Source organism: Pinus tabuliformis, chromosome 8 (assembly GCF_031772625.1).
Source record: "Pinus tabuliformis cultivar Carrire ecotype Pingquan chromosome 8, CPIR1, whole genome shotgun sequence".
Classification (NCBI taxonomy): Eukaryota; Viridiplantae; Streptophyta; class Pinopsida; order Pinales; family Pinaceae; genus Pinus; species Pinus tabuliformis.
Window position 1 is genome coordinate 1,318,801,507 of NC_142294.1, and position 144,179 is coordinate 1,318,945,685.

The window sequence follows — 144,179 nt, forward strand, 5'->3', positions numbered from 1 at the left end:
TTGCTGTGGATTCCTGTAATCTTTATTCTTTGTTGATATCAAAGCATCATATCTCTGCTTTGAAACAGACAACATTAGCACTTGGGACAGGGAAGCATTGTTACTAGCAACCAGTTTTGTTCTTGGATTCGGAAACGGATCTGTCAATACCACCGAGGTTTTTGAACTCTTGAAGAATTTCTTAAGCTCGGCTTTATGTGGACAATCGCTCGTCCAATGATCCTCATCACATATAAAGCATGGATGACTCGGTTTCCTATTTCCGGAGGGGTTTGCAGAAGATTTTACAGGAGACGACTCTTCTCAATCTTAATAATGTACCAATATGTTTTACCGAGTGAGGAAATGTCCAGGAACTCCATCTCGTCCTGGATGTACTTTTGTAGACAGCCACAATACTTGAGCACAAATTTTCACTTAGTTTCCTTGATACCCAGCTTTGTGCAAAGGGTATGGAAAATATTTGTGAACTCTAGCATATCTTGGTCCCTTCCTTGTCGTAGTGTGGTCCACTTTATGTATTTTTCTTCATAGCTCCCGACATGGTAATATTGTTCCTTAATGGCGTCTTGGAAAGAATTCCAAGTTCGTGCTATTGAAAAAAACGAGGATTCACTCTCATCCTTTTGTTCACAGTAGGTTTCCCACCAATCCTTGATGTGTGGGGAAGCTTTAGGAAGTGAAAACATAATATTTTCCTGATTGGAAAAGTCATGAATTGAAAAAATATCCTTCCAATAGGTTTAACCATTTAACTATGGTGTTTGCATCTATCAGGCCTTCAAAGATGGGAATATCGAAGTTAACTTGTACCTTAAAATGGGTGGCACCTCTAGAGTGGTTTTTGGATGAAGATGCATCGCCTATGGGTAGTCGTTGAAGGATCTGGGCAAAGTTATCCATCATCGCATCCATTTATCACTCGAGGGCTTCCTCGAGCAACATTTTAAAAATATCTCCTACCCACTCATCTTCATTTTCTTCCACCATGGGAGGTTGTTGGCGTTTGTGAGATTGATCTTGAAATGGTTCAACCAAATGGAGCCCCTAACTCCATATATATTGACCTCATTGGGGACATGCAAAGAAAAATAGAGAAAGAGAAGACTGCTCTGGTACCACTAATCTGAACTTAAATGGGAATGCAACAACTTACATATATAATCATAAACATGAAGATGCAATAGGAAAACACTTCATTTCATTAATAGAAAAATATTGAACCATGCTTATAAACAAAATGGAAATAAGATAGCTCGAGTGATGGTAGCTTATCTCTGTGAAGAGATGTGGTGGTTACATGCCTCTGAACTATGTTACAATGAGGCTGAAGGGAATATTTATTATTGGAAAACATGAGATAACCCTAAACAACCAAAAACCTAACCCCAGGAGATGTAACACCAAGAGTTTGTGGGCCCCATTGGGGTTAGTTGGGTAGCCAACTTCCTAGGGTCGTAACTTGGTCATATTATCTTTGTTTGGCATGTATGATACCTTGTTGGAAAGGTCTCTATGAGTACTATAGGTTTCATCATAGGCCTCTATCTATGGCCATGGGCATGTTGAAACCCCCAAAAAACGTTTTTTAGGGGGTCAGAACTGCTCCGGAAGTTCAGGACCCAAAAAACTGCTAAAAATAGTAAATTTTGAATTGAACAAGGAAAAAAATGAAACTGACTGGGGGATCTAGGTAGAACAGGCTTGTGGTCACCAATATCCACCTGGATTATATTATTCCTCGTATTTTTGTGGCACTGGATAACAAGAATACATATCACCAGGAATCTATTATCGAGATGGACGATAAGCTTTGTGATCAAGTTTTTTCTATTTTGATTAACCCTGGATATAATTATAGTTTTGTTATTCCTGACCTAGTGGATAAGTATGGTTTTAATAAAGAAGTGCATGCAGAATCTTGGTTAGTGTAGTTGTCTATAGGTACAAAGAAGAGAGTTCATCATTGGGTAAGAGCTTGTGCATTTGAATTGAATGGTATGCTTACCTCTGCACATTTGAATGTACTTTTGCTGGGATCATATAGTATGTTGTTGGGTATGGATTAGTTGTATCTACGTATTACCAAAGTGTATTGTTATGAAAAGGCCATTAAGTGCTTGGATGACTATGGGGAACAAAGAATCTTGTAGGGTAAGAAGAAGGAAAAATCAGTTAAAATGGTGATAACTATCCAGGTGAAGTGCAATCGTAGGAAAGGGTGTGTGTTATTCACAGTGCATATTTCTAGTGATAAAGGTAAGGAAGTTGAGGATGCATATGTCTTGAGGAGGTATCCATTTTTATAGCAGTTTTAGTATGTGTTCCCGATAGATATTTTAGAGTTGTCACCTCACAGGGAAGTGAATTTTTCTATTGAGTTGGTACAATAGGTAGCACCAAGATCAAAGGCATCATAAAATATGAACACACAATCTTGAGTTAGTGGAATTAAAGTTGCAGTTCAAGGAAATGCTTGACAAAGGATACAATAGGCCAAGTGTATCGCCTTGGGGTGCACTAGTGTTGTTTGTGATGAAGAAGGATGGTACTCTCAGGTTGTGCTTTGATTATAAGCAGTTGAACAAAGTGACCATCAAGAATATGTATCTATTGTCAAGGATTAATGACTTGTTTGATCACTTGAAGGGAATAGTAGCGTTCTCGAAAATAGATTTGAGATCAAGATACCATCAGGTACACATCAAAGAAAAGGACATTTACAAGACTCCTTTTCGGACCAAGTGTTGGCTTTATGGGCCCTGACCTAGGTTCAGTGTTAATTAGCCAAGAAAATCCCCACACTATTGGCCCTTTCGACATCAATCCACGGAGCACTAATTTAAGTCTCACCTGAAGTAGTATGGGGGGACACAGGAACCAAATTTTCACACCCTGAGATAGTTGTGATGTCATTTTATATTTGAACCTTTCCTTTGCATAGACCAATGAGCCCCTTAGGGCTTATCGATATACTTCTCTTATTCGGCTTTGAGACCTTCGCGAAGGTCTGTGATCATCCTTCACGTAGCCTAAATAGGCATTTTAGATGCTTACGTGCCTCTGTGATTAACCTTACTTCTGTGTCTACCCAGATTAGCTTAAGTATTGGTTAAATTCAACATGCATTATGATTATCTTTGCGTAAATAGATATTCTTACTTGCATTCATATGAAAAAGTAAAACACATAGATTCATGCATCAATATAACATTAAATCATCAACCTCGTATTCAACATAACATAACCGCATACATTCATAACAGAAGTAAAATAGCTCATACATAGATATCTCCAAAATAATTCTCTTTATTGATGGTTCATATCTCCAGTACAGACTCTAACTTCCCTGCACACACAGCTGCAGGGGTCTGCGCACTCAGCTATGGACTTATACCCTAGGGCTCTATGCACTTAGCTGTAGAACCTCTTCCTATGCTAAGACTCTTCTCTCTTAGCTCTCATAGACCAATTACATCAATCAATTGCCCAAAAAATTTCTAGGAAATGAGCTCAACTACCTTAGACTCTTCTAAGACTCCCTTTTTATACATTCCCATGGTCTACGGACCAAGGGTGGATATCATCAGCTGACACAAGCTACCTAACTAAGGGTGGAAACCCTTTTTGACTATTTACATCTTCATGCTCTACGACCAAAAAATGTGGAGACTTTACATTCTTTATACAAAACTTGGGCTTTTAGCCCCAAAACTTGGGCCTTTAGCCCCAAAACTTGGGCTTTTAACCCCAAAATTGACCCCAATGGACCCATTCCCAGTAAGCCACCAATACAAATCTAGTGACTCTCCTCGAGTCACTCAGATGATGTAGAGATCTTGTGAAGACATCCCAGATCCACCTGTACTACTACAACCTCAGTGGTAGAATGCATCACCTCCTTCTTGGCTTGCTCAACCAACTGCTCTGTCACTAGTCCTATGCTATCTATCGGTATTTTCTATTGTGTCGCCTACAAACTGGCCAATTTTCCTTCAATGGAGGCCATAAGCATATAAGTTTCCTCTAGCCAAGGCCCCAATCTAGCCTTCAATACTACCTCCTTGTGCTAAGCTGCATCCACATGTTCCTTTAGTGCCTTTGCTTCCTGCAGCTTTTCCATCGTCATACCTCTGCTACAGCTCTTGTACCTTAGTTTCTAGCCCTTGCAGGTTGGGATCTTCCTAAAGACTCATAACTACTTCAAGGGTCTATTTGAAGAGTGGTGTGTAGTCCTTCACTACAGTATCGACAGCTGTAATGGAATCTTTGACAGTGGTCTCGCACTACTCTTTAACTTTTGGTGGAGTCGAAGGCTAGGCCCTCAACTCAAGTTCTGCGATCTTAAGGTTCAGTTCAAATTGAACCTTAGCCAGCTCTATTTGTGCATCGCACACACCTGTAGTGAGCTTCTAGATTCTTGCATCAACTAGCACATCTTCTGGGATGTTCAGCTCGGGAACAGTTTGGCATGCCTCAACCACCACAACTATTGTGCATTAATTCTTTTATGTGACCTCCTTAAGAAGATCAATCACAGACGTCTTTTCTATGAACATCTGGGCATTTTTCACCTTCTCACTGATAACATTCGAGGCGTGTTGTTCTCAAGCCCATAGTTCCATGATCACACCATCCTACAGGGTGTGAAGGGCTTCACTTGGAAGCACGGCCAATTTTAACCCTACTTTCTTGAGGGCGTTGACATTGGCCCTGTCAGCCTTTGTTTCTACAATCAATTCTCCATTCGGCAACGCGATGGCCCGGGGATCCATTAAACGAACCATCCCTACTGCATCTAAGGTTCCATGCACCAAACAGCTCGACACCGTGCTTCCTTTCCCTACACTAGTCTACACCTAAGTCGCCTGGGTATGTAGCTCGCACAAACCCGTTTGAATGGTGACCAAGGCCTGTTTTTTTTGTAGCTCAAACTGTTGCAATGGTTTTGTGGTCGCGTCCTTCACTGTATCACCGATATCATTCAAATCACCCTCTGTCAAGGTGATTGGGTCAAGGGATGATTTTCTAGCCTTAGACTTTTCCTACAGCCCTACTTTCTCCTGCTCCCTTGTGTACTTAACTCGGAATGGAGTAGTCTCTGGGTCTGCTCCTCCGTGTTCTGAGTGCTGCTCCTCCTCCTCTTTCTATAGAGAATGAAACTTTTGACTCCTATTAGAGTCATGCTCTTCCTCTTCCTCCTTCCCTTTTTCCTATTTTTTGGTACCGTGCTCTACTTTGGCTTTGTCCTTAGCTTACTTCCTTCGTCTTTCGGCCAAGTGCTCCATCTTTAACCTCACATCTTCCATCTTTGGCTTGGTGACAGAATTACTAGACCCAGCTGTTATAGAAATTTTTGGGCACTTCAACCCCAATCATAAATGTCCATAAACCAAGGGCTCTTAAGTCCCTAAAAGTTTTGTTCCAACCCCTAAAAGAATAAGGTCAACTGATTACATCTTCTCCCATAAGTTCTCCATGAAAAACTACTCAGAATTCGTCAAAACTGGATCATTTCACCTGCTCCATGGTCAAAGTGCGCTGCATCCCACCTAAGTAAACTCAGTAGGTGCGTTGCATGTTGAAAATCCCTTCTATGGGGTGCAATGGGCAAGAGTGGACAAATGGCAGGGTCAATCTGCAAGGTTTAGAAGCGAAGAATCTTCTAGAAACTTCTCCTGTGACACTTGCCTCTCTGCATTCGCCTAGGGATGAGTAAGAGATCATCAATCTCCAGTGGATTCAAGAACTATCAGAGAGAGGACACTAATCAAATCTCAAAAGCTGACTCACCCCCTTGCAAACATCTATATATGGATCCCTCATCCCAGAGATCCAAAGGCTGGAATTTTGTATCTTGTAAGGAAGTGTTGCTGGTTTCTTGGTGCTAAATCATAGTGTTGGGTGATCTAAGCTTTTCATGAGGTGAAGAATGGCTTCTTGCTAAGAGGATGATGTTGGGTCAGAACAATTGGTTGTAATACTCTTTGCTCTTTCTTGATTATTAATAAAACTATTCAAGTTTTCCTCCACATTCTTGTGTGATTGATGTTGTATGCATTTGTGTGGTTAATATACATCTGGTCCTATATTGTTTATGATAATAGATCTATGTTCTCGTATAGTGTTATGCTGCTGTGATTCTACAGGTGCTCTTTGAAGCTGGGTATATAAGGAAGCAAGTAGCAAAAGATTATTAGAAGGGAGAGGAATCAAACAAGGAACCAAGTGCAAGACTAAGGTTGTTCTCCTCTATTCTTCTCTCATCTATTTCTCATAAAGGAAAACGAAAGTGGTTTTAGTGTGTTTGTTTCTAAGGTAGCTGTCACCCTTAGTGGGACTAGCAGTTCTGCATAGACACTAGTTTTCCCGATAACAAAATGGCGACTCCACTGGGGAGTGAATAGATTGTTTGTTTATCTACATTTGTTTACTTCATAAACTTACAGACGGAGCCTGAAGTTGAGCCAGGTAGCCTTCGAACTGCATTTGTTATGCGAATGCAAAGTAGATGAATGCCACTTCAGTCTATCTCCGGGTTTTGTTTATGAATTGAACAATTGATTTACAAGCTCTCTAATTGCCCTTGTGGTGGCTCTAGTAGCCTCTTTAGATCTACCCCTGTGAGTGATTTACTGATTACCATTTGCTCAGTATAAATCCCTGAACTGAACTGCAAACTATGACCCGGAACCCAGTCAAAGTCTCGTCCCTGGTCCAGCACAATGTCTGTTCTGTGAACTTCAAATGCATCGCACTTCCCCAGTGTAGTAGGTGTGCTGCATTTCAGTTTCACTGTGTTACAGGTGCATTGATCAGACAAGGCCTTGTTCCTAAATTTTGGTTTCTATGTTCACTCTTTTCAGATCTATTCACGAGTTTAGCTGCCTGTGATAAGTACACCTCTGTTGAAACCCCTGTCCTTGTTGTTATTCCACCTCCATTTTGCAAATAACTGTAAATTTTTTTGTGTATTTTGAGTCGTTTTCAGTTCTCCTTTACAAAGAAGTAGCGTAATTGTACTGTCGTTTCTTGATTTGAAAGTGTCGCAAGTGTCGTTTTCAGTCATAGAAGAGAATCCGATTGTTCTTGATGGTCGATTACATTGTTACTCTTGTATCTGATTTGAATTAGTAGTTTTTCAAGTGTTGAAAGCAAGTTTTCAATTTCGAATAGCAAAGTGTCGTCGCTATCCTCATTTTGTCTTGAAAAGAAACTTGTTAGTAATTGTCGCTTTGAAAAATAATTCAGATTTGCGCTTAGCTTTCTTTTTATCATTTACAGATTAAGAAGGCTGAAAACAAACACATGCATGTGCATTTGCATTTAGACTGTCTGTTGGTTTGATTTAGGACTGTACATATAGTGTGTGCTCTTTGCTCTTTGTTGAAAGAACGCCATCTCTCTTTCCTTAGTAGCTAGGATTTTCATTGCTGAAAAGAAGATTAAATGACTATTTATCATCTTAGATTGCATTTAGGAATTGTACATCTACATCACGTGGTGAACCTGGAAGTCAAATTTCTTAAGCAAGATCAACTATAAAATAAATTTAATGAATCTAAAAACGATTTGGAACCTAACGCACAACGTTTAGAAGTCTAGGCTAGAGACGTGTTCAGCGTCGTAAAATGTGGTAACTGTTGCTTTCATTGTTGGTTGGGTGATTCCTCCACTTTGAGACGACAAGTGCCAATACGAACTTGTGCTCCCACGTACCGTCGAGTATATATTGGGAGACCACAATAGGCTTTATCCTTTATCCATAGGAAGCTGTGTCTGCCGCCCTATCGATCGCAATGCACTGAACACAACATTCGGGAAGATTGACTGTTGTACCGTAAAAAGTATTCTGTAGTTTTGTGATTGGTTTGGTAATCCCTCTGTCTAGATTTCCAGAGCAGTCCCTTTCATTCCTTTTCAGACTCCTTAATATAAAAGGTCCATTTGAGCACTTGTCACTTCAGGTTCATTAAAAATCGAAGGCGACTAGAGTCATCTTTTGTTTTTCTCGACTCTTAAAAATTGAAAAAACAAGTTGTGTCAAAGCGTCTAAAATTTATTTTAAACAGAATAATGATCACCTTTCCTATGTTGGTCTTAGGTTGAAGAGAATGGAGTCCACCAACCAAGGAATTCCCCTTGGAGGAAGTCCTAGTCCTTTCTCCTCTTGGGGAGATGTTGGTGCACCTCATATGGCCACATTGTCGCTTCCAAGATTGACAATCGGCTTGCTCGTATGGCTCTTCTCAATCTCTGCCATTCAGAACACCGTGATTCCTGAACAATCAAGTCAGCAACTAAACGATACCATAATTACCCCCCAACCCTCTACTTCATCCATTTCTTCCTCTCCTCCTTCCTCTTTGCTTGATGAAGCTGGTAAAGCCAAAAATCAAGTAACTGAGAAGAAGAAAGAGAAGAAGAAGAAAGAGAAAAAGAAGAAGGAGCCAAAAATGAAAAGGGGCAACCAAGCATCGTCTAGTGAAAATCCACACACTGCACCGACCAGGCCAAAATCACCATGTTTCATTTGCAAAGGGGACCACTATCATGGATATTGTCCTTGCATCCCTCAGATCTTAATGGATTGGTCTCCTTGTTTGCACAATCCGGTGTCGTTAACCTCTGATGATCAAGTTGAAAGTACACCATCAACTAGTGAAAGTGAAGCCCCTGAAAAAAAAGGAAAATGTAAATTTCCTTGTAAACTGTGTGAAGGCGATCACGCCGTCCACCGTTGTCCCTTCTTAGACGATGCTAAAAGAGTTTTTGATCCAGGTGGATATTGGTGGCCACCTGCCAAGTCCACCTGGACCCCCACCATTGTCTTTCTCAGCATTTTCAGTTTCCTTAATTGTAGCACAACTTACTATTTTTAGCAGTTTTTCGGGTCCTGAACTTCCGGAGCCGTTTTGAGGCCCTAAACGACGTTTTTTTGGGAATCTGGGGGCAACATGGGTCAATGGACCTATGTTGCCCTTCCCAAAGTGGTAGTTCTCGGATAGATCTTTCTAACGAGCTATCGTACGCGTCAAACGGAGATCGTATGCCAAAGTTACGACCCCGGGAAATTGATGTACCAATTTACCCAAACGGGGCCCACAATTTGGCGATTCATCTTCTAGGGTTAGGTTTCGGGATGTGAAGGGTTTTCCATTGTTTCTCAACAATAAATAGGCCTTCGAGCCTCATTGTAATACATTTTTTAGAACAGTTCAGAGGCATGTAGCCATCACATCTCTTCTCAGAGATAAGCTACCATCGCCCTAGCTAGTTTATTTCCATCTCTGTTTGTAAGCATATTTCAGTATTTTCCATTAATGAAATGAAGTATTATTTCCACTGCATCTTTGTGTATATGGTTATCTCTGTAATTTGTTGCGTTCCTGTTTAAATCTGGATCAGTGGTATCAGAGCGGTCTGCTTTTTCTCTGTTTTTCTTTGCATGTCCCCAACAAGGTCGGGATATAAGGAGTTAGGGCTTGAACTGGTTGAACCTTTGCAAGACCAGCCTCGCAAATCCCGACGGCCTCCCATGACGGACGAGAAGAAAGGCGAGGGGGCAGGAGATCCCATCAAAATCTTGCTCGAAGAAGCGCTCGAGCGACAACGGAACGCGATGATGGACAGCTTTGCGCAGATCCTTCAGCGGCTACCCAGAAGCGGTGCATCGGCTTCCAGCAGCTCCTCTGGAAATGCCACACCCTTTAAGGTACAAGTTAATTTTGAAATCCCCATATTCGAGGGTCAGATAGACGCCGATGCCGTAGACAAATGGTTAAATCTGCTAGAGGGTTATTTTTTTGTTCATGAATTTTCGAGTCGGGAAAAGATTGTTTTTGCTCTTCTCAAAGCAGCCCCCCACGTCAAGGATTGGTGGGAAACTTACTGCGAGCAGAAGGATGAAAGTACTGGCTCACTATTTTCAGCCACACCCACCTGGGATTCATTCCGAGATGCCATCAAGGAGCAGTACTACCCTGTCGGAAGCTATGAGGATGAATACATAAAGTGGACCACGCTGCGGCAGGGAAGGGACCAAGACGTGCCGGAGTTCACCAATCTTTTCCATACCCTTCGCACAAAGTTGGGTATCAAGGATTCGGAGCAACATTTGATACTCAAATACCGTGGCTGCCTACACAAGTACATCCAGGAAGAAATACAGTTCCTAAACATCCCCTCGCTCGGCGCAGCATACCGGTATGCCGTCAAGGTCGAGCAGAAGTTTAAACAAAAGAAGCGAGACTTTGGATCTGCGAATTTAAAGCAGGGGAAAGGTGCCCCTAAACCACAGAACAAAGGACAAAGCCAAGGCAGGACAGCCCAAGACAACCAGCCGAAGCTGCAAGCAAAGAGAAACGCCGCGAAGCCGAGAAAGGACACTGGAAAATGGTGCGAGTTCCATAAGAGCTCCACTCACAACACAAGTGAGTGTCGGGCCAAACAGTCACTGGTGGCTGAGCTAAAGGTTTCAAAATCAGATGCAGGTTCCGACTCTGAGTCAGAACCCGATAAGGGGTATGAAAAAGGGAAGCAGATCATTGATGCGGATCCCAGCGCCACTGTTGCTACCGCAAAGATCCAGAAAAATGAACCCGAAGATCCAGAGGAGGAGGAGCGTCTCTTCCACTCCCAGATGTGGGTAAAGGGCTCCCCGATACAGTTCATTGTTGATAGCGGGAGTCAAAAGAACCTCATTTCGGCAGAGGTCGTGAAGCGGTTGGGCTTACCGACCACAGCACATCCACAACCATACACCATTGGGTGGCTTCACCAAGGGCGAGATCTTCGCGTGAGCCAGCAGTGTCGCCTTCCATACAACATCAAGCCCTTCACGGATGAGGTATTGTGTGACATTGCTCCCCTTGAAGTTTGTGATGTATTACTAGGACAACCATACTTGTGGAAGCGACATGCTGTGTATGAATCAAGGCCCTGTGCTGTTATTATTACATTGGGAAATAAGTTGTTCACGATACCAGAGGTAGCACCACCTGCTGCCATCTCTTTGATTACTGCAAAACAATGCAGTAAGATCATTTCCAAAACCAGGAAATTTGTTTTCCTGATGATACGCCCTCAAGGGAAGAAGAAGACAGTGGCCGCGGCCTCCAAACGGGGTCCCTCTGCACGGCAGCTACAGATGGACAAGATTGTGGAGGAGTACGAAGACATCTTCACCTCCCCGGCAGGGGTTCCTCTGCACTGTCAAGTCAAGCACTCCATCGATCTGACCCCAGGTGCGCCACTACCCAATGGACCAATTTATCGGTGCTCCGTTCTGGAGAACAATGAAATCAAGAGGCAGATTCAGGAGCTCCTGCAGAAAGGTCACATCCGTCCGAGTTCTTCGCCCTGTGGGATCCCGACAGTGTTGGTACAAAAGAAGGATGGGACGTGGAGACTCTGTATCAACTATCGCGCGCTAAACAAGATCACTGTCCGTAATAGGTACCCGATCCCGCGGATTAATGACCTCCTAGACCAACTAAAGGGGGAGAAATATTTTAGCAAGATCGATCTGAAGTCAGGATATCACCAGGTACCAATTGAACCCTCAGATGTGTGGAAGACTGCCTTCAAATCCAAGGAGGGCCTCTTCGAATGGTTGGTCATGCCTTTCGGATTGACGAATGCTCCTGCAACCTTTATGAGGCTAATGGATGACATCTTGCGGCCATTCACCAACTCCTTTGTAGTAGTATACTTGGATGACATTCTGATCTTCAGCCAGAGTTGGGAAGAGCACCTCCATCACATCCGACAGGTTCTCCAAACACTGCGGCAACACAAGCTATGTGCCAATTTGGAGAAATGCACTTTTGGCATGACCAAGGTTCAGTATCTGGGATACATCATTGATGAACAGGGGGTGCATGTCGATCTAGCCAAGGTCCAAGTCATTCAGGATTGGCCCTCTCCAACCACTCTAACAGAGCTCCGCAGCTTTCTAGGTCTTGCCAACTTCTACCGCAGGTTTGTGTTGGGATTTTCTCATATTTCTTGGCCCTTGAGTCAAGTCACCAAGGGCGGGGCGAAAGAAAAATTCTTTTGGTCTGAATCTCAACAGAAGGCATTCAGGGAGTTGAAGGATCGCCTCTGCACGGCACCAGTGCTCGCGTTACCAGATTTACAACAACCATTTGAGGTCGAGACAGATGCCTCTGACTATGCTATTGGGGCAGTCCTTACTCAACATGGACATCCAGTGGCATATCACAGTGAAACACTTTCAGACACAGTCCGGAAGTACCCCACTTATGATAAAGAGATGTATTCCATTGTACAAGCCTGCCGACAATGGAAGCATTACATTTTGGGGAAGGAAACGGTCATCCACACAGACCACCGACCTCTGCAGTTCATACAGACCCAAGGGAAATTGCAGAATGATCGCCATCAGAAGTGGTCTACATACCTGCAACAGTTTCACTTGAATATCAAGTATAAAAAGGGCAGCACCAATAATGTTGCAGATTGCCTCAGTCGACCACCGATCATGGCGCTAACCACCGTGCTCAACTCTTGCGGGCACGAGACTTCTGATTGGCCACTTCTCTACAAAAGCAACCCAGAATTCGGCCACACATACCAGACACTCTTGGAGGGTCGGCAGGTTGCAGATTTTCACCTCCAGGATGCCCTATTATGCCACCTCGGTCACCTCTGTGTTCCTTCAAGCGAGCGTGCCAAGATGATTTGGGAAGCACACTACAGTCGGGCTGCTGGGCATTTCGGGGTCGAGAAAACAGTGGCAGTACTGCAAAACTATTTCTATTGGCCGAATCTTCGACAGGATGTTGGGAAGTACATCCGATCATGTACTGCCTGTGCCATTGCCAAACCGACCATTAAGAATCAAGGCCTCTATACCCCGTTGCCTACCCCTAGTCGACCTTGGGAATCCATCTCCATGGATTACATGTCAGGCCTTCCTTCCACTAAGCATGGAAATGACTGTGTTTTTGTGGTTGTCGACAGGTTCTCAAAGATGGCCATTATGATGGCCTGCAAGAAGAATATCACAGCAGAAGCCACTGCTAAACTCTTCTTTGAACGAGTGTGGGTGCACTTTGGGATCCCACAGTCTATCATCTCAGATCGGGACAGTCGGTTTCTCAGCACCTTTTGGTCCAGTCTCTGGTCAATGCTGGACACCAAACTCACGAAGTCCACAGCCTTCCATCCTCAAACTGATGGCCAGACAGAGGTTGTCAATAGGATGATTGTGCACATTCTGCGCATGTATAACTCAAAGCATCCACGCACATGGGACGAGAGCCCCCCCTACGTTCAACACAGCTACAACCGAGCTCTTCACAGCTCCACTGGCCATAGCCCTTTTCAGGTGGGTTTGGGATTCCAGCCACTATGCCCCATTGATGTGGCCATGCCACTTGCAGCTACTCACATGAATTCAGCTCATGTCCAGTCCGAAACAGATAAGGCCACCAGCTTCATTGAGCGCATCCAACATATTCGCCAGCAGGTTCAGGACATTCTTGAGAAATCAAATGCCAAGTACAAGCAGCGACATGATCAACATCGGGTGCCACACAAGTTTCAGGTGGGCGACAAAGTTTGGTTGCATTTGCAAAAGGAACACCTTACTGGAGCCTATCGGAAATTGAGACCACTCCGATATGGTCCTTACACCATTACTAAGGCTATGGGAGACAATGCATTTGAGCTCAGCATTCCCCCATTCCTTGGCCTGCACCCAGTATTTAATGTGGACTGCCTTTGGCCATACTTTCCACCATTGCTAGACACATCCGACATTGCAGAATAGCTCAAACCCACAGAATTAAATCCAGATTGCATGGAACAAGCTGCAACTGATCGGATCATGGACACACAGATCAAGAACACTCGCCAACAGAATATCCAACTGTATCGAGTTGTCAAAGCGGACCAACTCCTTCAGCAGGGCAAGTGGCTCACCAGGGAACAAGTTCAGCAGAAGTTTCCTCATCTCATGGAGGAGCTCAACGCAATGGGGACCATTGCTTCCTAAGGGGGGAGGAATGATCCAGGTGGATATTGGTGGCCACCTGCCAAGTCCACCTGGACCCCCACCATTGTCTTTCTCAGCATTTTCAGTTTCCTTAATTGTAGCACAACTTACTATTTTTAGCAGTTTTTCGGGTCCTGAACTTCCGGAGCCGTTTTGAGGCCCTAAACGACGTTTTTTTGGGAATCTGAGGCCCTTCCCAAAGTGGTAGTTCTCGGATATATCTTTCTAACGAGCTATCGTACGCGTCAAACGGAGATCGTATGCCAAAGTTACGACCCCGGGAAATTGATGTACCAATTTACCCAAACGGGGCCCACAATTTGGCGATTCATCTTCTAGGGTTAGGTTTCGGGATGTGAAGGGTTTTCCATTGTTTCTCAACAATAAATAGGCCTTCGAGCCTCATTGTAATACATTTTTTAGAACAGTTCAGAGGCATGTAGCCATCACATCTCTTCTCAGAGATAAGCTACCATCGCCCTAGCTAGCTTATTGCCATCTCTGTTTGTAAGCATATTTCAGTATTTTCCATTAATGAAATGAAGTATTATTTCCGCTGCATCTTTGTGTATATGGTTATCTCTGTAATTTGTTGCGTTCCTGTTTAAATCCGGATCAATTTTGGAAAACCGTCTGGTTTCACCGTTACATCTTCCTCCTAGATATAAGAAGCTCTTGCCGAGTCCGTCACTAGTTGAAAATCCAGCTGACGCGCCCTTGTGGTCGGCCGAAGCATCTATCATTGAAGATAAACCATATGAATCCATACCATACGAAAGTCAAAAGGTCGAGGTGGCAGTTAACTCAGTCTTGCCTTCAAAGGATCTATCTTTAGATGATACAGTCACCGAAGAGAACAAGGATGACACCATCCAAATTCCTTTCGTAAACACAGACCCTGATGAACATGGGGACAATCTACCCGTTCCTTTACCGCAGGAAGGAAGTTCTTTTGAGCCATATTCGACCGTCTATTCAGTCCCACCTCCAAGAAACCTGGTTTTTTCCTTTGACTGGAATCTACTAGGCAGACCCCGTTTACCGGCTATTGTACCATTTCGAATCATTTCTCAAATATATAGAATGGTTATGGCTGGTACCATAATAGATGAAGGGGCTTTTGTGAGTATCATTTCGTCGATTTCTTGGAAAGCGCTTGGTTCGTCATCGCTTTTGCCTGAGATGAGAAATCTAACAGGCTTTGATAAGGGAACCAGTCGACTGTTAGGGATCCTTCCCAATGTGACCATAACATTGAGGGGGAAAACCGTTCACATGAACGTAATGGTAGTCCAAGGACCCCTGGATTATAATCTACTCCTTGGACGAGACTATATTTATTGCATGGGAGGCATTTTCTCATCACTCTTTAGAGTAATGTGTTGTTGGCATTAGGGCTAAAGTGTTGTCCTTGATGGCAACCCATTCAGGTGATAGATCACAGTACTTCCAGTCAGCAGCAGAGATTGATGATCAGCTATCAAATATTGAAGAAAATAAGGGGTATGCAAGTACACCTTACATAAGGTGCGTACACGCAGGTCAGTGTTACATAAAGTGCGTACATACCCGCAGTTATCCCGTTCAGGAGGTGCGTACCCCCAGTGCACACATTTCAAGGCAAATAAATTCACATGTGGGGTTTTCTTATGTTTTAATCTTGGTATTTAGCCAATGGTATTGTGTTATTATGGTGTCGGCTCGTGGTATTGATCCATGATTTAAGGAAGAGCTTTCCTATATAAAGCAAAGGAGATTATTTGGCTTGTGCATGTTTTGGGTTGAATATCTTATGAGGGCTAGATCTGACATATTATGATCTCTCTTGGGAGTATGTCTAGATCTAAATAAGGCGAATCTGACTGTCTGGGTTATTTCTGAAGTCTTGAAATCATCTATGCCCGAAGGTATGCAGGTACAGTGAGAGAAAAGTGCATACATACGCAGGCACAGAAGGGTTTGAGGTGCGTCGGTACGCAGGCACAGAAGGGTTTCAGGTGCGCCGGTACGCAGGCACAGAAGGGTTGCAGGTGCGCGGTACGCAGGCACATAAGGGTTGCAGGTGCGGAGGTACGCAGGCAGTTCAATGGACTCAGAGCGAGGTACGCAGGCGATCAGTTGAGCAGGGTGCGTACGTAAGCAGGCGAGTAGTTGAGCAGGGTGCGTACTATAAGCAGGCAAGCAGTTGAGCAGGGTGAGTACTGTAAGCAGGCAAGCAGTTGAGCAGGGTGCTTACGTAAGCAAGCGAGCAGTTGAGCAGGGTGCTTACTTCTCTTAAAATCTTTGTTTATCATTGTTGTGTTCTGGGTTTGGTCCTATTATTGTTGATCTGGTTACTACAGTTGACTAGGTGATTCTCTTATACTTGATGATCATTTGATGCTTATGGATCTAGTTTGAAAATTTATGAAAAGTGGTCCTTGTAAGAAAAGAAATAGGGGATTGTAGCTCCCTTCCAGGAGAGACTGGAAAACGAGAGAGAGAGGTGTATCTCTCTGCAGGTTGCAGCCTGCGTACTGGTAAAGGAATGCACCAGTACAAAACCATTGTAAAATGAGTTTCTAATTTGAAAGAAGATAGAGACATATTGCAGTAGGTGGTTTTCACCCGCATCGGGTTTCCACCTTACATCTTGTGTTCTTTGGTGTGACTATCTGTTTTCTTTTTGTTCATGCTCATTATTTTATGGTACTGACATGCAAAAATAATTCAAAGAACAAATAAAGAAGATTTATTAAAAGAATTAGATAATACTGATTCACCCCCCCTCTCAGTATTATTTCCAACAATTGGTATCAGAGCGGGTCCTTCAGAGAAGCTTGATCGCTTGAAGGTAGATTGTTCATCATGAGCAACTACGATAGGGAAGCATCAATCAGGCCACCGGTTTTTGATGGGACAAACTTCAATTATTGGAAGGTAAGAGTTACTGCCTATCTTCAATCTCTTGGTACAGAAGTTTGGGACATCATAGAGACAGGGTACGCTTTTCCTTCAGCTACTCCTACAGATGCAGCCGAGAAAAAGAAGTATGAAACAAATGCGAAAGCAGTCAGTACTCTATTAGGATGTATATCTCAATCAGAATTCATGAAGGTAATGCACTATAAATCCGCAAAAGAGATATGGGACAAAATTGTCACGAGCTATGAAGGAGATGAACAGGTAAAGCGTGCTAAACTTCAAACTCTCAGAATTCAGTATGAGACTCTCAAAATGTATAATGATGAAAGTGTGGCTAACTATTTTCTTCGGGTAGATGAGGTTGTTAACTGTATGAAAAATTTGGGTGAAGAAATAAAAGAGGCTATTGTGGTTGAAAAGGTTCTAAGATCATTGTCCCCCAAGTTTGAATCTAAAGTATCTGCAATAGAAGAAAAGGAAAATCTACGAATTCTTACTATGTCTCAGCTACATGGAATTCTAGCTGCTTATGAAATGAGAAAGGGAGGTCCATCAGACAAAAGAGAAGCTGCTTTCAAGGCATCAGGCAAAGGAGATTATTATGAAGCAAGCCACGTCCCAGAAGAAGAGGAAGAAGAATCAAATTTTGTCAGAAATCTTTAAAGGGGTTCTGGAAGGTTCAGAGGTAAGTTACCTTTTAAATGCTTTTCTTGTGGAAGAGTAGGTCATTATGCTGCAAAATGTCCTTATAAGGATAAAGGAAAGGAACCTGCTAGATGGAACAAGAAACAGAATGCAAATAAGAAAAGCTACTACACTCATGAAGATAGTGATGGTCTATCAAACAGTGATGAAGATGAACAAGGTAATGAATATAAGTTGTTAATGGCATTTGAAGATGATGATTATAAGGATGCTATAGATGTGGATAACCTTTATGATGAAATTACTAGACTCAAGAGATGTATAGAAGAAAAGAACATGATCATTGATACTCTACAATTTCAAATTGATGAAAAGGAAAAACATCTTGAAAAATTAGAAGGTGAAATTGTTGGTCTTACAAAAGATATTGAGAAAACAAAAGCTATTAATCTCAAGTTTGTCAAAGGATCTGAAACTTTGGATGAGATTATCAATGTGCAACGGTCTCCACTAAACAAGACAGGTCTGGGCTATAATGGAGAAACTTCTCAAGCATCCACCTCAAAAAGTTATCTTGATGCAGCAAGAAGAAATGAGCAAAAGCACAATGAAGATCATCAGGTAAAGCAGGGACGAATTACAAACAGAAACTATCAGGGGCAATCCATCTTAAGGGTGAACAAAAGCTACAACTAGCCACAGGTAAAATCTTCTCAACTTGGTTCAAGAATAGATGACAATAGAAATTACAATCAATTGGCTGGTAGATTCGATAACCGCAGAAGTTTCTTTAATGGACAATGCTTTTCTTGCCATAACTTTGGTCACAAAGCAGCTCAATGTTTTGCATATAAAACGATCATGACTAGGGAAGCTCAAAAACAAAGAAGTATGATGGGGATTACAAAAAGGACCTATAACAACTTTTCTGTTCTTGAAAATGAAGTTGAATGTTCTATTTGCAATAACTTTGGTCATGAAGACTCTGAATGCAGGAGCAGGTTTCAGCAGAAAAAGGAACAAGCCTCAAGCACCAAAACATGGAGAATAAAGGAACCTCAAACAGAAAGATGTGGGATAGCATTTTATGCAGAGGGACAGGAAAATCTATGGTACATTGACAGTGGATGTTCGAAGCATATGACAGGTGATAAAGAAAAACTTGAGTCTTATTCTACTCTAGAAAAGGGAAAGAAAGTCTCTTTTGGAAATGATACTCCTGCAACTATAAAAGGAAAAGGCATTGCTCAGTTAAAAGAAAAGTTCAAGGCGGGAAATGTCTTGTATGTTGATGGATTGAAGCATAATCTTCTAAGTGTCAGCCAGATGTGTGATCAAAGAACCGAGGTTATATTCAGATCAAATGGATGTCTTGTTCGTGATCTTGATACAGGTAAAACAATGATCAAAGGCAAAAGAACTCCAAATAATCTGTACATATTTGAAGAAGGACAACAACAATGCTATCTGAGCAAGGATGATGAGCACTGGTTATGGCATCGGAGGTTGGGACATCTAAGCTTTTCACAAATAATGAAAGCATGCAAATATCAGGCAGTTCACGATCTTCCAGATATCAAAATTCCTGACAACACCATATGCAAATCATGTCAGTTTGGAAAACAAACCAGAACTAACTTTCCAGAGAAAGAAGGATCGGCTAGCATGCCTCTTGAGCTAGTACATACAGATACATGCGATCCTTTCAGGAAAAGAACACCTCGAGGAGAAGAATACTTGATATTATTCATTGACGATTTCTCCAGGTTTGTTTGGTTAGGACTTATGAAGCACAAAGATGAAGCATTTGAAAAATTCAAATCCTTCAAAGCCTTGGTTGAAAATGAATCAGGTCACAAAATTAAGTGCCTCAAATCCGACAAAGGTGGGGAATTTACTTCAAATGAGTTTTTTGATTTCTGTGAAGAACATGGGATAAGAAGAGAATTCTCTACATAAAGAACTCCTCAACAAAATGGAGTTGTGGAAAGAATGAACAGAACAATCCAACAAATGGCTCGTGCTATGCTTGATGAGTCAAGAACTCCCGCAACTTTCTAGGGTGAAGCTGCGCATGCTGCAGTTGTTATTCTCAACAAAACAAATGTCCGGGTGAACAGCACTCAAACTCCTCATGAGCTCTGGAGTGGTAGGACTCCTTTAGTAAAGCACTTCAAAATCTTTGGGAGCAAATGCTATATCAAGAATACTGATGAGCAGCCTGGCAAACTTGAACCTAGAGCAGATGAAGGCATTCTTCTTGGTTACTCTCCACATAGCAAAGCATACAAATGCTACAATAAAAGACTTGGAAGAATTGTTGACAGCATTGATGTAGTGGTTGATGAGAAGGGATACATTCCTAGGCAAGTACATCATGAAGACATCGAAGAAGATGAAGGCTACCCCCAACGACAGAATGATGAAGAAGAAGAACCTCAAGAAGAACCAGAGGAGCAAACAAGAATAGAAGAAAAGACTCCATCCAGATATGTTCAGAAGAACCATCCAGAATCTCAGATTATGGGGCAGAAAGAAGCAGGTGTACAAACAAGAAGAACAGTTGCAGAAGCTTCAAGCTATTTGGCATTACTCTCCTCTACTGAACCACAAAATGTGAAAGAGGCATGCAAATATGAATGTTGGGTGAAAGCAATGGATGAAGAACTTGAGCAGATCGAAAAGAACAACACTTGGGAGCTGGTTCCTAGACCAAAAGATAAGAATGTTATCGGGACAAAATGGGTCTTCAAAAACAAATTGAATGAAAATGGAGAAGTAATTAGAAACAAAGCTAGACTTGTTTGTAAAGGGTATGCGCAGCAAGAAGGAATAGACTTTGAAGAAACCTTTTCTCTTGTTGCAAGACTTGAGGCCATCCGAATGTTCCTTGCTCTCTCAAGTTTTCAAAACTTCAAAGTATTTCAAATGGACGTGAAATCAACCTTTCTGAATGGAGACTTGGAAGAAGTGTATATTGAACAGCCAGATGGGTTCATTCTTGGAAATGATCCAAATCTTGTATGCAGATTGAAAAAGGCTCTCTATGGTCTCAAACAAGCTCCAAGGGCTTGGTACTACCATTTGGACAAATATCTTCATCAACAAGGATTTTCAAAAGGATCGGCAGATAACAATCTTTATATAAAAGTTGAAAATGAAAAATTGCTAATACTTGTTGTGTATGTAGATGACATTACTTTTGGGAGCAATGAAGAAGCTATGAGTCAAAACTTTGCCTTGGTCATGCAGAAAGAATTTGAAATGTCCTTGTTAGGAGAACTGACATATTTCCTTGGTTTGCAAATCCAGCAAAAAGAAGGAGGAATCTTTTTATCTCAAACCAAGTACCTCAAACAGATTTTGAAGAAATATGGTATGGAAGATGCAAAACCAGTATGTACACCCATGGTCACAGGATGTAGCCTCAGTACAAATGATGAATCTGCAGCAGTACATCCACCAACCTACAGATCTATGATTGGAAGTTTACTTTATTTGACAGGTACCCGACCAAACATCATGCATGCAGTTGGAATAGTTGGAAGATTTCAGGCAAATCCGAAGGAGACTCATCTTCAGGCAGTGAAGAGAATTTTCAAATATCTTCAAGGGACTCAAAATTATGGCTTATGGTATCCTAGAGATACAGATCTTACACTTCATGCTTATATAGATGCAGATTGGGCTGGAAGCGTGGATGACAGGAAAATCACAAGTGGTGGTGCGTTCTTTATGGGTTCCAGACTGGTATCTTGATTCAGCAAGAAACAGAGTTCGATTGCCTTGTCTACAGCTGAAGCGGAATATGTTGCTGCTGCATCTTGTTGCACCCAACTCCTTTGGATGATGCAGACTTTGCAGTATTTTCAAATCACTTGTACACCACCAATCCCCATCTTATGTGATAACACAATTGCAATCAACATCTCAAAGAATCCTGTTATGCATTCAAAAACCAAGCACATACCAATCAAGTATCATTTTCTTCGGGAACAAGTGCTTGAACAGAAGGTCAAGTTGGAGTATGTTCCTGTTGGGTCCCTATAATACTAGTGATTACCCCATTACTATTGTAGTTATACCCCTTATTTATATTGATGTACCCATGTAGTGCCCATATTGTTACTATTGTGCCACATAGAAGCCCACTATTGTTATTGTTGTGCCCTACAATATTATTGTTATGTAGGCTTTGATTGTATTGGGACCACTTAGACTCCTATATATAGAAAGGAGGTATTTTCATTTGTATCATCCAAGAATTGTTCATTTATATAATGTAAAGGAGGTTTCCCCCTCGAAGAGGCTGAATTCTAAGGCGTGGATCTCTCTTTTCTATCTTTTTGTGAGCTGGTTTCATAACATTTGGTATTAGAGCTTTGGATTCTAGGGTTTCGCTGCTCCAAACAGGTCATCATGGAATTTTCGCTATAACGTTTTTTCTGTGACGTTTCAGAAGTCGCAAAAAAAACCCATTTGAGAAGAATTTGCGCTGAACCTTGGGTCCGAATTTCAGAGCTTTTCTCGAGACATGTTCGGAGATATGATCTGAGGAAGTTGGTCTTTTTGCAGACTCCTGAATTACATTCAAAACATGTGACCTGGGGAAAATCATCATAACTCTCTCTCTCTGAGGATCAGATTAAAATTCCGTAAAAAGGTACAGAAAGAGGACGGACTGTAGTTTCTTATGTGTGTGTTTCAGATTCAAAGGTTGAAACAGTGACTCGTGGCACGTCATACAAGTTTACTCTACTGAACCAGTCTAAAAGCAAGTCACTGTGGGAGATTTCACATAACTCTTCCTTGGAGAATCCAATTTGGCTCAGACTTGTGGCATTGGAAAGAGGACGCAGAAGGCTACTACAGGTAGCAATTTCAGAATTGGATGATTCGAAATTACAGAGATACATCAGATTCAATATCAGGCTTCTATAAAGTGAAAAAAGGTGTGTAGTTTTTTTTTTAATTTTTGTGTAAGCTTGGTTTAACGGAATTCAAAGGGCATAGTAAAACTTTATTATCGGTAACTGATGCCCCGAGGAAAGAAAATGCAAACACCTAGTAAGGAACCTGAAAGCTCTAGCATGACTCATGAAGAAGAGGAAGAAATGCTACATGATATATCAAAATTACAAGAACAAGTGCAACAAATGTCACGCTCACAAAAGCTAACAGAAGCTAAGATAAGTGGCGTGGAATCTAAGGTAAATGGCATGGAATCTAAGATAAAGGGAATGGAAGCTAAGATGGATGGCATGGAAGCTAAGATTGACGCTAAATTTGATGGCATGGATGATAAGATGGATGAATTGAAGAAGTTGCTACAAGAAAGGGTCACTAATGGTGAAAAGGTAGTAAAGGAAACTCATGATGAGAACAAAAGAAATGTTAATCATGATTCCATAGACTCTAATGTTGGATCGAAGACTCACCATGTTCCAAAAATCGATATGAGGAAGTTTGATGGCAAGGATCCCGCCACATGGATATTACAGATGGAGCAATTCTTCGATCTCAATAATGTGCAAAACACACAAAAGGTACGTATGGCAACTTTATATTTGGAACCAAATCAGTTTGTATGGTATCAATGGCTTTGTTCTCGTAAACAATTTATCACTTGGGCAATTTTTACGGAAGAATTGATAGCACATTATGAGGATACAAAAAGCAACACTTTTTTTAGCCAATTGATAAGTCTCAAACAAAAGGGTTCAATAATGGAGCACATTGAGGAGTTCCAAAAATTGAACATAAGGGTAAAAGATATTCCAGAGGAGCATAGGATTGATGTGTTCATAGGGTCTTTAAAGGATAATATCCAACATGATGTGCGCCTTTGGGAACCTGATTCATTAGAGAAGGCATTCAGGTTAGCAAGAAAAATGGAAAGCAAAATTATGGCAACTAGGAAGCATACCATTCACAACTATAAAGATGGAAGTGTTGTTGCCCATAGTCTTCCACAACCTACAAGGTTGACACCACAACAATTGGAAGAAAAAAGAGCAAAAGGGCTTTGTTACAATTGTGATAGCAAATACACAAAAGGTCATAAGTGTGCTGAGAAGAAATTATTCTACATAGATTGTGAAGAGGAAGAAGAAAAGGAGCAAGAAAGGTCAAAAGAAGAGGATATATTCCAGGAACAAAGCCTAGATGAAGAACAAATAAATCCGACCATATCTTGTAATGCATTGGCGGGAATTACCACTCCTCAAACCATCAAGATAGAAGGACAAATCAAGAAGAAAAAGGTAATAGTGTTGATTGATTCAGGAAGCACCCACAATTTTATTCATTGTAGGGTAGCAAAAGAATTGAATTGCTTCCTATATCCAGCACCAGAGTGTCAAGTGATGATTGCAAATGGAGGAACAATAAATTGCTCTGGAAAGTGCCATAATATCAAGCTATCCATGGGAGAATATGTATTGACTAGCCCAATGCTTTCCATTCCAATGGGAGGTGCTGATGTTGTACTAGGAGTCCAATGGCTACAATCCTTGGGTACAATAGCTTTTAATTTTCAAGAACTTTTCATGAAATTTTCTGTGGAAGGAAAGGAAGTTGAATTAAGGGGTATTGCAGGGAAACCAGGAAAGATAATCAGCTCTAATGGTATGACAAAGCTTCTAAAAAAGGAGCAAAGAGGTGTAATTGCACAATTATGTTCGCTAGATGTTTCCACATTGGAATCATCTATTTCTCCAGATCTCCAAAAAGTCCTGGACAATCATTCCAAGGTATTTGAGACTCCCAAAGGTCTCCCACCTATGCGTGATCATGATCATGCTATTCATCTGATTCCAGGAAGTGTTCCTCCAAACATCAGGCCGTACAGATATCCCTATGTCCAAAAAAGTGAAATTGAACGTATGGTTGCAGAAATGCTAGAGGCTGGTATAATTCAACCGAGTCAAAGTTCTTTCTCTGCTCCAGTAGTATTGGTGCACAAGAAGGATGGATCATGGCGCATGTGTCCGGATTATAGGGAGCTCAACAAGCTCACTATTAAAGATAAGTTCCCCATTCCTGTCATTGATGAATTACTGGATGAATTGCATGGATCAATTTACTTCACCAAGTTGGATCTTCGTTCAGGATATCATCAAATCAGAATGAAGATTGAAGACATTCCGAAAACGGCATTTAGAACTCATGAGGGTCATTATGAATTTTTGGTCATGCCTTTTGGCCTTACCAATGCACCTTCAACATTTCAAGGTTTGATGAATTCAATTTTCAAACCATTCCTTAGAAAATTTGTGTTAGTATTTTTTGATGATATACTAATCTACAACAAGTCTTGGAAGGATCATGTTGAACATGTTGACAGGGTGCTACAACTATTGGAGGAGAAACAATTATATGCAAAAAGATCCAAATGTTTCTTTGGAGTCCAGGAGGTGGAATATTTGGGTCATATTGTATCTCATGAAGGAGTTAAGGTAGACCCTAGCAAAATTAAAGCCATTAAGGAATGGAAAATCCCCACATCCATAAAGCATCTGCGAGGATTTCTTGGGTTGACAGGGTATTATCGCAAGTTTGTTAAGAATTATGGGAGAATAGCAGCACCTCTAACAACATTATTGAAGAAAGATGCATTTTCATGGACTCCGGAAGCAACAAAGGCCTTTGAACATCTTAAAGAGGCAATGTGCCAAGCACCGGTCTTAGCTACACCGGACTTCACAAAAACCTTTATTGTGGAATGTGATGCTTCAGGAAATGGAATTGGTGCTGTTCTAATGCAAGATGAAAGACCCATTGCTTTTGAAAGTCGTCCAATCAAGGGAAAGTTTTTAAGAAAAGCTATTTATGAGAAGGAAATGTTGGCAATACTCCATGCACTTAAGAAATGGCGACCCTACCTAATGGGAAGACACTTCAAGGTAAAAACGGATCATGATAGCCTTAAATACTTTTTAGAACAAAGATTATCCTCTGAAGAGCAACAAAAGTGGGTCACAAAGATGTTGGGTTATGACTTTGAAATCATCTACAAAAAGGGAAGCAAAATGTGGTGGCAGATGCACTCTCAAGAAAGGATGAGGATGTGGAAGCATTGTTGTGCGCTATTTCTATCATCCAACCAGATTGGATAAATGAAGCAAGGGAGGAATGGAAGAATGACGAAGAAGTGTGGGCACTTATTCGAAAGCTACAACAAGATTCCAGTACGTCTGATACATTTAGCTGGAAAAATGATTCGTTATGGTACAAAGATCGCTTATACCTCTGTAAGAATTCCCAGCTAAAACAAAAGATTCTTATGGAATTGCACACTTCTCCCTTAGGAGGGCACTCAGGATTTTTAAAAACTTACCACAGGGTTAAGAAGGAATTTTTTTGGGATGGCCTTAAATCAGATATTCAAAAGTTTGTGGCAGAATGTTTGGTTTGCCAGCAAAATAAAGTTGAAACAATTAAGACACCGGGTCTATTACAACCTTTATCCATTCCAAGCCAACGTTGGGAGGAGGTTTCAATGGATTTTATCACAGGTTTACCCAAGTCTGAGGGAAAGAGTGTCATCATGGTGGTAGTTGACAGACTTACCAAGTATGCACACTTTTGTGCATTATCACATCCATTTAAAGCCAGTACAGTTTCTACTGCATTTATGGAAACAATTCAAAAGCTACATGGAAACCCAAAGATTATTGTAAGTGACAGAGATCCCATTTTCACTGGAAATTTTTGGACAGAATTATTTTCTTGTCTTGGTACTCAGTTAGCTCATAGCTCATCTTATCATCCTCAATCTGATGGGAAAACTGAGATAGTAAACAAATGTTTGGAAGGATATCTTCGTTGCTTTGTATCTGATAAACAGACACAATGGGTCAAATGGTTGCCTCTGGCTGAATGGTGGTATAACACTTCCTTTCATACAGCAACAAAAATGACCCCATTTATGGCACTTTATGGGTATCAACCACCATCCATCACATCATATTTAAGAGAAAATTCTAAGGTTCAGGCAGTGGAACATCACATCGAACATCAACAACAAGTCCTCCAACTCTTAAAGGATAACCTTGTGTTGGCACAAAATAGAATGAAACAACAGGCAGATCAACATCGCAGTGAAAGAAGTTTTGATGTAGGTGATTGGGTATTCCTACGGCTACAACCATATAAGCAAATGTCCCTCAAGCAAGCTAAGAAGGATAATAAATTATCACCAAAGTATTATGGTCCGTACAAGGTGTTGCAAAAGATTGGTACTATGGCATACAAATTGGAGCTTCCTGCAGCTTCTCGATTGCACCCAGTTTTCCATGTTTCATGTTTAAAGAAGGTTATAGGCGACAAGCTCCCAGTTCAAACAATATTGCCAGAACTTGACGAAGAAGGAAAAATTATATTGGAACTGGAAGCAGTTATAGAAACAAGAACTCGACAGCTACGAAATCGATCAATTTCAGAGTACCTTATCAAGTGGAAGAACTTATCCGCTGAAGATTCCACATGGGAGGATGAGAATTTTATGCAGAAGTATCCTGAACTACTCAAGCGTTGAGGACAACACTTTTTGAAGGAGAGGGGCATGTTGGGTCCCTATAATACTAGTGATTACCCCATTACTATTGTAGTTATACCCCTTATTTATATTGATGTACCCATGTAGTGCCCATATTGTTGCTATTGTGCCACATAGAAGCCCACTATTGTTATTGTTGTGCCCTACAATATTATTGTTATGTAGGCTTTGATTGTATTGGGACCACTTAGACTCCTATATATAGAAAGGAGGTATTTTCATTTGTATCATCCAAGAATTGTTCATTTATGTAATGTAAAGGAGGTTGCCCCCTCGAAGAGGCCGAATTCTAAGGCGTGGATCTCTCTTCTCTATCTTTTTGTGAGTTGGTTTCATAACAGTTCCTTCTAAGGAACAAGTTGCTGATATTCTCACCAAACCATTGCCCAGGGACACTTTTGAATACCTCAGGCAAAAGCTGGGGGTTGTTGATGCATCATCTTATTGCTGAACCTCTTCTCATTGATGGTACAGGTTCAGGGGGAGCATATAATGCATTGTTGGCATTATGGACGATGTGCAGAAGGAGATCTTGGAAGTAGCTACAATATGTCTCTATCTCTTTCATGGTGGATTATGGTTCTTCGTTGCAGATCTGGTTCATATTCAGGGGGAGCGTGTTCTTAGGGGGAGCATAACCCTTTGCCCTTGATGTCAAAGGGGGAGAATGAAGCTGAAGTTTTGAGGTTGCCATCAAGTCCAAAGGGGGAGATTGTTGGCATTATGGCTAAAGTGTTGTCCTTGATGGCAACCCATTTAGGTGATAGATCACAGTACTTCCAGTCAGCAGCAGAGATTGATGATCAGCTATCAAATATTGAAGAAAATAAGGGGTATGCAGGTACACCTTACATAAGGTGCGTACACGCAGGCCAGTGTTACATAAAGTGCGTACATACCCGCAGTTATCCCATTCAGGAGGTGCGTACCCCCAGTGCACACATTTCAAGGCAAATAAATTCACATGTGGGGTTTTCTTATGTTTTACTCTTGGTATTTAGCCGACGGTATTGTGTTATTATGGTGTCAGCTCGTGGTATTGATCCATGATTTAAGGAAGAGCTTTCCTATATAAAGCAAAGGAGATCATTTGGCTTGTGCATGTTTTGGGTTGAATATCTTATGAGGGCTAGATCTGACATATTATGATCTCTCTTGGGAGTATGTCTAGATCTAAATAAGGCGAATCTACTGATGGACTGAGATCTGTTCGGCGCATGTTCAGATCTGTAGATCTGACTGTCTGGGTTATTTTTGAAGTCTTGAAATCATCTATGCCCGAAGGTACGCAGGTACAGTGAGAGAAAAGTGCGTACATACGCAGGCACAGAAGGGTTTCAGGTGCGCCGGTACGTAGGCACAGAAGGGTTTCAGGTGCGCCTGTACGCAGGCACAGAAGGGTTTCAGGTGCGCCGGTATGCAGGCACAGAAGGTTTGCAGGTGCGCCGGTACGCAGGCACAGAAGGGTTGCAGGTGCAGAGGTACGCAGGCAGTTCAATGGACTCAGAGCGAGGTACGTAGGTGAGCAGTTGAGCAGGGTGCGTACGTAAGCAGGCGAGCAGTTGAGCAGGGTGTGTACTGTAAGCAGGCAAGCAGTTGAGCAGGGTGAGTACTGTAAGCAGGCAAGCAGTTGAGCAGGGTGCTTACGTAAGCAGGCGAGCAGTTGAGCAGGGTGCTTACTTCTCTTAAAATCTTTGTTTATCATTGTTGTGTTCTGGGTTTGGTCCTATTATTATTGATCTGGTTACTACAGTTGGCTGGGTGATTCTCTTATACTTGATGATCATTTGATGCTTATGGATCTAGTTTGAAAATTTATGAAAAGTGGTCCTTGTAAGAAAAGAAATAGGGGGTTGTAGCTCCCTTCCAGGAGAGACTGGAAAACGAGAGAGAGAGGTGTATCTCTCTGCAGGTTGCAGCCTGCTTACTAGTAAAGGACTGCACCAGTACAAAACCATTGTAAAAGGAGTTTCTAATTTGAAATAAGATAGAGACATATTGCAGCAGGTGGTTTTCACCCACATCGGGTTTCCACCTTACATCTTGTGTTCTTTGGTGTGACTATCTGTTTTCTTTTTGTTCATGCTCATTATTTTATGGTACTGACATGCAAAAATAATTCAAAGAACAAATAAAGAAGATTTATTAAAAGAATTAGATAATACTGATTCAGCCCCCCTCTCAGTATTATTTCCAACATGTGTTTTCCGCATGAAGGAAGAGTGGTCAAGCTCATAGACCAACTTTCATTTCCTGGTTCACATATAGCAAATAGTCATATACCAACCCTGAATGGTCTTTCCACGCAAGGAATGTCTCATCAAATCCCAGTTCGCCCTCCTGATGAATGCGAGTGATTCGAAGGATATGACTGAAACCCAGGGGGCATGCACCCTGGTCTGCTTCGGCAGGAAAACCTTAGGTATAGGGTAGGTTTCTGTAGAAGATATATGACTAGTCTGACACACCCATCCGTTTCGGAAAATGGGATTAGACCGGAATAAGATACCTCTGTTAAGGTAAGCCTTTCCCGATAGAGCAAATGTTTTGTCTACAAATTGAGGGGTAACCTGAAAAGGTAGGCCTTTCCCGATAAAGCAAATGTTTTGTCTGACAAATTGAGGGGTAACCTGGAAACTCTACTTCGCTATACCTGGGGGCATGCAAACCTTTCCGCGTGCAAGTGAAGAGCGGCTATTTATTTTTTAAATTTGTAAGACCTCTAACCCTTTAAACCCGTAAGGCTAGTCGTTTCCTAACTTGCATAAAGAAAGGAGTCGGAGCAAAGCTTCATAAGGTGTAAGCTCCACAAAAATGGCATCTTAGATGAGACATCCGTATTTTATGACTGGATCGAGCAGTTTTAATGCGGAATTCAAGCTCGTTAAAAAATAAACATAAGCGATGAGCAAATGTTCCTCCAGAGTTTAAGCTCATTTTAAAATAAAAGATAAACCAAATTCATGTAAATAACCACCATGAATGTATTACTTCAGCCTTTGAAGCCTTGGTCGTGTTCTCATCATCACCTCCACTCTGTATTGGTCGATCATTCACCTCCATTTGATTGTTTACCCCTTTTGAGGAACAACTGTGAAGAGTGATCCTGTTAGCCATCCTTGTAACACTGCTGTGATTGGAAAATTCCAAACCTTACCCGGAATCAGTGGCTACCCGAATCTATCACTCGTTCCTCAAAAACGAGTCTCCTTTAAGCTCTTTTCAACTGACTCGCAAAATATGAAAAGATTTCCAAGCCATTGGCCTCTCCAGCTCGTTAAATTAACTGTAAGTGCTATCCCTCCTTTAGATTTTAATCTTTTTTGACCTGAGGGATTATTACACAAAAATATCGAGCGCTTGTTTTGTTCGGCTCGTTAAAAATACCGAAAATTCATCCCTTTTGTATTGTTTTATACTTTTTCAGACTCAAGTGATTATGTGACAAAGAAGGATTTTTGGAGTTTCCTTTACGTCCCTTTTCAGACTCTCTAAAAATGAAAAGGACCGAGTTATCTTTGTCGTTAAACTCGTTAAAACCGAATAGCGACAAACTTGTCCATAACAGACAAGAATGAGTTTCACTATTGCTAGGCTTGTTAAAACATAGTGATGGGTTTGCCCGAAGGGCGAATTATAGAAAAAGCATATGTTATCCTCCTCAAGCTTGACAAAAATAAAGAGGTACTGGTTAGCAATGACTGGGGAAAAATTGGGAAGAAAACTTGAAAAAACTTTGTTGGTAGCAAGTCGCTCTTGAACATGACACTTTCACTCCGCATCCAAGTCGGGTTGGGTTGTTCCATTCACTGGTCACGTCACCATGGTTCCGTCACACCATCCACATATGGGGTTAATGCTACCAATCCATCATGTCAGTGTCACCGATATGTTCAAGAGAAGTCACTTCGAGAATTCACCTATGTCTCACCCACTGCAATACATTTACGCTCCATTCTTTCATGATCGCCACCCTAAACCTTATATCACCAGATCATTTTCACCTCCATTAAAATCATTTACTCTGTTCCGTGTCATTGATGTGGGATTCCCTAAGGCCCTCCTATGATGGATCGCTTCTTGTCAACATCAGCTCATTATCCAAGAAGTCGATTTAGGAACAACCCTTTCAGTACTTTGAAGCTTACATGCCTCAATGGCAAGTTTCTCAGTTCCGGTGACAGGTTTACATCACTGGCCTTGGACCGAAAGATTTTGCGTGGTGTTTGACACCAAGTCCTTTATTCACACCACATGAATTGTACTGTAGTACCTTGAGGGTCATCATTATTATTGGTGATTCCTCTCGCGCATGTTAATAGCTTACATCATTGGCTAGTAATCAGGCAATGTCTTTCCATGTTCGACTCCAAAACACCTCTCACATGGATTGACTTGTACTTTGGGTGAAGATCGAATGAGATTGAATACCCCGGATCTAGTTTCATCCATCTGGGGTGCGATATAGATTCAAGAGAATAAAGACATCATATGTACATCATTGCTGCACAGATAATCATCTAATCTAAGGGATGATGGCTCTACCAGAATCATCAGTCTACACTCAGACGATTGTCTGTCTCATGTACATGAAAATGGATTTATAAATTTGAGCGTGGGAATGCCCGCCTCAGCTAGATTATGAAGATAATGTATTGTATTGTATCTTATTATAGGTCTCCTTCCAGCTTGAAAAAACATCAGACCCTCATGATAAAGCATTTCACCTGACATCAACAAATTAACGACCTCATGCTTTAGGGGGCAACTGTTATAGACATTTTTGGGCACTGCAACCCCAGTCATAAATGTCCATAAACCAAGGGCTCTTAAGTCCCTAAAAGTGTTGTTCTGACCCCTAAAATAACAAGGTCAACTGATTACATCTTCTCCCAGACATTCTCCATGAAAAACTACTCAGAATTGGTCAAAACTGGATCATTTCACCTACTCCATGGTCAAAGTGCGCTGCATCCCACCTGAGTACATTCAGTAGGTGCGATGCATGTTGAAAAGCCCTTCTATGGGGTGTGATGGGTGAGAGTGGACAAATGGCAGGGTCAATCTGCAAGGTGGAGAAGCAAAGAATCTTCTAGAAACTTCTCTTGTGACATTTGCCTCTCTGCATTCGCCCAGGGATGAGTAAGAGATCATCAATCTCCAAGTGGATTCAAGAACTATCAAAGAGAGGACACTAATCAAATCTCAAAAGCTAACTCACCCCCCTTGCAAACATCTATATATGGATCCCTCATCCTAGAGATCCAGAGGCTGGAATTTTGTATCTTGTAAGGAAGTGCTGCTGGTTTCTTGGTGCTACATCGTAGTGTTGGGTGATCTAAGATTTTCATGAGGTGAAGAAGGGCTTCTTGCTGAGAGGATGATGTTGGGTCAAAACGATTGGTTGTAATCCTCTTTTCTCTTTCTTGATTATTAATAAAGCTATTCAAGTTTTCCTCCACATTCTTGTGTGATTGATGTTGTATGCATTTGTGTGGTTAATATACATCTGGTCCTATATTGTTTATGATAATAGATCTATGTTCTCATATAGTGTTATGCTGCTGTGATTCTACAGGTGCTCTTTGAAGCTGGGTATACAAGGAAGCAAGTAGCAAAGGACTATCAGAAGGGAGAGGAATCAAACAAGGAACCAAGTGCAAGACTGAGGTTGGTCTCCTCTATTCTTCTCTCATCTATTTCTCATAAAGGAAAACAAAAGTGGTTTTAGTGTGTTTGTTTCTAAGGTAGCTGTCACCCTTAGTGGGACTAGTAGTTCTACATAGACACTAGTTTTCCTAATAACACCAGCTGATAAGTCTGAGGTCATGCGCCACTCTGCTAGCCAACTTTATAGAACTGCAAATATTGCATCATCCGTCGCCAGGTATGGAAGATCATACCATTTTTGTGTGGGGTCCTTTCATGCTCTGATGGAAATGCAATGAAAGTTTTCCTTGAACTCCACGTATTCAAACAACTACTCAAAGACAATCGGTGAGAGTTGTGGCTTGAGGTTGATTACAGTGTGAATGCTTGATTCCATGCGAATCGAGAATATCTTATTGTCCTTGACCATTTGGGGGTCCTTCATGGCCCAGAGTGAAGCGAACTTCACTACTTCTGGCAGCTCTATTGCAATTGGAGGAAACTGATTGTCCTCCAATAAGTCCCACACAACTAGTATAATCGATAGCAGCAGCCATGCATAGTGGAAGGTCTTGCTTTGGTCTTGCACTTCTCTATAGTTCATGAGGAACTCATTGCAAAGGTAGCATGACCAATTGAATTGTATGCCCTCCGCACACTGGGCCACTAAAGATACAACTGGTGTTGGCACTTAATCTATGTGACACTTCCTCATTATTTTCCCTACCAAGATTTGGGTGGCTACCTTAACCACAGGGTCGGTTATGCTGGAGATGGAGTAACCGCGCATCTTCTTGGCAAGCTTGAACTTGTCCTTAATTTGTTTAGCGAGATCATGCTCACCCCTCTTTTTGCCAAATTCCATGGCCGGATTCAAGCCTAAATGTGGGAGCAAAGTGATCCTATGGATCAGCATGTTCATGATCGGTATCATTTCTCCTAACCACAAGCACCCATCATGCAACAATCATAGCAACTCTTTGATCACTATTAAAGTTATGGGCGCACGGTTGTAATGCAGCATCCATAGAAAGTTCAACAATCCTGCCTTGTCCACCCCTTTTATATACTATCTCGACTCCAGCACAGTCACAACAGAGTCTTTATATAAGATGTGGTGCATGAATGTATTGGTCACCAAGTGGGGAAAGTGCTCTGTATCTACAAAATGGCCAATCCTCCATCTTTAAATGGGGGATGCGCGCCAAGTGTGAACCTTTAAATGTGATTTTGTTTGGCAGCAATGATGTGCAAAATGTGATTTTTTTCTCATCGATGTCCTTTGCTACCTTCACCTTACCTTAGCGTAGAGGGACATATGTTGGCAGCTTGGAGATAGGGTGTGCCCCCTCAATGTCAATGTCTTATACCCCCATATCAACATCTTCCATGCCCATATTGAAGTATTTTATGTCCTCATAATGTTCCATGTCAACTAACTTTCCCTTCTCCTGTGCAGTAGGTTTTTCTTTCCACAGGTGTTTTCTAAGTGATGAGTGCATCGGCTGTGCCACTTTCTACTTACTTTTCTTTGGTTTTGGACATTCTCTGGTTGGTGTAGGCCTTGGCCTGGGTGACCTCGGTGATGTGGGTACTTCTACAAGTATGTCTACACTTGCTACCTCTAGGGAAGCTCCCTCAGCTTCCATTGCTTCTCCAACACTTGCGGTATCCATAGGTGCCAACATGATGCCAGTTAAGAGCTCCTGAGTTTCCTTCAGTAATTTCTTAAACAATGAACTCATTATTAAAGCCTCAAAATTGTCAAGGTTCATGTGTTCCTAATAGCTCAACACCTCAATTCTCAAAATGCCAAGTGTTTTTCGTTGGTTGGCCATCTGTAATTTATAGGGGAGTTCAAGTTTGAATCCGATCGTTCACCCCAAAATTTTCTCATAAATGTTAGAGTGGCGGCAAATTTTCAAAGATATTGCTCTTAATTTCTGACTTAATTGGTTCCCTCCTACTCCATTTAGCCATTTTCCCACTATTAAATCATGAACAGTGACCATAGTGGTCACTTTTCAACTGCCCTATGTGGTCTCTCTTTTAATAGCACAGCTCCCCTCACGCTTCTACTGACACTGTGACAATCCTCTATTCCGTGCAGTACCCCAATCATGTAGCTCTACAACCCGGGCAGTGTAATTTATAGCCTCGTGCCTCATTTTAGCTGCCTGGAGCACTAAGACTGTGCTTCCACCATATAGTCACCCGGCCAGATCCCAGTGTATAGCTTCAATCGGCTACCATTCACCTTCCCTGGGAATGGCTCTCCATTCAACTTCACGAACTGAACTACTCCACCATCGGTAATCTCCTTGATGACATAGGGTCCCAGCCAATGCATCCAAAATTTTCCTAGAAATTTATCAAACTTGTTGTCATATAATAACACTAAATAATTTACCTTGAAGGTGCGTAGTTTGATGTGCTGATCGTGCCATGATTTTTCGTGCTCCTTTTGAACTTGCTGGTGGAATCCATCCGAAAACCTATCTTATTCCAATTCTATCAGCTATGTAATCCTTTCTTCCATGGATCCATGATCTGCCATTCCTGTGAATGCCGCTATGCACAGACTAGGTACAATGTATTCCATTGGTATCACAGATTCAATGCCATAAACCAGCCTAAAAGGTGTTTGTCCAATCATCTTCTTACAAGTTGTTATGTAAGACATAGCACCACAGGTACATGCACATCCTAATTATTTCTTTGCACATTGCAAACCTTCATCAACGCACTCTCCAATACATTATTAAATGCTTCTACCACCCCATTAGCCTGCGGGTGATATGGCATGCTCTTCTGATGGTAAACCTGAAATTCCTCTATCAACATGTTGATTGTTTCATTAAGAAAATGCATACTGCAATCACTCAATAATTATTTTGGACAACCAAACCTCATCAGTACATACTCAAAGATGAATTTTGTTTTCGTTGCACTTGTGCAGTCCTTCACAAGCTGTGCCTCCACCCATCTAGTTAAATACTTAGTCACTGTGATGATGTATCGCGCACCCGTTTTTTTCCCTGGAGGATGAATTGGTCCTATAAAGTCAATTGTCCACTTTTCGAAGGGCTATAATGATATCTCTGGATTTAGAGGTAGCTCATCCCTCCGTGATGGTCTACCAGTCCTTTGGCATGCATCGCATGCCCTACAATACACTTTTGAATCCTTGTGTAGTGTCAGCCACCACAACCCAGTGCGTAGAATCTTTTGTGTTGTTGCTTTTCCCACATAATGTCCTCCCATAGCTCCTCCATGAGCCTCAACGAGGATTTTATTTCTTTTCAAATTCTGGCACATAATGTTGCAGTATTTCATCTAATCCCATTTTATACAAGTTTCCTGCAATGACATAAAATTCTGTCGCGTGCACCACCAATTCCTTTTTTTGTTGGCTAGTATATCCTTCTAGAGTCATTCCCATCGTCATCAAGTGTATAATATCTTCAAAGTGATTGTCTGCAATGCGCACCATAAAGAGTTGCATGTCAAGTAGTCTTCCCTCCAAATTAGTAGGCTCCTCTCATGTTTCAATGCGCAACAGATGATCTGGTCCGGCATTCAATCATCCTAGTTTCACAATAACTTCAAAATCATATTCTTGAAATAGCAACAACCATCTACATCTTTCCCCCCCAACACAGGCTTATTCACCACGTACTTCAATGCAAAATGGCTTTTATATATCTTAAAGTGTCTGCCTAGCAAGTAGTGCTTGATCTTTTGGAGCGCGTATACCATAGCCAGACCTTCGTGCTCTCTCGTTGAATAATTCTTCTCAGCTTTAGATAGCTTTCTACTTGCGAACACTATAGGATGATCCAATTCTCCCTCAATGGCATGTGTTAGTACGGCTCCCAGTGAAATACATGACATATCCACATGCAAGTGAAATTCCTTCTTCCAATCTGGGAAGACGAGGATCTGCATGGTGACAATATTTTATTTTAGTACGTCCAAGCTCATCTAACATTCTTCATTCCAGTAGGACGTACCATCCTTTTTTAGCAGTTTCTCCATTGGCGTGGTATTCTAGGCATACATTTTGATGAACTTTCTATAGTACCCTGTATGCCCCAACGTTGCGCATAGTTGTTTCACACTTCTTGGTGCCTCCAAATTGATTATAATCATGATCTTCGTAGGGTCTACCATCAAGCCTTGTCTGCATACCACGTGACCCAGTAAGATACCAAAAGGGAAATAGAACAAGCATTTCTTCAGATCGAGTGAGATCTGGTACCTCTAGCATGTATCCAACATCAATAACAGGCTCGCTACATGGCGCTTTACCAGTCCAAACATTGTCCAATCATCAAAGTATAACTCCAGAAATTTTTAAATTAAATCTTTGAACGGTGCGATCATTGCACGCAAGCAGATCATTAGTGCATTATTCAACCCAAAAGGCATCATAGTATACTGGAAGCATCCCCATTCAATCGTGAAGGTCATCTTACTTCTATCTTCTTTTGTGATATTGAACTAATGGTACCCTAAGAACCCATCAATAAACGAATATGCTTCTTGGCCGCCAACATTATCCAGCACCTTATTGGTGAACGAAGTTGGGAAAGGATCATGTACACAAGTTTCATTCAACTTCCTAAGATCTACGCATATTCGTATCTCATCCTTTTGTTTCTTGTCCTAAACTATCATTCGGGTTACCCAATCAGACTCTTCTACTTGTTCAATGATGCCTGCTGCGAGCATTTTATCCAACTCCAAGTGGAATCTTTCTTTATAGTTTGAGTTGAGGTGGTAAGGCTTTTGCTTAACTGGCTTTGTGTCTAGTTTTAGAGTGATCTTCATGACACCCAAGTCCCGTATCATCCCTTTTAGATCTGAAATCTTCATAGGGAAAAGATCTTGATATTCGCAAAGAAATTCAGCGACCTTATCTGCTATTGCGTCATCCTAATAGTCCCAATCTTTGCAAACTTTGACCCTGCCTTTGTGCCAATGTTCACCTATCTAGTTTTGAGCAACTCTATGATTTCTAGATTCTCTAGCTATGGTCCTTCAACTTCGCACTGACCTTCAGTCTTTGGAATATTAATCTTCCTTGGGACTTTGTCTTCTTCTTCCGTTGTCATGTTATAGCACTCTAGTGTGTGGATCAGTTGGGTAGTCCAATCAAGTTGAATCAAATCTAGAGGATCTTGTGGTATCCTCAAGATCACTGCCTTGACCTCATCCAATGCTTCATCAATACATTCAAACCCATCCTCAAAGCTAAACGTCTTCAAAAATACTTGGTGCAAAACATCCTATTCTTTAGTGCCATGGCAGAGCTTTGTCTCCTGGTACCAATTCATCAGGATAACATCCAAGGTATGACAAAATAGATGTACCAAATATGGCTAAGGCTCCACTCCATAAACTTCAATCCATTTGGCCAAATGGTCACACAGGTCATTCCTCCCATCGTATTTTTTTGTTAGCTACACTTGTGAGTGAAAAAACCACACTCTCATCATTTTTCTGTACACACGCCAATCATCAAAACAATCCTTATGCATGCCCCACCACCTCGTTGGCATAGCACGTAGTGCGTAGTCCAAGGCCTAGAAGTGATGCTTCTTTGGCACTTATCTCTCAAATGCATCCAAAAATTTATCAACATCAGTTAAACCATCATAGTAAGGCAAAATTCTTACCTCTGACGATACACAGTGCAACATCTTAGGCATCATATTACATCACAGCATAGATACTTCATGCAATCGATTCTTCTAGTGCTCTAATTCTTTTTCTGAATATGATGTGCAAGAAATTTAGTGGTCCCATGAAATACGCCCATCTGCTGTCAGATTCACCTATTCCTGATCTTGCATCGTTATCTTGTAAATCTGGTCCAAATACTCATCACTTCCATAATTGCAAACCAGTTCAGTATAGTGTGGTCCTTCTGCAAGGTCCAGCGACACCACTACGCGAAGCGATTTATTCTCAAATATCATCTTTCACTTCTTCAAATTGATTACCCCATTCATGTCAATGGCCTAATTGATCCCAAGGAGCGCAGGGTAGGGATTGTTGTCATCCACAATCTCTATTACTCCAAAATCAGCTAGTGTGCTCGTGCCCTGAATATCAACTGTTACTCCCTATAATCGTCCCATGGGGATGATTTTCTATTGATTTTCCATCCTTAACTGAATGGAAGACCAATATAGCTTAGATCTTCCCATCCTTTCCCATGATTGTTTAGGAAAAACATTCGTGTTCAACCCTAGATCTAGAATAACTTGATCCATCTCATATTCTCCTATTTGTGCAGTGAGCCTCATCTCACACCTCGTTCTTGCCTTATGCATGCCAATAATCCTGACTATGCATGGCCCATAAGTAGCGTTTTCCTTCCTAGCGCACCTATTGATTAGCTCCTGCAGTCCCTTCACAACCTTTCTATCGCGCAACAACTTCATACAAGTTTCTAAGAAAGTAGTAATCATGGACAGGTCCATTTCTTCAGCCAGCTTCTCCTAACTTCCTGTGGTAGAGACCTTAGCGAAGCTTTTCTTTGCTTCCATAAACATTTCTCTTGCACACTTAAGATCAAACCCAATCTCTTTTTATGGCATTTTGCGGACCCACTCACCTTCTTCAAGCTAATTCCCCCTATCTTCACTAGTTGTCACTCCACTCCATAGCACAATGTTTACCTTAGAATCTTCCTCGTGAGGCTCAACCCTCATCATCTCCATGTTCTGAGTTAGTTGTTGAGTTTTTTCCCCCTTTTCACATATTTTAGCTAATAATATAGGGCAATCCTTCATTGCATGATCAAAATGAGTACAATAGGTACATGACAAACGTATCAAATTCGGGCAGTCTTTCATGTAGTGTCCTAGTCCCCCATAATTGTAACAAATGACTTGCCCACAACCTCTACCAAGTCCTCCTCCACCTCGACCTCATCTATGCCCCTGATACTTTCCTCACACTCCTCCAGTGCCTTGGTCTAGAGGTCGGGTTTCTGCTTGCACCCTATATGCAAGCATTCTATCCATCATTAATTTGTAACTACGAAAATTGTGTTCATCGTGACTCACCAATTGACAAAAGTTCCAGAAGAGTTGTTGCAGTGTCTGTGTGAATTTCTGAAGCGAATGACAATTTTCTGTCACATGTTTTCGAGCTAAATGACAGATAACACACCAAAGTGCGAGCCTTGTACTTTGACCTACTGGAGCTTTTGGCCTCAGAGGCATTGGTCCCCCTGCTGCAACATAATTTGCGAAAACTAGATAGTGATCTTTGTGATGCCCCTGGATTTTGCACTACAAGCACCGAACTGCTTTGTGCACCTCGGGCTGAGTTGTTCTATCTTTCTTTAGAATTTGCATTTATAGGAAAAGGTTATACAACTGTGCATGAACTTATTGAACCCCGAGATTAGCATGTTGCATCGGTGTCTCATTGCAATCTCATTGCAATTTCTAGGGTTTCCACCTAGGTTCCAATCTTTTGTAGTGATAGTGCAACCCTTAGATGAGGTAGGAGCAAAGCCACAAGCCATTCATAGTGTTGCCCATCACTCAGATTCATGTTAGCTTCATGAATTGTACACTTAAATATTTGATCCAAATCCCAAGGTGTCTCACCAGGCTTCATCATGATCTATTTGAATCCCACAATGGATTGCGCTTTAGACTTTGGTATACTGAATTCCTTTTTCAATGCAGTCTAGAAATCTGCCAACATGAACGTTGGGTTATCAGTGCAATACTTAATGTAACATGTTAGTGCACGATCCTACAAATCACTAACCAATGTTTCTTTCCTCATTTGATCATATGTGATACCCTGAGCTTCCAATACAGGATTCGTGAACCAAAACTAGTTAAGATCTTCTTTTCCCATGCCCTTGAACACAGGTAGCTTTACTGAGTTCACCATATTGAATGGTGGCGAACGTGATGGTTGTTTATGCGAAGGTGTATGCGGCAAAGGTTAAGATGGCGGTGGTGTTGGTGGATGGGGTATTCATGGGAACCCTTGCTTTATCAATTGAACAACGCTCTGTGGAGATGCATGTGCCTTTTCCTCATCATCACTCAGAGGAGGTTCAATTAACGAGATATATTCAGGGCCTGTTTTCCCCTTGTTCTTGAACATCCTTCAACTTGATGTAGCCCTAAACATCAAGGTAGTTGCATAACTTGATTTTCACAAAAGATCATCTTAATCCAGGTATTTAATGATTTTAAATACTTACCTCATGGCCCCTTGAAAAAGTGGTGCTCTGCTTCACTATAACTGACCAAGGTATCAATCGTGAAGTCTGTCACGAACCCTCTTATGATATGATCAAGCTAATGATTTAAATTGCACGTGATATTATCTTCAGTGGCTTCTAATCTCCACACTAACTCTGAGGTCTAGACTATTGGACCATCAAGCCTCCACCTTCCTTGGTTGTCTGCTAATTTCGCGATCCACTCATACAACTCAACTGGGAAGGAATAGAATAAGATCACATATATCTTTGTGTATAGGTATATGCCCAACCATTGTTATTTCTTCAATCATGGATTCATGTTCTCTTGTGCCACGAATTTGTTGATCTTTCTATCCAACCAGTATTCAATCTACTTCTTAGTTTGATTCCAGTGATGCGACATCACACATCTCATTATGCAGATCTCGGTCTCGATAACAGAACCATTTGTTGACTTGATGGGCCCTGACCCAGGTTCAACATTAATTAGCCAAGTAAATCCCCACACTACTAGCCCTTTCGACATCAATCCGCAGAGCACGGACTGAAGTCTCACCCGAAGCAGTATGGGGGGATGCAAGAACCAAGTTTCTACACCTTGAGATAGTTGTGATTTCGTTTTATATATGAGCCTTTCCTTTGTACAGACTGATGAGCCCCTTAGGGCTTATCGATATTCTTCTTGTACTCAGCTTCGAGACCTTCAGGAATGTCTGTGATTGTCATTCGCATACCCTAAACATGCAGTTCAGATGCTTATGTGCATCTGTGATTACCCTTACTTCTGTGTCTACCCAGATTAGCTTAAGTATTGGTTAACTTCAACGTGCATTATGATTATCTTCACGTAAACATATATTCTTATTTGCATTCATATGACAAACTAAAACACATAGATTCACTCATCAATACAACATTAAATCATAAACCCATTATTCAACATAACATAACCACATACATTCAAAACATAAGTAAAATATCTCATACACAGAGATCTCTAGAATAATTTTCTTTATTGATGGTTCAGATCTCAAGTACATACTCCAACTTCCTTTTGCACATAGATGCAAAGGTCCACACACTCAGCGGCAGACTTCGACCCTAGGTCTCTGCGCACTTAGCTGCAGAGCCTCTTCCTACACTAAGAATCTTCGCTCTTAGCTCTCGCAGATCCATTACATCAATCAATTTCCCAAAAAATTCCTAAGAAATGATCTCAATTTCCTTAGACTCTTCTAAGACTCCCTTTTATACATTCCCATGGTCCGTGGACCAAGGGTGGATCTCATCAAGCCGACATAAGCTACCTAACTAAGGGCGGAAACCCTTTTTGAATGTTTACATCTTCATGCTACGTGACCACAAAATGCGGAGACTTTACATTCTTTATACAAAACTTGGGCCTTTAGCCCCAAAACTTGGGCTTTTAACCCCAAAATTAACCCTAGGGGACCTGTTCCCAACACTAGGTATGGGAATTATGAGTTTGTTGTAGTTCCATTTGGTTTGACTAATGCTCCAACTACTTTTATGTGCTTGATGAATAGTGTATTGTGTCCTTATCTGGATAATTCTTTTATTATATATGTTTACAACTATGTGTCAATGACCCATAGAAGTACACCCCATTTTTTCACAAAAGGGATAGCACCTGATCGATGTGTATCTGCCATCCAGCTATCATCATCATGTTGATCATCATGTTATAATGTAAACCCATTATGAATGTATATGATGTAAGTAATCTTAGCTGAATTATGTCATGTATGTAACAACCTAGGTGAACCTACCTTTCTAGTGAAGATCTCCATTCTGGAAGGTTTTTTGTCTCAACAATCCATTCTCGGATGGTCAGCAAAGTTTTCCCCTCTAATCTTACCCCAAATCTGGAATGAATTTTGTCGCTAGGATCTTAGGTGAGTCCTAGTGTTCTAGATTGAGTCTATGTAAAAGTGATTTTGAAATAATCCTAACTATTTGGTTAGGTTATTTTATTACAAATTGCTTGGTCTACTGTATTATATTTGTGTCATAGAAATGGGTGGTCTATGAGGGTCTATTGCAAATGGGTTTTCCCCTTTATAATGTAAAAAATATAAAATTCATGATGAAAAAGGTATTTAGGGTTGGAAAAATAATTTATCCTATCATAGATTAATTAATTAAATTTTTTGGCCAAAAATTAATTAAAATCCTAAGCCAAAAAGTTAATTAATTCTAGGTCCTAGGTAAATTTAAATTCTCCAAAGGCAAAATTCGTCAGTCCTAAAAATGAAATTTTAAAAGGTCTTGGGACTAAGGTAAATTAATTATTTTTCTAAATTTTAAACCTTTGATCCCTGTGGATTAAGTCAAAGTTAATTTTTTTGGAAAATTAACTCAAAAATTCTATTAGCTAATTAAAATGCATTTAGTTAAAAATTTCGAATTTCCACAAAATATTTGAATATTTCAACAGATGATATTAAAAGAAAATTTAATCTTCATCAATGATCAAGGATTCTTTGACGAGGATCACTCAAACTAGCCATTTGAGGATTCATCTTTAAATAGGAAGTCATTTGTCAGTTGATCCATGTGAACTATGAGTTGTGTGCTAAGCAAAAGGATCTCGTGTAATCTTTTTATATATAATAAAGAAAGACTTTGGGGTTAATTTCTATTGGTGTTACTCTTCATGGGAATATTGTAAGATATTTTATTTTCATGTGTAAATATTTAAAGCCATTGATGATAGCTTCTGAAGGATGACTTGAGTACAGGTATCTTGCTCAGTCGCTAGGGTTTAAATAATAAATTAAATTTTGAATGGAATAGTAGGTATTTCTATTTGTATAAATTTTATTATTATTTTCTTGCTCTATTTTGATGGTTGGAATGAGTTTTGCAGGCAAATATTAATTTTTAGATGCTCGAGCATTAGGGGAAGTGTTCGAAATAATATTGAGAAGGGGGCGTGAATCGTTATTTACAAATCAGTAAGTTTTCCATTTCCATAATCAGATTTATATATGCTACTTCAATGAAGGGAACTTGCATGTGCATGCAACTGTTCTTAAGGAAATCAATGTATATCCAGTTAACTTATGATTCGTTTAATTCATCATATGTTAATATTTAATCAGTGCATTAGTACTTTATTAAACATTAAATAGTAGCCATGTGCATTAATAACAAAATAAACCATCACACATGAACACCAAGATTTAAGGTAGAAACCAAATGTGAGTGAAAACCACCTACTGATATCATCTTTGTCTTCTTTTAATAATAAGAAAATATGTTTACAATCTTGTACTGGTTCAGACTCATACCAATACATAGGCACCCACCTACAGAAGGAGATAACCTTCTCTTGTTCTCCAGCTTCTATTGGAAGGGAGCTACAACCCCCTAGTTCTTGTACTAGCCGATATGTTTACTTGTACATAGGCTTCGACCTACAGAAGTCTAAAACCTTCACTTGTTCTCCAGCTTCTACTAGAAGGGAGCTCCAGCCCCCTGATCAAATCACCGGCCATTACTGGCAGGAAGCTTCGACTTCCTCACTAAACGCTCCAACCCTCAGTATCCTCTAGGTACCATGTTTCATAAATTTTCACACTAGATACTCCTGGTACATAATACTACAATATGAAGGCCACATTTCTTCAAATTTTCACAATGGATGTTGGGTGCGGGACCCCCCAAGGAAACTTTTGGGGCTTAGAGCCCAAATTTTGGTCACAAATTGTAACTTCGATGTGAAAGCTCCGCATTTTTTGGGAGGGGAGGGCGTAGCTTGTAAATGAGTCATAGGGATGTCTGCCCTTAATTTTGTAATGTTATTTCAACTATAGAGATCTACCCATGGTCCGCGGACCATGGGATTGTATAAATAGAGTGAGGCTCTAAGTTGTAGAGCAATCAATTGAAGGATCATGGAATAGAAGCATAGAGGAAGATCTAAAGTGTAAGGTCGAGTCTTTAGGTCACAAAGTAGGAGAAGGCTCTACAGTTGAGTGCGCGAAAGCCTAGTAATGTGTAGCTGAGTGGGCGGATGCCTACAACTGAGTACGCAGGGTGAGTTGAGTCTGTAACTATTGAAGAATTAACAAAGGGAAGTGTTACATCAATTCTGTGTATTTATTTCCTATTTTCTGCATCAAATATATCGGGTAAAAGTTGCATTTATGTTGTTTATATGATGTGAAAACATGTATAACTGTGTAGATTAAGTGAATGTGAGTTAAAGTATATGTTTACGCAAAGTTGACTAACATCTATAAGAGGATAAGTGAGATACGCAGTGTAACATGGGGACATAGCATAGGTCGCTATCATAGCAACGTGAAATCACCTCAGCCCCTACTTAGGGCTACACAAAGGACAATTATAGCAGGTCGCAAAGGTATCACAGGTCAGGACAATGCACGAAGTGACTTGCGCAAAGGCATGCATAGTTGGAATAAATCGACACCTCAAACATCTCAAGGGTGCGGAAACTTGGTTCCAGCATCCCCCATACTGCTTCGGGTGAGACTTCAGTCCGCACTCCGGGGGTTGATGCTGAAAGGGCCAGTAGTGTAGGGATTTCTTTGGATAATTAACTTTGAACTTGGGTCAGGCCCCATCAAGCCAACAAATGGTTTCATTGTCGAGACGGGAATCCACATAAGAGATGCTAGATGTCGTATCATTGGAACCCAACTAAGAATGAAATTAAAGGTTGGTTGGATAGAATAATTCACGAGTTCACAGTGCAGGAGAATAGGAACTCGTGACTAACAAAAGAAGAGTGGTTAAATTTCTACCTGTACACAGAGATCCATTAAATCTTCTTCACGTCTTTCCCTATTGAGTTGTACGAGTGGATCGCGAAGCTAGCAGATAACCAAGGAAGGTGGAAACTTAACGATCCTACTGTGTGGACCCGAGAGTTAGTGCACAGGTTAGAAACATCTGAGGATAAGATTGCGTGCACCATTAAACCTTGGCTAAATTGGATTATAGGAGGATTCATTACTGAGTTCGTGGTTGACACCTTAGTCAGCAACAGTGAGGGAAAGGAACGTTGTCTCAAAGGAATGCGAGGTAAGTACATAAAGTCTCTGAATAATTGGATTAAAATTTATTGTGTGAAAAGAGGGTTATGCAATTACCTTGATGTTTGGGGCTACATGAAGTGGAAAAACTTACAAGAACAAAGGAATTAAGGGACCATAAAATAGCCCCTTGATTTTACCTCTATGAGGGGACGAGGAAGAACTCGCGAAGGTCTCATCATGAAGTGCAATCCATATGATAAGGCAAAGAATTCCGCGAATACCATACCCACCCACACGGCCACTAGCTTCACCACCATCACCTCCATCCTCACCCATACCACCTCTTCCACCACTGCAATTCAATATGGCAAGCACGATAAAGTTGTCTGTGTTCAAGGGATTGGGAAATGAGGATCTAGACCAATTTTGGTTCATTGTAAGAGCTGTATGGGAGGCACAAGGAATTATAGATGATAATATAAAGAAAGTGACACTAGTGAGAGCCATGTAGGACCGTGCGCTGACCTGGTATATTAAGCACTCCAATGATAATCCAAATGAGGGAATTGCAGATATCCAAGTAGCGCTAAATATAGAATATAGTAGGCCAACTTCTGAAGCACAATCAATCGTTGGATTCAAATAAATCACAAAGCTACTAGGCAAGACTCCTTGGGAGCTAGATCAGAGACTGAAATGCACAATTTTCGAAGCTACTATGAATCTGATGGATGGACAACATCGTGAATGCTTTGTAGTGTCACTAACACCACTCTGAGGAGTGCGCTATCACAACAGAAGTTAACTACTTAGGAAGAGGCCTTAGATATCGTGATGAGGCTTCATGGGACCCCAATGCAAGATCCTAACTTGGGAGTTCATCAGATCCAGATGCAGCTGAAGAATTTATGCCTAGAGATGCAGAGTCTGGAATAGGACAGGACAGCTCGACAAAAAGTGCATGAAGACGTGTGGTGCGTAAAATGCAAAGGTCAAGGTCATGACAAGGACCACTACCCGATTTTAACGAATTACCTTGCATGAGGAAGACCAATGTCGTTAAGGCCATAAGCGCAAGAAGGACCTAGTGTAGTGCCTGGTTTGTGGTGCGTGATTTGTCAAATAGGTGGAAAACATGCTATAGACAATTTCCATTTGTTACAAAAATATACACAAAATTTGCAGCAATTGTTCTATAACTTTTGTAGGTTAGTGGGACATGATGAGTGCACTTGTAGAAGCTATGAGTTGATAATGGGTAGAAATCCTACCTACAGAGTTCAGGACAAATCGCTGCCCCTAGACCAGAATGCAAGAGTTTCGCAAACTGGATTTCAGGGGCGCAGACGAGGTCGAGGAAGAGGAGGACCTGCAAGAGATCGTAGTCAGTTGATATGCTACAATTGCGAAGGGCAAGGACATTATGCTTGCCATTGCATGTATCTGATGTTGCCGTCGTGTTTATATGTCACCTTGTTTGAACATGACATGGAATATTGTCATACGTTATTAGTTAGGATACAAAACAAAGGAACACTACCACCTCCCTCGAATGATGAGGTCTGAGCCGCATGAGGAGGATCCAAATGTGAACATTGTGCTTCGAAGTGGAATCGTGATGGGATATGACAAGGGAAAACAGCCAGAAGATAGTACTTGGGTTCACAAACCTCTGGTGAAAGAAGCAGAGTTTGATTTGGAGCGCGCTTGGGAAACCTTCATGGATGCCAAGAAGAGCTTCGCTGAGGCCTCCACTTCAAGATGCAAAGATAGACTGGAGCCAGAGATAGACCCATCTATGATGATGATGTTCTTTGAAACATGGATGAAATTAATGCATGATAGTAAAGCTATAAAAGGATTTCAGGAACTCATTAACAGATGCACTGGGACCGCGCCAGGAGAACCGTGCATGGTCAGAAATATTGGAAAGCATAAGAAAAGGAGAGGAAGAGAAATGTGGTTAACTCCACAGACTAGAGAATATAAGATGGATCAAATAATTCTAGATTTAGGATTGGATGGGAATGTTTTGTCGAAGTAGACATGGGAACAAATGGGGAGACATATGCTACAATGGTCTCCTATTCAACTGTGAATGGTGAACCAACAGAAGATAATACCAATGGGGTGATTGCAAGATATCACTATAGATATTGAGGGAGCAAGCACGCTAGAAAATTTTTAAGTGATATAGATTGTTGATGACAATAATCCCTACCCCACGCTCTTAGGAATTGATTGGGCCACTGACATTAATAGGGTGATTAATCTCAAAAAATGCAAGATAATTTTTGAGAAGAAGTCTCTACTCATAGTTATACCCCTGGACCCTGTTGAAGGATCGCACTATATAGAGCCGGTGCATGCCTATGAAAGTGATGATGATTTGGATTGCATCTACAAGATAACAGTGCGAGAAAAAGATTGGGTAAATCTCACCATGGATGGGTGTATTTCATGGGAGTGGGAAAACTCCTGTACTTTAGATTCTGATGAGGAGATAGAGCATTGGCAGAACCGATTACATGAGGTAACCACCCATAATTGTATATGATGACAAGGTCTTTGCATTGCGTATCGATAGAAGTAATAGATCTACCTAATTATGATGGGTTAAGTGAGGTAGATACCTTCTTGGATAGATTTGAAAGGGAGGTGCCGAAAAATCAATTCTTCCAGGCCTTGAATTGGGTAGTACACACTATGCCCATGAGGTGGTGGGGTATGCACAAAAGGAGCTTTGACAACTGGTGCGAATGTAGAAGGATGATGCGAACACCATTTGGGAAGACCAGGGTATGATTGATAGACAAATACAATGGACGAAATGATCCATGCACGAGTCTAGTCAGGTGGATGCAGGCATATGGAAAATAGCCTACACGGATGCACATGAACTTCATGCTGAAAGATATGGTCAATAAGTATGTGTTGGGGGGACAAATGTGAAAATGGCTCTTAATGCTAGAAAGACATTATGTAGGAAGGACAATCATGCAGAACGTTATCCACGCAGACGCATTCAACAAGGTCTACAACACACTAACCAAGACATGTAATGCGCAACAAAGTGATTGGGACCTGCATATACCCATAGTATTATGGGCTTATAGGACGAAATGCAAGAAACTAATGGGACAGACACATTTCTAGCATGTCTATGGAGTGGAAGTTGTAATTCCTATGGAATACATCGTGCCTAGTTTGTGCATAGTGACGTTGATAGGTATGACAGATCGAGGAGCCCTAGAGGAGAGGCTCCCACAGTTGGAGGAGCTCGAAGAAGAAGGGTTTTTGGCTGGATTCCACCAGCAGGTGCAAAAGCACCACAAAAAGGCCTGGTACGATCGACATATTAAGTTGCGTACCTTCAAGGTGAATGATTTGGTATTTTTTTATGATAGTAAGTACAAGAAATTCCCAAGGAAGCTCAAAATGCATTGGATGGGACTGTATGTTGTTAAGGAGATCACAGACAGTGGAACGGTGCAATTGGAAAAGTTAAATGAAGAAATCTTCCTCGAAAAATTCAATGGAATCCATTTGAAGGCGTACACTGGTGGCCCAGCCATCTGATTAGCTGGCAGAAGCACAATCTTAGCACTCCAAGCAGCTAAAAGGAGGCACGGGACTATAAACTACTCTATTCGAGAGCTGCACAATGACAGGACTGTGTGTAGTAGTGAAGTGTCACAGGGTCCACGACAGTGCAAGGGTAGCTACACTGCCGCACAGGTTGGCTAGAAAGTGACCATTACAGTCACTATTCATGATGTGATTCTTGGTTTGAGACTAAATGGAGTGGGCGATAGGAATTTAAGGTGAACTTTAGGGGCTATATTTGGGAAAATATGCCGCCATGGGAGCATTAATGGACCAAAAATGGGGGGGGGGACGATTAAATTCAAATTCAAAAGGTGATATAAATTGCAAAGGGCTACCCAGCAAACAACACTTGGCCATTTGAGAATTGAATTTGCGTGCCTAAAGATTCATGAACCCAGATTTGTTTGACCTTTTGAAGTTGAAGGCATTGTTTAAGCACTTACCCGAGCCATTGAGAGAATTGTGGAATAGTAGTATGACAGCACCTGAGGAAGCCATGGATACCAAAGCAATGACCATTGAAGAGGTCGTGTAGGCCATAATGGTAGGAGAATCCCCAGAAAGTGTTGGGATAGTTGCAGAAATCCCTAAATCAGCACACACGCTGAGACCCAAGAAAGACAAGAAACATATGGTACGAGTGTGCATGTCCCCTAGAAACCCACTAAGAACGAGGCTTACTATGAAAGAAAAAGGGAAGGCTATCAACTTGGAAGCTGATGATGAGGAGGAAGACTTTGAAGAAATTATGGTAGAAGAGGAGGAGGATGTAGAGATGGAGGTGGAAAGCTAGGGTGCGGACCCCTTGAACAAGCTTCCCATGTATGTTCCTCCATGGAAGGGAAAAGCAAGGGTGCCCAAAAACCTAGATGAGAGCAAAATCTCTCTGCAAACTCCACTTCTCCCCGACAACATCATTTTTTACGGAGCGCACTTGGGGCAAGTGTCGGTTCTAAAATTTGAAGACTGTGATCTCGTGGGCCATGATAAATTCCCACATTTGGTAATCGCGTAGCTCATGCACCAGAAGAAAAGCACATCGTCAGGAGTTATAGAGTTGGAGCTGCGCCAATAGTTGTGAGGTGTGGAGAAGGCAAGAATATTAAACTTACTCTAGGTGTTGCATTACCAACATGCCCCAGTGACTATTTTCATCGTCAGGTAGGCTGCTTTGCCTAGTGCATGATGGGTTTTTGTGGCTGGAGGAGCCCATCCCCATCACAGATCATTTGATTTACAAAATTACTTAGCTCCCTTGCAAAGGCAAGGACCCAGCGAATATCTCCGAGGTTAAGAGTGAAAATTTGGCTATCACTGAGGCCATGAAGAAAAAATTTAAGCTAGAGAAGAAGAAAAGAGGGTACGCGATTTCCAGCATCAACAATGTGGCAGTCAAAGTCGCGACATAGATACTAGCTGGGAAGGTTATGCAGAAGTGCCACACAAATGAGATGCTTGCACTAGTGGTTGCACTTTCTATGCAATGCATAAAAGGGGTATAGTTTAACTAGGTGGGTTACTTGTGCAGAGATTTCATGGAGAATTACCACACATAGGAGCAAGGGAAGACTTTCCATTATGCATGACTTATGTTATCCATAGTGTTGGTGGGTTGGGAATTACATGAGGACAACCAGTTCCCAAAGGTTGTGTAGGATCTTCTGGAGGAAGCGAAGTACACTTCACTGTGAGAAACTAGAGATGTGCAGAGAATTAGAGACAGCAAAATATTCTAGGTGTTCATGGAGATGAACATTAGAATGGCGTTACCGGGAAAAGTGTCTATACAGAACTGCTAGTCCCACTAAGGCTGGTGGCTGCCTTAGAAACAAACAAACTAAAACCACTCTAATTTTCCTTTATGAGAAATAGATGAGAGAAGAATGAAGGAGACCAACCTCTGTCTTGTGCTTGGTTCCTTGTTTGGTCCCTCTCTCTTCTGATAGTCCTCTGCTACTAGCTTTCTTGTGTACCCAGCTTCAAATAGCACCTGGAAAGTCACAGCAGCATAACACTATACGAGAACATAGATCTATTATCATAAACAATCTAGGATCAGATGTAAATTGACCATACAAATGCATAAAACATGAATAATACAAGAGTATGGAGGAAAACTTGAATAGCTTTATTGATAATCAAGAAAGAGCCACGAGAATTACAACCAATTGTTCCGACCCAGCATCATCCTCCTAGCAAGAAGCCCTTCTTCACCTCATGAAAAACTTAGATCACCCAACACTATGATATTGCACCAAGAAACCAACAACACTTCCTTACAAGATACAAAATTCCAGCCTCTGGATCTCTGGGATGAGGGATCCATATATAGATGTTTGCAAAGGGGGGTGAGTCAGCTTTTGAAATTTGACTAGTGTCTTTTCTCTGATAGTTCTTGATTCCACTTGGAGAATGATGATCTCTTACTCATCCCTGGTCGAATTCAGAGAGGCGAGTGTCATAGGAGAAATTTCTGGAAGATTCCATGCTCCTCCACCTTGCGGATTGACCCTACCATTTGTCCCTTCTCGCCCATTGCACCCCATAGAAGGTCTTTTTGACATGCATCGCACCTACTATGTGTATTTAGGTGGGATGAAGTGCACTTTGCCTATGGAGCAGGTGAAACTGTCCAGTTTTGGCCAGTTCTGAGTAGATTTTCATGGAGAACTTCTAGGAGAAGATGTAATCAGTTGACCTTGTTCTTTTAGGGGTCGGAACAACACTTTTAGGGACTTAAGAGCCCTTGGTTTATTGACATTTATGATTGGGGTTTCAATGCCAAAAAATGTCTATAACAGTTGGCCCCTAAAGCATGAGGTTGTTAATTTTTGGATGTTGGGTGAAATGCTTTATCATGAGGATCTGAAGTTCTTTCAAGCTGGAAGGAGACCTGTAATAAGATACAATACAATACATTATCTTCATAATATTTTCATAACCTAGCTGAGGCGGGCATTCCCATGCTTAGCTTTATAAATTCATTTTCATGTACATAGGACAGACAGTCGTCTGAGTGTAGACTGATGATTCTGTAAGAGCCATCATCCCTTAGATTGGATGATTATCTGTGCAACAATGATGTACATTTGATGTCTTTATTTTCCTCAATATATATCGCAGCCCGGATGGATGAAACTAGATCTGAGGTCTTTAATCTCTTTTGATCTTCACTCAAAGTACAAGTTGATCCATGTGAGATATGTTCTAGAGTCGAACATGGAAAGACATCGTCTGATTACAAGGCAATGATGTAAGTTGTTAACAGGTGCGAGAGGAATCACCGATAATGATGATGACCCTCAAGGTACTACAGTACAATTTACGTGGTGTGAATAAAGGACTTGGCATTGAAAACCACGCAAAATCTTTCGATCAAAGGCCATTAATGTAAACCTGTCACCGGAAGTGAGAAACTTGCCATTGAGGCATGCAAGCTTCAAAGTACTGAAAGGGTTGTTCCTAGATCAACTTCTTGGATAATGAGCTGATGTCAAAAAGAAGCGACCTGTCATAGGAGGGCCTTAATGAATCCCACATCAATGACACAGAACGGAGAAAATGATTTTAATGGAGGTGAAAATGATCTGGTGATATAAGGTTCAGGGTAGCGGTCATGAAAGAATGGAGCATGAATGTATTGCAGTGGGCGAGACATAGGCGAATTCTCTGAGTGACTTCTCTTGAACATATCGGTGACACTTACATGATGGATTAGTAGCATTAACCCCAAATGTGGATGGCGTGATGGAACCATGGTGATGTGACCAGTGAATGGAACAACCCAACCCGACTTCGATGCAGAGTGAAAGTGTCATGTTCAAGAGCGACTTGCTACCAACAAAGTTTCTTCAAGTTTTCTTCCCAATTTTCCCCAGTCATTGCTGACCAATACCTCTTTATTTTTGTCAAGCTTGAGGAGGATAACATATGCTTGTTCTATAATTCGCCCTTCAGGCAAACCCATCGCTATGTTTTAACGAGCCTAGTGATAGTGAAACACGTTCTTGTCTGTTATGGACAAGTTTGTCGCTATTAGGTTTTAACGAGTCTAACGACAAAGATAACTCGGTCCTTTTCATTTTTAGAGAGTCTGAAAAGGGATGTAAAAGACAACTCCAAAAATCCTTTTTCGTCATCTAATCCCTTAAGTCCGAAAAAGGTATAAAATAATATAGAAGGGATGAATTTTCGGTACTTTTAATGAGCCGAACAAAACAAGCGCTTGATCTTTTTGTGTAATAATCCCTCAGGTTCGAAAAGATTAAAATCTAAAGGAGGGATAACACTTACAGTGACTTTAACGAGCTGGAGAGGCCAATGGCTCGGAAATCTTTTCATATTTTATGAGTTAGCTGAAAAGAGCTTAAAGGAGACTCGTCTTTGAGGAATGAGCGATAAATTCGGTTAGCAGCTGATTCCAGGTAAGGTTTGGAATTTTCCAATCACGGTAGTGTTACAAGGATGGCTAACAGGATCACTCTTCGCAGCTGTTCCTCAAAAGGGGTAAACAATCAAATGGAGGTGAATGATCGGCCAATACAGAGTGGAGGTGATGATGAGAAAACGACCAAGGCTTTAAAGGCTGAAGTAATACATTCACGATGGTTATTTACCAGAATTTGGTTCATTTTTTATTTTAAATTGAGCTTAAACTCTGGAGGAACATATGCTCATTGCTTATGTTTATTTTTTAACGAGCTTGAAGTCCGCGTTAAGACTGCTCGATCCAGTCGTATAATAAGAAGGTCTCATCTAAGATTCCATTTTTATGGAGCTTGCACCTTACAAAGCTTTGCTCTGGAGCCTCTTGCATGCAAGCTAGGAGCGACCAACTACTGTTTATGGAGTTAGCTAACCACTAAAGTTAGGTAGGAAATCTCTCCTTTACTCCGCCGGGCCTTTCGGAATAAAAAGGCCCTGTGCGAAACGAATGGTCGGCCCGACCACTCACCTAACTTGAGTGGTTATAGTTAGCGAATGTATGAGGTTAACGTTACGCTGGTCTCTTTTCACTTGTTTGCAAGAGGTTTGCATGCCCCCAGGTATAGAATAGAGTTTCGAGGTTACCCTTCAATCGAGAAAGGCTTACCTCTTTCAGGTTACCAAAGAAGGTTACAATCAAAACACTTCTTTGGCAATGTCTGCCAATTAGACAAAGGTGAGTGGTGTATATGGCTCCACTCACATAACTTTGACGAGGGAATATTATTCTAGTCCAATCCCCATTTTCCAAAATGGATGGGGGTGCCAGACTAGTCATATATCCCTCGCAGAAACCTACCTTATACCTGAAGTTTCCTTACTGAAGCAGACCAAGGTGCATGCCCCCTGGGTTTTAGTCATATCCTCTGAATCACTCGCGCTCATCAGGAGGACGGACTGGGGATTGATGAGACATTCCTTGCATTAGAAGACCATTTAGGGACAGTATATGACTATTTGCTATGTGTGAACCGAGAAATGAAAGCTGGTCTACGAGCTTGAACACTCTTCCTTCATGCGGAAAACACATCACTCTATAGAGTGATGAGACAATGGCTCTCATGCAATAAATATAGTCTCGTCCAAGGAGTAGATTATAATCTAGGGGTCCTTGGACTACCATTACGTTCATATGAAAAATTTTCCCTCTCAATGTTATGGGTACATTGGGAAGGATCCCTAATGGTCAACTGGTTCCTTTGTCAAAGCCTGTTAGATTTCTCATCTCAGGCAAAAGCGATGGCGAACCAAGCACTTTCCAAGCTGTTGAGGAAAGGATACTCACAGAAGCCCCTTCATCTATGATGGTACCGGCCATGACCATTCTATATATTTGAGCAATGATTCGAAATGGCATACTAGCCAGTAAACGGGGTCTGCCTAGTAGATTCCAGTCGAAGGAAACAACCAGGTTTCTTGGAGGTGGGACCAAACCGCCAAATACGACTCTGACGAACTTCCTTCCTATGGTAAAGGAACGGATAGACTGCCTCCATGTTTGTCGGAGTTTGTGTTTACGAAAATAATTTGGACGGTGTCATCCTTGTTCTCTTCGGTGACAGTATCATCTGAAGATGGATCCTCTAAAGGCAAGACCGGGTCAACTGCCGCCTCGACCTTTTGACTTTCGTCTGGTGTGGATTCAGACGGTTTATCTTCAATGATAGATGCTTTGGCCGACCACAAGTGTGTTAGGGTCCCACCCTAACCCCCTTATTTATGTCATGGGATCACGTCATAGTCAAGAGTCAATAAATCCCATATTAATAATTGTAAGTGGTTAACCCGCAATTAATGACGGGACCACAGTTAGTTGCAAATGGGCGGAAGTATTAGTTAGATGGTAAATGGGTGGTAGTATTAGATAGGTGGTATTAATAAAATCCATGATATTGGCTCATGGTATTTCATGTATGAGTCATATATAAAGGATAGAGACTCCCGGCGAGGAGTATTATGTCTTGTTTTGTAATCGAGCTCTGCTCTATTGGAGGTTGCCCCCTCGAAGAGGCCTGTGAACATTTCTCTCTCGATAATAAAATCACTGCTATTTTGTGCTCTGGGTATATTTTCTTCGCATATTTTATGTTCTCGGTATCTTTTCTTCGCAAATTCTATGTTTGGGTATCGGTTTGCAGGTTAAGAGCATAACAAGTGGTATCAGAGCGCTTTCCAGGGCTCGGTGGGATCTCCAAATTTTAGCAAAATTTTTTTAGGCTAGAGACGTGTTCCGGCGTCTTTAAACCACGGGAACTGTCGTTAAGCGCATAAACCTGCGGATTTGGGGAGGCATGCACGCAGGAAATACAAGAGGTGGTCACGTCTGTTGGACTCCCTTGTAACCCCTGTGGGTACCCCTTCGAGTAGTAGCGCATTAGACAGAACCGCGCACGGACTGTCTTCCACGTACCCTCTGGGTATATAGGAAGCCCCCTATCTCCCGTGAAACCTCGCCATAGATAAACCTTCGGCCGTCTTGTTGCTACAGTACACCGAGAACAGCACTCGGAGAGATTACTCGCCCGTACGATAGGGTAGTCGGGTTGTACGGCTAAGGGTACGGTCGATCCTCCTTAGTTAGAGCCCTAAAACATTGGGCTGAGTACTACTGTCAGACCCTTATGTATATTGCGATCTGTAGCACCTGACACTCCCCAAGACCTTAGTTCCCTTTCGCTCGAGGGATCACACATCATCTATTCCAGATCAGCAGCAGCAGTTGTTCCACCATTCAGATCTCCCAGATCCACCAGATCTGATATTCCAGATCAGCAGCAGCAGTTGTTCCACCATTCAGATCTCTCAGATCCACCAGATCTGATATTCCAGATCAGCAGTAGTAGTTGTTCCACCAGTCAGATCTCCCAGATTAGCCAGATCGGAGTAATTGAAAAGGGTTCCTGTACCTGGATATAATTTTCGCAGGACTTTTGGTGGCATTGACATTTTGAGGATTTGGAGACTGCAGTATTGATTAGAAAGGAGTAAAACTCCGTTAGAAGTTTTCAAAAAAAAAAAAATGTCTGAGATCTTCCAGGGCGCTTATTGGTGACCTAGCCCATCAGAATCAGGACGACGAGCTGAGCAAGGTGGTACCATTCAATTCTTGGCAAAAAAAAAATATTCGGCGGTCCCAAATTTTAGTCAGACGGGTGTATGGTAGAAACGCGCGCTCAAGCAATGGCCAATGAAAGGGCTCAAGCAATGGCCAATGAAAGGATAGAAAAAATAGAAGAAGAGGTGCACTCCCTCCACTCTATGGTGGAAAGGGTCGAAAAACATCTTAAAGGATTAGAGTGCCTAATACAGGACAAGGGCAAGGAGCCAGCCCACGAGGAGGCGTATAAGGGTCATGAATACCATGAGGGAGAGTCTAGCCACTCTCCTCATGTCTGGCACACCCATCCACCACCCAATCAGAGACCTCCCAAGTTGGATATGCAGAAATTTGACGGTTCTCACACGTCCACATGGTAGCACAAATGGAGCAGTATTTTCAATTGAATCATATCAGAGATGAGGGGACTAAGCTTATGGTGGGCACCATGTACTTAGACAGTGAACGATGGCAATGGAAGGAATGGTATCAGCGTTGCAATGGAGAATTTCAGAATTGGGGCCAATTTACCAAAGCTCTTCGAAATCGCTTTGAACAGGAAGACTCTTTTTTGGGGCGTCTCACTAAGCTCTGACAGACGGGTACAGTGGATGAATATATTACCGCTTTTGAAGCCTTAGCCTTCCGCACTAAGGGTCTCACAGATGAATTCTACATGGAATGCTTTATCAGCGGTCTTAAAGAAGCCATCAAAGCTCAGGTTCTACTCCACCACCCCCCACATGGAACGAGGCTTGCCAGGTAGCCCGTAAGGTGGAAAGGGCATTAGTAGCTCAATCCAGCCGCCCCAACTTTACCGCTAAAGGTCGTCCCTCACAGGCTCCCAATATGACCCAAACACTTAAGGTTCAAAAGGTGTCACCTGCAGAAATGGCCGAAAGAAGGAAGCAAGGACTATGTTACTACTGTGATGAAAAATATTCCCCGGGTCATAAATGCAAAGAGCACAAGTTTTTTCAAATAGATGTCACTGACTACAGCTCCACCGAGGAAGATCCACCACTTGAGGAACCAGAGGCGACCGAAGAAGATAACCAGCAGGAGATGGTATCTGATGAACCCATGATTTCTCTACATGCATTGGCAGGAATTTCTTCACCTCAAACTCTCAAAATCAGGGGTTTTCTTAAACATCGGCCAGTAATAGTTTTGATTAATAGTGGAAGTACCCATAATTTCATCCACCAAAAGATCGCTGAAGCAGCACAGTGTTATGTCCGAGCAGTTTCTAACTTCCAAGTCCAGATTGCAGATGGAGGCACAATGAAATGTGAAGGTCGCTGTGAAAATGTCAAAATTCAAACGGGGGATTATCACTTGAAAACCCACATGTTTGCAATAAACATGGGGGGTTGCGACATTGTCCTCGGTGCGGAATGGCTCCGCACTCTGGGGCCAATCAAAATGGATTTCCAGGAGTTATATATGAGTTTTAAGCAGAACGACTACACACATACCCTCCGTGGGCTACAAGCGGGAGCCCCTTCTATCATAAGCTCGCATCGTATGGAAAAATTGTTAAAAAAGGGCCATCATGGAGTAGTATCTCAATTTAATGCCATCCAGGTAGTAGATACCATGCCTTCGCCAATTCATCCTGAGATGCAACAGATTTTGAATAAACATCGGATGGTCTTTGACAAACCTCATGAACTTCCACCCTCGCGAGGAGAACATGATCATAGCATCACATTGGTACCAGGGGCCCAACCCCCAAATGTGCGGCCATACAGACATTCGTTCACCCAAAAGAATGAAATGGAAAAAATCATCAAGGAGTTGTTGGAAGCAGGTGTCATTCGTCCTAGTATTAGTCCTTACTCATCTCCAGTCGTCATGGTCCTCAAGAAAGATGGGGAGTGGCGGATGTGTCCAGACTTCAGGGCCCTCAATAAGTTAACAGTCAAAGATAAATTTCCCATCCCAGTGGTTGACGATTTGCTGGACGAACTCAATGGGGCTCAATTCTTCACTAAATTGGATCTTCGCTCAGGCTACCACCAAATTCGCATGAAGGAAGTGGACATTCCCAAGACAGCTTTCAGAACTCATGAAGGCCATTATGAATTCTTGGTCATGCCATTTGGCCTCTGTAATGCCCCCTCTACTTTTCAGAGCCTTATGAATCACCTCCTCAGACCATATCTCAGAAAATTTGTCCTAGTATTCTTCGATGACATCCTCATCTATAGTGGCACTTGGGCGGCACATCTTAAGCATGTAGATATCCTCTTGCAATTGCTCATCAAGCATAAACTATTTGTCAAAATGTCTAAGTGTGCATTTGGCATGGAAGAAGTTGAGTATTTAGGCCACGTTGTGGGCCGTGAAGGTGTCAAGGTTGATCCCAAAAAGATCCAGGCAATGCAAGAATGGCCTCAACCTAAGACCTTGAAAAGCTTGAGAGGATTTTTGGATCTCACAGGCTATTATTGTAAATTTGTCCGCAACTATGGCCGCATAGCGAAGCCCCTGACGCAACTTCTCAAGAAAAATTCCTTCTTCTGGAACGAAGAAGCACAACAGGCATTTACCACTCTCAAAACAGCCATGTGTTCCACTCCGGTCTTAGCCCTACCGGACTTCACCAAAACATTTGTCATTGAATCTGATGCTTCAAGAACAGGTATTGGAGCAGTCTTAATGCAGGAAGGGCGACCATTGGCCTTCACCAGCCAAAAACTAAGTGGGAAGAACTTGGGCCAATCTACCTATGAGAAGGAAATGATGGCCATATTACATGCAGTTGAGATCTGGCAACCCTACTTGTTGGGGCGACATTTCCAAATCCGCACAGATCATCACAGTCTTAAATATTTTTTGGAGCAACGCCTATCTTCCCCCCAACAAAATAAATGGTTAGCCAAAATGCTGGGTTATGATTATGAGATCATTTACAAGAAATGGAAAGACAACAAGGTAGCAGATGCATTGTCACACCAATTTGAGGAGGAAAGTACTCTGCTCGCAATATCCCTCCCCATTCTAGAATGGATTGAAGAGGCTCGCGGGGAATGGATTTCACATCCTGAGCTCTCCCAACTCATTTCTCAATTACAGGAAGATCCTAATTCCAGCAAGGGCTACTCGTGGCAGAATGATATTCTTCGCTACAAGGATAGAGTCGTCATATCACCAACATCCACCCTCAAAAGTCGCATTTTGGCAGAATTGCACTCCTCTCCCATTGCAGGACATTCGGGCTTTCAGAAGACATACGCTCGCACCAGAAGATCATTTTTTTGGACCGGCATGAAACAGGACATCCTTACTTTTGTAGCAGAATGTGACGTCTGTCAACGCCACAAGGGGGAAACCATCAACACACCAGGCACATTACAACCATTGCCCATTCCGGCGTCAATTTGGATGGAGGTCTCCATGGATTTCATTACAGGTCTTCCAAAGTCTGGGAACAAATCAGTCATCATGGTGGTTGTGGACCGACTTTCAAAGTATGCTCATTTCTGCGCTCTACCCCAACCATTCACACCTACTTTGGTTGCTCAAACTTTCATGGATCAAATCTTCAAATTGCATGGCATGCCCACTTCGATTGTGTCCGACCGCGACCCAATCTTCACCAGTAATTTTTGGTAGGAGCTCTTCAGAATCCAAGGCACTCAACTCAAACTCAGTACTTCATATCATCCGCAAACAGATGGTCAAACCGAAGCCATCAACAAATGCCTAGAAACTTACCTTAGGTGTTTCACTTCAGAAAAACAACACCTTTGGGCACAGTGGTTACCGCTGGCGGAATGGTGGTATAACACCAACTATCATGCCACCACCAAAATGACTCCCTATGAAGCAGTCTATGGACAACTTCCGTCGTCCCCTACTTCTTATCTCACGGGGTGCTCCAAAGTACAAGCAGTGGATCAACTCTTACAACACCGTGCAACCATGCTGGCCCACTTGCGCGAGAATATTCATCAAGCTCAGAACCGTATGAAGCAACAGGTTGACCAACATCGCTCAGAGCGCCAATTTCAAGAAGGGGATCAGGTCTTTTTGAAGCTACAACCATATAAGCAAACATCACTCAAAGACAAGGGCTGTCAAAAGCTCTCTCAAAAATTCTACGGACCATATCAAGTACTTCAGCGCATTGGAGAAGTGGCTTACAAGCTGGCTTTGCCACCTACAGAAAAAATCCACCCAGTTTTCCATGTATCGTGCCTCAAGAAAGTGATTGGGAACAATTTCCGAGTTCAAACCAATCTACCTGAATTGGATGAAGAAGGATCAATCTGGCTTCAACCTGAACAGGTTATAGACACACGAGACAAGCACCTGCGTGGCCGCGTGATTATGGAGGTCCTAGTCAAATGGAAAGACACCTCGCCGGAAGATGCAACTTGGGAACCAGCCGCTATTCTTCAGTAGTTTCCGCAGCTTCAGCCTTGAGGACAAGGCTAGTCTTAATGGGGAGGGCATGTTAGGGTCCCACCCTAACCCCCTTATTTATGTCATGGGATCACGTCATAGTCAAGAGTCAATAAAGCCCATATTAATAATTGTAAGTGGTTAACCCGCAATTAATGACGGGACCACAGTTAGTTGCAAATGGGCGGAAGTATTAGTTAGATGGTAAATGGGCGGTAGTATTAGATAGGTGGTATTAATAAAATCCACGATATTGGCTCGTGGTATTTCATGTATGAGTCATATATAAAGGATAGAGACTCCCGGCGAGGAGTATTGTGTCTTGTTTTGTAATCGAGCTCTGCTCTATTGGAGGTTGCCCCCTCGAAGAGGCCTGTGAACATTTCTCTCTGGATAATAAAATCACTGCTATTCTGTGCTCTGGGTATATTTTCTTCGCATATTTTATGTTCTCGGTATCTTTTCTTCGCAAATTCTATGTTTGGGTATCGGTTTGTAGGTTAAGAGCATAACAAAGTGTGTGTCAGCCAGATTTTCAACTAGTGACGGACTTGGCAAGAGTTTCTTATATCCAGGAGGAAGCCATAACAGTGAAAAGGGATGGTCGTCCAAAACTCTTTTAGCCTCATCTAAGAAGGGACAACGGTGGACAACATGGTCGCCTTCACACAGTTTACAAGGAAATTTACATTTTCCTTTTTTTCCAGGGACTTCACTTTCACTAGTTGACGGTGTGCTTTAAACATGATCACCAGAGGTTAATGACACCGGATTGTGCAAACGAGAAGACTAGTCCCTTAAGATCCGAGGGATGTAAGGAAAATCTCGATGATAGTGGTCTCCTTTGCAAATGACACATGGCGATTTAGGCCTGGTCGGTGCCGTGTGTGGATTTTCGCTAGATGATGCTTGGTTGCTCCTTTTCGCCTTTGGCTCCTTCTTCTTCTCTTTCTTCTTCTTCTCCTTTACTTGATTTTTGGCTTTACCAGCTTCATCAAGCAAAGAGGAAGGAGGAGAGGAAGAATTGGATGAAGTAGAGGGTTGAGGGGTAACTATGGAATTGTCTAGATGCTGACTCGATTGTTCAGGAATCACGATGTTCTGAACGATGGAGGTTGAGAAGAGCCATACAGGCAAGCTGATTGTTAATCCTGGAAGCGACAATGTGGCCATATGGGGTGCACCAACATCTCCCCAAGAGGAGAAGGGACTAGGATTTCCTCCAAGGGGAACTCCTTGGTTGGTGGACTCCATTTTCCTTAACCTAAGACCAACGTAGGAAGGGTGATAATTATTCCGTTTAAAATAAATTTTAGACGCTTTGACACAACTTGTTTTTTCAATTTTTAAGAGTCGAGAGAAAACAAAAGATGACTCTAGTCGCCTTCGATTTTTAATGAGCCTGAAGTGAAAAGTGCTCAGATGGACCTTTTCTGTTAAAGAGTCTAAAAAGGAACGAAAGGGACTGCTCTGGAAATCTAGACAGAGGGATTACCAAACCAATCGCAAAACTGCAGAATAGTTTTTACGGTATGACAGTCAATCTTCCCAAATGCTGTGTTCATTGCATTTCCATCGATAGGGCGGCAGTCACGACTTCCTATGGATAAAGGATAAAGCCTATTGTGGTCTCCCAATATATACTCGACGATACGTGGGAGCACAAGTCCGTATTGGCACTTTTCATCTCAAAGTGGAGGAATCACCCAACCAACAATGAAAGCAACAGTTACCACGTTTTACGACGCCGGAACACGTCACTAGCCTAGACTTCTAGATGCTGTGCGTTAAGTTCCAAAGTGTTGTTAGATTCATTAAATTTATTTTATAGTTGATCTTGCTTAAGAAATTTTCCTTTCAGGTTCACTGTGTAATGTAGATGTACAATTCCTAAAATGCAATCTAAGATGATAAACAGTCGTTTAATCTTCTTTTGGCAAATGAAAATCCTAGCTACTAAGGAAAGAAAAATGGCGTTCTTTCGACAAAGAGCAAAGAGCACACACTATATGCACTGTCCTAAATCAAACCAATCAAACAGTCTAAATGCAAATGCACATGCATGTATTTATTTTCGGCTTTCTTAATATGTAAATGATAAAAAGAAAGCTATTGCACAAAATCTGAATTATTTTTCAAAGCGACAATTACTGACAAGCTTCTTTTCAAGGCAAAATGAGGATAATGACGACACTTTGCAATTTGGAATTGAAAACTCGCTTTCGACACTAGGAAAAACTACTAATTCAGATCGAATACAAAAGTAACAATGTAATCGACTATCAAGAATAATCAGATTCTCTTCTATGATTGAAAACGACACTTGCGACACTTTCAAATCAAGAAACGACAGTACAATTATGCTACTTTTTTGTAAAGGAGAACTGGAAATGATTCAAAAAATACATAAAAAAATTTACAGTTCTTTGCACAATGGAGGCGGAATAATAGTAAGGCAATGGGTTTCAAACAGAGGTGTACTGATTACAGGCATAAAAACTCTTGAATAGATCTAAAAAGAGTGAACACAAAAACCAAAATTCAGGGACAAGACCTAGTCTGATCAGCACACCTGTAACACAGTGAAGCTGAGATGCAGCACACTTGCTACACTCAAGAAGTGCACTGCATTTGAAGTTCACAGAACAGAGGGTGCGATGGACCAGGGATGAGACTTTGAACAGGTTCCAGGTCACAGTTTGCAGTTCAGTTCAGGGATTTAGGCTGAGCAAGTGGTAATCAGTAAATTAATCATAGGGGTAGATCTAAAGAGATTACTAAAGCCACCATAAGGGAAATTAGAGAGCTTGTAGATCGAATGTTTAATTATAAACAAAACCCAGAGATTGACTGAAGCAGCATTGATCTACTTTCCATTCGTAAAACAAATGCAGTTCGAAGGCTAGCTGGCTTGGCTTCAGGCTCTGTCTGTAAGTTTATAAAGTAAACAAATGCAGATAAACAAACAATCTATTCACTCCCCAGCGGAGTCGCCATTTTGTTACCGGGAAAAGTGTCTATACAGAACTGCTAGTCCCACTAAGGCTGGTGGCTGCCTTAGAAACAAACAAACTAAAACCACTCTAATTTTCCTTTATGAGTAATAGATGAGAGAAGAATGAAGGAGACCGACCTCTGTCTTGCGCTTAGTTCCTTGTTTGGTCCCTCTCTCTTCTAATAGTCCTCTACTACTAGCTTTCTTGTGTACCTAGCTTCAAATAGCACCTGAAAAGTCACAACAACATAACACTATATGAGAACATAGATCTATTACCATAAACAATCTACGATCAGATGTAAATTGACCATACAAATGCATAAAACATGAATAATACAAGAGTATGGAGGAAAACTTGAATAGCTTTATTGATAATCAAGAAAGAGCCAAGAGAATTAAAACCAATTGTTCTAACCCAACATCATCCTCTCAGCAAGAAGCCCTTCTTCACCTCATGAAAAGCTTAGATCACCCAACACTATGATATTGCACCAAGAAACCAACAGCACTTCCTTAAAAGATACAAAATTCCAACCTCTGGATCTCTGGGATGAGGGATCCATATATAGATGTTTGCAAAGGGGGGTGAGTCAACTTTTGAAATTTGACTAGTGTCTTTTCTCTGATAGTTCTTGATTCCACTTGGAGAATGATGATCTCTTACTCATCCTTGGTCGAATTCAGAGAGGCAAGTGTCATAGGAGAAGTTTCTGGAAGATTCCATGCTCCTCCACCTTGCGGATTGACCCTGCCATTTGTCCCTTCTCACCCATCGCACCCCATAGAAGGGCTTTTTGACATGCATCACACCTACTGTGTGTATTTAGGTGGGATGCAACGCACTTTGCCTATGGAGCAGGTGAAATGGTCCAATTTTTACCAGTTCTAAGTAGATTTTCATGGAGAAATTCTGGGAGAAGATGTAATCAGTTGACCTTGTTCTTTTAGGGGTTGGAACAACACTTTTAGGGACTTAAGAGCCCTTGGTTTATTGACATTTATGATTGGGGTTGTAGTACCCAAAAATGTCCATAACAAATGGGGATTAACCACAAGCCACGATTATCACCCACGATCTATAACAATCTGCAGATTTTCATGGAGTTCAAGGCAACTTTCATCATGTGTACATCAGGTTGAGGAAGGACACCATGAAGGAATGGAAGGAGATACCTTATCTGGCAATGGACGATGACATATTTTCCATCCTTGAATCGTGGCCACCAAAGTGGCACGCTCCAACCAACTCCATAGTGGAAGCAGAGAAGTCCATTGCACAGAGTAAAAAGGAGACAAAACTGTGAATGGTGCAGTTGGCAGAAAAGTGAAGGAATGAAGCAGCAGCAACCAAGGCATAGGAGGCACGTAATCATGTGAAGGAGGTAGAAGAGCAGTGGAAGGTAGTAGAGAAGGAGTGCAAAGGATAGAAGTCACCTCTGCCTGAACAAGAAACAACTCCGAAGGAAGGTGGCGTGGACCCATAGACAATGTCGACATAGTTGAAACGACAGTGCCCAAGAGAGCAGGTGGGCCTGGGGAAGAAGTCGAAGGTGTAGGTTTTAACCCTGTATAGAAATTACCTGCATACGAATTCTTAAACAAAGAAAATAAACAATGCGAGAGCATAACACATAAAACACATATGCATAGAGATTTTCCCCTGGATCCCAAAACTGGGACTACCAGCTTGATTTTTCATTATATTCCTTTCGATGTTACAATACATATTTATACATGCCGAAGCATCCAATACCGTGGACCGAAATCCATCACGTCCAATACCATGGACTGAAAACCATCGCGTCCAATACCATGGATAGAAAACCATCGCGTCCAAAAATCATGTGCGAAAATCATGCACAAAACCATAGGTGGGTCCACCCAACCTAACATAGGGTCCAAAACCAAAATTTTCCGAGGCAGCAAAGTGGGGTTACGGGTGCCCTTCAAACCCCCTATTAACTATGTGGAAAGCATATAACACAACCCAACAATCTCCCACTTGTTGTTTTCTTTCCACAGGAGAGCTTAGTCATTTTTCTAGCCTGAGATGCCCATTGCTTCTCTACACCAAGATAAATTCTCAGAGCTCACAGATTTTGTCAATGCATCTACAGTATTCTTCAAAGTGTCCACCTTTACCAGCAACACCTTTCTATCTTCTATCATATCCCTCACAAAGTGATACTGAACATCAATGTGCTTTGTCTTTGAATGATAAGCAGTTTTCTTTGCCAAGAAAATTGCACTTTGGCGGTCACAGTCCATTCTTATAGCTCCTTGTACTAACCCCATACTTGAACACAATCTCTGCAACCAAACTGCTTCCTTGCTTGCATGAGTGGCTGCCATGTATTTTGCCTCTGTAGTTGATAGTGCCACTACAGATTGTTTCTTACTCATCCAACTGACTGCACCTCCAAATAGGTTAAACACATACCCACTTGTAGATCTTCTCTAATCCAGATCTCCAACCCAGTCTGCATCATCAAAGCCATGAATATCCAACACTCTGTCCAATCCTGGTCTTCCTTGGTAGCACAAACCATAATCACTAGTGCCACGCAAATACCTAAAAACCCGCTTCACTGTTGTCCAGTGCTTCTTCCCAGGTTTTGACATAAACCTGCTCAATACTTCCACTGCATGTGCAATGTCTGGTCTAATACAGACCCATTGCATACATCAAGCTACCCACTGCACTTGCATATGGAAAACAAGACATGTCCTCTTCCTCTTCTTGTGTCTTGGGACACTGTTCAATAGATAACCTCACACCTACAGGAATAGGAACCTTCACCGGTTTACTATCCTGCATATTAAACCTCTGCAATATTGTCTCAACATACTTCCTTTGGTTTAACTAGAGCTTCCTCTTTGCCCGATTTCTTTTAATTTCCATGCCCAAAATATAGTTTGCAGCACCAAGATCTTTCATGTCGAATTTGGAGGACAATTGGGTCTTCAAATCCTGGATAATTTCTTTGTCATTTCCAACCAGCAACATATCATCCATATAGAAGACTAGATAAATAACACGGTCACCAATTAATTTAAAATACACACAATGATCTACTTTGCTTCTGGTGAAGCCAATTCCCCGTATAAATGTATCAAATTTCTGATACCACATCCTTGGTGACTGTTTTAACCCATACAAAGACTTCTTTAACTTGCATACCAGTTCTTTCTTACCCTCCACCACAAAGCCTTCAAGTTGCTTCATGTAGATTTCCTCTTCCAAATCCCCGTGAAGAAATGATGTCTTCACATCCATCTGTTCTAAAGACATCCATCTGTTCTACCTCAAAATCAAAAGCAGCAGCAACAGATAAAAGTAATCTAATAGAAGTTACCTTGGCAATAGGAGAAAAATATCACCAAAATCAATTCCCGACACTTGGGAATAACCTTTTGCTACCAACCGAGCTTTGTATTTCTCCACATTTCCTTCTGCATTTGTCTTCTTCCTGAACACCCATTTGCTACCAATGGGTTTCCTTCCAGCCGGCAACTCCACCAGATCCCAAGCTTCGGTTTTGGGCAAAGATGCCATTTCATCAACCATGGCCTCTTTCCAGAGTTTTCCATCCTCTGAATCCATTGCTTCCTTCACAGTTCTGGGATCATCATCAGTAACAAGCAAAGAAAAATTTGAACAAAAAGCAGATGGAATATACCTTTCTAGCTGCCTTCTTTCTCGAACTGATTTCTCACAGCCGGAGTTTGTGGCTCTTCATCTTCTGATTCCTCCTCTACTACAGAGTCTGATTATTCCTCCTTTAGTTCAAACTCTATCTTCACAGGTTCCTTTGGTTGGACTTCATGTTTAATAACATATTTCACCTCTCTGAACACCACATTTTGACTATACACAACCTTCCGTGTGATTGGGTTCCAAAGCTTATAACCATTTAAACCATCTTTATACCCAATAAAGATGCGCTTTTTAGATTTGATATCCAACTTGGTTCATTTCTCCTTTGGAACATGTACATATGCATCACATCCAAAGACCCTCAGATGTGAAAGAGAGGGTTTCTTACCAGTCCATACTTCTTGTGGAGTCTTATCCTCCAACGCTGATGAAGGTGACCTGTTGACCAGGTAACATGCAATATCGACCACCTCTGCCCATAATTCATGTCCTAAGCTAGCACCACTGAGCATGTTTCTTTCCCTTTCCATCAATGTCTTGTTCATTCTTTCTGCGACTCCATTTTGCTGAGGTGTATATGGAGTAGTATTCTGCCGCGCTATACCACACTTCTTACAGAATTCTTCAAATTCATTGCTACAAAACTCTCCACCATTATCTGTCCTCAACACCTTTATCTTCTTCTCTGTCTGATTTTCCACCAAAGCCTTAAATTCTTTAAACCTGTCAAAGCCTTCAGATTTCTTCTTAAGGAAATATATCCATGTATTCCTTGAGAAGTCATCTATAAATGATACATAGTACACAGACTTACCCAGTGACGGAACCTTCACAGGTCCAAACACATCACTGTGCAAAAGCTATAATATCTATTTCGTCCTCTTACCACAAGAGGGGAAACTCACCCGATTCTGCTTCCCATATACACAATTTTCACAGAAATCAAAATCCAGAGAGCTATTATTCATACCTTATACCATACCTTTACCATGAAGTATTCGAAGTCCCTTCTCTCCAATATGTCCAAGCCTTTGATGCCAGAACATGGTCTTCTCTCCAGAGACCACTAGATTTTCTACTCCATTTTCAGGAACCATAGAACTATTGCACCCATCAACAATAGTGCTACCTTGCAGCTTGTACAGAGTTCCAATCCGAACTCCCCGCATCAATATCAGTGCTCCTCGAACCATCTTGCAGGTATCTTTCTTGAACACTGTCTTTACACCTGCATCATCCAACTTGCTTACAGAAATCAGGTTTCTGGCCAATGCAGGAATATGCAGAACACTCGGAAGTGTTCTAACCCTTCCACCTTGCAACTTCAACTTTACTTTTCCGCGACCAATTATTCTAGCCTTCCTATCATCTCCTAAGAAGACATCACCACCATCATATTTCTCATACTCGCAGAACCACTCTCTATGGGGAGTGAAGTGAAAGGATGCACCTGAGTCAATCAACCATGCCTCATGATCTACATGTGTACTTGAAGAAGCCAAGTACACATCCCCACCTTCATCTGAGGTGGTTTTTGCCTCTGCAGAAGGAGCATCATTAGATCCCTTTCCTTTATCAGGAGCTTTAGATTTACAATCCCTTCTGAAGTGCCCTTCCTTTTCGCATTTCCAGCACACCACCTTTGTAGGTTTTCCTGGAGATTTAGATCTCCCTCTAGATTTAGATCTCCCACTCGATGACTTATTTTTGTTTCTATTCAGGGACCATCCTCGTACAGACAAGGCATCACCATTCCGTCTCTCCATATTTTTTCATCTCATCTCCTCCGTCAGTAAGGCTGAGACTATTTCATCAAACTGCAAAGCAGTTGCATTGCTACCTATTGCAATAACTAGACTATCCCACGAATCTGGTAGAGAAAACAACAAACTGATGCACTTATCTTCATCTGAAATTTTAATCTCAACAGATGATAACTGAATTACCACAGTACTAAATTCATTCAGATGCTCTGTCACCGAGTCTCCATCTTTCATCCTCAGGTTATACAAGTTTTTCCGTAGGAATAGTTTATTCACCAGAGACTTAGATTGGTACAAAGTCCCTAACTTGTCCCACAAAGCCTTCGCCGTAGCTTCCCCTGATACATTCAGTAATACTGAATCTGAGACACACAATCGTATTGTGCTCTTTGCCTTCTGATCCAACTTCTTCCATTCTTCATCTTTCACTCCCGTTGGTTTAGTACCCGGATCTACCGCGATCCACTGATCTTTATCCACCAACAGATCCTCCATCTTCAGTTTCCACAACTCAAAATTCTAACCATTGAACTTCTCAATCTCTATCTTTCCACTGCTCGCCATCTTCTTTCACCACCAGAATCGATCTCGCAGATCTCCCACTGAACAGGGTATACCACAAGCCCGAGCAAAAAGCCCCTCAGCAACAAAGGCGTCTCCTTGAAGCCAAAACAGTTCTGATACCAAATGTAGGTTTTAACCTTAAACAAAAATTGCCTGCATACGAATTCTTAAACAAAGAAAATAAACAATGCGAGAGCATAACACATAAAACACATATGCACAGAGATTTTCCCCCGGATCCCAAAATCGGGACTACCAGCTTGATTTTTCGTTATATTCCTTTCAATGTTACAATACATGTTTATACATGCCGAAGCATCCAATACCATGGACCGAAATCCATCGCGTCCAATACCATGGACCGAAAACCATTGCGTCCAATACCATGGATAGAAAATCATCGCATCCAAAAATCATGTGCAAAAATCATGCACAAAACCATAGGTGGCTCCGCCCAACCTAACATAGGGTCCAAAACCAAAATTTTCCAGGGCACTGCCCCAGACCCTATAGAGTGGGGTTACGGGTGCCCTTCAAACCCCCTATTAACTATGTGGAAAGAATATAACACAACCCAACAGAAGGCCTCAAAGACTTCTTTCGACTTGCTCACCCTCACTGAGGGGGATCTACATGACATTAGGGAAATGGTGAGGGACATCACCATGGAGGCCCTCTAGTTTGTTATCACAAAACCCAACCCTGATAGGTTGCTAATCAGGAAGGCTTTGAGTAACTATTTCAAACCAAACTTTGGGCTAAGGCTTAGCCTCCTCAACCTGAGCGGGCTCTCTCACTAGGTTAAAGATTTTAGTTTAAAGATTAGATGGCTAACTCTATGGAAAAAAACAAGTGAAAAAGTATAAATGGTTGAACATTATCAATAAACATCCATTGGGCTTATGGAGTCAGAATATGTTTTAGTATCACAACAAGATTAACTTAACATGGAAGTCAGGGCATAAAGAGTCTTAATGTATTAGCAAAATAGAGTCATAATGAAAAGAACACAGTTTATAAACACATGAAGGAAGTTAGAGCATTATCAATGAATTCTAAGTAACATGTGTTCATACCACTGCAAGTAAGTAGATGAAAAAGGCCATGAGACAATCAAACATTAAAACTCTCTCTAAATCCTCAGTAGTGAAGCCAAAATCTCTGTATTAACATAAAAACATATAGTCTGCTACAACAACACAGTGTGCTTGTTTCTTTTGAATAATTCCAACCCTGAGGCATTCCACCTCTTGTCCTTTATAGATTTTTCATTACAATCTTGGATTCCTCTAATCCAACATGAGAGGAATTCAAATTTCCTATCTTGACACCTATTCATTCCTAAAACAAACTATTAATTACAAGTAGCAGTTATCTAACAATTTTAGAGTCCTAATATAATTAGGAGTACAACTCCTTATTATGATAGTAACAACTTAAACTAGGAAATAAAATCGATTCTTGACAATTGCCCCTCCTTAACTTTAACCTGGGTGATGTCCATAACCCTCCAGCAACCTCCTTTTTTGAAACCTTCTTCCACTGATTTATCATTTGTGATAGCATCGAAGCCTTCAGGTTCAGTTCTCAAACATCGGACTGACCTGTGATTCTTTCTTTCTTCCGACATATCTCCTTTGAAATCCTTGCAGATAGAACAACCTAGAAGAAAATGCCTTTCTTAATTGAGGGGTTGCCTCACTTGAATTTGATGAAGAGTTGCCTCGCTTGAATTTGATGAAGAGCTACCTCGCTAGAAACCTGCGGAAGAATTCTGGTCTCTGCTCACCCTGGGCTTGTTTGCTTTGAACTTGAGAACAAAAACAAGTGTCTCTTGCATGAATATGGCCAAGATCAACATGGATATGACCAGGATCAACTAACCCTTTCCTCTTTTTTGAAATTTGAAATGAGTGCGGATAAATGACCCCTAGGGAATCTAATGATGGATATGAATGGTTGCATGTGAGCGGTAAGGTTCATGGATTGACATCTAATGATGAAAATCTAACAGATTATGGTGGATTTGACAGTTAGACAAGATTTAACACGAATCCTTGATTTCGTAGCGCGTCTAGTGAAAATTCATGGTTTTGCGCTACAAAAACACCTAACTACGAATTCCCAATTTCGTAGCACAGGTAGTGTAATTTCAAGACTTTGCACTATGAAAACACCTAGACAGTTTCGTAGCACGTTCAAACGTTTGAAATGACAAAACAAATGAAACTTTAAACATGACATGGATTCACAAGGGGCCAAACAAGGTTTTTGAACTTTATTTGATGATGGAAATGAGACTCTAACCCTATGACTTAGACTTTAAAAACATAAAAATGGCTTGACCATGTTTTAACATAAAAACTTTGGAACCATGCAGGCTGTCTAAAATTTTAAAAACTTTTATAGTGATAACACAGTTGTTTGTGGAGGAACACTAGACGATGTTGGGGGCCCTCCGTGTGCAGATATAGGAGTTGTATATGCGCACTCCACAAGCTGGTACTGTGTCAACTAGCCTCGCACTAGGCATGGTAGTGACTAAGGAAATGTTGTGCGCCTACATGACCAACACCACAGTGCTACCAAAGGGAGAAGTCATGACAAAAAGTGAGGCCAACAAGATTATGATCAGTGGATTAAAGGGGATCAAGATAGAAATGGTTGTGCTCCCTTAGGAGATGCTCTAAGTTTTGCAGGATAGAGTTACTGCAGAACTACGAGCCAAGGAGGGTCGCGCACTCCAAGTCATGAATGAGCAGCACATCAACATTGAATAGTTGAGCATATAGCATGATGAGGTAGTCGTGCATAACTGACAAATTGTCTAGGTGTTTAATGAAGCCTGCCAGATGGTCCCGGAGCTGGCCATACAAGAAGAGGAAGCAGCGGAGGTGCACATTAGAAACTAGCAGCACGGATGTGTGAGGCTAAGCAAGAGATGGCCAAGATTCATCTGGAGTTAAACATTTAGATAGCTGAGCTACAATTAAAGGCACAACCTTCAATGCCACCGGAGGTTAAGGAAAAACATGCGAGCACGATTACAACATCCATAGCAGAGGTCAACATCACAGTGAAAGACTGCACTAGGCTATTTGAAGAGTCATTTGAGGTTCTCACCACTCTACTAGAGGACCCAAACATACAGTGCTTAGAAAGAAAGGCACATGAGCTGCAGCAGAAATATGATGAGATAAAAGGGATCGTGCATATGGTTACGATTACATAAAGGCTCACGCAGATGCAACAGGAAAAAGCGCTCAAGGAGAGGGTGGATGTTGCTCGACACAAGGAAGTTGTTTTGAAGGCATGCGTACAACCATGGATTGATGAGGCATTCATCATTATAGCCTCTATTGAAGAAAATATCGCACAGATGTAGGGCACACAGGAACAGGTTCAGGGAAGCAGTTCAGCCACAGTGATTTCTGAACAATGCGTCGAGGAAGTGCAGTAGGCAGCCACTTAGTGTGTTGTCAATCTTGCAGCAGTCTAGGTAGAGTTTGTAAGTTTGTGCACAAATACCTTCACACTGATAGAGTGACTTGAGGGCGAGTCACGATGTTTGTGTTGGGGGCACATTGGGTGTGGGATCCCCCACGGAAATGTTCTAGGCTTAGAGTCCAGATTTTTGTAAAAAATTGTAAATCCGATGTAAAGGCTCCACATTTTGTGGGCACATACCACAAAGTTGTAAATGATTCATAGGTTTCTCACCCTTAATTTTGTAATGCAATGTCGGCTATAGAGATCTACCCATGGTGCACGAACCATGGGATTGTATAAATAGAGTGAGGCTCTATATAGAAAAAGGAATTGGATGATGATGGAATAGAAGCATAGAGTAAGAACTGAAGTGTAAGGTCGAGTCTTTGGGTCGTAGAGTAGGAGAAGGCTCTGAAGCTGAGTGTGCAGAGGCCTAGTTGTAACATTGAAGCTAAAAATCAATCACCACTGCAATACAACCATCAAAACCAATCACTGAAACTCAATTATCAATATCTAACATAACTAAAACCAATCATCAATCTTTGAATCAACCATAACTAAATCAATAAATCACTGAAACCTCTAACATACTAAATCAAACAATCATTGAGCCTCTAACACAACTGAATCAACTATTCGTTCAAACTTAATCAAATTCAACCAATCAACTGGAACGGAGAGATCATTGTAACCAGTACACAAATTTGAACCCTGAAAACTGCATCAAAATTCAGAACCAATTGTAACCTCAAAACTCATGTGTCATACTGTATACACTCCTTCAATGAAGCCAACCTGCATGTATACCAACTTCCTTTAGCCCAAACTGCGTATACCTCTAAAGATACTGAATCATAAAACCTCTAAACTACAAATTTTACCAATCCGTGACATTATGAGGATCTACAGTCAATTTACAAAGTTCTAAACCGATAGTAGCAAGGATCACCCTTCTTTCTCAATCAATGAGTCAATCAGGTAGAAACTCTTTATGCATTCAGTTTTACTTTCAGATCTAAGAAGACTTCATTGACAGACAATAGTAAAACAACAACATTGATTTAATAGATCAGTCATCCCTAAACATTAATCTTTTCTTTTGCATCCATTACTTGGAAGAGTCGAACTAGTGTGTATACGCACCTTCACCAAAGCAAACCAGCATATAGATCTGCAAATACTTACTTATAACTTTGTTTCAATTGCAAATTTCAAACATACCCAGATCATCACATATAAAGGATAAAACATGCATTAGTAATCAAATGTATCTTATCCATTATCAGATCACACAATGACAAGTCATTATGATCCTAATCCATCATTAGATCTCATCCATCATCAAACACTCGGGTGCATAGTTAGTTTAGATCAAGCAAAGCATCAAAAACCCATAACATGCATATTTGCTTTTGGTCTAACACTTCATAAGATATTCATTACTTCTACACTTAACCCTTTGATCTTCTCCTAGTTATATATTTTTAGCCTTTCTCAATACCTCATATGAAAACAACACTTAGAGCCTGTGGTATTCTTAGATGAGATCAAATAACCATTACTCTGCTTAATATTGTGAGCTAATACCATGGTATTGATCCTTGGTATACTTTCACCTTAATTTCCTTAATTTTTCATCCCATAAGTGGTTTTTATTCTATGAAAATGTGTGCATACGTATATGCTCTTTTTGTACAATGAACCCGCGTGTACATGCTATTTTTGTATAGTGAGGCCATCTGTACACACTCTTTTTTTACAGTGAACCCGCGTATACAACTTAGCATACCTGGAAATGTCCTTTTTCTTCAACTTATTGATTATGATCTGTAGTCCTTTGTTCCTTCCTCCTATTCTTTTGTACCATTACTTTGTTCCCTCTGAATATACCTGTTATAATTTGATTTTCCATTGTATATTACTTTTGAACTGATTCCTTTGAACTGCCCTACATTTTGTCACATCTGTAAACACAATTGCCATGCATTCTAGCACATTTGATATCTCTTATGTAGATTCATCTAGTTACGTAGATTCATCTAGTTACCATATACAAGTGAGTTGTTCTACTACAAGTGGGTTGCCATCAAGTACAACACATGTATCATAATGCCAAAAAGAAGTTTTTAGTTGGACCAGCCAACTCCCGATCTGTGTTTTCTAAAGAGCCCAGCTAAATTAGCTCTTGGCTTATCATAAGATTTTAGTGGTGATATACGAAGGTTTTTGATTTAAGTACCTCCTTTAAATTAAAAAAAAAATTGTGTGGAAAATTGATAGATCTAGTTGTTTAGAGACTTAGATTATTAGATCTGGGAGCGAAGTTTGACTCATACTCCTCAAATTTGGTAGATCTACCATTATTGTGCATAGGTCTGTAATTTATTTTTGGTTTCTAGGGTTTCATTTATTTTTTGTATATATGGGTTCTAGGTGTTTTTGTTTTTAGGTATAGGTTACAGATATTAAAGAGAAGTTTGATTTGAAACCATATCTAGGCCCTGAAGGTTAATATCTAGTATCAATACCATTTTGCAGGGACATTATTCAAAATATTTTAGAGTCTGAAGGGTTTCAATTTTATTGAGGATTTCATAAGTTTCCTGAAAGAAAATAGTAGGAATATATCATTTTAATAAAAAAATTCTGGAAACTTTTTAGGTTTTTGGGCTACCATTTTCTATTGCATTTTTCCATTCTCTGGAAAAAATTGATTTTTTTCTTCTCTTTCTCCCTCTTATTTGTGGGTTTCTCTCTATCTACGTTTTTGGGTTTCTCCTCATCTCTATGTTTTTCCATTTTCTGCCATAACCTTGCATCCATAGCATACTCCCTCTTCTGTGTTCTCTGTTGCACTGTTGTAGCTCCTTCAACCTATAAAACATGGTCGTTTTCCATCATTGCCATTTCTTTTTCTCTGCCTAAAAATCATTGCTTCCCTTCATTACCCTCTTTCTCCTTTGAATCTGCAAACCCTTCACATTTTCCTTCTTTTATCCTGACATCCCTTCATTCCTCTCTATTGCATTCTCCCTTTCTCCCCTCTATTCCACCTGCAAAGAATCCCTGTCGTCGCTTCTCTTCCTCGAGTCTCTAATGCTACCCTCTCTCCTCCACGCGTCCTTATTTTCCTCCATTGACCTGCATACAAACTCCTTCCTCCCTTCTGATGTCTCCATTTATTGCTCATTGCCTCTTCGAAAACCCTCTCCCTAGCGTTCTCGTCATCTCTACCATCCATCGCAAACATGCAATCTCACTTGATCTCAAAACTCTTTCCGCCGACAAACCTTCATACACAAACACTTCAAAATAATTTGATTTCATTTTTTTTTTGTCTTCGCATTAGGGTTAGTCCCATTTTTTTATAAAAGATTTGATTTTTTTTAGCTAAACTTTGGTTAGATTCATTTTAAAATTTTGATTTTATTTGTTTTGGTTGTTGTTTTTCAATTTTTTTCTTTTTATTTATTTTTTGATTTTGTTTTATTTTTTGTTTTACATTTTATCATTTTTTTCCTTTAAATTATGATTTTGATTTTTTTTTATTTTCATTTGAAAAACATTTAAAAAATATTAAAAATAAATAAAAATAAAACATTAAAAATCTAAAAAATAAAAAAATAAAATAAAAATTATTTGGTGACTTTAGAATCACGAATGAAATAAATTGAAAGGGGGGATTTGAGCTTTACATTTAAGAAGTTGTTATTTTTATGTGGCCTAGGGCCTATAAAAATTTAATTTTGACTAAGCCCTTTTGATTTGAGTTTTAGTCACATTAAAAATTTTAATTTCTCTATTGTCAAGTGTGATTATTGTTTTAAACATCATGTTGACTATAGGCGAAAGATAAATTCTTCTAGATCTGAGATTTAATTTCTAGAAACTCTTGCATGATAAAATTTTGAGCATTCACGTTTAATTGTTCATGATCGTCGCTTCGCCACATTTATAAATTTTCTCTGGATAACTTGTTTTTATTTAGTCTATGGTTAATTCAATATAAAGGCACTAGTCTATAATCAATTTTATCTTGTGGTTGTGTCTTATTTTAATCTATCCATCTCAATTGACCAAGAATTGTTCTAAATTCATCAATTTGTTCATCCTTAAAATCTCCTAGAGCCTGTGTTTCACACATTATCTTCATCCATTCACCTTAGGGACTATCTCCCTTGACTTGTCTAGGAGAGTGTCTAAATGGAGTGAATACAGATTAGAGTGACTGCCCTTACTCTGAGTGTTGTCATGATGCCTAGACACTTTGTGCGACAACATTTTTTGGAGCCATTGCTAGGATTATTTTATTCTCAGAGTTTCAATGAAATTTCCTCATCTTTCATCTCATTTCTCATCTCCCATTTGAGCCAGCAAAACCAACACTTCTTGGCATTGCCACCAAGGACCAATTTATAGGACCTTGGCTTTACGACATTTCATCTCATTTTAATGGCATCATTTCATCTCTTCATTTCCCACCATCCTAATTCTCGTCATCTCTCTCATCTAATCCTTTCATCTTCACTTTTTTCACCTAGACATTCTGGTTGATTTCCTGTTTGGGTGGTTATTCCACTTATTCATTCATTTAATCCCAAATTCATTTTGTTTCCCTTTATCCCATCTGCAAGCTACTGCACCTTCTCATCCATTAAGCCTACATTCCCTGAACCTGCGTTCATCCCTCTCCATCTCTGCCTGAGCTCACTATTTTGCTCGGCCTGATTTAGCCCTCCACATTGTCTGATATTTCCACCTTCCTCCATCGATCACCTGCCGCAGCTCCCTCAACCCCCTTTCCTTCGCTCTCTATCATCATTCCTCCCTTCCATCGCCAAACCTGCAACCAAAATTTGATACACAAACAATCTCGACTTTTTTTTATTTCATTTGTATTATGTGTATGGAGTAGGTTTAGGTTTCACTTTTCTTTTATTTTTGTTTATGTTAGGATAGTTTAGTTAGATATTTCAATTTGTTTTTTATTTTGATTTTATTTTATTTTTTTCCTTTTTTTGTTTCATATTTTTTTTCATTTTTTTAATGAATTTTTGTTTTGATTTTTTTATTTTCATTTTTTATTTCATTCAAAAAAATATTTAAAAAATATTAAAAATCTTAAAAATTAAAAAAAATCAATTTTTTTTTGGTGACTTTGATTGTTAATGAAATAAATCAAAAGAAGAACTTAAGCCCTCACTTTTAAAAAAATTTAATTTTTATGTTGCCTATGGCCTATAAAAATTTAAATTTAATTAAGTACTTTTCATTTTTTTTATTTGTTTGGTCACATAAAAAAATTTAATTGCCATATTAAATTTGCTTCATAGGCTTAGCACATTTAACTTACCTAAGGGATAATTAAAATTCTAAACTAAATTCCTTGGTGTCCTTTTGTGTGTCAAGTGTAAAATTTTAATATTTGTGGTGGTGATTTCTCTATTCTCAAGTGTGATCAATGTTTTAGAATCATATTGACTAAAGGAGAAAGATAAATTCTAGATATGGGTTATTAGTGAAAATCATTTTAAATCTGGAATCATTGCTTAGCATTTAAATTTCATAATTCTTCATAGGATTTAATTTCTAGAAAATCTTGCATGAGATAGTTTTGGCCGCTTACTTTTAATCGTTCATGATCGTCACTTTCGCCACATTTATAAATTGATTTGGATAACTTTTTTTCATTTAGTCTATGGTTAGTTGAATATAAGGCACTGGTCTAAAATCATTTCTATCTTGTGTTTGTGTCTTATTTGTATTAAATTTTTTATCTATCCATCTCAGTTAAGCAGGACTTGTTCTACATTCATCAAGTTGTTCATCCTTTAAGTCTCCTAGAGCCTTTGTTTCACAGGCTACCCTCACTCATTCACCATAGGGACTACCCCCCTTAACTCGTATAGGAGAGAGTCTAAATAGGTTCAGTAAGGATTAGAGTGACAACCCTTACTCTGAGCATTTTCACGGTTTCTAAACATTTTGTGTGACAACAATATCCATTGATGATATATTGGTATATTCTAGGAATGAGGAAGAACATGCCAAACATTTAGCAGTAGTATTGAGATTGCTGAGAGAGAATTAGTTGTATGTAAAGCTCAGTAAATGTAGTTTCTTTCAAACATAGGTACATACTTGAAACATGTGGTTTCGAAGGAAGGCATAACAGTGGATCTAGAAATGATAATGGGTAGCAAGGAGTGCAGAACTCCTAGAAATGTGGATGAGGTAATATCATTCATGGGATTAGTATGTTATTATAGGAGATTCATCAAGAACTTATCATATATTTCTTATCATATTACATCGTTGCAAAGGAAAGGTAAGAAATTCGAATGGACAGAGGAATGTGCATCCATTTTGAGCAGTTGAAGTAGTTGTTGACAAATGCTCTAGTTTTAAAGATGGTAGATCCAGAAAAAGAGTTTTTGGTATGTACAAATGCTTGCAAGAGAGGAATTGATGGAGTCCTTATGCAGGAAGGACAAGTAGTATCCTATGAATTAAGGAAAATGAACGAACACAAGAAGAATTATCCAACACATGATTTTGAGTTGCTAGTATTCATCCGTTATTTGAAGATGTGGAGGCACTATCTTCATGGCCGGAGTTTTGTACTGATGAGTGATCATAGTGGATTGAGATACTTGTTTGACCAACCGAATCTGAATCTGAGGCAAGCTTGATAGTTGGCCATGATTAGTGAGTTCAAATTTGAGATCAAGTACATCAAGGGGAAAGAGAACAGGGTTGCATATGGTCTTATAAGGAGAGCATAGGTAAATCACATAGTAGCTAGGAGCTCCTATAAGATAGATTTACAGGATTGGGTCTTACAAGTAGGACGATAGGATGACAGGTATAGGGATCTTATGCACAGGTTACAACAAGGTACAGGTGATTAGGATGTGGAATATCATCTCACAGCAGATGGCTTGGTCAGATTTAGGGAAAAGATATATGTATCAGACAATAGTGATCTCAAGAAGATTATATTGAGGGAATTTCATGTTAACCCATATTCAGGTCACTTGGGATGTCAAAAGACATTTAGTTATGAAGTATTTTTATTATTGGCCGAATCTAAAGAAGGAAGTGGAAAACTTTTTGGCTAGATGTTTTGAATACCAATAGGTAAAGTAAAAATGTAAGCATCTAGGTGGTCTAATACAATTGATTCTAATTCTGGAGAGGAAATGGTAGGTCATTTCCATGGATTTATTCACAGGTTTGCTGAGGACATCTAGACAGCAGGATTCCATCATTTTTGTAGTTGACAGGTTGACAAAGGTAGCTCACTTCATTCCAGTGAAGTCTACTTATTTAGCTAATGATGTAGCACAAGTATTCAATAGAGATGTAGTGAGGCTGCATGGTGTCCCAAAGAATATTGTGTTAGACAGGGATGCCAAGTTCACTTCTAGATTATGGAAGGAGTTATTTTCAGGTTTGGGTACAAAATTGGCCTTTAGTACAACCTATCATATGCAGATAGATGGACAGAAAGAGAGGGTCAATAGGATATTGGAGGACATGTTGAGGATGTATGTGATGCATCAACAATGGAGGCAAGAAGAGTATCTTCAACTTGTTGAGTTTTCTTACAAAAATGGGTATTATGAGTCACTAAGGATGAGTCAATTTAAGGCACTATCTGGGTGGAGTTGTAATACTCACATCAGTTAGAGTGATCCAATTAACAGGATGTTGATAGGAAAAGATATGTTGGTAGAGATGGAACAGGAAACGCAAGTAATCAAGAATAACCTGAAGGAAGTAGAGGAAAAATAGAAAAGTTATGAATATTAGGACAAGATGTTTAAGGAGTTTTAGGTTGGGGAATAGGTGTACTTGTGCATCAAGCCCAAGAAGATTTCCTTGAGGATTGGATCGCATGCCAACATGGCACTTAGGTTTTTTGGACCTTTCAATATTCTTGAGATGATTGGATCGGTAGCTTATCAACTTGCACTGCCAATGACAACGAAATTCTATTATGTTTTCCATTTGTCATTTATGAAGAAGTATGTGAAATATGTTGATCATTTGATTGACTAGGCTATATTGTAGGTGGAGCCAGAGGGATAATTCCATCTAGAACATCAGTGCATTTTGCAGAGAAATATGGTCATGCTTCGGAACTGAGCAATAGAGAAGGTTAAAGTTCAATGGAAGCACTTTGGGCCTGATGAAGCCACATGAGAGATGGCTTATTAGATGTGGGCTATGTATCCTTTTCTATTCACCAGTGAGTGAATTTTTTTTGAATATGTTTTGGTACATGTGTATATATGTATATGGATGTAAATACTACCAAGATTTCTGTTATAAAGCTCCAATAAGTGGTATGGGTGTCATGTTGTTATGTTTCTCATGTTAGTTTGTTTCTCAATAGGATGATCATTATAAATACTACAAAAAGATAATTTATAAAGCTCCATGGGTAGTATGTTTTTCTTTTAGCAGTCTTGTTGGTTGTAGGTTTCATTGAACACTGAGGACAATGTTCCAACAAGGGGGAGGGTTCTGTAACAACCTTGTTCAAAATCCATGTAATAAAGTTAATAAAGGAAAAATAATAACCAAGGTCATGGGACACATATTCCAAGATAGATTTTGGGCAAAACAATAGTTATGGGGATCACTTGTGATTAATTAATGGCCATGGAAATTAGTAAAGGAAAGGGCAAAGGTTTCAGAAAGGCATGAGACATTTATTGGCATTTTATTTATGAAAATAATGGAAAATAAGAGAAAAGGAAGGTGAAAGGTCGCAGGTTGCATGTGAAGAGGAAAATGAAGGAAAAATAATGGAAAATGAAGAAAATAGAGGCCTCATTAATAAAAAGGCTTTTGAAAATCAATCTATAGCTTTTTGTCATTTCAGTTTAGGAGATCTCATTTTACACACACTCTCTCTCTCTCATACTCTTGGACACTTAGATTTTTCTTGGGGAACTCTTGGAGGAGTGTGGCGTACTTTGGATTTGGAAAAAGAAGGAAAAGGAAGAGCAAGAAAGCACGAGGACATCAGGATTAGCAGCTACAATGGGTTTTTCTTGTAGGTATCGAGTTGCATGTGTGATTTTCTTGCTAGTTTTGGAATGCATGGAACATGCATGTCGTTTATTTATTATGATTTTTTATTATCATGGAGGACTGCCTGGATTGATAGTGGTTTTTCCCATCCTTTCCATTTCTTGGATCGTCATTATATTGTGTTTCTTTCCCTTTGTTTTATGGTTGGTTCTCATGTTCCATATGGATGTGGGTTGAGTCACTAGTTCGTGGAGCCTTGGTTGGAAAAATTCTCTGGAAGCCTCGTAACAACTTGGGTTGAGTAACTAGTCCTAGAAGCCTTGGTTGTACAAACATTATGAAGCCCTTGGTGGGTTAAATTACTAGTCCTAAAAGCCCTTTTTAGACAAATTCTCTGAAGCCTGACATCAACTATGGGGTTAGTTACTAGTCCTACAATGCTTGTTTGGAAAAAATGCTCTAGAGACCTGGACAACTTGGGTAGAGACCGATGTGGTGATGGTTAGTGATGTCCGATCATGAAGTGGAATCACAGGTTGAGGGTTGAGGTGGTTTGGTCTCTAGAATACCTAGTTTGGTATTGTTTGATTTGTTTCATGAGATCATACATTCATGCTTGGAATATGGTGTGGGAGTGATTGGTTAAAAGAGATATTTGGTTCAGCCCAATCTATGGCCGAGTGGTACATGGAAGTCCCTACCATGGCTGGATTTTCATATGTTAATAAGAGATCCCTTTCCTTTGGTAAATTATGAGTAAATGTGCTTTCCATTATGTGGCTTTAATGGTCGATTTCTCATTGATATATCTCTCATTATTTTCTAGTTATAAGCATGTTTTATGACAGTTATGATGTATGGATATCATCATGGTTTGGTTAATATATGAAATTTTAATGAATGATTGACCTAATAGATAAAATTGTAGTCATTTTTAGGACATATCAATCATCTTTGACGATTCTCAGATAATTATGAGGTCCCTCTGCTCAGATTTGTTGTTGTGACCTGTAGCGTACCTGTTTATGATATTGATGTAGTGGCTATAACACCCTCCAAAAGTTTGGCATGTACTCAATTTCAGACCATTCCTTGGTCTTGGACATTGTTGTCGCGAACATTAAGACCCACTTCATGTATCTTTTTGGAGTGTTTTGGTCCCATTATTATTTAGGTAAGATGTCGTGTTTTCCCATGTGGGTTGTCGCATCAGGTGTAAAACATCATTCTTGTGGTTTCAAGGGTCCATATTTGTATTTATGAGTTTTCCTAACCATATAAACACCTATAACACTCATTCCCAAAGTTTTGAGCATTGTCGTACAAGTGTTGTCATGGTCGTCGTAAAGTGTATATGTGGTATCACACTTGTCGTAACTGGCCATAGAGCAGTCACATGTAGGAAAATGTATTTTTTATTGGTCATGGGTGATCTATGTTGTTGATTCATCAAGTATTATAAGTGTTATATCATAGTCAAAACATGTTATGAAACCAGCTCAAGAAAAGATAGAAAAGATAAATCCACGCCTTAGAATTTAGCCTCTTCGAGAGGGCAACCTCCTTTACATTACATAAATGAACAATTCTTGGATGATACAAATGAAAAGACCTCCTTTCTATATATAGGAGTCTAAGGGGTCATAACATAATCAGAGCCAACATAACAATAATAATTTAAGGGCACAATAATAACAATAGTGGGCTTCTATCGGGGACAATAGTAACAATATGGACACTACATGGGTACATCAATATAATAAGTGGGTTATAATAATAACAATAAGGGGTTACACTAGTAGTATAGGAGCCTAACATGCCCCTCTCCTTTAAAAAGTGTTGTCCTCAACACTTGAGTAGTTCTTGATGTTTCTGTATAAAATTCTTGTCCTCCCATGTGGAATCTTCAGTGGGTAAGTTCTTCCACTTGATGAGATACTCTGAAATTGATCGATTTCATAGCTGTCGAGTTCTTGTTTCTGTGACTGCTCTAGGTTCTAATATGATTTTTCCTTCCTCTTCAATTTTTGGCAATATTGTTTGAATTGGGATCTTTTGCAACTTTTGAATAAGTGGCCATACTTCTTCGTCCTTCTTCCATTCATCCTTTGCTTCGTTTATCCAATCTGGTTGGATAATATAAATAGCACAAAACAATGCTTCCACATCCTCATCCTTAAAGAGTCTTCCCATTCGGTAAGGTTGCCATTTTTTAAGTGCATGTAGTATTGCCAACATTTCCTTCTCATAAATAGTTTGCTTGAGATGTAGCAGTAAAAATACCCACTCACCTACATCAAAACATTTTTCACTACGATGTTGATCTACCTGTTGTTTCGTTTGATTTTGCACCGAAGTGACGTTATCCTTTAAAAGTTGGAGAACTTGTTGTTGATGCTTGATGTGATCTTTCACTGCTTGAACCTTTTTCTTCTTGATATGTCCTTTTATCTCTAGAGTTTGAGGAGTGGTAATTTCTTCCAATCCTTTACAAGATATGGTTGGATTCATTTCTTGATGCTCGATGTGATCTTTCACTTCTTGAACATTTTTCTTCTTGATATGTCCTTCTATCTTGATAGTTTGAGGAGTGGTAATTTCTAACAATGAATTACAAGATATAGTTGGATTCATTTCTTCTTTCTCGATGTGATATTTCACTTCTTTCACCTTTTTCTTCTTGATATGTCCTTATATCTTGAGAGTTTGAGGAGTGGTAATTCTTGCCAATGCTTTACAAGATATGGTCTGATTCATTTCTTCTTTCTCTAGGGTGGGGTCTTGGCGTATATCTTCTTCTTTTAATGTTTCTTGATCCTTTTCTTCCTCCACTTCATATTCTATGTAAAATAATTTCTTCTCAGCACACTTATGACCTTTAGTGCATTTTCTATCACAAATGTAACAAAACCCTTTTTCTCTTTTTCCTTCCAATTATTGTGGTGTAACCCTTGTAGGTTGTGGAAGGCTAGGAGAAACAACACTTTCATCTTTATAGTTTAGAGGGGTAGACTTCCTGGTTTCCATAATTTTTCTTTCCACTATGTCACAAAGCCATTTTACTCTTTCCAATTGTTGTGATGTTGCTCTAAAGAAGGTGTTGCTCTTTGTATCCTCATAATGTGCTATCATTTCCTCCGTGAAAATTGACAGCGTAACAAGTTGTTTATGAGAACAAAGCCCTTCATACCATAAAAATTGATCTAGTTATAAATATGAAGATGCAATACATACCTTTTGTAATAGTTGTACACCATGTAGATCAAAATATTTCTCCATCTGAAGTATCCAATTTACCGGATCCTTACCATCCAACTTCCTCATCTTGCTTTTTCTTGATTTTATGAGCTCGACCTTGAAACGACTGTAACTATATACTTTTGGATCTTTAAGTTCTAAAATTGCAACCTATAGCAGCCCTCTATGTCCTCTTTCCAATGCCACTAGTATGATCCAAATTGGATTCTCTAAGAAAAAGTTATGCACAATCTCCCAAGATGGCCTGATTATAGACCTTTCCAGAAGAGCGAACTTGTATGAAGTGCCACGTGTCACTGTTTTGACCTTTGGATCTATAAAAGATATAAAAAAAACTATAGTCCGTCCTCTTTTTGTAGCTTCTTACGAAATTTCAATCCGATCCCCAGAGAGAAGGTTATGACGATTTTTCCCAGGTCACCTGTTTGGAATGCAATTTAGGAGTCTGCAAAAAGACCAACTTCATCAGATCACATCTCCGCAAATATAGCACGAAAAGCCCTGAAATTCGGACCTGAGGTTCAGCGTGATTTCTTCTCAAATGGATTTTTTTCAACTTCTGAAACGTCGTAGAAAAAAGTTTATAGTGAAAATGCCACGATGACCTGTTCGAAGCAGCGAAACCATAGAATCCAAAGCTCCGATACCAAATGTTATGAAACTAGCTCAAGAAAAGATATAAAAGATAAATCCACACCTTAGAATTTCGCCTCTTCATGGGGGAAACCTCCTTTACATTACATAAATGAACAATTCTCGGATGATACAAATGAAAAGACCTCCTTTCTATATATAGGAGTCTAAGGGGTCATAACATAATTAGAGCCAACATAACAATAATAATGTAAGGGCACAATAATAACAATAGTGGGCTTCTATGGGGCACAACAGTAACAATATGGACACTACATGGGGACATCAATATAATAAGTGGGTTATACTAATAACAATAAGGGGTTACACTAGTAGTATAGGAGCCTAATAGATTTGTTTCATGAGATCATACATTCATGCTTGGAATATGGTACGGGAGTGATTGGTTAAAAATGATATTTGGTTTAGCCCAATCTATGGTCAAGTGGTACATGGAAGTCCCTACCATGGCTGGATTTTCATATGTTAATAAGAGCTACCTTTCCTTTGGTAAATTATGTGTAAATGTGCTTTCCATTATGTGGCTTTAATGGTTGATTTCTCATTGATATATCTCTCACTATTTTCTAGTTATAAGCATGTTTTATGACAGTTATGATGTATGGATATCATCATGGTTTGGTTAATATATGAAATTTTAATGAATGATTGACCTAATAGATAAAATTGTAGTCATTTTCAGGACATATCAATCCTATTTGACGATTCTCAAATAATTATGAGGTCCCTCTGCTCAGATTTGTTGTTGTGACCTGTAGATTACCTGCTTATGATATTGATGTAGTGGCTGTAACACCCTCCAAAATTTTGGCATGTACTCAATTTCAGAGCATTCCTTGGTCTTGAACATTGTTGTCGTGAACATTAAGACCCATTTCATGTAATTTTTTGGAGCGTTTTGGTCCCATTGTTATTTAGGCAAGATGTCATGTTTTCCCATGTGGGTTGTTGCATTAGGTGTAAAACATCATTCTTGTGGTTTCAAGGGTCAATATTTGTATTTATGAGTTTTCCTAACCATATAAACACCTATAACACTCATTCACAAAGTTTTGAGCATTTTCGTACAAGTGTTGTCATGGTCGTCGTAAAGTGTATATGTGGTGTCACACTTGTCGTAACTGGTCATAGAGTGGTCACATGTAGGAAAATGTATTTTTTATTGGTCATGGGTGATCTATGTTGTTGATTCATCAAGTATTATAAGTGTTATATCATAGTCAAAACTTTATCACTTCACACATCAGTCTCACTAGGCAAACACTTAACCATTTCTGAAGAGGCTTCCCGACCCAACGACTTGACTTCACCTAACCTGCCTAGACTATGCATGGCACAATTCTAGTCCTCTAGCTATGACTTTGACCTTTGATTCTATGCAATGCATAGTTCTTGCCTCCTAGGATTGTTGAATTGTGCAATTCTTAAGCCCAAGAACCAACCTTCACCCCCAAAATTGTGCAATCCTCTCAAACAACTAGCCTTAACTGTGCATTGCACAAGACCAAGCCCTAAGATCTTTACCTAAGCCTCTAAAATATGCAATATTGCAATGGACCAGCATCCCCTACCTCTTAAAACTATGCAGAAATATCTCATAGTGGTCATCCCCTCAACATGACCCACTGACTTCCAAATTTGCATAGACATTATCCCTTAGCCCATCCTAAACTATGCATTGCACAGTTTCAGGCCTCAAGCCTCAACCCTGGCTACTGGAAGTGCACAATGCATAGTCACTGAGCACCCCTTTCCATCATCTTAGGCTAGGAGGTTTTTCGAGTTGATGTTGTCTCATCATGAGTGAATTGTAGGTACATGTATCTTATTATAAGATGGCAAGATGATGAAAGTGGATGAAGTAGGAGGACATGTAAAAGACATTCCAATAGCTAAGCATGGAAGTTGATATATCAAGTTAAAGCAAAGGGATACCAACTCGTGACCACAACTCAAGACTTGAGATCAATTAATATTCTTATCACCAAGCCATCAAGAGGTGGAAGAAAAGAGAATTCTTAGGTAGACATCATTCATAATAGCACAAGTGGCCTAACATTGCCACATCATTCAAGTAGTTCATATTAGCAGTGCCATTTCATGTCTTGTCATGAGTTTTCATATGCCACATCATCATTATGGGCCATGTATATTGTATTCATTGTAAAGTGGAAGTCCAAAGGACACATATGTAATATGGATATTCGTTTAAGATAAAAAGACATAGGAAGTCAAACGATCATTAGGGAATTCAAATAGTCACGAGGCGGGGAAGCATCACCCCTTGGTTATTTATACTCCTTGATTTTATGAGCAAAGGACTTTTTCACCTTCACTCATCTTGCAAGGAATTATAGAGATAAGTTAATTATTTGAGGAGAAAGAAGTGGCAAAAATGTTCCACTACTGGATCTAATGATGTACATTGTAAACATCTATCTCCACCTTCTTCCATTCATTCCCTTCATCACTTCCTTCGAGAGTTGCAGCAAGCCTTCAGTAGGTATAACTACTTAGATGTTTTTAAAACAACCAAAATCTTAAGAATGAAGCCTAATGAATCAGTTGAGGATTTTTTTGATTGATCCCTTCACCTTTGCTATGAAATTATAGAAGAAGATATGAAATGGGAGTTCTTGAAACAAGAATTTGAGCGCTTGGTTCTTATCACCTCATGCGATGAGCCTAAATCTGTGGTTTTCCCACTCCCCCAACTCTTGTGAATCATGAGACATATCTGATTTCAAAGGTGGAAACTACTACTCTTTATGTGCCTTATCCTCCTCATTTTCTAGCTCCAATGAGGGTGCCTCCACGTGATAGCAATAAATTTGAAAAAAATCCACAAATTAAATTCCTAATCCACCTTCTCATTTTTCTTCTGATTTTCATGATTCATATTCAATGGAGGAACTTCCATAATGACTCATGAAGCCTATGGAAAATACTAACCCATCCATTCCATAATATGTTGTCACTATTCATAGTTCTAATCTCAAATATGATCTAGATTTTTGTTATCCTCTATCATCGACATGCCATGACTCTTTGTACCATGACCCACTCAATCAATCTGCTCCACTAGCTATCTTTTCATACTGTCTTGATTTTCATGTTGTTGGTCCAAATTGTGATCAAGTACAAGGTGGTCACATTACATAGGTAGAAGAGTAGGAAGGTGGAGATGCTTTCTATATTTTCTCTCCTTTTTAGAATCCTCCATGTCAAAATAGTGTGCTTCCACTCTTGGATGATTCTCAATCTACTAATCTTGGTAGTCAATCAAATGTAATTAATTCTTTCGATCAATCCGTAGCCTTAGGAAACAATCACTCCAAGAATGGTGACTTTGTTGATGTATGTGATTAAAATTTCCCAGGTGCATGAGTTGATCTCTTGGTTTCTCATGAAGATTTTTGTTTGGATCTAGAATATGATTCAATAAAAGAAGATGTTCTTATCGAAGCTTCCTCTTCATCTCACTATCCCTTGTTCTCTACCATCTGCGATGCATCTACTTGCGAGAGGGGTACTCCATGTTCTTCAAGTCCAACATCTAATGAGTTAACCTCTCAATTGGCACAAGTTGGTGAGATTATCCATGGTGTAAATGAAAAATATCAAATCTTTGAGTACTCTTCCCAACCCTTATCATCTCTACACTTGCATGAAGACAACTCTTCAAATCAACTTGCTCATGAAAATTCTTCGATTCATTTATCTTTGAATTCGCAATTAGAAGAACATTTCCACTTGAGTAATCTAGTTATTGAAGTTGAAAAATACAGTCAAACCAATGACAAATATGGCTACCATCCAGTGAGAAATGGTGTTATTGAACTGGTAGTAGCATCTATCCTCTCACCATGCACAATATGGTACAATCTTCAAAATGTGATTTTACAATTCTAGAAAATTTTGCGAGATGCCAGGGAGTCAAGGCACTTCAACATCTGTTGATGGTTATGTCATGATCTCACGACTTTGGTAAGCCCCTTGAACTAAGTCAGATATGGTTTCTACCACATGATCCTTCTCTTTGCATGGTTTGACTTGATGAAAAATTCTTCTTGAGAAATGTTGGGTATCTCGGATGTGATATTTCTAATTTCCAAGATTTCACTTCTGACTGGATTTGTGAATCTCTTTCATTTCATTCATCTTCATGAAAATTTTTCCCAGGAAACTTGGGTTTGGAATGTGTATCTCTCATAGAGTCATGGAATTGTGAAGTTTATCATTCCAAAGACCATATTTGGCTGAAGGAATCATATCTATCAGGTTCATTTCATGATGAGCAGCTCTTGGATTTCCTTACGAGTATCATATCGCAAATCTTATTCTTCATCACACCTGAGATCCTCTTGAGTAATAATGAATGCATGATTTATCGTACAAATGAAGTTCTTCTCTGTTCACCATGTCCTAACTGGTTTCATGTATTTATTATGCTAACATACCTTTTAAATTATTTTTGTGATTACGATGCTTGCACAGTTTATCACTAGTTATAGGGAAATGGTGTGTCACATTTGGCTTGTGAGGAACTTGGTTCGATTATTTAGAGCATTTGTAGAACAATTTAAATTTATTTATCTTCATTCATTACAAATTGGGAATTTGATGCTTTAATCAGATTATTATGTATTTGATGATTGTCATTCATGTCATCATTTTCCCATTAGTATATCCAATGAAAGTTGTTTTACATCCTTTGATCTTCATCATTTAACATCTTACTATTCAGATTTTTGTCAAACGATTGAGGCAGTTTAGTCTCTATTGATGGTTATGTCAGGTCATCATTGTCTCGAAATGAGTTTTGAATATGATCAGATATATTCTCTCTCACATAATTCTCCTTATAATCCCTTGCCCCTAATTTAAAATCCATATTTTCAAATATTTCGAGGTTTTAAATAGCATCATCATGTATTTTATGATTTAATCGTTGAATGGTTATAGAAATCTTACTTGACAAGCTCCATTGCAATAAACAGATTTCGACCTTCTCCCGTGCTTGCTAAGCCGATTGACACAGAAGAAGGTGCATTCGCAAGAATACTTTAAAGTTTGTCTAATTATTCTTTTTGTTGGAGAGGTAAGAATGTGGATTAGATGAAAGTAGTGGTTGGAACACATATTTCTGACCACAAGAAATACCTTCAAATGTTTGTGCAAGTTATTCAAATTTTTATCTTTTCTGTTGCACATTACTTTATATCTATTTTAATTGTTCATATCTTTGTGGATGTAGGTCAGCAAAAGCTATGGTGGCTTCACTAGAAATTCCATTATACGTGACCCTGATCTTCTAGTTGTCAATTTAAGAGTAGGATTAGTTCCACCTTAGTTTCTTTCTCTTGCACCCATCTCTTGTTGTTATCTTCAGTCTCTCTTGTCTTTTCTTACTTTCTCTTGCATTCTGCTTTGGATTAGCTTCTTTCCTTTCTCTTTTGATTTTTTTCCCTTGTTGTGTTTTGTAATTCCTTTCGTTTGTTCCTTTTGTTTCTTTCTTATTGTTTGTCTCTTTTTGTTTTCATCATGTAAATAAGTGTTGTGCTAAGACATGTTGTGGCTTCTTAGTATGTGTGTTTCCGAACTCTAAAGATTCTTGTGACACTTCAACATTTGGCTAACATCCAGTCTATCTTCCTTGTGTTTGTTATATCTTCTGGTCGATGAGGTTCCAACGAAAAATATGGTCTCTCCATAAGGGGAGTTTTGGTCCAACCATGAACCCATGAATATTCCGGAAACCTCATTCCTACAATAGATCTGTATGTTTTGGTGTCTTCATGTTTATCCAACTAGTAGAAGAGGAGAAGGGGAAAATATAAATGTAAAAACCTAAATCAAAGGTCTATCTATGCTTCTCTGGAGGAACAACCTCTTTTTATCTCAATCATTCAAGATCCCTTTTCTGCCAAAAAATAAATAGGTGTCGACGAAAAATTATCTTTAAAATAAATAATTAAAGGTGAAAGAAGAGAAAGGCTTCCTGCACAGAGAGGTGAGGCAAGAAATTCTGTCAAGGTAATGTCTAAGCCTGCTTATAGAGGATGGACTTGTCAAAAGTCAAGTGTTTTCATTGTCATGAACATAAGAACTATGCCACAAATTTCCCACAGAAGAAAGCAAGCAAGAAGGACCTTGTAGTAGCTACAGCGGGTGAAGTTCTAGCTTTACAATTCGAACTCGATTTCACTCTCATTGCGTGCATGGCCAGCACTGTTATGGGAGACATGTGGTATCTTGAAAGAAATACCTTGTTCCATATTACTGGGAACAAAGATCTATTTAGTGATTTTGAGGAGAAACACCTCAAGCAGAGCATAGAGTTTGGAGATGATAGGAGGTATAGAGCTATCGGGATTGGTTCATTTACATTTTAGAGGGAGTCTAGCTCCCCTCTCAGGATCAAAGTTGTGATGTATGTTCTAGGACTAATGAAGAATCTTGTTTCATTCATGGTATTGGAAGCCCATGGTTATGATGTTATTTTTAGTAAGGGAAAGGTTTTCCATAGACACGTTGCCATGGGACAGGTGAAAAATATTGATGCACAAGACAAGAACCTATATGATCTTAAGGTACAAGATGCATCCAAATCCTTGAGGAGCAAGGAAAATGTTAAAGACTTGGTCATTGAGAGGGAGACAAAATTACCTCTCAAGATGTAGCCCCAGAAGAAGCCTTAGAAGAAGCTTCAAGAAATTGTGGAGCAGCCACAATTGGAGAAGATGAGAGGAGACTGAGTGGAGAGATCCACTCAAGAAGAAAAGAATCAGTCTCAGATAATTGTAGAGAAGGCACAATTGGAGAAGTAGAAAGGAAACTGAGTGGAGGCATCTACTCATGTAGAGACCTCTAGTAGGGGGAAATATCAAGCCAAGTGGGATGAGGAAGGACATGCAACCATACCTCCAGGTGTGAGGTGGGGTGATGTGAAGTGATAGTCCTAAGAGGGCCAAAATTGGGTAGGATTCATTGAGAGGTTTTATCTCATGGATTGTACCTTGCTACGGGAGCCTAAGGTACATAGTAGCAGGAGGAATCAGTAGTGCTCGATGTAGTCAGAGATTAAAGTGACATACGATAGAGTAGTTAGATATTGGAGAGAACATAATAGAGTTGACAATAGTGCAAAATGGCAGAGTCAACAAAAGCATAGAGTTTTCAATTAAAAAAGTCAGAGCTAGTAGCAGTCAGAGATTTTGACGACATATGCATCATACTGATTCAGGTTGGATGTTTTTCTAGTTTCAGGAGTTGCTCTAACAACAACACTAGAGAGAAGTGTTTCATGCAAAACATTCCAAAGGTTTAGGATAGGGATAGAGTTGAATTACTTTCTTGTTGAGAGGGGGTTTTTAAAATAGCAACAAGAAATGTTAAAAATAGCATCTAGAAATTCCAATTTAATTTTTCCTTGAATTAAATTGTAATTCTTTTCTCATAGAAACTTGTAATATGTTATGTTGCCTTAGTTAACTTAGGAATTTCGAGTTGGAAGTCTATCTAGATTCATGTAAATGTGATCCCTAATTTTTAGGTGTCTAGATTGAGTTTATTTGAGTTGTAATTAGATAACTCATTTTCACTAAGTTATAGACAGTTAAACTAGTTCTAACTATTGGAGGAACTAGTAGAGGTCTCGTAGTGAGTTGGTGCACTAGTGCATCCTCGGTGCTACTTCACCTAACTAAATATTCCCTCATGAAAAAATCATGCATGTCAGTTTAGAGGAAGACCCAGATGAGACTAGACTGTAGGGAAAATGTACTATTAGTTGTATGATTTTCTGAGTTGTACAGATCATTTATGCAATTATTTATGGACCTAAGATTGGATTACATAGTTTTGGAAGCATGATTTCCCAATTAAATATGGGTTGATCCTCTTAGGAAATGGGAAAGAAAATAGGGGGTTTGAAGAACTGTAGAATAGGCTAAGGATTTGGCTTGAGCTAGACTATGAGTTGAGAGTTGATTATACTTATGCAGGGATTATTCATGTGAGAACAAGCATTGTATTCTCATATTGGATTTATGATTAATGAAATATGGATAGTAGGAGTTTTGAGCTCTGGATTTTCCTGGATAAATATTGTGTTATGTGCCATTGATTATCTTCCTCTTTTCGATTATTATTTTCATTGATCTTTATGGGCTTCTGTTGTAAAGAGTAGAGTATATTCTTGTCTTTTGTTTTAGGAAATTACATGAATTGTGAATATACAGGAAAATCTACATGGTATCAGAGTTTAATTCAATACCCTAGATGATATTTAGAAGTTCTGAGTTTTGCGCTACAAGTGAAATTCGAATTTTCAATACATACTTCAGATGGTATTCTACGATTTGCGTCTCGAGTATGCCTTGGATGGCAGCCTGAATTACATAGCCTAGAAGGATAGGATGGAGTTCATGTTGGAGGATAATGTATTAAAGGAACTCATTGATAAAGACATTCCTAAGCCACCATCATTGGATGCAAAATTTCTATCCAAATGGAAGAAGTGTGTGACAAGGGGGAGGCGGATAATCCTTGAGGGAGTTCAAGACAACATTGTCTCGAGTCTTCAAGGGAAGGAGACTCTATATGCTATATGGAAAGCATTGAAGGACCTTTTCCAAAACAATAGTGACCATAGTAAGTTGGCACTAAAAGATAACTTCGAAAAATCAAGATGGAGGCAGGAGACTGAATTCCAAATTACTTGACCAAGTTCACTCATTTTTTAGATGATCTTGGAAGTGTTGGAATAATTGTTGCCAAGGATGATATGGTGATCCTAGATCTTCTATAACTTCCCAAGAGTTGGCATAGTTATTAGGACTCTATCAATGGGAAGGAGAGGCTACCAAATTGGGAATGAATATGGTTGGGTTTGGTACAAGAAGAGTTTCGACGGAACATGAAAGATGGGACCTCTTCCAATAAAGTGGAAGAGGAATTTTCCTTAGCAGGTAAGGCAAAGAATGCCAAGGGAAAGGAGTCCCAAGGTGAGGAGGGTGGAAATAACATGGACTTGTTGAAAGTCAACTGTTTTCACCGTCATGAGCACAGGAACTATGCCACAAATTGCCCACAAAAGGGAGAAAGCAAGAAGGTTCTTGCATTAGTTGCAGTAGGTGAAGCTCTAGCTTCACAATTCAAAATTGATTTCACTCTCATTGAATGCATGGCCAACATTGTAATTGGAGGTATATGGTATCTTTACAATGGTGCCTCATTCCATATGATGGGGAAAAAATATATCTTTAGTGATCTTGAGGAGAAAGACCTCAGGCAAAGCATAGAGTTTGGAGATGATGGGAGGTATAGAGCTACCAAGATTGCTTTGGTTACCTTTCAAAGGGAGTTTGGCTCCCCTCTCAGGATCACAAATGTGATGTATGTTCTAGGACTAAAGAAGAACCTTGTTTCAGTCATGGTATTGGAAGATAGTGGCTATGATGTGATTTTTAATAAGGGAAATGTTTTCCTTAGACACATGGCCATGGGAAAAGTGAAAGAGATCAGTGCATGGGTCAAGAACCTATATGATCTTGAGGTACAAGATGCATGCAAAGCCTGGAGGAGCAAGGAAAATGTTAAATACTTAGTGGTTGAGAGGGAGAGTAAATTACCTCTCAACATGTGTTAGATGATCCAAAATATAAAATTCATAGTTCACAAAGTTAGGATAGAATATTCATTTATTTAGAATATTTAATTAAATATTAGAGACACTTAGAAATAGAATATTGTTGTAAAAGATATGACATCTAGAATAATGCCATATCTTAAGCTCCAATTTAGGAGTAGAGTTAGTAGATTTGTTAGAATGGTTTTTATTGTGAATTGATACTTGTTAATTTAATAAGTAGTCCATAACTAGAATAAGTTAGGAAATTAAGCTTATATGTAGCTCCTTCTCCTGATTGCAATTGAGTTGGTGTGTGTGTGTAAACTCTTGTAAAATTATTATGTAATTTCTTCTCTGATTAATAAAATTGTGTGTCTAAGGACATTTATGCCATTATTGAGGTATCAGAGCTCCAATAATGTAGTTGATGTGAAGAGGATACTCTAGATCTACAAGTTCTTGGAAAACTCCATTGAATTGATCAACAAATGATTGGTATGGAAATTGTCCAATTTTATTTTATTTTTTAAGTAAAAGAAATTTTATTATTGATTTTAGATTTTTAAATCCTTTTTGGTTTTTATGTATTTTATGTATTTTATTTCCCTTTTTGGTTTTTATTTTATTTCCTCTTCTTATTTATTTATCGGATTATTTAATTCTAACTAATTAACCCAGTGCGTAAACTTCTTTAATTTTACCTTACTATTTTTTCATTTATAAAAATTAAATAAATAATATTTATTAATTTATTTTTTCATTTTTCATTTATTGATATATTTATTCTTTTATTTAATAAATAAATAGATAATTTATTATTATTTTTAATTCTTCATTTATATTTAAATAATTTATTATTAGTTCTTCAATTGTTTACACCTAATGTAACTAAAATTTACATGTATTTACTAATGATAACTTTTATTTTTCATTTACATAAATTTAAATAAATAATTTATTTTTATTAATTTATATTTTTTCATTTATTTATTTATTTAATAAAGAAATAAATAGTTTTTTTATTATTCTTCATTTATATATTTATTAATAAATAAATAATTTATTATTATTTTACAATTCTTATTTTATATATATTTATATATTTATGTATTTATCTTACACCTAATATAACTAAATTTATATTTTTATATATAGAATTTATATATATTTTATTTATTATATTCATTTGTATATTTATTTATTTATTTTTTACCTAATATAACTAAATTTTGACCTTACTCCTTATATAAATAAATAATTTATTTTTATTAATTTATATTTTTTCATTTATTTATTTATTTAATAAAGAAATAATTAATTTATTATTATTCTTCATTTATATTTTATTAATAAATAAATAATTTATTATTATTTTACAATTCTTCTTTTTTATATTTATATATTTATGTATTTATCTTACACCTAATATAACTGAATTTATATTTATATTTTTATTTATTATATATTTGTTTATTTATTTTTACCTAATATAACTAAATTTGACATTACTCCTTAAGTCAACCTTTTGCCCAGGTAACCGTTGGTGTCTCTGCTCTAGCTATTTAAAGAGGCTTAGCTGGATATGTTCTTCAACTTGTCCTGACGATGAACCACACTGGTTGGTTCGAAACGCGTCGACAAATGGTTTCTCATGTGATTTTCGCCGAAAAATCTATCATAAACTTGTTATGGATCACATAAGCCTCAACTCTACATTCTGAAAAGTGTTCTGAACAAATTTACGACAACCATTTTTGGAGATTTCCTGCATAATTGGTTCAGTAAATTTTCCATTGCTAGAGAGATAAGAGAAATTTTACATCGCACACATGCTGTGAAACCATATCTTTGTGGATAGTAGTTTCTTCGTATATTTGGAAAATAATTAGAAGATTATGCAAGTTTCCCGCACTTTACAGAGAGAAGACATCAAATTAATACATAATGAAAAAAACATGTGATGTCCTCTCAAAAAGAAGACACACGTTTTTCAATGCTATAACATGTTCTTGGACAAAGAGTGCACATATCCTGAGTAATGTTTAGAAGGAAACACACCAACGAAACCAGGCAGAGATTTTAGTAAGGCGCTTGCTGGTGTTGTGGCCGCATAATTTTCTACCATAATTTTCGTAAATCATCTTTGCATTTTGGAAATGAAAATAAATCATTGCCTATTTTTTCTGTGGTTGCAGATTTGAGGCTCGGTTCCCCTTATCAAATAACACCCAATGAATATGAAATGTTGAGCCAGGAGACCATAAAATTTGGAATCCCAGGGTATGGCATGGCTAATTTTTGGACTCTCTCAGGAAGGCATCCCCTCCCTCTAGTGACCAAAAATAAAGCCACGCACATGCCTGCCTGAATTCCAATCCAAACTAAAAAGATTACCATAATTCCTTCAATTAAAATTCATGCACACAATGATCATGTAAGGTGGACCTTTGGCTCCACATTCGTCCCGATACCTAGCCCTCCAAACTTTGCAATGGACACAGTTATCACTCAAGATAGCATGCACAAGGTGTACAAAATATATTAGAAAGCCATTGTGAAGTTAGCAAAAGCCAGCATAAGCAAGCAAGAAGCTAGCCATCGTGAGCCAGCAAGAACTTAGCTTGAGCTAGCCAGCAGCTAGCGTGGAGGACAGCAAGTAAACAAAAAAAAAAATCAACTTCTTAAAGTTTTTTTTTGAAAGTTTAAAGTTGAATCTAAGAAGTGAAGAAGCCTTTGCTCAAGAGATAAGGTATACTTTTTTAAATTTTGTAAATTTTTTATTGGAGTGATAAGGAATAGTTTATTTTGGAGAGATATTTGAGTTTTTGTGTTTTGGGAATTATTGTTTGTAAATTTGTGGAGTAATAAGATGTACTACTAAATTGTATTTTTTTGGAGTAATAAGGTGTAGGGGTTATTTGTAAATGTTTGGGCCAGTAAATTTTTGGAGTAATAAGGAGATTTTACTTGTAATTTTTTATTTGGAGACATAAGCGTGACATTGTAACTCAAAGTATTTTTTTTACTTTGAGGGGGGGTTAGAGTACATTTTGCATCAAACATTGCAAGGATTGTAAATCAGTCAAATTTTGAAAGATTTTATTGTAAAAAATTTAAGAGAATTTGACTAGAGCCAAGTGCAAATCTTAGCCAATTTTCTTTGCCAACAACTATATGAGGGTCACGGCAAAACCCCGATAGATCATTTTTTCATGGTGTGTTTTGTGTGACTTGTTGCTCATTTTTTTCTTGTGCTTGATTCTTTTTGGTGCAAAGCTTCAAAACTACAATGTCAAAGTTAATTAACATGCTATCTAATTCTGATAAGCTTGAAGGGGTAAACTCCAAAACATGGAAACGTCTCATTGAAAGCACTCTAATATATAACAAATTTTGGCAAGACATATGTGATGGAGATATTAATCCTAATAAACCAACAGATGTAGCTTCACTTGCAAAATGGGAAGTTAAAAATGTCAAGGCACTAGCTCTTATAAAGTCCTCAGTAATGATGAGATGTATATTCATATTGAAAACACCTAAGATGCATGGACTGCCTTGCGTACTTTCAAAGATCTATTTGATACACAACCTGAATCAAAAAGGTTTGATCTACAACTTAATTTTGCTTCAATAAAAACTAATTGAAGGAGGATATGTCCTTGAGTATATCTCTAGGCTTAAAAATATTAATCAAGAAATAGTAAAAATAGGATTTCCTCCGGTATATGACAGTTTCATAACCACAATTCTAATTGTTCGATTGCCTTCTTCTTACATGCATTTTTTTGAAACATGACAAGTGACTGGAAAGTTAGATAAATTAGAGTTTCATGAGATAAGTGAAATGTTGGCTCAACATGACAAAACTTTTGGGAAGAAGAAACAAGGGGAATATGTCTTCTTCATAGAGGACAACACAGGTAAACCATCAACTCACAATTCTAGAGGAAGAGGACATTTAAATCAACATCTAACAACACATAGTGGACAAGGCCGTGGAAGAAGCCAAAATAGAGGAAACTTTCAAGGAAGAGGAAACAATCAAGGTAGAAGAAACTTTCAAAATAGAGGAAAATTTCAAGGCCCAAGAAATAATCAAGGAAGAGGGAAAACTCAAAATAGAGGTCAAAGCAGAGGCAGAGGACAGTATCAAGGAAGAGGCAGAGACTTGAATCAAATTGTCTACAGAAGATGTAACAAAGTGGGCCATTTTGTAGAAGATTGTAGAACTTCCATTGATAAAATTCCAAAGTTCCATCAAAACACAACTCAACTTTCCACTAATGAAGATAATGATGGTTTAGAATATGTCTTCACATCAAGTCAAAGATCAGAATCAACAGCATTAGTTTCCACCTTTTTTCAAAGTGATTATGAAGATGCATGGATTTTAGACACAGGAGCAACTCAACACATGACTTTTCGACAAGACTTCTTTTAGAACTTCCAACCATGCCACTTTAGTTCAATATTTCTTGTTTATAATACAAAACATACTCCTTATGGAAAAGGTTTCGTTAAATTTTATCTTCCTAACATTGGATAAATATTAATTTCAAATGTATGATATGTAACCACCTTTAAAAATAATTTGTTGTCTTTAGTCTCAATCCGACACACTGGACATCAAGTAGTTTTGGAGGATGGCCTAGTTAAAATTAATTCAATAAAACATGAAAACAGTGATGACAGGATATGAAGATGGAAAACTGATAAGGATGAAAGGAATAATTATTCCAAGGAATTCTAACTTTGCAGGAGCAACAAGCACAAATATTTCACCTATCAAATTATGGCATGTGAGATATCGACATCTAAACTTTGACAGTATCTCTCAACTGCAAAAATAAGGAATGGTTAAGGGACTTCCTACCTTCAAGAAACAAAATGCAAGATGTGAAGTCTACATTTATGGAAACCAAAGTCGAGAACCTTTCCCGAAAAGCTCATGGAGAGCAAACAGGCATTTGTAATTAGTATAAAGTGACATTTGTGGACCCTTACAAGCTTCTCTGGGAAGTTGCAAATATTTGTTACTCTTTATTGATGATTTCAGTAGACTAACATGGGTTTAATTCTTGAATCATAAGTCAGAGGCATTTGAAAAGTTTAAAATATTTCGTCAACTTGTTGAAAATGAAGTCAAGGAAAAGATTGGCTCTTAGAACTAACAATGGAGGAGAATTCACTTCAAATGTATTTCAAAATTATTGCAGAGAAAATGGGATCAAATGAAATCTTACAAATGTCTATACTCCATAACAAAATGGATTAATAGAAAGAATGAATTTCACTTTGTTAAGAATGGCAAGATCTATGTTAACTTTTAAAAAGTTAAGTCCTATTTATTGCGCAAAAGCAATCCATACAGTTTTTTACTTAAGGAAAAAGTCTCCCACTGCTTCTTTGGATGGAATCACACCTTATGAAGCATGGTTTGGTTTCACACCTAAAGTTAAACACCTTAGAGTTTTTGATTCCGTGTGTTATGCCTTAGTTCTGAAAGAAAAAAGAACTAAGCTTGACTCCCGAAGATTGAAATGCACAATGATTGGATATTCAGATGAGAAGAAAGGCTATAGGCTTCTGTCAAATGGGAAATTTATTGTCAGGAGAGATGTAAGTTTTTATGAAACTAAGAGTAAGAGTGCTGAAGAAATAGAACACATTCTTCTAAAATTGGAAACAAGAGGAGATAAAAGGAAAGGAAACATGCCACGTCAACCAAATTCACAAAATTGGTATGAACTTGATTTTCCTTCCTCTAAAGATGATTCATCCAGTCCATCTACTTCACAAACATAGTCTGGGTCTTCTGGCAGTTCATCAAAATCTCCTAGTAGTAGTAGTTCTTCTGACAATGATTCACTGCCCCCAGAATCTGGAGTTGATCAACATACCTCAGTTTACATTAATCCTCTTTATAATGATGGTGACTTATTAGAATCTCAAGCAAGTGAACATCAATTGTCAAAATGGTTGTACAACTTTTGAAAGATGTAAGGCCCGATAAGAAAAATAAAACCGGAACAAGGGGGTCCACCAGGAATGAAGGAATTTTTTTTTAATCACGAATTATTTCACTGAACCCTCCACATACAGAGAGAAATAAAATATAAAGAATGGAAACAAGCTATGATTGAAGAATATAAGGTAGTTCAAGACAACAACACTTGGAAACTTGTTGATTGTCCTCAAAATGTTAAACCCATCGGATGCAAATGGGTTTACAGAATTAAGTACAACCAAAATGGAGAAATTGACAAGTACAAAGCTAGACTTGTGGCTAAAGATTTTACGTAGCAGGAAGGAATTGATTATGAGGAGACTTTTGCTCCTACAACAAAATGGAACACCATCCGCTTAACACTCGCATTAGCAACACAAAAAGGATGGAAAGTTCATCAGATGGATGTAAAGAGTGCTTTCCTCAACGGAGATTTATAGGAAGATGTATATATGACACAACCGCTAGGTTTTTAAATTGAAGGCAAAGAACATAAAGTATGTAAACTAATTAATGCTTTATATGTTTTAAAACAAGCTCCATGAGCTTGGTATGCCAAAATGGATGAATACCTTCAGAAAGTTGGCTTTCAAAAAATTGAATCTAATGATACTTTGTATGTACATCAACATGGTCAAAATCTGGTGATTATTGTTATGTATGTAGATGATTTGATCATTACTGGAAACAATGATGATCATATTGTATAGGTGAAAAAGGAGTTACATGCAGGTTTTAAGATGACAGACTTGGGACTACTTCACTACTATCTTGGAGTTGAAGTATTCCAACATCCACATCATATTTTCATTTCTCAGAGTAAGTATGTAGCAGAAGTTCTTCAACACTTCAGAATGCAAGATTGCAAGCCCGTTCTTACCCCCATGGAACAAAACTTGAAACTTTCAAAATTTGAAGGGGGGGAAAGGTGGACAACACTACTTATAGATAGTTGATTGGTGGCCTGATTTATTTGACAATGACTTGACCAGATCTATCTTATGCAGTTAGTATTCTTTCACGTTTTATGCAGGAACCACGAGATAGCCACTGGAATGTAGCTGAAATGGTTCTATGATATGTCCAAGGAAAAAAATATTTCGTTCTTTACAACGAGACTAAAAACTTTGTACTTGGTGGATTTTCAAATGACGCCTTTGCTGGTAGTATTAATGATCGAGCATCAACCTCTAGTTATTTAATGAACATGGGTTCAACTATAATATCTTGGAGTTGCAAGATACAAGCTACAATGGTCACTTCTTCAGCTAAAGCAGAATACATATCAGCATGGGAAGCAACATGTGAAATTGTTTGGTTGCGCAGAGTTTTGCAGGATTTGGGCATTCCTCAAGAAGAAGATACATCAATATTCATCGATAGCTAGTCAGCCACAAGGTTTACCAAGAATCTAGTTTTTCATTTCAAAACAAAACATGTGGAAACCAAGTATCATCACATTAGATCAATCATTGCCACGGACATCATCAACCCAGTTTATTGTCCTTCAGAAGATCAAGTCTCTGATATTCACAAAACCACTCGACAGGATCAAATTTACTAAGTTCAGAGATGAATTTGGTATCTGTTGTAATGTATCTTTGGATCATAGGGGGGAATCTTAGATGATCCAAGATACAAAATTCATAGTTCAAAAAGTTAGGATAGAATATTTAATTATTTAGAATATTTAATTAAATATTGGAGACACTTAGAAATAGAATATTGTTGTAAAAGGTATGACATCTAGAATAATGTCGTATCTTAGGCTCCAATTTAGGAGTAGAGTTAGTAGATTGGTTAGAATGTAATTTATTGTAAATGGACACTTGTTAATTTAATAAGTAGTCCATAACTAGAATAGGTTAGGAAATTAAGCCTATATGTAGCTCATTCTCTCAATTGCAATTGAGTTGGTGAGTGTGTGTAAACTCTTGCAAAATTATTATGTAATTTCTTTTCTGATTAATAAAATTGTGTGTCTGAGGACACTTTTACCATTAACATGTAGCCCCAAAAGAAGCCTCAGAAGTAGCTTCAAGAAATTGTGCAACAACCGTAATTAGAGAATATGAGAGGACACTGAGTGGGGAGATCCACTCAAGAAGAAAAGAAGTAGTCTAAGACAATTGTGGAGAAGTCACAATTGGAGAATTAGAGAGGAGACTGGGTGGAGGCATCCACTCATGTAGAGACCTCTAGTAGGGGGAAATTCGAGCCAAGTAGATTCAGGGAACACATGCAGCGATACCTCCAGGTGTGAGGTGAGGTGATGTGAAGTGATAGTCCCAAGAGGGTCGAAATTGGGTAGGTCCAATTGAGAGGTTTTATCTCATAGATCATATCTTGCTACAGGAACCTAAAGTACATAGTAGTAGGAGCAATCAGTAGTGCTTGATGCAGTGAGAGATCAAAGTGACAAAGGTTAGAGCAGTCAGATACTAGAGAGCACATAGCAGAGTTGATAACGGTGCAGAAAGGCAAAGTAAGCTAAAGCACGGAGTTTTCAATCAACAGAGTCAGAGCTAGTAGTAGTTAGAGACTTTGATGAAAGATGCATCATATTGATTCAGTCTGGATGCTTTTTCAATCGCAAGAGTTGTTGTAGCAACAACACTAGAGAGAAATATTCCATGTAGAACATTCCAAAGGTTCAGGATCGGGATAGAGTTGAATTCATTTATTTTTGAGAGGGAGTGTTGAAAATAGCAACAATAAATGTCAAAAATAACATTTAGAAATTCCAATTTAATTTTTCCTTGAATTAAATTGTAATTATTTTCTCATAGAAACTTGTAATAGTCAACTAAGTTAAGTTCACTTAGTTAACTTAGGAATTTCAAGTTGGAAGTCTATATGGAGTTTTTGTCTTGATGGGGCCTGACCCAGGTTTGGAGTTAATTATCCAAACAAATCCCTGCACTACTAGCCCTTTCAGCAATAGCCCACAGAGTGCGAACTGAGGTCTCACCTGAAGCAGTATGGGGGGATGCTGGAACCAAGTATCCGCACCTTAGAGATGTCTAAGGGGTCAATTTTAGTCCAACTGTGAATAGCTTCACACAGGTAACCTCGCACTAACCTAACCTGCGAGACCCTCACAATCTGTTGCAATCACCTTCGCGTAGCCCTCACCAGGGGCTGAGGTGATTTCGCGCTGCCCTAGCAGCAATCTATGTTAATTCCATAAGTCACACCATGTATCTTACTTATCTTCTTATAACAGTTAGTTATCTTCATGTAACCAGATATTTATCTTATATTCACTTTATCAATACATTAATATAGTTTTGCACATCATATAAACAATAGAAGTTCAATTTATATCTGACACATTCAATGCACAAAATAGGAAAAGGATACACAAAGATGATGTAAAATTTCTCTTTATTACTTCTCCAAAAATTACAGACTCAACTCGCCTTGTGCACTCAACTGTAGGTGTCCATGGACTCAGCTGCGAACTACTAGGCCTCTGCACACTCAACTACAGAGCCTTCTCTTACTCTATGACCCAAAGACTCAACTCTACACTTCAACTAAGACTCAATTCTTCATCCTTTCTTTCTCTCCCTTCATTATTTACAAATTAGAGCCTCGCTCTATTTATACAATCCCATGGTCCGTGGACCATGGGTAGATCCCTCAAGCCGACATTACATTACAAAAATAAGGGTGGACAACCCTATGACTCATTTACAAACTTCACACTCTACGCCCACAAAACAAAGATTCTTTACATTGGATTTAGTCAAAACTTGGGCCTTAAGCCCAAAAATTTCCTTGGGGGATCCCGCATCCAATAGGCCCCCAAAAAAAACATCATGACTCTCCCTCGAGTCACTCTGTCAGTGTGGAGATCTTCGCGCAGAGACCTACCAACTCTGCTCGAAGTATTGCAAGGTCAGAAACACACTGAGAAAGTGCCTGCTGTATCTCCTGGATGCCTTATTCAGAGGCTGTTGAACTACTTCCCTGCATCTGCTCCTACATCCCCTACATTTTTGTGAGCTTTCCTTCAATTGATGCTGTGATGACGAAAGCCTCATCAATCCATGGTTAGACACATGACTTTAGAACTACTTCTTTTTGTTGTGTCACGTCTACCTTCTCCTTAAGCGCTTTTTCATGTTGCCTCCATGCGAGCCTCTATGTAAGGGCCACCGTCTGCGCGGTCCCTTTTATATCATCATACTGTTGCTACAGCTCACGCGCCTCTCTTTCCAGGCATTGTATGTTTGGGTCCTCTTATAGAGTGGTGAGGACCTCGAATGATTCTTCCAACAATTTGGTGCAGTCCATCACTACACTGTTGATCTCCTCCATCCCCTATGTAATGGCACTGGCACACTATTCTCTTACCTTTGGAGGAGTTGAAGGCCACACCTTCAACTGTAGCTTTGCTATTTGAAGGTTCAGCTCTCGCTGAACCCTAACAATTTCTTCTCCCACCTCGTGCACCTCTGATACTAACCTCTAAATGCACACCTCTACTAGTTCCTCTACTATAATGGCCAACTCAGGGACCATCTAGCAGGCCTCCTCAACCCCTTGCACCATCTGCCGGTTTTGCACCACTGCCTCATTATGCTACAAGCTCAATTGTTCCATATTAATTTTCTACTCACTCAGGAACTATAGTGTGCGGCCCTCCCTAGCCCTCAGTTTTGTAGTCACTCTGTCCTGCAGGACATAAAGTATCTCTTGAGGGAGCGCAACCATGATGATCCCTACTCCTTTCAACACATTGACTGTAGGTTGGTCGGCCTCATTCTCTGTAACTAGTGCCCCCTCTGGTAGCACTATGGTGCTGGTCATGCGGGCTGAAACATTTCCTCAGCCGCAGTCATTCCTACTGTGAGGTTGGTCAAAAGAGTACCAATGTGAGGAGTGCACACCTGTAACTCCTATAGTTGTGCCCAGAGGACCCCCAATGCAATCTTATTCTCCTTCGTGAACTGTTGGAGGGCCTCCATGGTGACGTTGCGCACCATCTCCCCTATATCATGTAGATCTCCTTTAGTGAGGTTAATTGGATCAAAAAAAAGTCTTAGAAGCTTTTGACTTCTTTTTATGGCCCCATCTACTCTCTCGGGCGTTGGCACTCCAACTGTGTAGATGTTTCTCTGGGTCCAAAATGGCCAAGTCATTGCTCTTACCCTCCAAAATATGCTTTGGGTCGTCCCCTTTTCAAGGAAGTCAGGCAATTCTATGAATCAGGTGGTCCATGATGGGGATGGGCTCCTCCAGCCACAAACACCTATCATGCATAACTGCCTAATGACAAAGATAGTTACTGGGATGTGATGGTAATGAGAACCCAAAGCAGGTTCAACAACCCTACTTTCTCTATCTGCACAACCACTTGTGTGGCTCAAACTCTATTACTCCCACCCTAGTGTTTTTCTTTGGCTTCATGAACTGCGCAGTTTCCAAGTGTGGGAGCTTCTCGAGGTCTGTGAGATCCTAGTCATCAAACTTTAGACTCGGTAGTTTTCCCAAGTGCACTCTTTCAAAAATGATATTGTTATAGACATTTTTGTGCCTCGCAGCATGGAGCATGAAATGTCAATAATTACAAGGATCCTCAGTCCCTAAACATGTTGTTCTTACCCCTAGAAGAACAAGGTCAGCAAACCACAGCACTTCCCATCAGTTCTCCACCTGAAAACACTCAGAAACAGGCTATTTTTGGATCATGTCAGCTGCTCCACTGAGCATCTGCGCTGGAATGCAACTGCTCCTCCTTGTACCTGCGCTGTAAGTCAAATTTAATGAAGGCTACCTGCGCTGGGCGAGATTGGCCAAGTGGCACAGTCATTCTGCAAGGTGTCAATTGCCCAGGAAGCTTCCAAACTGACACTTGGTTCATGGGATTCGCCCTGTGATGAGTAAGAGGTACTTGATCTCCATGTGTAAGCAAGGATCTCCAAGTGGACTCAAGAACTGAAGTTTAACTGAAGAGGGAGAGGACACTAGTCAGCTTCATGCCAGCCTCAAGCTGACTCATCCTCTCTTCTTCTCTCCTATATATAGAGCTCTTCTATGAGGTCTAAGGAGGCTGGAATTTTGTGCAAAGCAAGGAGGTGTTGTTGGTTTACAGTTAGAGCTATTGAGTGATTGCTTTTATAGAGGTGAAGAGGAGATTTCTTGCTATTGGGGAGGTGCTGCTGGATTGGAGCCATTGATGGTTGTAACCTTCTCAGAACCCTTTTACTTCTATCAATAAAGCTTTGAATGTTCTCCTATATACTTGTATTACATTGATGTATTGTATTTACTTGTATATCTGATTCACTCTAATCCATGCATCAGTTATGAGTACATGTTTCTTGTAGTTCCCCTCTTTTGTTTGTGCAGGATCTGTGTGTAGCTGGGTCGGCAAAGGGAGCAAGGAGCTGGGAACAAGAGACAAAGAGAGAGGACAGGATCGACAAAAGCGAAAGACACCAGTTGGTTAATCTTTTCTTCCTTCTCTGTACTTTCATAAAGGAAAATAATCAAAGCTTTACTTTCAGTTGTTGCTAAGGACTGTCACCCTTAGAGTAGGGATAGGGTCATCCGAGTCGGATACTTTTCCCCACAACAAACTGGCGACTCCGCTGGGGAACCCAGTATCTTGTTGGTATTTGTAGTATCTTTGCTATTCATTTCCTGAACCAAAGAGTACCAAATCGAAAAGCTTTTGACTATATCAAAAGCGAAGTAGAGGGCCTGCTACTCTTGCTCATTTTCTGAGCAGATTCATGATTTGAAGAGCTGATCTACAAAAGACTCTTGTACTCTTTGTGATAGCTTTTCATCCTCTTGATCATCCCTTAGCCTGTACTTGACCTATAGCTTTTTATTTCAGCAAAAACAGTGCATTTTTGAGCTTTTTTATGACCCGGAAATCCTTGTAAACGCAACTCTCGTGTCTCAGTGCAGGCTGTCCACAGGCAGTCTGCATTCTAGCACATGTACTCCCTTCGGGAACTGCACTGAGAGTCAATCTGACAGACCAGAGCCTGCGCTGATCCAGTTAGGCTATGTCTTCCTGAGGTTTCCCACTGTGTCTTAGCCCTGTTTTCACTGATTTTTTGCTGCTGATTGCTTGTCATTGTACTTGCTGTAAACCATCTTTCCTTGGCATTTTTCCGCCTCAGTTGTGTGATGAAATTGTGAGTGTTCTTTCAGTATTTCTTGATTCAGTTACAGTTTCCCATTGTGAAAAGCGAACCAGTATAGCTGTGGCCTCTTAGATCCTGAACTGTAAAAGTGTCTTTGTGATCTTAAGAGCTAGTTTTATTACTGTTCATGGCTGTTTGAGTTTGTTTGTTTTTCACTTTATGGTTTGAATTCATACATTTTTAGTGTTGAAACAAGTACCTGTAAGGCGTCTTTTCATTTTAGACAAAACTTGTTCGTTTACGCTTCAAATTGAATTCAAAAATTATACAACAGTTTCCTTTTGTCTACATCAACATTAAGGGAAAAGAAAAGAAATACATGCATCTTGCATTTGCATTTTGATAAGTTTGTGTGATTGATCTAGGAGAAAGTGCATTAGTTTGTGCTTTGTGCTCTGTGTGGAAAGATAGTGTTTTTCTCTCCCCTCAGTAGTTAGGATTTTCAAAGCTAAAAAGATTGTAAAGCTTGCTTATCATTTTAGCTGCATTTAGGAATTTGTACCAATACATCTCGTGGTGATCCTGAAAGACAAACTGCTAAACAAGATCAACTTAAAATATATTGAATGAATCTAAAAACGCATTGTAACATAACGCTCACAATAGAGGTCTAGGTAGAGACGTGTTCCGGCGTCGTTAAACGTAGTGACTGTCGATCTCTACGAAGGTGGGTGATTCCTCCTGAGGGACGATAGCACTAATACGGACTTGTGCTCCCGCGTACCGTCGCGTATATTGGGAGACCCCTATAGGAATTTATCCTTTATCCTTAGGAAGCCGTGTCGGCCGCCCTACTGATCGCGATGCAGTGAACACAGCAGTCACGAAGATCGACCACCCGTACCGTAAAACGTATTCTGTGGTTTCGCGAAAGGTTTGGCACACCCTCTGCCTAGATCTCCAGAGCAGTTTCTTTTGGCCCTTTTCAAACTCTATAACTGAAAAGGTCCAACCGAGCATTTGTCACTTCGGGCTCGTTAATACATCGAAGGCGACTAGAGTCATCTTTAGCTTTTTCTCGACTCTTAAAACATGAAAAAGTAAAGTTGTGTCTAAAAGCGTCTAATAAAATTCATTCAATACGGAAACATAATTCCCCTTTTTGTATTTTAGTTGATCAAGTAATCCGCAACTGTGGAGGAAAGTCAATTAAAACTCCGTCGTTCGGGGAGACTCGCGAGTCAACCGTCTTTGTCTCTGGAACCGAGAGTAGTACGGACGAAGCGAACTCGCTTGACCAGGTCATAATCTCCCATTAAAGTTAGAACAATAGTTCCGACAACATTTGAGATTCTGGTCACTCCTAATATTTCTGGAATCCCTGCCTCTATTGAAGAAGTTCAACAGCAACAGAGGGACAGTTGTACTGATCCTAGTCTGAAGACAAATACTTGCATAATTGAACCAGTTCCATCTGAAACCGGTCCACAGAGTCTTGTTGTTCAAACAACTGTCGCTGTCGAAGCAACCCCTTCTTCGGCACTAGAAATCTTTTACGGACCTGACAGTCTTCCTCTTCCTCCTGGTTTGATCGCAATAGAGGAAATCGTAGAGGACCAGCAAGCAAATACTCCAACTCATTTTGGAGTAGGCACCACTCTTTTTCCTTCTGCATCAGAAGTTTGTCCATCGCCACAGGAAGTTCCTGTAGAATCGTTAGGCAGTTTCTTGGATAGACTTAAAATGTCTGAGCAACCGTCGACATCTAGGACTGTGCCAAATGACACAGCGACAACAGAAGATCCTGCTGTCAATCCAACGATGTTTGCCGGCATACCAGCTGTCCCGACTAGTTCTCATCAGCTAGAAGGAGTCCACCCAGGGACTATTATGACAACTTGGTCTGTTCCAGTTTGTTCTTCCGGTATAATACCCGGTAATTCTTACATTGAAACTAGACAAATTGATCCCTTTGGGAATTAGTTTGGGCCATCCAGTCCTCAAAGGCCATCTATACCCTTGAGCTCCGGATTGTTACCGTATGGGGGGCAATATGCCCTTTCACTTCCCCTTCCGGGGGGATACCCATACGGCAGTTTTCAACAACATCCAGGTTTGACTGAAGTAACGACGAGTGGTTGGGTACCTATGTTACCCCAACAACCAAGAGTTGTATATTCCATGCAACAATGTGTACCTATGTCTAGTATCCCGACGACGCCAGCAATTGTAACCGTGTCGCAAGTTCAATCGATGCCTGTTGTATGTCAACCCCAAGTTGTAATGCAACAGCCCATTGACCCTGCAACACAACCACAATCGCCAACTGTCGGGACGACACAGATACAAACGGGAACAATAACCCCACATCTTGGTCCGTCGGTTAGTGTCGCACAGCAAAACATGGCTTCACAACCATGGATGGTGCAATACCAACAACCTCAGTTTCAACAGGTGTACCAGGGATCTGAGCAACAGATCTTCGCAAATAGTGGGCAACCCTATATTCAGAACGGGTTAAATCAACCACTTTACAGTGGCCAAGCCCACCAGCCGTATCAGTCATATCAACATCAGTTGCATTATGCTGGTATGCAAAGGCCTACTGCTCAGGCGATTCCATCGTATCCTGGGTACGCCTCGCCAAACCTGAATCAGCAGTTGCCATTCGTGGCGACCCTAGAATTACCAGATTTACATCGATTAATGAACGATCCAATCGCCTATGCCCATTGGTGGCCAGCGATTCCTCACAAACTTCCTTCGGACATTCCTAAATTCAATGGAAATCCTGGCGAAGACCCGTCGAATCATGTGATGACATTCCATCTGTGGTGTTCGTCGAATACCTTGAATGATGATTCGATAAGGCTTCGCCTTTTCCAGAGGACATTGACTGGTCCAGCGGCTAAATGATATATTGAATTACCTAGAGCCTCTTTCGACAATTTTATTTCCCTAGCCACGACTTTCTTAACACACTTTCAGTTACCTATAAGGTACGAAACTGGAACAGAGATCTTGACCAATTTCAAGCAGACAACGCCCACACATATATTAGATCATATACATGAGTGGCGTCGTCGTCGCAGAATGGTAAAGACCTATGTTCCAGATCAGCTATTGGCTGAGTGGTTTATTAAGTCGCTTCTTCCTGCTATAACAGAAGATGTGGCCAAGGGAGGCGTCGTAACAGAGGAGCAGGTTATTGCTCGTGCTCAATATTTGGACTTAGTATATACTCAGTCGGGCACGCTCTATGATAAGATACCTGACGCCCCCAGACCGGAATTTTCAATCCCTCCTCCCCCCGGATCAAATAGTGACTCTCATGCAGGTGATGGCGTGATTGGAACTGCAAACGCTAAGTCGACAAGGGATTCAAATAAGAAAGCCCGTAAGACTTCGAATCAAAAAGCGAATCAAGAGATTCTTGCTTCGGAGGTAAATGCTGTATCTATGGATAAAGGCAAAAACTCCAATCAACCAGGAAGCAAGAAGAAACAAAACAAAGGGAAGAAGAAAAAACAGGGTGAGTCATCCCCTCAAAAAACATCTTCAAACCCTCCTGGGCAAGGGAAACAATTTTATCCATGTCAAATATGTGATGAAAATCATTCGACAAAGAACTGTCCGTTCAAAGCTGAGTTAAAGAGGTTCTTTAAAAGTTCCCAAACTTCAGCTGTGTTTACTGATCCATTTCCCACCCCAGGTCAAAATATGGTTGATAGTGGAAATGCTTCCCCGTCTCAAATGCTTATGTTGTCGGTTTCTAAGCAAAATGATGCTTTGATCTCGACCAGGAATAAAGATTATGGGAATCCGCCGGTGTCGAACGACAAAGGGAAAGATCAACCCAGTAGTTCGACAACAACTTCGGCAGAAGTTGTACCCCCCCTCACGCATGAATTAACAATAAAGCCACCTAAGGGAGTAGTACACAAGTCGACATTTAATCCTCGTGCCAGAGCGGCGCAGCATTATAACATAGTAGAAGATTTGGCCCAATCGCCATCTGCTATGTCGACTCTTGAAGTACTGCAAAATTGTCCATCCCAAAGGCAGGCATTGTTATCAGCAATTGGTGGAGTGGATCCTAAAGATTCCAATCTTGTATCCTTTGATCACAAAGGATATGATCCTCAATTACCAGCGCAATTAGCTTTCCTTATTCAAGTGAAAGCACTCAACAAAACTGTTCATAGAACGATTATTGATGAGGGAGCATTGACATGTATCATGTCGATGAGTTGCTGGAAAACTCTTGGATCTCCAACCTTGTCGTGATCTTCGATGACATTGAAAGCATTTGACGGTAGGACGTACACTCCGTACGGTATCCTAAATAACTTTAAGGTCGAACTAGGAGGAAAGACAGTGGAAATTGATGTTGAAGTCATTGATGGCAATCTTGACTATAACATCCTACTGGGAAGACCATGGATATATGCCATGGAAGCTGTAGTGCGACATATTTTAGGAAGATCGCATTCCCATTTGAAGGAGGGATTACGGTCGTCGACCAGCAGAATTTCCTCCCTAATGGTTCACAAGTTACTAGAAGCATTCCCCTGATCCATGGGAGTTACCATTCAATGCAAGATATCGGAGTAGGCTTGCTAAAAGATCCCACAATGATGGGAACTTTCGCGTTGCCACCTCCTTTCCATGTAGGGGATATCCCGTTTGTAGCAACATGCAACATGGTATCTTCTTCGAAGGTCGCAGGAGACAAGGTCGTCATGGATTATCAAGTGGTGTTGCCACCTAGCCCTATAGAAATATTGTAGCAATCAATATTTCAGGCATGGGAGGCGAGCCCAAATCAACGCTCGTCAAGCGTTTGGGTAGATAGGTCTGGAGAATATGGTACCCCATTAGATCCATGGTCAAAAGTTCATGGGACTGACGAAGGAATCTTACAATCAATGATGATTGAGGGGGCACCATGGAATGATCACCACCATCGTTCCCTTCTTCCAGAGTGTGAAGAAGAAACTCAACACGACCTATATCACCCTTCAGTATTTGAATTCCTAACAAATACTGTAAATACGGTGGATTCAGAGCGAAACCTATCCAATATTGAAGAGACCGTAGCCGTAAACATCTCGACAAAATCTGATGTTGTGGAGAATATTCATGTCGGCAAAAGTTGTTCCCCTTCAGAACTGGAAATATATGGTGCTCTCTTTCGCGAATTTAGAGATGTCTTTGCATGGTCATATGATGAAATTCCAGGCATTGACTCGAGCATAGTTGAACATGAGATTAAAATGTATCGTGATGTCAAACCAGTAAGACAACGGCTTCGACAGGTACACCCCAAGAAAGCCGCTGCCATTAAGGCAGAAGTTGAAAAACTTCTCCATGCTGGATTCATCTACCCGGTTCCTCTAACCGATTGGGTATCGAATATTGTCCCTGTTATGAAAAAACAAGGGACGATAAGAGTGTGCGTCGACTATAGGGATGTAAACCAAGCTTGTCCAAAGGACAACTACCCTACACCCTTCATCGACCAGATAATTGATGAATGCGTCGGATGTGAAATCTTTTCCTTAATGGATGGATTTTCCGGGTATAATCAAATAAATATCCGCCCACAGGACCAGTCTAAGACTGCATTTATTTGTCCGTGGGGCACATTCGCTTATCGAAAATTACCCTTCGGTTTAAAGAACGCAGGGGCGACATTTCAGAGGGCAATGAATTATGCCTTCCATGACATCAAGAACATCGTTCAACCTTACCTCGACGATCTTCCGTCTCATTTGCGGAAGCGGACTGATCATCCGCGGCATTTGAGAGCAATATTTCTACGTTGCCGACACTACAAGATAAGACTCAATCCGCACAAGTGTGTGTTTTGCGTCGGTTCTGGTCATTTACTTGGCTTTGTAGTCTCTAAGGATGGGATTTGTATCGACCCCTGTAAGGTTCAGGCAATCATTAATTTGCCTCCACCTTCAAATTTGCTTCAGATTCAGAAACTCCAAGGGAAAGCAAACTTTCTGAGGAGGTTCATTCCAAATTATGCAGAACTTGCCAAAGGTTATACTCGTCTTTTGAAAAAGGATGTGCCTTTTTTCTGGGACCAGGTTGCGCAAGCTTCCTTTGACGCTCTGAAAGATTCTCTAGTAAGAGCATCATTAATGTACGCCCCGGACTATCAAAGAGATTTTAACCTGTATCTAGCTGCAGCAGATATGACCATTGCGATGGTCTTAGTGCAAGAAGTCGATGGAATCGAACATCCTATTTATTATTTAAGTAAAAACTTAAATGACACAGAAAGTAAATATTCCTATGTTGAAAAACTAGCGCTTGCTGCTGTTCAAGCGATTCAAAGGTTTCGACATTATGTCCTCTTTAGGAAAACTACCATTCTGTCAGATTGCAACCCCATGACGTATATACTGTCGCGACAGTTGCTTGGGGGAAAATATTCAAAATGGATAGCAATCCTTCAAGAGTTTGATTTGGATTTTGTAAAATCCAAATTGAAGAAAGCTCTAGTTTTCGCGGAATTATTATGCGATCTCCCATCGTCGTCCAACGATGAAACATCAGAAGAGTCAATCGTGGATGAACATTTGTTTCTGATATCAGTAAGCGATGAGTGGTATGGAGACATCATTGTGTATCTCCAAACCCAAAAATTTAGGCCTAATACCTCACACTCGGAATGGAAACGTATACGATACCAATCTAAAGACTACATGATCGTCGGTGATACACTTTACCGTCGTGGCGTCGATACGGTTCTGAGGAGGTGCCTTACCCATGAGGAGGCCGAGAAAGCCCTGAATGATTGTCATTCAGGCGCGTGCGGGGGGCATCAATCTGGATATGCAACAGCACAAAGAATCTTACGAGCAGTATATTTCTGGCCAACTATGTTTAAAGATTGCATAATAGCTGTCAGAAGTTGCCATGCATGTCAGATCTTTGATAGCAAAACCAGGAGACCACCCGCACCCTTGCAGCCTATAGTTGCTGTTGGGCCTTTTGCCAAGTGGGGCATCGATTTCATGCAATGTAACCCCACCTCGACCGGGGGGCATGGGTATATTATAGTCGCTGTTGACTATTTTACCAAATGGGCCGAGGCAATGCCTACATTGGATAACACTGGTGAAACAGCTGCCCTTTTCTTTTTTAATCATGTAGTCGCCAGGTTCGGCGTTCCGCAGGCTATAGTGGCAGATCATGGATCACATTTTCACAATCACATGATGGTTGAGTTAGCTGCCAAACTAGGGCTATCGCACGACAGCTCTACCCCATATTATCCACAAGCCAACGGACAAGTTGAGGCAATCAACAAGGTCCTGAAGTGTATGTTGCAAAGGATGATCGGGGTTCACGAAAGAAGATGGCACCTACTCCTGTACTCAGCATTGTAGGCTTACCGAACCTCGGTAAAGAACGCCACTGGGTTCACACCATTCCAATTGGTGTATGGCCTGGAGGCAGTCTTACCGATCCAGTGCGAAATTTCGTCTCTTAAACTCGCAATTGACCTCCTCCCCGGAACCTCAGAAGAAGAAGCTCATTTCTTAGAATTGATCCAGTTGGATGAAAACCGTCGTGACGCCGCTTTGGCGAACGAAGCCCATAAGAAATGAGTCAAAGCACAGTTCGACAAGAATGTCAAACCTCGTATCTTCTCTGAGGGTGACTTGGTTTTGCTTTACGACCAAGAATCCGACAAATTAGGAGCAGGAAAATTTAAGTCCTTATGGATGGGTCCCTATATTGTTAAAAGGGTGTTAGCAAAAGGAGCCTACGAGTTAATGGATTATGACGGGATACCACTGGCGCAACCCCGCAACGGGTTGTACCTCAAGCGTTACTATGCCTGAATAGTAACCTGAGTGCTTTTGTTGTATTTTGTTTTCACTAAAGTGTTTGTTTCGGTTTAGTAATCCACCCTTCTCGTTTGTTGCAGATGTCGAATTATTCTGAGACATATGTGGGATATGCCGACGGAGCGAGTCGTAGTATGCGGAATTTGTCCTCCGCAGCATGGGCCATTTTTGATCCAAGCGGCGAGTTAGTGAGTTTCAGAGGGGTGTGTATTGGGCAATCAACGAACAACATCGCTGAGTATAGCGCGTTGATTGAACTCCTCTCTGATACCATCGCTCATGGTATACGCCGACTAATTGTTAGGCTAGACTCACAGCTTGTGATACTACAACTCACTGGTATATATTCAGTCTGCAATCCAGCTATTTATCGAATGTTTCTAAGAGTTAAGATTTTGGAAAGAGAGTTTGATTCAATTCAATACCAGCATATTTCAAGAAACTTGAACACATTAACAGATTCATTAGCAAACTATGTATTAGATAGACATTTGCAACATATATAAAAAGAGATGCATCGGTGCTATGCAAGTGGATCACAAATAAACCAGAATAAACCCCGAAAATCAAAATATATAAAGCTGTTTATAGTTTGTACATAATGTGCTGTAATCAAAACAAAATTGGTCGTATGACATAGAACTCAAAAAGATGCTAGGGGGCACCCTAGCCTAGTGGTGCTCATGAAAGTACGTCACGGTCTGTGCAATCATGCGCAAGAGATGAGTCCATCGTCTAGGCACGCCAATAGTGTGCTGCTGCAACTGTAAAGGTAACTCGTCAATCTGTACATCCGGAAGACCACGAGTAAGGCTCTCGACCTGCTCCTGCACAGCTGCAAGTATCTCAGTATCACCAAGGTCGCGAATAACAACTCGCCTAGCAGGCTCTGCTGCTGGGGCAGCAACTGGCGATCGTGGACGAGCTGCTGGACGAATAGGACCAACATCTGCATGCACCCAAGAGTTTGATCAGTTTTGCACAGTAACATCACGAGTAAAAACAATAAACAGTAACATGGTCAGAGATTTTACCAATAGCGCCCCATTGCTCGCCATCCGGTAGCACCAAGTCTGGATCACCTCGGTAGTCCATACCCACATATGGATACTCAGAAAACGCCATCTCCTGACGCTCGAACCACCTAAAGAAGGCCTCAGTGAAAGTAATCTGAGGTTGACCGGCATGTCGGGACATGTGGTCAACCCACCTCTGCATGCGTGGCTCGGTCGGAGAAGGCAAGTCAAGTATGATGTACTGAGGCTGCATCAATGGGATCTTCTCCAAGGCAAAGGCAGTCAGAATAGAACCAAATCCAAAGTTCTTCAGCCTCCCGTCCTTTACCTTGGTCAATTGACTTTTCATCTGAACAAGTACTGCATCACACCAGTTAAACACTTTCGGTTGGAGACACTCCAAGGCGTGCTGCATATAAGATCTGTTGGTAACATGTAAAGCTGCGCTGCCGGCCATCCTACCAATAGTAAACAGAATGGACCTAAGAGACCTGTCAGTGATGTCACGGATATTGATCTTGCCGTCTTTACTCGGCTGTGAACCTTCCCGGCAATACTGACGGATATAGTCTCTGGTGGAAGTAGTCCCTCGAGCCGTACCTGACAAAGAAATGGGGGCACCCCGCCTTGACAACCCAGTCAAGAAGTACATGTCCTCTATGGTCAAGGGGATGGTTTTCCCCCTAATCTGGAATACTTGGTTAACAGGATCCCAAGCATCAAGCATATACTGCAGTAAAGAAATCTGTGCTCTCATGCTAGAGATACGGAATAACTTCAGTAGGCCACAGTTCCGAAGCGCGTTCACCGTGACCGGGTCATGGAGTGCAACCATGTCCTCTGCTTCATGTTCTCGTTCTCGCCATGTAAGGGACATTTTTTTCAAAGTTCCCTGCAAGCAAACAAGAGAAGGAGTAAGTTCCTAATTTTGATGAAAAACTGGCGAAAAATCATCAAAAAACACATGCAGGATCAGTTTTTCTAGGCCCAGCGTAGGCAGAGAGTCTCCCCCTTGCGCTGAGAGGCAGTCTGCCTTAAGACCACTTGAAATACAGCGCAAGTTTTGAAAGGGAAACCTGTGCTGATGCCAGGGCGCCCTGATGAAACCCCTGGGGCCCAGAAACCCTGAAAAATGTGCACGAAACTGAAAAAGGAAACCATGAAAGTGAAGGGCTAAGGTTTAGCTCCTACCTGGTCCAAACGGCGCCGAAAATCGTCCACAGAATCTCCCGGAATCAGATGGTGAAAATCAAGGAAGAAGAGGCACCTCCAGAGCTCCAACAAGCAAAATGCAAATGAAATGGTAAATGAGAGGTAAAAACACCTTTTTATGACTTTTTACACAGTTTAAAGTTAAATATTAGGGTTATAATCTCCTTTTCATGAAAATATTGTCCATTTCTAACAAAGTTTGTTGCAGCAATTGAATGTGAAGTACTACATTTGAAAAGAGAAAAGCTAGTAAAAGTAAAAAATCAAATTTGACCATGAATCGAGCAGTTTTACCGCAGAATTTATGCTCGTTAAAAAATAGAAAAGCGTGAGCAAAAGTTTCCACCAGAGTTCAAGCTCATTAAAAATGAACCTATCTCGGTAAATAACCATTGCGATCGTAAATTTATCAGCCTTAAAAGCCTTGGTCGTGTTTTCATCCATCACCTCCATTTCATTTGGTCGGTCGTTCACCCCCATATGTGTGTTTACCCATTTTTGAGGAACAGCTGCGAAGAGTGATTTCACCTAGCCATCCTTGTGACACTACCGTGATTGGAAAATTCCAATTTGTACCTGGAATCAGTTGCTATCCCTGTTTATCACTCGTTCCTCAGAAGACGAGTCTTCTTTGAGCTCTTTTCACTGACTCGTAAAATATGAAAAGTTTGCCGAGTTTTGGCCTTCCAGCTCGTTAAACGACCGGAACGCTATCCCTCCTCTAGATTTTAATCTTTTTGGACCTGAGGGATTATTGCACAAAAAGATCGAGCGCTTGTCTTGTTCGGCTCGTTAAAGCAATCGAAAATTCATCCCTTCTGTATTGTTTTATACTTTTTCGGACTTAAGGGATTAGATGACGAAAAAGGAATCATGGAGTTGACTTTCTGTACCTTTTCAAACTCTCTAAAAATGAAAAGGACCGAGTTATCCTTGTCGTTAGACTCGTTAAATTCATTAAATAGCGACAAACTTGTCTTTAGATGAGAACGAGTTTCCCTATCGCTAGGCTCGTTAAATCATAGCGATGGGCTTGCCCGAAGGGCAGGTTATAGAACAAGCATATGTTATCCTCCTCAAGCTTGACAAAAATAAAGAGGTACTGGTCAGAAATGACTGGGGAAAAATTGGGAGAACATCAAAGTTTAATGGTAGCAAGTCGCTCTTGAACATGACACTTTTCCTCCGTACCACATCGGGTTGGGTTGTTTCGTTCACCGGTCTCATCACCATGGTCCTCGCCAAACCATCCGCATTTGGGGTAATGCTACCGATCCATCGCATCAGTGTCGTTATATGTTGAAGAGAGGTCATTCTGAAAGTGTCAACCGTGTCCCATCCACTGCCATACATTATCCTTCATCCATTCATGATCGCCACCCTGAATCATATGTCACAGTTTGTTTTCACCTCCACTAAAATCATTAGCTCCGTTCCGTGTCATTGATGTGGGATTCATTAAGGCCCTCCTTTGACGGATCGCTTCTTGTCGACTTCAGCTCATTATCCAAGAAGTTGATCTAGGAACAACCCCATCAGTACTTTGAAGCTTGCATGCCTCAATGGCAAGTTTCTCACTTCCGGCGACAGGTATACATCAATGACCTTCGACCAGAAGATTTTGCGTGGCGTTCGACGCCAAGTCCTTTATTCACGCCACGTGGATTGTACTGCAGTACCTTGAGGGTCATTATCATTATCGGTGATTCCTCTCGCGCTTGTTAACGGTTTTCATTATTGGCCGGTAATCAAGCGATGTCTTTCCATGTTCGACTTCAGCGCAATTCTCACATGGATCGACTTGTACTTAGAGTGAAGATCGAACGAGTTTGAAGACCCTGGATCTAGTTTCATCCATCTGGGCTGCGATATATATTCAAGAAATATAAAAGCATTTGTCATGTACATCATTGTAGCAGATGATCATCCTATTCAAAGGATGATAATTTCAGCAGAAAATTATCAGTCTACCATCAGACGATCGTCTGTTATATGTACCAAAATGTATTTATAAAGCTGAGCATGGGAATGCCCGCCTTAGCTAGATCATGAAAACAGAATGAAAATAATGTATTGTATTGTATTGTATTACAGGGCGCCTCCTCAGCACTAGAATGAACTTCGGACCCTCTAGATAAAGCATTTCACCCGATAAACGACCTCATACTTTAGGGGGCAACGGTTATAGACATTTTTGTGCCTCGCAGCATGGAGCATGAAATGTCAATAATTACAGGGATCCTCAGTCCCTAAACATGTTGTTCTTACCCCTAGAAGAACAAGGTCAGCAAACCACAGCACTTCCCATCAGTTCTCCACCTGAAAACACTCAGAAACAGGCTATTTTTGGATCATGTCAGCTGCTCCACTGAGCATCTGCGCTGGAATGCAACTGCTCCTCCTTGTACCTGCGCTGTAAGTCAAATTTATTGAAGGCTACCTGCGCTAGGCGAGATTGGCCAAGTGGCACAGTCATTCTGCAAGGTGTCAATTGCCCAGGAAGCTTCCAAACTGACACTTGGTTCATGGGATTCGCCCTGTGATGAGTAAGAGGTACTTGATCTCCATGTGTAAGCAAGGATCTCCAAGTGGACTCAAGAACTGAAGTTTAACTGAAGAGGGAGAGGACACTAGTCAGCTTCATGCCAGCCTCAAGCTGACTCATCCTCTCTTCTTCTCTCCTATATATAGAGCTCTTCTATGAGGTCTAAGGAGGCTGGAATTTTGTGCAAAGCAAGGAGGTGCTGTTGGTTTACAGTTAGAGCTATTGGGTGATTGCTTTTATAGAGGTGAAGAGGAGATTTCTTGCTGCTGGGGAGGTGCTGCTGGATTGGAGCCATTGATGGTTGTAACCTTCTCAGAACCCTTTTACTTCTATCAATAAAGCTTGGAATGTTCTCCTATATACTTGTATTACATTGATGTATTGTATTTACTTGTATATCTGATTCACTCTAATCCATGCATCAGTTATGAGTACATGTTTCTTGTAGTTCCCCTCTTTTGTTTGTGCAGGATCTGTGTGTAGCTGGGCCGGCAAAGGGAGCAAGGAGCTGGGAACAAGAGACAAAGAGAGAGGACATGATCGACAAAAGTGAAAGACACCGGTTGGTTAATCTTTTCTTCCTTCTCTGTACTTTCATAAAGGAAAATAATCAAAGCTTTACTTTCAGTTGTTGCTAAGGACTGTCACCCTTAGAGTAGGGATAGGGTCATCCGAGTCGGATACTTTTCCCCACAACAGATATCATCAGGTAGCAGCGGAGTTTGTACAGAGCTCTTACTCTCATCTAGGTCCTTGGGCACCCTTTCCTTTCCCTTCTGCAGAGGAACATACATGAACAACCTGGTTAGAGGGTTTGCACCCTCAGTTTCCACCTCCATGTCATCATCCTCTTCCTCTTTGAAAATGATTTCCTCAAGGTCTTCCTCCTACTCATCAGTTTCAAGATTAACTACTTTCCACTTTTCTTCCATGGAGATGTGCAAGAAACTGAGGGGACATGTGCACTGGAACCATGGCCTATTTATATTTCTTGGGTCTCGGTGTGTGCGGTGATTTATGGATTTTCACAACAATCCCAACACTCTCAAGGGAATCTCCTACTATCAAGACCTATGCGACCTCTTTGGTGGTCATCTCTCTGATATCCCTAGCTTCTTCAAACACTGCCATCTTGCTTTGCTAGAAATCTCTCAACTGCTCAGATAGGTGCTCAAATAATGGCTTCAACTCTAACAGTTCTAGGTTCAAAAATCTCTGGGCGCATGACCGCTGAATTCTCTGGGTAGCCCTTTGCAATTTATAGCACCTTTGAATTTGAATTCGACCATTCCCCCAAATCTTGTCCATTAATGCTCCCTTGGCGGTATATTTTCCCAAATCTAGCCCATAGATCCTACCTTAAATTTCTTCCACCCAATCCATTTAGTCTTAAACCAAGCATCACATCGTGAGTAGTGACTATAACAGTCACTTTCCAGCCAACCCGCACACAGCACAGCCACCGTTGCACTGTCACAGACCTTGTGACACTTCGCTCCTACACATAGTCCCATCATCATGTAGCTCTCATATAGGGTAGTTTATAGTCTTGCATCTCCTTTCAACTTCTTGGAGTGCTAAAATTGTGCTTCCCATGGCTAGTCGGGTAGCTGCTCCACGTATATATGGCTTCAACCATCTATTATTTACTCCTCCTAGGAAGGGTTCATTGTTTGACTTCACCAACTGCATTGCGCATTGTACCAACTGCATCGCGCCACCATCTCTGATCCCTTTAGTAACTGATCAACTCTCAGTGGTAGTCCCCAAATTTGTCAACATAGTCGTGCACATCCTATTTTATCACCACGTCCTTTTTATCAAGAAAGTCTGTTGGGTCCTTATAATACTATTGATTACCCCATTACTATTGTAGTTATACCCCTTATTAATATTTTTGTGCCCCTATTACCCCCATATTGTTAATACTATGCCCCATAGAATCCCTCTATTGTTATTTTTGTGGCTTTATATTATTATTGTTAAGTCGGCTGGATTATATTGTGACTCCTTAGACTCCTATATATAGAAAGGAGGTTTTGTCATTTGAATCATCCAAGAATTGCTCATTTATGTAATGTAAAGGAGGTTACCCTCTCGAATAGGCTGAATTCTAAGGCGTTGATCTATCTTTTCTATCTTTTCTTGAGCTGGTTTCATAACATTTGGTATCAGAGCTTTGGATTCTAGGGTTTCGCTGCTCCAAACAGGTCATCATGGCACTTTCACTATAAATTTTTTTCTGTGACGTTTCAAAAGTCACAAAAAAAAACCCATTTGAGAAGAAATCGTGCTGAACTTTGGGTCCGAATTTCAGAGCTTTTCGCGCGATATCTGCGGAGATATGATCTGAGGAAGTTGGTCTTTTTGCAGACTCCTGAATTACATTCAAAACAGGTGACCTGGGTAAAATCGTCATGATGTTTTCTCTGCAAATCGGATTGAAATTTCATAAGAAGGTACAAAAAGAGGACAGACTGTAGTTTCTTTTATGTATTTTTCAGATCCAAAGGTCGAAATAGTGACTCATGGCACGTCGTATAACTTCGCTCCACTGAACTAGTCTATAATCAAGTCACTGTGGGAGATTTCGCATAACTCTTCCTTGGAGAATCCAATTTGGGTCAGACTTGTGGCATTGGAAAGAGGACACAGAGGGCTACTACAAGTCACAAACTCAAAACTAGATGGTCGGAAGGTACAGAGATACATCAGAGGCAATATCAAGCTCCTACAAAGTGAAAAAAGGTGTGTATATTTTCTTAAATTTTTCCTTAAGCTTGGTTTGAAAATTTATTTTGAAGGAATTAAAAGGGCATAGTAGAGCATTATTATTGGTAACTAATGCCCCAAGGAAAGAAAATGCAAACACCTAGTAAGGAACCTGAAAGCTCTAGCATGACTCATGAAGAAGAGGAAGAAATGCAACATGATATATCAAAATTACAAGACCAAGTGCAACAACCGTCCATTACACAAAAAGGAACAAAATCTAAGATGGATGGTTTAAAGAAAGGTGTAGAAGCTAAGATGTATTGTTTAAAGAAAGGTGTAGAAGCTAAGATTATTGAAGTGGAAGCTAAGATGGATGATTTGAAGATAGATTTGAAGACAGACATGGACGAATTGAAGATAAATGTGAATAAGTTGCTACAAGAAATGGGCACTAAGGGTGAAAGGGTACTAAAAGAAACTCATGATGAGAATAAAAGAAATGTTAATCATGATTCCATAGATGCTAATGTTGAATCGAAGACTCACCATATTCCAAAAATCGATATGAGGAAGTTTGATGGTAAGGATCCTGCTACATGGATATTACAGATGGAGCAATTCTTCGATCTCAATAATGTGCAAAACACACAAAAGGTACGTATGGCAACTTTATATTTAGAACCAAATCAGTTTGTATGGTATCAATTGCTTTGCTCTCATAAACAATTTATCACTTGGGAAATTTTTACGGAAGAATTGGTAGCACATTATGAGGATACAAAAAGAAACACCTTTTTTAGCCAATTGATAAGTCTCAAACAAAACGGTTCAATAATGGAGCACATTGAGGAGTTCCAAAAATTGAACATAAGGGTAAAAGATATTTCAGAGGAGCATAGGATTGATGTGTTCATAGGGTATTTAAAGGATAATATCCAACATGATGTTCACCTTTGGGAACCTAATTCATTAGAGAAGGCATTCAGGTTAGCAAGAAAAATGGAAAGCAAAATTATGGCAACCAGGAAGCATACCAGTCACAACTATAAAGATGGAAGTGTTGTTGCCCCTAGTCTTCCACAACCTATAAGGTTGACACCACAACAATTGGAATAAAAAAGAGCAAAAGGGCTTTGTTACAGTTTTGATAGCAAATACGCTAAAGGTCATAAGTGTGATGAGAATAAATTATTCTACATAGATTGTGAAGAGGAAGAAGAAAAGGAGCAAGAAAGGTCAAAAGAAGAGGACATACTCCAGGAACAAAGCCTAGATGAAGAACAAATAAATCCAACCATATCTTGTAATGCATTGGCGGCAATTACCACTCCTAAAACCATCAAGATAGAAGGACAAATCAAGAAGAAAAAGGTAAAAGTTTTGATTGATTCAGGAAGCACCCACAATTTTATTCATTGTAAGGTAGCAAAAGAATTGAATTGCTTCCTATATCCAGCACCAGAGTATCAAGGGATGATTGCAAATGGAGCAACAATAAATTGCTCTGGAAAGTGCCATAATATCAAGCTATCCATGGGAGAATATGTATTGACTAGCCCAATGCTTTCTATTCCAATGGGAGGTGTTGATGTTGTACTAGGAGTCCAATGGCTACAATCCGTGGGTGCAATAGCCTTTAATTTTCAAGAACGTTTCATGAAATTTTCTATGGAAGGAAAGGAAGTTGAATTAAGGGGTATTGTAGGGAAACTAGGAAAAATAATCAGCTCTAATGGTATGACAAAGCTTCTAAAAAAGGAGCAAAGAGGTGTAATTGCACAATTATGCTCGCTAGATGTTTCCACATCGGAATCATCTATTTCTCCAGATCTCCAAAAAGTCCTAGACAATCATTCCAAGGTATTTGAGACTCCCAAAGGTCTCCCACCTATGCGTGATCATGATCATGCTATTCATCTGATTCAAGGAAGTGTTCCTCCAAACATCAGGTCGTACAGATATCCCTATTTCCAAAAGAGTGAACTTGAATGTATGGTTGCAGAAATGCTAGAGGCTGGTATAATTCAATCGAGTCAAAGTTCTTTCTCTACTCCAGTAGTATTGGTGCACAAGAAGGATGGATCATGGTGCATGTGTCCGAATTATAGGGAGCTCAACAAGCTCACTATTAAAGATAAGTTCCCCATTCCTGTCATTGATGAATTATTGGATGAATTGCATGGACCAATTTACTTCACCAAGTTGGATCTTCGTTCAAGATATCATCAAATCAGAATGAAGATTGAAGACATTCTGAAAACAACATTTAGAACTCATGAGGGTCATTATGAATTTTTGGTCATGCCTTTTGGCCTTACCAATGCACCTTCAACATTTCAACGTTTGATGAATTCAATTTTCAAACCATTCCTTAGAAAATTTGTGTTAGTATTTTTTGATGATATACTAATCTACAGCAAGTCTTGGAAGGATCATGTTGAACATGTTGACAGGGTGCTACAACTATTGAAAGAGAAACAATTATATGCAAAAAGATCCAAATGTTTCTCTGGAGTCCAGGAGGTGGAATATTTGGGTCATATTGTATCTCATGAAGGATTTAAGGTAGACCCTAGCAAAATTAAAGCCATTAATGAATGGAAAATCCCCACATCCATAAAGCATCTGTGAGGATTTCTCGGGTTGACAGGGTATTATCGCAAGTTTGTCAAGAATTATGGGAGAATAGCAGCACCTCTAACAACATTATTGAAGAAAGATGCATTTTCATGGACTCTGGAAGAAACAAAGGCCTTTGAACATCTTAAAGAGGTAATGTGCCAAGCACCAGTCTTAGCTACACCGGACTTCACGAAAATCTTTATTGTGGAATGTGATGCTTCAGGAAATGGAGTTGGTGCTATTCTAATGCAAGATGAAAGACCCATTGCTTTTGAAAGTCATCCAATCAAGGGAAAGTTTTTAAGCAAACCTATTTATGTGAAGGAATTGTTGGAAATACTCCATGCACTTAAGAAATGGTGACCCTACCTAATGGGAAGACACTTCAAGGTAAAAACGGATCATGATAGCCTTAAATACTTTTTAGAACAAAGATTATCCTCTGAAGAGAAACAAAAGTGGGTCACAAATATGTTGGGTTATGAATTTGAAATCATCTACAAAAAAGGGAAGCAAAATGTGGTGACAGATGCACTCTCAAGAAAGGATGAGGATGTGGAAGCATTGTTGTGCGCCATTTCTATTATCCAACCAGATTGGATAAACAAAGCAAGGGAGGAACAGAAGAATGACAAAGAAGTGTGGGCACTTATTCGAAAGTTACAACAAGATTCCAGTACGTCTGCTACATTTAGCTAGAAAAATGATTTGTTATGGTACAAATATTTCTTATACCTTTGTAATAATTCCCAGCTAAAACAAAATATTCTTATGGAATTGCACACTTGTCCCTTAGGAGGGCACTCAAGGTTTTTAAAAACTTACCACGGGGTTAAGAAGGAATTTTTTTGTGATGGCCTTAAATCAGATATTCAAAAGTTTGTGGTGGAATGTTTGGTTTACCAACAAAATAAAGTTGAAACAATTAAGACACCAGGTCTATTACAACCTTTATCCATTCCAAGCCAATGTTGGGAGAAGGTTTCAATGGATTTTGTCACAGGTTTACCCAAGTCTGAGGGAAAGAGTGTCATCATGGTGGTAGTTGACAGACTTACCAAGTATGCACACTTTTGTGCATTATCACATCCATTTAAAGCCAGTACAATTTCTACTGCATTTACGGAAACAATTCAAAAGCTACATGGAAACCCAAAGATTACTGTAAGTGACAAAGATCCCATTTTCACTGGAAATTTTTGGACAGAATTATTTTCTTATCTTGGTACTCAGTTAGCTCATAGCTCATCTTATAATCCTCAATCTGATGGGCAAACTGAGATAGTAAACAAATGTTTGGAAGGATATCTTCGTTGCTTTCTATCTGATAAACAGACACAATGGGTCAAATGGTTGCCTCTGGCTGAATGGTGGTATAACACTTCCTTCCATACAGCAATGAAAATGACCCCATTTATGGCACTTTATGGGTATCAACCACCATCCATCACATCATATTTAAGAGAAAATTCTAAGGTTCAGGCAGTGGAACATCACATTGAACATCAACAACAAGTCCTCCAACTCTTAAAGGATAACCTCGTGTTGGCATAGAATATAATGAAACAACAGGCAGATCAACATCGTAGTGAAAGAAGTTTTGATGTAGGTGATTGGGTATTCCTATAGCTACAACCATATAACAAAATGTCCCTCAAGCAAGCTAAGAAGGATAATAAATTATCACCAAATTATTATGGTTCGTACAAGGTGTTGCAAAAGATTGGTACTATGGCATACAAATTGGAGCTTCCTGCAACTTCTCGATTGCACCCAGTTTTCCATGTTTCATGTTTAAAGAAGGTTATAGGCGAAAAGCTCCCAGTTCAAACAATATTTCCAGAACTTGACGAGGAAGGAAAAATTATATTGGAACCGGAAGGAGTCACAGAAACAAGAACTAGACAACTACGAAATCGTTTAATTTCAGAGTATCTTATCAAGTGGAAGAACTTATCTGCTGAAGATTCGACATGGGAGGATGAGAATTTTATGCAGAAGTATCCAGAACTACTCAAGCGTTGAGGACAACACTTTCTTGAAGGAGAGGGGCATGATGGGTCCCTATAATACTAGTGATTACCCCATTACTATTGTAGTTATACCCCTTATTAATATTGTTGTGCCCCTATTACCCCCATATTGTTATTACTGTGCCCCATAATATCCCTCTATTGTTATTTTTGTGGCTTTATATTATTATTGTTAAGTCGGTTGGATTATTGTGACTCCTTAGACTCCTATATATAGAAAGGAGGTTTTTTCATTTGAATCATCCAAGAATTGTTCATTTATGTAATGTAAAGGAGGTTGCCCCCTCAATGAGGCTAAATTCTAAGGCATTGATCTATATTTTCTATCTTTTCTTGAGCTTGTTTTATAACAAAGTCCTTCTTTATTCCTTCCTCAAGCTTCTTAACTTCTTCATTCATCATGGCACTTTTCTCCCTTAATGAACTCTTTCATTCATGAGTTCTTGGAGCCTAAGATCACCTTTATGGATCTCTTCTTTAGGTCCAAAGCGTTCTTCTTTGTCCAGCTACGTGATCCCTTCTTCCAAGACTCTGTGATCCATCATATTCATGGGCGCTGCTATGCGTGAACTAGGCATCATAGACTCCATTGACATTACAATGTTCACTCCATAGGCCAACCTAGAAGGCGTACGTTCCGTCAGTTTCTTGCACATCACCTTATAAGCCCATAGTACTGTTGGTACATGCAGGTCCCAATCACTTTTTTGTGCATTATATACCTTGTTCAGTTCTCCATACACCTCGTTAAATGATTCCACGTGGATAACCTTCTGCACGCTTTTTCTCTCCACATTCTATCATTCCATCTTGAGGTACCATTCGTGCATTCCCCCCCCAACACATGCTTATTGAACGTATCTCCCAACACGAAGTTCATGTGCATCCACGCTGTTAGTGCCAGTGTTTCACACTGCCATTAGTGATCAAAATCTGCTCTTTCTCATTTCATAGTAGGAGTTACACACTAATGAGTTTGCATTCCATTAGGTCATGGATTCATTGATGGTAGGGTTTACTTCAATTTTCCCTCATGATTTGTACTTGTTGATCCTCTTCCATATATTACAGTCATGGCTCATGTTCCCTTTACAATTCATTTATTAGGTCTTAGGGTTTGGTCTTGTTAGGTTTTAGGGTCCCACCATGGTCAAATCCAATAATTACATGCCAATAATGATCAAAAAGGACATGAGGAGGCCAATAATGATTAGCAAAGCCATAATTTATCCTTTTGAAAGTCTAATGTAGTTCTCACCTCAAAACTTGTTTTGAGGTGAAAACAGGGTATTTTGTTTTTATCTCCATTAATGATGTAATTTTATATTTTCATTTGTAATATTGGTTCCCAGCTTCTCCTAAACATCTTGTGATGTTTCCAAGCACCTTCCACTGGAAAAAATCAGGTTATCATGAGCAAAAATCCACCTAGAAAAGCAAAAGAGAACAAGCACTAAACCCTAATTTCCTCTCCCACTAAGCTAGGGTTGGCTATGGGATCAGATATACCTGAGCAAAGGAGGAATAAGGGATATCATAAGGTATGAGGCCATTTCATATCATCAACATCAGGTCTCCATCATTTGTCGAGAAGTCATTCCAAGGAACAAGCCATTCACCACAAATAAGGGACGATTTATCTTCAAACTGTGTTTTTGGGAAAGAAAATATGAATTTGACAAAAGAGAGAGAGGTTTTTGTTCATAATAGACCCAAGAAGAAAAAACCCCTTCAGTTTGTACGCATGTCTCATGGTTTTAAAGAAATGTCATAAATACAGTTGCTACAAGAGAGTTGATGTACTTCTAGAGTGACCTTGGGGAAATCCAAATGTCTACTAGCTAAGGTGACCAACTGAATTTCTTGTTGAGACAAATGATAACTAGACACAAATAGCTTTCCAATGAGCTATTTTGAGATAAATTTGGAGCTCAGGAAGACCTCCAAACATTGACTGAAATAGCACTCTTCATTTTGGAAGCCTCATTCTGCACATTTTGATCCAGTCTTGGGAGATTGGACTTTTGATAGGAAAACTGAATTCCAAATCGAAAAATTCAAGATGTTCTGGAAATTAAACTTGAAAATATTTCCAACAAGCTATCCCACGCCCAATTTGGACATCGGGAAGGCAGTCAAAAGTCATCTTGAATTGGCGCCGCACTTAGGGAATGAGGCATTGCACTTAGGGCAAGGTGCTGTGTGTAGGGAGCTTTTTGCCAATGTATTTTTGAGTGAGCGTTGCGCTTAGGGCACAACACTATTCACCTAGGTAGGAGCACTATGCTTAGATCAAATAGCCATCCCATCGCACTAAACTTCAAATTTTTTCCCAAATTGCCTCCAATCTCATATTTGCAAGTAAGTACCTACTCTTATACAGTGTTTAGATTGCAAACTTCATGTTGTAGACCTCTCCTCCATTTTCATTATTAAACCTTAATCCCCTTCCACTAAAACCCTAATCACTTGGTCCATTTCACTGTCTAGCTTCATAACTAAACCCTTTCTTTCATCATTCCCTCCATACTCATCTACTTTTCATCACCTATATTTCTTTTCCATAACCCTCCCTTCACTCTCATAGCCTATGCTTTGTTTATAACTACATACATTCACTTTCAAACCCTAGAGCATACCCATCATACCATTTACATTGTCCCATCTACACTACCAACATTTGTGCAACTAAATAGCTAGTTCAATGGATAGAGGAAGTGATTTTGATTATCATGAGGAGACAACAAGTGATAGTTCAGTGGAGAGACATAGGCAGCAGAGAAAGCCTCATAAGGGAGGAAAAATCATAAGAGAAGAGCCCAATAATTTAAGAGAATTGCAAGCATGTCCACTAGTAGTTTCATGTTTTAGACACCTTAGATGTTATGAATTTTGTGAACAAGTGGAGAGGGTCCAGTTTCATCATGAGCTTGCTAGAGTTTTTACAGCTCATTTGAATAACTATGAAGTGACATTGGCTGGAGTAAATTTCACAATATCACCATCTATTATTTCAAAGGCCCAACAAAGATAACCAAATGATGAGGCACATGGCCTATCACTACAGGACATGGAACAAAATTTGCAACATGAGAATGAAGAGGATGAAAGCTAGGTTGCAGAGAGCCTTAGATGGAGATAAAGAGAAAGATAGACTCAAAATTTTGGCTGAATCCTCTTTGGTCAAACAAAGCACTTTATGTTAGTGCTCCATGCCAAATTTGGGCGAATATTGATAAGTTTTTATATTTTTGAAATTTTCAAATTCACAAACAGAAAATTTGTCCACAAGTGCAATGCCATCGGTGCTGCGCCTTTTCCTGGGGGATCCATTGGAGAGAAAGTTGACATTTTTTGATTCATAATGAGGAGGACATGCACCTTGGAAATTTTCAAAATTTTTGGAGTGGATCTGGTTCACCAAAAGGTCCAAAAACTACCAAAAATGAATTTTTTGCCTCTTTTTGGACACACAGAAGTAGTCTTGGGAGATTCAGGTTTTGAGGGGGGAAATGACCTCCAAATTCAAAAATTCTAGGTGTTCCAGAAACTAGAATTGAAGACATTTCCAATGAGCTATCATGGACTCACTTTGGCTAAGGGGAAGGCCTCCAAAATCAGGTGGAAAGCGGCACCACACTTAGGGCCATTTTGCTCAAGGAACTAAAATTCCCCTGTTTTGACTGTGAATTTGATTTCTCTCTCCTCATGGATGATTTCACTAATTTAATTGATGACATGGTAGGTAACTGTAATGGTAAAATAGTGTTAGAGGGTAGATTCATTAGTTATAGGTGGTTTGAGGCAAATGAATTAGTTTCCCCTCTTTTCGAGGCAAGTTATTTGATTGCCTATATTCCAGCGCTTTGTTGGGAAATGGTTGAAACAACCCCTCTTCTCATGGATTCAACCCCTGAAGGTTAGGATGAATAGTTTATATGTCTATATTATGTGTTTTCTTGGTCATTTGGTGGGGTTGGATTCAGCTCGATGCTCATGTACTAAACACTTATCATTTTGTAGTAGTTTTGGTTGGAAACTAATAACGTTGCAGCTATTTCTATGGATTCATGTGGTATGGCCTTTAGCATGTGTTTCTTCTTCTGTTAATATGTTATCATGTTATTTTTGTATTCCTCTTTCATATAATTGCTTCTGATTGGTTGTTTTCAAGTTAGATAGGTGGAATACATTAGGTTTTAATGCTCTGCCTTGGGAAAACACCAGTATTTCATGTTTTCTTCTGTTTAGGAAGGATTCTTGACTTTCTCAGGCCCTTCTTAGCTCCTCACCAGTCTATCCTTTCACCTAATCAAGCTTAAGGTGTTGAATATCATACCTACCTTGCCCCATAGAATCCCCTATGATTTTGACTTAGTTTCCTAGACCCAAAATTTCCCATCTCCTCTTGATCTGGAAAAAACACCAACAATTCAATCAAAACCCTTGAGTTACTATACCTAGCATAAAATCTTGTTTCTGATCCAGTCATCTCAACTGAGATCCATAAGGAGAGAGCCCTCTCTCGACCTGGTAGGGTGATCCAGGTGGATATTGGTGGCCCCCTACCAAGTCCACCTGGACCCCCACCATTGTTCCTCTCGACATTTTTAGTTTCCTTAATTATAGCGCAGTTTACTATTTTTAGCAGTTTTTTGGGTCCTAAACTTCCGGAGCCGTTTTGAGACCCTAAACGACGTTTTTTGGGAAATCTAGCTCCGGATAAAAAATCGTCTTTTCCGTCATAGTCGTCAGAGAGATCTTTCCAACGGGCTATCATGCGCATCAAACGGAGATCATATGCCAAAGTTACGACCCCGGGAAGTTGATGTACCAATTTACCCAAATGGGGCCCATAGTTTGGCATTTCATCTTCTATGGTTAGGTGTTGGAACGTTAAGGGTTTTCCATTGTTTCTCAATAATAAATAGGCCTTCGAGCCTCATTGTAAAGATAGTTCGGAACAGTTCAGAGGCATGTAGCCGACACATCTCTTCTCAGAGATAAGCTACCATCGCCCTAGCTGGGTTATTTCTATTTGTAAGCATATTTCAATATTCTCCATTAATGAAATGAAGTATTATTTCCACTGCATCTCTGTTTTTATGGTTATCGCATCTCTGTATTTATGGTTATCTCTGTAATCTATTGCGTTCCTGCTTAAATCCGGATCAGTGGTATCAGAGCGGTTTGCTTTTTCTCTGTTTTTCTTTGCATGTCCCCAACGAGGTCGGGATATAAGGAGTTAGGGCTTGAGCTGGTTGAACCTTTGCAAGACCAGCCTCGTAAATCTCGACGGCCTCCCATGGCGGATGAGAAGAAAGACGAGGGAGCAGGAGATCCCATCAAAATCTTGCTCGAAGAAGCCCTCGAGCAATAACGGAACGCAATGATGGACAACTTTGCCTAAATCCTTCAGCAACTACCCAAAAGTGACGCATCAGCTTCAGCAGCTACTCTGGAAACGCCACACCGTTTAAGGTACAAGTTAATTTTGAAATCCCCATCTTCGAGGGTCAAATAGATGCAGATGCCATAGATAAATGGTTAAATCTACTAGATGGGTATTTTTCTGTTCATGAATTTTCATGTCGAGAAAAGATTGTTTTCGCTCTTCTCAAAGCAGCCCCCCACGTCAAGGACTGGTGGGAAACCTACTGCGAGCAGAGGGATGAAACTACAGGCTCACTATTCTCATCCGCACCCACCTGGAATTCATTCTGGGATGCCATCAAGGAGCAATACTACCCTGTTGGAAGCTATGAGGACGAATACATAAAGTGGACCACGCTGCGGCAGGGAAGGGATCAAGATGTGCCAGAGTTCACCAATCTTTTCCATACCCTTCGCACGAAGTTGGGTATCAAGGATTCGGAGAAGCATTTGATACTCAAATACTGCGACTGCCTGCACAAGTACATCCAGGAAGAAATGGAATTCCTGAACATCTCATCGCTCGGCATAGCATACCGATATGCCGTCAAGATCGAGCAGAAGTTTAAACAAAAGAAGCGAGACTTTGGATCTGCAAATCCAAAGCAAGGGAAAGGTGCCCCTAAACTACAGAACAAGGGAAAAAGCCAAGGTGGGGCAGCCCAAGACAACCCGCAAAAGCTACAAGCAAAGAACAGTGCCGCAAAGCCGAAAAAGGACATGGGAAAATGGTGTGAGTTCGATAAGATCTCCACTCACAACACAAGTGAGTGTCGGGCCAAGCAGTCACCGGTGGCTGAACTAAAGGTTTCAGAATCAGATGCATGTTCCGACTCTGAGTTAGAAACCGACAAGGGCAATGACAAAGGGAAGCAGATCATTGATGCGGATCCCAACGCCACTGTTGCTACTGCCAAGATCCAGAAAAATGAACCCGAAGATCCAGAGGAGGAGGAGCGTCTCTTCCACTCCCAGATGTGGGTAAGGGGCTCCCCGCTACAGTTCATTGTCGATAGCGGGAGCCAAAAGAACCTCATTTCGGCAGAGGTCATGAAGTGGTTGGGTTTACCGACCACAGCACATCCACAACCGTACACCATCGGGTGGCTGCACTAAGGATGGGATCTTTGCGTGAGCCAACAATGTCGCCTTCCATACAACATCAAGCCCTTCATAGATGAGGTATTGTGTGACATTGCTCCGCTTGAAGTTGGTGATGTATTATTAGGACAACCATACTTGTGGAAGCGATATGCGATGTATGAATCAAGGGCCCGTGTTGTTATTATTACTTTGGGAAATCAATTGTACAAGATACCAGAGGTAGCAACGCCTGCTGCCATCTCTTTGATTACTGCAAAACAATGCAGTAAGCTCATTTCCAAAACTGGAAAATTTGTTTTCCTGATGATACGCCCTCAAGGAAAGAAGAAGACGGTGGCCATAACCTCCAAACAGGGCCCCTCTACATGACAACTACAGATGGACAAGGTCATGGAGGAGTACAAGGACATCTTCACCTCCCCCGTAGGGGTTCCTCTGCACTGTCAGGTCAAGCACTCCATCGATCTGACCCCATGTGCACCGTTACCCAATGGACCAATTTATCGGCGCTCCATTCTGGAGAACGATGAAATCAAGAGACAGATTCAGGAGCTTCTGCAGAAAGGCCACATCTATCCGAGTTCATTGCCTTGCGGGAGCCCAATTGTGTTGGTACAGAAGAAGGATGGGACTTGGAGACTCTGTATTGACTATTGGGCGTTGAACAAGATCACTGTCCATAATAGGTACCCGATCCCGTGGATTGATGACCTCCTGGACCAACTAAAGCGGGCAAAATATTTCAGCAAGATTGATCTGAAGTCAGGATATCACCAGGTACCAATCGAACCCTCTGATGTGTGGAAGACTGCCTTCAAAGCCAAAGAGGGCCTTTTCGAATGGTTGGTTATGCTTTTCGGGTTAACGAATGCTCCTGCAACCTTCATGAGGCTAATGGATGACATCTTGCGGCCATTCACCAACTCATTTGTAGTGGTATACTTGGATGACATTCTGATCTTCAGCCAGAGTTGGGAAGAGCACCTCCACCACATCCGACAGGTTCTCCAAACACTGCGGCAACACAAGCTATGTGCCAATTTGGAGAAATGCACTTTTGGCATGACCCAGGTTCAGTATCTGGGATACATTATTGATGAACATGGGGTGCATGTGGATCCAGCCAAGATCAAAGTCATTCGGGATTGGCCACCTCCGACCACTTTGACAGAGCTCCGCAACTTTCTAGGTCTTGCCAACTTCTACCGCAGGTTCGTGTTGGGGTTTTCTCATATCACTTGGCCTTTGATTCAAGTCACTAAGGGAGGGGCGAAGGCAAAATTCTTTTGGTCTGAATCTCAACAGAAGGCATTCATTGAGTTGAAAGATCACCTCTGCACAGCACCAGTGCTCGCTTTACCATATTTACGACAACCATTTGAGGTCGAGACAGATGCCTCTGACTATGCTATTGGGATAGTCCTTACTCAACACGGGCATCCAGTGGCATATCACAGTGAAACGCTTTCATACACAGTCCAGAAGTATCCCACTTATGATAAAGAGATGTATTCCATTGTGCAGGCCTGTCGACAATGGAAGCATTACATTTTGGGGAAGGAAACGGTCATTCACAGAGACCACTGACCCCTGCAGTTCATACAGACCCAAGGGAAATTGCAGAATGATCGCCATCAGAAGTGGTCCACATACCTGCAACAGTTCCATTTGAATATCAAGTATAAGAAGGGCAGCACTAATAATGTTGCAGATTGCCTCAGTCGACCACCGATCATGGCGTTAACCACCGTCCTCAACTCTTGTGGGCACGAGACTTCTGATTGGCCACTGATCTACAAAAGCGACCCGGAATTCAGCCACACATACCAGAACTTCTTGGAGGGTTAGCATGTTCCAGATTTTCACCTCCAGGATGACCTGTTATGCCACCTGGGTCACCTTTGTGTTCCTTCAAGTGAGCGTGCCAAGATGATTTGGGAAGCACACTATAGTCAAGTTGTTGGTCATTTCGGGGTCGAGAAAACAGTGGCAGTGCTGCAAAAGTATTTCTATTGGCCGAATCTTCGACAAGATGTTGGGAAGTACATCAGATCATGTACTGTCTGTGCCATTGCCAAACCGACCATCAAGAAGCAAGGCCTCTATACCCCACTACCTACCCCTAGCCAACCTTGGGAATCCATCTCCATGGATTACATGTCTGGCCTTCCTTCCACTAAGCATGGAAATGACTGTGTTTTTGTAGTTGTCGATAGGTTCTCGAAGATGGCCATCATGGCGGCCTGCAAGAAGAACATCACAGCAGAAGCCACTACTAAACTCTTCTTTGAACGAGTTTGGGTGCACTTTGGGATCCCACAGTCTATCATCTCAGATCCGGACAGTCAGTTCCTCAGTACATTTTGGTCCAGTCTCTGGTCAATGCTGGACACCAAACTCACTAAGTCCACTGCCTTCCATCCTCAAACTGATGGCCAGACAAAGGTTGTCAATAGGATGATTGTACACATTCTGTGCATGTACAACTCAAAGCATCCACGCACATGGGACGAGAGCCTCCCCTATGTTCATCACAGCTACAACCGAGCTCTTCACAGCTCCACTAGCCATAGCCCTTTTCAGGTGGGCTTGGGATTCCAACCATTATGCCCCATCGATGTGGCCATGCCATTTGCAGCTACTCACACAGATTTTTCTCATGTCCAGTCCGAAACAAACAAGGTGACCAGCTTCATTGAGCACATCCAACATATTCGCTAGCAGGTCCATGACATTCTGGAGAAATCAAATGCCAAGTTCAAGCAGCGACATGATCAACATCGAGTGCCACACAAGTTCCAGGTGGGTGACAAAGTTTGGTTGCATTTACAAAAGGAACGCCTTACTGGAGCCTATCGGAAACTGAGACCACTCCGATATGGTCCCTACACCATTAGTAAGGTTGTGGGAGACAATGCATTTAAACTCAGCATTCCCCCATTCCTTGGCCTGCACCCAGTGTTCAATGTGGACCACCTTCGACCATACTTTCCACCATTGCTAGATACATCCGACATTGTAGAACAGCTCACACCCACAGAATTAAATCCAGATTGCATGGAACAAGCTGCAACTGATCGAATCATGGACACACAGATCAAGAATACTCGCCAATAGAATATTCAACTGTATCGAGTTGTCAAAGCAGGCCAACTCCTTCACAATGGCAAGTGGCTCACCAGGGACCAAGTTTAGCAAAAGTTTCCCCATCTCATGGAGGAACTCAACGCAATGGGGACCATTGCTTCCTAAGGGGGGAGGAATGATCCAGGTGGATATTGGTGGCCCCCTACCAAGTTCACCTGGACCCCCACCATTGTTCCTCTCGACATTTTCAGTTTCCTTAATTACAGCACAGTTTACTATTTTTAGCAGTTTTTCGGGTCCTAAACTTCCGGAGCCGTTTTGAGGCCCTAAACGACGTTTTTTGGGAAATCTAGCTCCGGATAAAAAATCATCTTTTCCGTCATAGTCCTCAGAGAGATCTTTCCAACGGGCTATCATGCGCGTCAAAAGGAGATCGTATGCCAAAGTTACGACCCCGGGAAGTTGATGTACCAATTTACCCAAACGGGGCCCATAGTTTGGTGGTTCATCTTCTAGGGTTAGGTTTTGGAATGTTAAGGGTTTTCCATTGTTTCTCAATAATAAATAGGCCTTCGAGCCTCATTGTAAAGACAGTTCGGAACAATTCAGAGGCATGTAGCCGACACATCTCTTCTCAGAGATAAGCTACCATCGCCCTAGCTGGGTTATTTCTATTTGTAAGCATATTTCAGTATTCTCCATTAATGAAATGAAGTATTATTTCCGCTGCATCTCTGTTTTTATGGCTATCGCATCTCTGTATTTATGGTTATCTCTGTAATCTATTGCGTTCCTGCTTAAATCCGGATCATAGGGCTAGCTACTAGGTTAATCATGGTTTGTGGTTACCCTAGAATTGCATCCCTTTAGCCTGAGGTCAATCTAGGTGATAAAATAGTGGCAACCATACTAGGGAACATAGTTTTATGTTCCTCAGCAAAATGTATCAAGTTTAGATCTGATTGTTGATGGTGGACAATGATCAGACACTGGAAGGCTGAAATCATTCACTTGGCGACTCTAAATCAGTTTCGACATCAGATCTAAGGACTCCACTAGAGGATGAACCTGACCAACAGAAACATGAAAGGACAATATGGAAAGATCAGGTATTCAAGTTGGAATTTCATTAAAGACATTATGTTATTTGTTATAAATTATTTCTTCTCTTTTCCCGAGAATGTCAAGAAGGATTTACAAAGTATATTATATTTGAGAAAAGATCTTAGACCTACATTTGATTCTTTCCCTTGGAAGACTGTGAATAAAAAATGTTTGCATGCCTTTGATCTTGATCAAGACCCTTCTTCTGAATCTTATGATGACCATCTTCAAACTGATGAGCCTCAAGAGACCAAGACTAATTCTACACCTTTTGTAAAAAACATATTCCTATACCTTGTAAAATTCCAGATAGATACAAGTCTCTGATTTTGCCTCCTATATCCCATTCTTTCCCTAAAAATCATTACCTATATCTACCAAGATTTGATGGTGAATGTGATAACATCACTGCTGAGAGACATGTACTGAATTTTGAGTCTTTTCTTGACCTTTTTGAAGTTGTTGAAGAGGATGTCAGTATTAGGCTTTTTTCTCTTTCTTTGCAAGGCCAAGTTCAGAGTTGGTTAAAAACCCTTCCTGATGCGATCATCTCATATTTCCAGCAGTTCATCAAAGCTTTCCTTGATAAGTGGGTGGTCAGAAAGAACCCTTTCTTCATTCTAGAAGAACATAACCAGTTGAAAAGACTACCAAGGGAGACAGTAAAACATTTTTCTGCTAGATTTAACCAAGTTTATTGTTCGACACCTATTACTATAAGACCTCCTCCTGGATCCGCTCTCTTACACTACCCAGAAGCCTTTGATCCAAAAATGGAGTTTCAGCTAAGGGAAAGGAACCTTGCAACACTTGAAGAAATGCAAAATAGTGCAGTAGATGTAGAGGCTAATCTGCTGATCAGAAGGGAAAAGTTGAAGGAAGAAGAGATGAAGAACATAGATCCAGAGGAATCGACATCTTTAGAGGTAAAGCTTGACATTTTGGTAAGTGAAATGGAAGAGATGATGCAAAAGATCACCACAAGGAATGAGTATGATGTTCAAGACCATGGCTCGTTGATTAAAGAAAAACAAGTGGCTGATCCAAAACATTTCCTTTCTTATCCTAGTTGTCATAGATATGATAATGATTGTCTTATAGATCATCTTGGAGAAAATATATCTATTGATTTGACATGTATGCTTGATGATTTGTTTTATACTAATGATTTCCCTAAGTTTGATTAGTATGATGATGATTATGTTCTCCAAACAGAAGCTAGTCTTACAGATAAATCAGCAGTTGGTTTGTGGAAGGGGGAAGTTCACTTTTAGCTCGAATACAGTGATCAACGATTACATATCAGCTATAGAAGTGATGAGGAAAGTGCAGAAAATTTTGAAGTAAATGAAGGATCTTTGCCTTTTTGTTTTACTTCATTTCAATTCATCAGAGACAACTTTCATGCAATCAAGAATCAACCGTCGATAAGTTTTGAGCTTGATCATCTAGAGGGCAATGAAATCCTTGTTCAATACTTCTCATATCTATATTTGTAGCCTCCGAATGCCATTGAATGTCCGGTTGCAAATGAAGACTTGGAAGCTAGAACATATGTCCAAATGATGCAAGATGATTCTATACCATTCTATTTTGAATCATTTCAGTTTTTGAAGGGAAATTTACATATTATATCTTCAAATGAGCAGCCTGTCAAAAATCATGCAATCTCATTGGAAACAATAGAAAATGGGTTGCAATAGTCTTTTCATGTTTTTCACAATCCAATAGCTGATGTGTTGGATGATATCTATAGTCAAAGTCCTTCCCCATTAGGTTATTATGATCTTGAAAAAAGTATTGATACAAACTTCATCCGGTAGTCAGTTTCTTTGTCATTTTCAGTAGGAGTCTTGTCAGAAAGCTTAGAGGAAAGTTTGCATTCATGGTATGAGGAGAAGAAAAGTAATCCATTGGATGAGCTAAGTCCCAGTGCACATGAATTTCAAGATCCTTATGCAGTATTTTTGGAGTCTAATAGAGAATCCATATTATTCAATAAGGGAAAACTTATATCTGTTTACAAGTTTTCATGTGAGTTACCTTTTAGTAGTTCTCTCTTGTTGTTCATAAGAAATCACTTGTGGAGAATTAAAATAGTAGCCAGAATTCTTACTTGGTTGCATTGGTTGTTTCATTTCACCTAATCAGGCGATGAATGGAACAATTAGAGTAGGTTTTATTGAATAAGCTCTATTTTGAGCATCTTTTCTGGTTTGTTAGTTATGTTTTAGTATTGAGTCAGTTTCAAGTCAGTTGGTGTCTTTGAGGCATCAGTATTCAGTCATGTATTGTAGATTGAGTTTTTCTCACTCCATGCCCAATGGATAAGGCTACTTGGTCTACGATATTCTTGGCACCTCCAAGGAGCTACCATCACCATTCGAGCCAATTTTAGTGTTGGTGTTTCACACTACCATCAGTGATCAAAATCTGCTCTTTTGCATTTCATAGTAGGATTCCCATACTGATGAGTTTTCATTCCATTAGGTCATGGACTCACTGATGGTAGGGTTTACTTCAATTTTCCCTCATGATCTGTACATGCTAATCCTCTTCCATATATTTTAGTCATGGCTCATGTTCCCTTTGCATTTCATTTCATTAGGTCTTAGGGTTTGGTCTCATTAGGTTTTTGGGTCCCACCATGATCAAATCCAATAATTATATGACAATAATGATCAGCAAGGACATAAGGAGGCCAATAATGATTAGCAAAGCAATAATTTATCATTTTGAAAGCCTAATGTAGTTCTCACCTCAAAATTTGTTTTGAGCTGAAAACAGGATATTTTGTTTTTATCTCCATTAGTGATGTAATTTTATGTTTTCATATGTAATATTGGTTCCCAGCTACTCCTAAACATCTTTTTATGTTTCCAAGCACCTGCCACTGCAAAAAATCAGGTTATCATGAGGACAAATCCACCTGCAAAAGCAAAAGAGAACAAGCACTAAACCCTAATTTCCTCTCCCACTTAGCTAGGGTTGGCTAAGGGATCAAAGATATATGATTAGAGGAGATATAAGGGATATCAGAAGGTATGAGGCCATTTCATATCATCAAACATCACGTCTCCATCATTTGTCCAGAAGTCATTCCAAGGAACAAGCCATTCACCACACACAAGGGACGATTTTTCTTCAAACTATGTTTCTAAGAAAGAAAAGATTAATTTGACAAAAGTGAGAGAGGTTTTTGTTCATAATAGACCCAAGAAGAAAGCCCTTGTTCATTTTTTACATAGGTATCATGTTTTTAGAGAAATGTCAGAAATACAGTTTCTACAAGAGAGTTGATGCACTTCTGGAGTGACCTTGGGGAAATCAAAATTTCTCCTAGCTAAGGTGAAAAAATTAATTTCTTGATGAGTCAAATGATAACTATACACAAATATTTTTCCAATGAGCTATTATGAGCTTAATTTTGAGTTTAGGAAGACCTCCAAACATTGACTGAGACAACACTCTGCATTTTGGCAGCCTCATTCTGCACATTTTGACTAGTCTTTGGAGATTGGAATTTTGACAGCGAAAATCAACTCCAAATCAAAATATTCAAGATGTTATGGAAATTATACTTGATAGTC